The 144179-nt window shown below is 40.7% G+C and overlaps 5 protein-coding genes across 5 annotated transcripts; 3 read left to right on the forward strand and 2 right to left on the reverse strand.

Annotated features, from left to right (window-relative positions):
- Positions 1 to 6646: 6646 nt before the first annotated feature.
- On the forward strand, positions 6647 to 73815 carry ITSN2 (intersectin 2). Its single transcript, XM_054383795.1, has 38 exons — positions 6647 to 6700; positions 22044 to 22136; positions 23765 to 23828; positions 25362 to 25525; positions 26839 to 27045; positions 27310 to 27406; positions 29227 to 29369; positions 30102 to 30165; positions 31438 to 31575; positions 32112 to 32197; positions 33199 to 33461; positions 34150 to 34299; positions 34523 to 34663; positions 35461 to 35548; positions 36113 to 36252; positions 39991 to 40127; positions 41810 to 41939; positions 43354 to 43452; positions 45188 to 45363; positions 45624 to 45768; positions 46574 to 46779; positions 47594 to 47658; positions 48556 to 48722; positions 49053 to 49098; positions 49288 to 49409; positions 51085 to 51181; positions 53016 to 53207; positions 66706 to 66827; positions 67686 to 67792; positions 68386 to 68569; positions 69403 to 69501; positions 69663 to 69830; positions 70270 to 70482; positions 71039 to 71160; positions 71696 to 71778; positions 71937 to 72020; positions 72318 to 72491; positions 73619 to 73815. The coding sequence occupies exons 1-38, from the start codon at positions 6670 to 6672 to the stop codon at positions 73774 to 73776; spliced, it is 4965 nt and encodes a 1654-aa protein (XP_054239770.1). The 5' UTR covers positions 6647 to 6669; the 3' UTR covers positions 73777 to 73815.
- Positions 73816 to 76068: 2253 nt separating this feature from the next.
- FAM228B (family with sequence similarity 228 member B) lies at positions 76069 to 86075 on the reverse strand. The gene is given in 9 exon segments (XM_054383790.1): positions 76069 to 76135; positions 76707 to 76851; positions 76956 to 77043; positions 77859 to 77936; positions 80847 to 81044; positions 81657 to 81727; positions 84686 to 84748; positions 84751 to 84777; positions 85916 to 86075. Coding segments are annotated over 9 exon segments (897 nt in total).
- Positions 86076 to 91333: 5258 nt separating this feature from the next.
- Positions 91334 to 95516, forward strand: TP53I3 (tumor protein p53 inducible protein 3). The gene is made up of 5 exons (XM_054383782.1): positions 91334 to 91477; positions 92115 to 92382; positions 93600 to 93812; positions 94394 to 94590; positions 95328 to 95516. The coding sequence occupies exons 1-5, from the start codon at positions 91340 to 91342 to the stop codon at positions 95514 to 95516; spliced, it is 1005 nt and encodes a 334-aa protein (XP_054239757.1). The 5' UTR covers positions 91334 to 91339.
- A 1417-nt stretch (positions 95517 to 96933) lies between these two features.
- SF3B6 (splicing factor 3b subunit 6) lies at positions 96934 to 100945 on the forward strand. Its single transcript, XM_054383666.1, has 4 exons — positions 96934 to 97040; positions 97349 to 97467; positions 99956 to 100094; positions 100856 to 100945. The coding sequence occupies exons 1-4, from the start codon at positions 97011 to 97013 to the stop codon at positions 100943 to 100945; spliced, it is 378 nt and encodes a 125-aa protein (XP_054239641.1). The 5' UTR covers positions 96934 to 97010.
- A 5595-nt stretch (positions 100946 to 106540) lies between these two features.
- On the reverse strand, positions 106541 to 139989 carry FKBP1B (FKBP prolyl isomerase 1B). The gene is made up of 4 exons (XM_054383670.1): positions 139953 to 139989; positions 136807 to 136854; positions 109301 to 109413; positions 106541 to 106896 (listed from the first exon to the last, which is right to left on the reverse strand). The coding sequence occupies exons 1-4, from the start codon at positions 139987 to 139989 to the stop codon at positions 106768 to 106770; spliced, it is 327 nt and encodes a 108-aa protein (XP_054239645.1). The 3' UTR covers positions 106541 to 106767.
- Positions 139990 to 144179: the final 4190 nt, after the last annotated feature.

Below are 144179 nucleotides of genomic sequence, written 5' to 3' on the forward strand. Positions count from 1 at the left end.
AAGAAGAATTAAAGCTGTAGGGGAATAGACAGAGAGGGACTTGCTTAATGGTAGAGAAATCCGTGGGGGAAGTTGAAGTTCCAAGTTGATGATACTGTTCCAAACACTGCCCCTGGGTTTTGACAAACAACTGTCCAATAAAATGCAGGAGAATCTTCTCCTAGGTGGAAGGAAAGATTGATTCCAATCTCCAGAGACATAGTTAAACTGGATCTTGACATTTTGAATGGGTGCTTTCACAGCTGAACAGCTGTGTAAGAAGTAAAGACAATTAGATTTTTTTAAACAGAGATTCTTGTATTTCATGTGGCTTTCATTTTGCGTGGTGAGTATATTCAAAAACCCTCATAGGCATGGTGGGCAGAAGGGTATTTGTGAGAAAAAATATTTTTTGTGTTCTGTCTTAATGACTGTTTGGAAGCAATTTGCTCTCTAACAGTGAGCAAGAAAAGGACTTTGTACCATAAAGTTAAGAAGTAGAATATTTAACCCTTTTTTCTGTTCTTGAAATCTCAAAATACTAACTAAGGGTTTCATTACTCTTATCCACAGTAACAGAGGGAAGCAGGAAGATCTGCTAGCTACCCAGGATCAGTGTCTTCATTTTGTTACTAATGTAATTCGTTTGTTATCAGAGTGGGTGGACTTTGAAGCTGGCTGCGATGCATTGTGAAAAGACTCTGTCACTGTGTATGACTGCAATGGATAAAGGAGATAAATTCTTGACTTGCCAGAACGTTGTGGGTTTGTTAGTTTTTTTGTTTTTTAAATTGGTAAACTTTTCTACCAATATGTCTTGAACAGAGAAATTCTAAACTATTCTGGTTTATAATGCCTTACTTATGCTTGTTATTCTCTGATTTTCAAGAGAACAATCCAGACAAAAACACAGAGCAACAACATGGGCTTTTACAGTGTCGTCGTTTGCTCTACTAATGTGTAGTCTTCGTGTGGTCCAGATCTACAGGTGCTGCAAAAAGTAAACTGGTATACAACTATTGCAGTTTCTCTTCCTTGCCAATTGATTCTTACAGCAGAAATTTGCAATGTTTCTTCTTTCTGTTCTTGAGAAAAGCAGGAAAGTAGTGTGTATCCACACATGCTGCTTCCACAGTATTTGCTTTCCTCCAGTGAAATCTGATGGAACTGTGCCTGATGCACCAGACCTTCATTCCTACTAAAACTATGTGGCTGTGGTTTTTCTGAGAAACATTTTGGAAAGAAAGAGTCATTCAAGTATAAATATTAACAAAGATTGTGGTAAGGCTGTTCATAAAATGGATATGCCTGTGATGGAAAAGAAACGGTTTCCCTTTCCTCTGCAGTCTGCCCAGCTCTAATGTTTTCTGATGCTTTAGCATGGTGGTAAGGTACCCCTTGATTCTTGCAATCTCGTTTCTTTTCTCAACTTCTGTCAACTATAAGGAACACGCTTGGGAGAGGCAGTTGAAGTTGCAGTTCGGCAGAGCAGGTTGTGAAAACAATTAGTGTTTAAAACATCAAGACTAGTCGGATGGTTTGTTTACAAGAACTTGCTGTTCTGCTATTTAATGTAACATCCATGTTTTCCTGTTTTCACCCTAAAATGGCATCAGGGCTTAATGGTGTCTACAGTGGTCACAGGGATGTTTGATCCCTGTTACAATGTAGATTTTGTGCTGTGGGTGCCACAGTTTCTTATGACCGATAGTACTGAGTTCACCAAGCATCACTCCCACAACATTTTGCAGAAGCAAGTAATTTTCTCTGGGATTTTCTGGTTGTGATGGCCATATTTTCATCGGTATCATCTACCAGAGATACTGGTTATAGTGTTTTCTTCAATTTTGTCTTTTTCCGCATGGATAAATGTGTATGGCATTGGGTTTCTCTGTAGTATTGTGTAATAAGAGTCTTTTGAAATGTATGACTTTCACCTCAGCTAGTGATTAAAAGTTATCAGTGATGTTCTTAAAAAAATAAGTTTGACCAAAAGTGAGCATATTTTGCTGAGTTTTCTCTCAGTAAATAAGTAGTGTATACTTGTGTTCTAAAGATGCAAGGTATTTTTACAGATAAAGACCAGAATGACTTTATTTGTAATTTGTGAAAATAAGGTGCTTTTGATATATGCATAATATCCAAGCCTTTGGCACATGCTGTGGAAACACAGAAAACAGAGTATTTGTTGAGAGCAAGCTCCATTCTTTGGGAAGGATTGTTTTCACAGACCTTTGAAAAATGTGCCTAGACTTTGAGTTTACTGGGCTGTTTCCTCCTTCCCTAAAAAAATGAATGAGGGGAAATTATGCTGTAATGATACTTCTATTTTCCCTTTCTTTATCTTGTGGTGCAACTTCAGAATCTGTCACCAGAGAAGTATGTGTGCTTGGTATAACCCTGGTGTTCGAATGAAACTTGTGTAAAGGGGTAGAATGGGGTCTCTGTGCTGGTGCAACCTGAAATCCTATAAAAATCCCTTTTATGATTCCTGGTTGCTTCTGTAAGATCACGTTTTTCAGTATTATTTGTGGAGGTTAGTGTAGGAGGTTTCGGGTGCCCTTCAGGTCTGGTATTTTAAAGTTACAAGATTTGCCTATAAGCATAATAATGTGATAACAAAGCTAAATCATTAAGTGCCTCACATCAGTTTAACATACACTTAGTACAGATCTGTTGGGCAGTTCTTTCTTGTTCTTAGAGCTAGGATTGGTATATCTACATGGCAAAGCTTGGTGCAGACTTACCAGGCTGAGTCAGCCCAGGCTTGGGAAACTTGGATAGTTTTCAGGTACAAAGAAAAAAATGCTGTGTCAATCATGTGGACTTGGCACCTTTGAGAGTGCTGCACTGGAATGTAATATTGAACATTGTGGTAGTAGAAACATCTGATCTTGGACTTTGTTTTTGAGAGCACAGACAGTGGTATGGATGATAACTTGGGTGTGCTATATTCACTTTCTGACAATGGTTTCTAATTCTGCTTGAAGTGAGCTATGAAACTTCTGTTATATAATCGTGGAATGGTTTGGATTGGAAGGGACCTTTAAAGATCATCCAGTCCAACCCTCCTGCCGTGGGCAGGTATATCTCCCACTCCATTAGTTTGCTCAAAGTCCCATCAAACCTGACCTTGAATGCTCTCAGTGATGGGGCACACACACCTTCTCTAGGCAACCTGTTCCATTGTTTCGTTGCCCTATTAGGAAAAAAATTTTTCCCTGTGTCCAGTTTAAATCTGCCCTCTCTCAGATTAAAGCTGTTGCCCCTTGTTCTCTCACTATGGACCCAAGGAAAAAAGTCTCTATCCATCTTTCTTCTAAGCCCACTTCAAGTACTGCAACAGGGTCTTCCTGAAGCCTTCTCATGTCTAATATAAACAATCCTAACTCTCTGAGACTTTCCTCACAAGGGAGATGTTCTAGCCCCCTGACCGTGTGTGGGGCCTATCTCTGGAGCAGTTCTGACAGGTCTGTGTGTTTCTTATACTGTGGGTTCCAGAGTTGGACACAGAACTCCAGGTGGGGTCTCATGAGAATGGAGTAGAGGGGCAGAATCACCTCCCTTCACCTGACAGCCTAGGACAGAGATGACTTGTCTTAGTGGAAGGTGGTTGCCTGTATATGTTGCTGTCAGTGGGCTGGAGTTACCCCGGCTGATGAAAATTCATCTGGAAGAACACATGTGCTCCATAGATGCAGAGGTTTCATAAATAGGAAACCCCTCACCAAGCTAGCATGAGGACTTTGAGCTGAAATTTTTTACTTGAAATTGATTTTAATGTATATTGTATAGCTGAGACTCTAGAGAGAGGAGGTTTACACATTTTATGTGCATGAAGCTGATCAGGTCACTTCTCCCTCTCAATCAGCAGCTGAAACTTTAGGAAGCTCAGTCTACATGAGTCACTTTAGCAAAACCAAAGAAGGCAAAGTCTGCTTTTTCTCTATAGCTGTCAGTTATATAAAATACTTAAAAAATATGGTTTATGATTTGGGGCCCTAAGAGTTAATCAGCTTATTACAAGACTTGTGTGTATGTCCAAAGGAGGGCTACAGAGATGGTTGAAGGGACTAGAGGGCAAGACATAGGAAGAGCAGCTGAGGTTACTAGGTTTGTTCAACTTGGAGAAGAACCTTACAGTTCTCTACTTATGAAGGGGAATGACAGGTTGGTGCTGGTCTCCTTTCTCTGGTGATAGGATGCAAGGGAATGGTGTAGGCATGCATCAGGGAAAATTAAGATGGGGTATTTAGGGAAAAGTTCACCGAGAGGGTGGTCATACCCTGGAACAGGCTTTCCAGGAAACTGGCCAGGACACTAAGCAAGTTGCTGTTCTTGAAGTGTTTGAATGATGCTCTTAGATACATGGTTTAACTTTTATGTTGTCCTGTTTGGAGTCTGAAAAGTTGGATGCTATGCTCCTCATGGGTCCCTTCCAACTTGGGATATTCTGTGGTTCTATTGTAATTACTCATTTGGAAAAAGAAACAAACCAACCAAACAAAATGAAAAGTGATGTGAAAATAAGAACATATGTTGAAAGAAAGCCCAAATGTGTAGCTTTTATTCAGTAAGACCATAAATCTAGGGTAAGTCACATGCACATGAAAAGCTGTCAACACAGAGCTCTACTGAGCTTTGCTCTGTTGATTCTGGGGATGTTCTCCAACATCCTGCTTCTGCCATGGTTTCAGGTTCTCTTTTACCACTACCCAACAGAACAGCTTGTACAGAGAAGCATGCTGTAGAAATGTCTAGCAACATTGGAAGCATTTTTCAGGAAGGCTATATATAAATTTCAAGTGTCTCTGGCAGGTTACTAGTAAGGCCTAAGAAGGGGTGCTGGAAGCAGCCTAAAAATAGTCTTAATTTGTTTTAAAATTAATGCCTTGGAATAGATCCATGCCTCCTTTTTTCATCTTTCTGCAGCTGATACCTAATGTCACCCTGAGAGATCATTTGGGCTTGCCAGTAATTCAATTTACTTTTTTTTTGTTTTTATAAATATGTATATCTGTGTGTATACAGCGGCCTATGTATTCTTCTGTATGTAAACCCCTCTGGAATGTCAAGTGTCTTGAGGATACTGATCTATAATGTGTCACATTTAATAAAAAAAAATTTTCTTCATTCCTCCCTGGATGATTATGTCAGTAACACAGAGCGAAGATACCTTCAGAAAAAACACTAGTTCTCATTCGAGGGGACACCAGGTACACATATGGCTATAAGGATTACAGAAGATTTGGGGGGGATGAATGATTTGTGGCCTATTATAATAGCTCCATTTTAGAAGTTATTTATAAGATATATAAATAATGCTACAAATAATTTATACATACAAAAAATCTAATAATAATGACAATGTAAAATATATAGAAAGTTAACAACCCATCCCAGATATTTCTGTTTATATTACAGAAATATGCAGTAGATACAAAAAATGTCCTCCTGGCCACATGTGAAACCAGAATGCTTTCAGTTTGTATGATTTTTGTGATGAGAAGTGCAGGATTTTCATAGGAGAGGGAGGGAGTGTGGGTGATGTGGTATTTCTGCACTTAGTATTAAAGTCTGTGGTTGTACTGAGGGGTGCATTTTTTTGGGGAGGTGGGGGAGAAGTTTGATATCTGAAGAGGGAGTGACAGAGGGATCTGAGATGTGATGTTTAAAATACTTTTTTTTAAAATTCAGATTCCATTTTTGTAAATTCATCTTGAACAATAATTTCTCCATGCAGAGCGCAGGATAATGATGCATAGATTTTGGTATTTAACTAAAAATATCATCCAGAGCAGAAGCTCACTGCATTGTCTTAGTTCTGTGTTTGTAAAGCAGTGCTTATGCTTATTCCTGAGATAGGTATTGACAAATATTTTGCAGTTCTAAAGTATTAATAACATTAATACAGGTACTCTTGAAAGGGTGCATACTAGAAAAAATAAATCATAGCATTCTAATATTTGTTATGAAAGTAAATTGAGACCCCTTTAAATACTGCTTTTGAGTCTTTATGCGATAGCTCCAGAGAAGGAGAAACTTCACTGCATTGGTTATAGAAAACTGGATGACTACAAATTTTTCTTGGGCCAAGTCATTTTTCTGGTATACATCATGTAAGAATGTTTTCTTTGTAAATAGTGTGTGGACTAGTGAATGAATTTGAATAATAATTGTTCTTCCACTTTTCTCAGCAGAAGCATTCAGTTACAGGGCTATGCATTAAACTTTTTTTTTTTTCTTTTAATATGCATAAATATTTACCAGGGAGAGCTGGAAAAGATCTGGTAGGACCCTGAGTCTGTTCTCCTGCCAGGAGCTTGCTGTTCTCCACACCATATGTTCTGACATGTTGTCAACTGTTTGTGTACATTATGCAGCAGTTGCTAAACAGTTGGTACTGTTTTCCTTTAAGAATGTGCCACTAGGTTCAGGACTGCACTGCATAGACTATATAAAAAAAAAACTAAAAAATATTCCCCCACCCCCTCCCAAATGTAAATTCAGCTTGTTCAGCAGCAGCCTGGAGCCCGACATTGTTTGCTATCGGAAGTGCGAGCTAAAGGGGACAGACGTTCCCCCTGCTCAGCGGGAGTGCAGAGCTGCATTTTGCCCTTGTTGCATTATTAATGGCACAATGTTTTTATGTTGCAGATGGCTAAGAGCTAGCAAGGCATATTCAAGACCATGATGGCTCAGTTTCCCACAGCAATGAATGGTGAGTAGCTTGGGTTGATTTCTTTAGGTAGGAGTGGGAGCGTTTGTCTTTTGTTTGTTTGGGTGTTTGGGTTTTTTTAAATGCTGATTTTAGTACCTGCAGCAGCATTATGGTCAGTTTGCTGCAGATTGCTTCCTGTAGCCTAACTTGTACGGTAAGACTGAGAAATTCAGTAGAAGCATTACTGCAGTGTAATTTGGAGTACAGATATGTCTGGAGCATCTAGTACTCTCAGATCATTTAAAGGATTGAGGAATGTGTGACTCCTAGCGTCAATACTGCCTGACTTCAAGTGAGGAATATGCTAAGTAATAGTTGATTAATCTTGCATACTTCTTCAGTTACATAATTCACCACAAGGTGTGTTTCATTGTAATATATCGTGGTATTTATTTTAAACCAAAATATTTGTATGTGTTAAGCGGTTTGCTACACTGACAGAAATAATCAGTCTTTCTCAAAAAAAAAAAAAAGTTCATGAATTTCTCATTGATTCTGTGCCCCATCTACTATAGAAAGTTTTGGGTTTGTTTCTTTGTGATTTTCTTTTAAAGACAGATGAGAGTTGAAACCTTAAAATTATTTGTGCTGTGTGTATGTGTTGGAGCTCTTTATTTCTGGAGCAGTTTTATTTGTGAAGACAGTTGGCAAATATCTGCTGAGAAGTTTGATGTTTACATGGTACTGTATACACAGCTGGCCAAAATTAAAAGACAGGTATAGGAACAATCCTTTGAACTTCAGATTTTCCATATAGAGAGTATTTCTTCTGGTAAAACTAGGCAAATAGAAGAAAAAATATTTCTTAATTCATTTATCTGTGAAGGTTATTGCAGTACTGGGAAGTCTTAACTCATTTAGAAAATCATCACTGCTGAGATGAATTGGATGACTAAAGAGAAGTGGTTTTTTTTGCAGCACAACATTACTTATATCCAAATTTTAAGCTCTTTTATGCATCTGTTACATAATTACATAAACCGTTTTGTGAAAAAATGGTCAGTGTGATCAACACCTTTTGTTATGCAGTCAGCTGCAGTTTGTTCCAGACTTTGTTTCACAGACTTAACCACAAAAGAGAAGCAAAAGGAATCAATATATTGTATATAATAGGGAAACCCCTAAATACCAGATATTTTTTTTTCCCCACTTTCTTGGACATAATTAAAATACTAATTTTTTTAAATTGTCACACTCTTTTTCCTCCTCAGTTTAAAATAAACAGAAGCTCTCTTCAGGGAGGATACAGATTTCTGTTCTTGTCTGTCTCCATGGTTGATTTATGTATGAACTATTTAGTGTCTTTCTGGTTTGGCTTTTTACTCCTTGATTCTGTTGGAGGATTGCAAGCATATTGACAGTGCTGAGCACGTACATGACTTTGTCTCAGAAGTCAGAGCTTGGAAGGGTAATCCATTCCTTGATCTGAAGTTCCTTGAGCAATACTGTCCATGCTCAGTGCCTCAAAGGATTTTATTCTTGGAAAACACATTAAGAGAATGAAAGTAAGACAGATAACCAGGCAATAGTTAAATTATTGCTCCTCACAGATTATTTGAATGACTGTGTGTAGTTTTGTATTCATATTTCTTACCAGAATTGATTACATTTCAAACAAGTCAGGTGGGGGGATAAAAGAGTCGTTTTAATGTTATTTCTGGATAAATACTGAGCAACCTTTGCTGTCAAAACGATTCTTCTCTAATCTGTGTCTTCTTCCCTGCTACTTATTACCACTGTTTTTGCATTCAAAATAGATCACTTGCATTTACCGCTCATTGCTCAGTGGAAATCTCTAATTACATTGTTTGACCTTGGTAGTGACTTCAAGCATGAGATGAAGAATGAGGTTATGTGTGAGGCAACTAAAGTATTATGTATTGCTTCAGCCTAATTGTCAGTGGCTGCCTGCCACATCTTAGCAGAGCATCAGCCCTTTCCTTCTGTTTCTTACTAGGGGAAATGATGTTTTTCTTCTAGGGAAACAATTCTTATCTTCGCTTTTGGTTCATTAGTAATGTATAGCACAAAGTAGTTTCAGTTTCAGGATTAATTGTGCCATTCAGTGTTACAGAAAAGTGAGTGCATAGCATGGAGTGAATGTGTGTACAACTGCTTGATTAGATGACACAAGGTGACAATGAGTTTCAGAAGGGCTGGGTTTAAGTGACAAAGCACGATACTCAGTCTCAAACAAGTAGAAAATGCTACAATGGTTTATTTACCAACCTAAACAGAGAAAGGGTATTCTGAACAGGACCTCAAGAGTTGTGTGCTTGAGTTCCACTTGAGAGACAGCTTGAGAGAGGGTATTCAGAATGTAGTTCCACCAGACCAGCCTCCCAAGATTGTCCAGCCTCAGCATGTTGTTATTGGCCAAACTGCATGTGATACTGAGAACTGGCATATTCTTTTTTGATAACATGTCCACATGTAAACTTCAGCTTATCGAGGAGCAAATGTTGTTGCTAGGCCATCTTTTAAAGTCACAAAAGGATGCAGTGAACAGAAAGAAGTGCCCTTGAACTCTCTATTTCTCTTCAAGGTGACTTTTGTGGATGCCTTCCTAACAGTCTGGAAATTTGGGTAGGAAAAGCAGGGCTTAAAGAGTGCATGCAGTTTTTTCTGGAAGCCAGGGCAGACCTGCCAGTTTTTACAAATTTATCTCCCGTGCAAAATACAAAGGTCGTGATGAGATTTGATATGAACAGGCAAGGCTGTGTAACATGTTTCTTCTTATGTAGAAAGGCTGCCAATGACAAAGTACATACACAGCACTGATGGACAGCAGACATTTACCTCTGTGGAGTCCGGTTCCATCAAAGAGCCTCTTCAGACATATCTGCCTACTCAACCTGCAAACGAGATCAGGCATTCCTTACTGGGGATTTAGTTTTATCCTGTAATTGTCTAAATGCTGGTCATCTTTTCAGTGAAAATGATAAAACCTAGTTTCTGGTAGTTTATTCTTATGTACAGTTCTCCATCTGGACAAAGCTTTCTTAGAAATTCATCATAAGTCTTGCAAAAGCTTTTGGAAGTGGCATCTTCAACAGTTGTATTTCTATAGGAGGAGTTAATATACTAGCCACAAAAACCAGTTAAAAGGATAAAGACTTTTTAATAGGTCAAAATGTCCTTCCACTTAATTTGGCTCTTTGCTGTCTTTGTTACAGAGGAGGAAGAAGTAGCCTTCATTGCTGTGAAATGCCTTTTTTACAGCTGGAGAGCAGTTGCAAGATATTGCTTTTATGTGGGGTAGATTTTTTTCAGAGTTTAATATCCATGCTGATGCTGGACCTTGGTTTGAGGAGATGTAATTTCAACGGTCCAGCTGAAACAAGGAAAGCAGTATTTGCTGATCAGTATCTTTCACATTGTTTCCTTAAGTGCCATTGGAATTTTTGAGCTGTGCTTTTTTTTTTTTTTTTTTAATACGTGTGTTTATTTGTCCTTCCTCTTCCCTTCACCCCCTGTTTCCTTTTGATATAATTTTTCGTGGTCCAGCAGGAAAATACCTCTGATAAACTGAGGTGCGAAAAGTAATCCTCATACCTCTTCTCACATGCTTCTCAATGTCAAACTGGATTTTAGGCTACTGCGAATAGAACTGAATTTTGTGTCCCTGCACTTAGGTGTGTGAGAGGTTAGACTAGGTGTGAAAGACTCAAGGGAGGTCCTGGTTCCACTGATGTGAAGGGTAAAACACTCACTGGCATGAAGTTCTGCTATATCTTCTGTATTAAAAACATCTGCTTCAAGATGTGTGGTCTGAATTTTTCCAAATTAGGAGGAACCTTGGTCATTACTGTTCAGTTAAAAGCTACTTGAATGCAACCTGACTCTCAACCTTGTGTGCACTGTAAATAGGGACACAGCAGACTTGCATATCAACAAGTGCAGATAAAGATACTATATTGAATTAGACCTTGAAAAGGAAATATCATAGCCTGTTCTCCCATTTTAAAAGAAGGAAAATGAAAGAAATTCTAAGACAAAGACAAATATTTTCACTGTCCTTACTTGCAAATTATATTCAGCAAAATTCAAAACGTTCAGGTCAGAGGGGTTGTGTATCTTCCATTATCACACCCTGCAAAAAATGAGGCTTCCCATTCTGTGTGCTGTATTATGTTTCCTTTAATCCCAACAAGTCAGAAACAGTGCTATAGGATTGCAGAATACAAAGTGTCTTACTCATATTTAATGATGAGGATAATATGATTCATGGAAGATGTGAGAAGGAAGTCTTGTAAGGAAGAAATAATTAGACATGGAGATAAATGGCAAATGGAGTAAGTGGAACTAGGTTTTAACAAATGTACCTTATGCCTTCTTCAGTAACTGGATTTTGTAGATAGTGTGTAACACATTCCTTGTTTGGACTTCATTAGTGATGTAACTGGCTAAAAGGGAGAGAAAATGCAGATTTTAAACAAAGATGTTGTAATAGTGATATTCTTAATGAATTTTTATCTTGAGACCGGTCTTAGCTGTTGTTACTTACTGCAGTAAAAAACAAATGTATGCTGGTTAAATTGGTTGATGACAAATTTAGGAGTCATTTTCCAGCCAGAATGGTCCAGTGTGAACTGCATATCAGTAGTTAAATTTCATCACGTTTCTGTTGTGCTGTCTTCACGTGTCTTCTTAGTCATACGAGTATGGGCTAGAGTTCTTGCTCTGTGCTGGGAACTCAGCAGTTGGCTGTGACTAAGGAGGAAGACAACCGGGTGTATTAGATGATCATGTAATAACGACGTGATTTGAGGGAAAGGAAATGCATCCTAAAATGTGGTGGGTGAAATAAGGAGTACTATGTGCTGTTGCTTAAGGCACTGATGAGACATCTTGTGGGATACAGGGTGGAATTTGGGTTATCTGTGTAGAAGAAAAAAATAACCCCAGGAAGTGTAGTAGGTGCACAATTAAGTTTCAGTGTTATCAGAATAAATTAAGTATTGAGAAAGGCTAAAGAGATTCACTTTGTTAACCTATAAAAATAGAAGTTTAGTGCCTTTTTTAAAATTTATTTATTTTATTTCACTGTACTTCAGTAAATAAATTTGCACTATTTTTTTTCTTAGTATGCAGATAAACATTAGGGAAGGAAAACAAATATGTTATCACAAGATTCAATAGAGATGAATCAGCTGCTGCTGCATTTGGTCTGGAAATGGGAATGGTTCTGTCAGCAGTGATGTTCTGGACCGTGGTCAAGGAAAATGTCTGATTGCCTTAAGGCAGAGCTTGCATTTTAGGAAGGAATTAATGTATTAGAGTTTCTTGGAGTAGCAGCAGTCAGGACGTGGTGATCTTAGAAGTCTTTTCCAATCTGATGCTTCTAAGATGTAAAAAAACAAGCTAAATTAAAAAATTAGGTAATAACTTAGTGTTAGATCTTCATCCATTAACTTTGAGCCTATAGCTGCTTTGCCTTGCTAATATTTTTTGTTAGTGTCATGTGCTAGCTTGTGTAAGGTAAGATTACACTGAGTGGAGAGCTTTATCTGGAATAATAATACTATAATGCAAGCTCCTTTACTCATTTTGGATGTCATCAAGAATTCGTGATGGTTTCCTTCAAAGTGTAAAAAATCTCAACAAAACCCACAATAAGATCTACAAGTATTTCCCCAAAATGGAGCCAGAGGGCTGAAGGCTTTGCTACAGGGACTGAGAAACATAAATCTGTCACATGGCTGAGCTTCAAAGGGCTTTGACTGTTAAAATTTTCATTTCCTTGAGGGTTTACCTCCAGAAGGTTAGGAGTTATATGACTCTAGTCAGTGACTTCATGTGATTGTTGAAGTTTAGGGTTGGTGTGCATCGTGTGAAGTGGTGCCATCTGAACATTTTCTGAAGCCTACGTTGTCTGTGATAACTGGCCACCTTGAAAAGGTCATAGACGATATTAATTGATATTGACAGAATGAGTTCAGGTTCAGCCCACTAATTATAATGGTAAGAATAAACATGGTTTTAGACACTGTAGTATGTCAAATGTGTTACTTTAATTAGGACTCTTGGACGTTCAGGCTTTTCAGTATGCTGCATCTGTTCTTTAGGACATCTGTTGATCTTGGCAGTGGAAGGGTAATCTTGATAAATAACTGAGGTAGCTAGAAGGGTTGAAGCCTTGGAAAGCTGAACGAATATCCGTGTTCATGGAAATAGTATTCTTACTGGGCACCTTCAGAGAAAACATTTTAATAACTTAAAAACATTTATGGTTTAGTTGGATGTGAAGTTATTTGTGTGCGAGTCTCAAGACCAGGTGGGAGTAACTGAATAGCAAAAGCTGTCTTAGTGCTGTTTATTTAGTAATTACTTTAAAAGTTTTTTATATATTTAATAATAATTGGTACATTTTAAAGCATGTACCAACATTTTTCCACTGCATTTCTTCTCATAACCATGATTTTGTGTTTAGTTGTGATCTCTGCAATACAGTTCTTATTCCTTTAAGAAACATACAGTTCCTGAAAGTCGTGGTTTCACTATTATCAAAGATCTCTGCACTTGTTACAGTGTATGTTGATACTTGTGTAATAGTATGGAAAAAGAGTACATTTTTATTTTCATAAGAGCTACAGGTTAAAAGATTTGTGCCAAAAATGGTAGTGCTTTTATAACACTGTATTTCACAAGAAATCTTCAAACTTAGAAGGAGAAAAATAGATTCAAATTAATGTATAAACTGCTTCTAATATAGATGATGTAAGTTGGAAGGCCAGCAGAATTCCTTCTCGTAATTTCCACGTTATCTGCTTTCAAACTGGATTGAGGAAAAACGTGGGCAGTACTTTTTATCTAACCTGAAGATAACATCCATTAGGCTCACCTTTCTGGAAATTATCCACTCTGCTATTGCCAGGATCTGTTACACTCAAGACTCTGAAAAAAAACCCTAGAATTGGAATCCTTAGGAGTAAGGATACCTGTGGAAAAGATAGCCAAAGGGAGAACATAGCCTCTGTCTTAACGGAGACTAAATGGATCAGTCCTGTTCAGTTTAGAGACAGATAAGTTAAGAATATGAAAGGAATATGCAAAGCCATAATAGTACAGAAAAAGCTAACAAGGGAAGCAGTATTCAGTGGTTTTTCATAACTGAAAAGGAAAAAAATACTTGGTGAAATTACTGAGCAGGCAGAAGGAAATTGGTTGATTGGTTTCACATAATGAACTACTCAGTTTTGGGGGTCAGTGTCTTAAAGATGCTTTGGAAACAAGAGTTCCAAGTACATGGAATCTGAACCTGGGGAGGAAAAATCTACGCTATGGCTATGAAATATTGGATTTTGGTTGGTGTCTTTTTAGCTCCAAAATTCTGCCAAATTGCTGATTCCTGGTAGTTGTGAAACTGTAATGCCTCGGGAAGAACTCTGTTCCTAATTATATTCCCTAAGTGACTCTTATGAGCCACTGGAGGCAAGGCTAAAGACTATGGTATAAACAGATACCAAAGGCCTTGCAAACATGAATTAGGCAGTTTTCAATTTATTATATTTTAAATCAAACTCCCTAGTGTTCTGTGAAAGTAGTATTTGGTAGGTACTAGATAGAGCTGACAGGTTTTGCTAATTAGTAATTTAACATGTTAAGGAGTACTGTTTAAGCAAACTCTTATATAATTGCTTTTGTCACTTTTGTGCTTTCTTTCAGTTTTTCCTACATATAATCATAGAATTGTTAGGGCTGGAAGGGACCTCAAGGATCACATGTTTTCTTTCTGTCAGGACTAGAAATTACTAAGAGGAAAATAGTAAAAATGATCAAAGGTGTGGAACAGCTTCCATATGTTGAGAAGTAATTACATTGACTTAGGACATTTCAGCTTGGAAAATAAATGGTGAGGGTGGTGGATACAGTAAATGTCATTTTTAATTTTGTAGACAAGGGAATGGTAATTAATCTCTGATAACAGAAGAATTAACCAGTATCGAATGAAAACACCATTAGCAGATGTGAAACAGAGCGCTTTGCAAAGTGTCAAAGAAGCAGTGAAATACATAGGAAGCTGTAGGGGCCAAAAGATTACTTGGATTCCTTAAGTCATTAGAGATAGGTGGATTTTCCTCCTGTTAATGAGATGCCACCTGTGGTTGAGGAGCTACACTAGGCTGAGAAGACATGCTTGCCTCAGACTGCCACTCTGTGCTGAGAGTGTAGCTAGGTGAATATTTGCTGTGTAGCTGGCAGGGTCATTACTGTGTTTTGTTTCCTAAATTGTCTACTAATTTTATTTTGTTCCACAGATCATTCTGGAAATACCTTTTGGTTTTCCTTCTCTTTTGCCTTTCCTGTGTTTTGTTTTGTTGTTTTTGGGTTTGTTTTTTTTTTTAATTGGGTGATTCTTCTCTTTTCCTCTTTCCTTTTAAGTCTGTGTCCCAGTTCTCCATTGTTAATGTAGCCCATGAACCCCTCCAGGTCCCAGACTTCCTCCAAAAAGTCTGGGAAGCTGGAAGTGTGGGTTTCCTCTAATGGCCAGATAATGATGAATACTACAAAAATTATTAGAAGGGATCTAATATTCCTTGAACAGAGTTCTGCTCTGATTTTATGTCAGTGTCTGTTTTTGTAGGAGAACGATTTCCTTTTCTCCACCTAATCTCAAGGTTCGTTTTGCATCCTCTTGCCTGGTATTTTTGCTGCCTGCATTTCTTCTGGTGCAGAAAGATTTACTAGCTGCCACAGATGGAAACTCACCTGAATCTTATTAGTTTTGCTGCATTCCACAGAGATTTTCTAGACAATAATTAAATTATCCTTTTGTAATTTTTAATTAGTGGTAGGGGTTCTTGGGGGGCAGTGCAGATAAGCAGCAGGGTAAAAAAATCGATTATCGGAATTGGAAAACTTTAGACTAGTGCGCTTTTTCCTCAAAGGTGATGACTCAAAATTTTCCTTTTTCTCACTGAAGACTTTGATGCTATACATGTTGACAGTTTATTATTTTATGCCTTGATAATATTGCTTACTTCTAACTTTTTATTGGAAAGATTCTTGTTGATGTGACTTTTTTCTTCTTTATTTTCCTTCTCTAAAATCCATCCAGAAGTGACAGGATGAGAGGAAGCAGCCTTAGATTTCAGCAGGGGAGGTTTAGATTGGATAATAGGAAAAATGTCTTCACTAGAAGAGTGGTCAGTCACTGGAATAGGCTGCCTGTGGAAGTGGTTGAGTCACCATCCCTGGAGATGCTTAATTTAAATGGGCCTCAGGGACATGGTTTGGTTGTAGACTTGGCTCTCCTAGCTTTACAGGTGAACTTGATTTCAGAGGTCTTTTCCAGCCTAAATGATTCTGTGATTCTGGGCAAAGACATGACTAGAATGGAAGAATGAGCTTGTTTCATGTGCTGCATCAGTGTTACTGACTCAGCAACTGCAGGTGATTTCAATGGTGGTGTTTTTCCAGAGTTAGGTAGAAAATACTTTTATATTTATGGCTAGTATCGAATCTAGATATTGTGAAGGCTTAATTGAAGCCAAATCTGTCTACCAACACTTTCCTGTAAGAAAAGAAGTTAACTTTCATGTAGGTTACAGTAGTTGCAGGTTTTGGTGGGAAATAGAAAAGGTGTTACATTAAAACTTCAAATCCACTGCAGCAGTAGTTCATAACACTTTTGAACACCTAAATAAGAATAATTTCTTATTACCCATCAGCTTTTTCTCCTATGTTTGGTACAAAGAATTAACACCAAAGGAGGGAAGCAAATCCTGAAAAATAGGGATAATACTGGTAAGGAACCTAGAAATTCAGACTGATGGTAAAGTGTTCTGTATAATTACAGACACCTTGCATGTTTACTGGCACTGAGGAAAAATTGTGATTCAGTGTCTCAGTTGGGAGCATTAAATCTGTTAAACAATTCTGTGATAAATGTACCTACAAACACAGGCAGACTGGAATAATCAGATTTATCCCTATATGTCTTACGCCATACAAGTCTCTTGAGGTTCTTAATGGGAGACAGTAGTGTGGTTGCTGTCTGCATTAAGGAAAATCCCTTGCACATGCTGCTGCGTGTTTGTGTTGAAATTTCCCTGTCTTTAAATATGGGGATAAATATTTATTTAGGGTCATTATGAATCTTAATGCTAGGGGTTTTTTAGATGGTTAAAAAGGTGGTGTTATAATCACTCATCCTCGTGACTGATGCGTACAAGGAATGCTTTTTCAATTTAGGTTTGTTATCTCTGTGGAGTTAATTAACTTTGTAGGTCGTAGGAGCATATTTTGTATTAGAGAAAAACAAGCAGCGCCTATCAGTGAAAAACAAGCATCATTCCCTGGAGAAATGTGAGAAATGTCTTAGGATTTTCCACAAGTGAAAAGTTGCCTTTATCCTTTTCACAGTACTACTGTTCTTGGTATAACTACCTTTTCCTTGAGGGTAGTACTAACCAGTGGCAGAGGTCATAGAGCATTGTCATATCTATTTACTTTTAGGATTGCACTTTCTTTCCTTCCCTCTTTTGAATGGCAGCTTACTGTTTTAAGGAAAGAACAGTGTTTGTTTCTGTTTCTGATGTTGACAGCTCATCAAAGCAAGTCCTTTAGTTTCTTTAGAAGATTATGTCTGATGCACTGTTGTCCTATCAAATGCTGGGATCCTGCCATAAACAGACCCTCATACTCTCTTGTAGAAACAGGTCTTATTTAGAAGGAGCTTAACGAAACAGAAAACATTGTGTAATCTTTAGCATAATTGCTGATTTCCAACACTATAAAATTGTGAGTGCTACTACAATGAATTGCATATTAATACCTGTTGCATGAAGTCATTACATATTTTGTTATCTTTAGGGAAATCTTCTACATTAAAATGATGTAGCACCAGGTTGTTTGTGTAGGTCTTTGTTGTTCTAAATGGACTTTCTATGTGGCTAGAATCCATGTGTGATTCTGAACTCTTGAACATGTCTTAGAGCAGTGGAGTGGGCAAGTAAAGGATCTTGCTTTGTTGATTTTCTGATCAGATATAGGGAATCTGCTGAGACGCTTCTAGACCTTGAGTCCAGGTTTCCCATGTGGAGTCTCAAGAACATTTCCCAGTCCTGGCATTTATGCAGAGTCTGCTCTGAAAGTACCAACCTTCTCTAGAAAAGAAAGACGGCTTGACAACTGCCTTCCTAAAGTGTTACTAATACAGAATGGTGGTTTTTCATAAGCAGAAAGAGCAAATTAAGGCAATGGTTGCTCTAGTCTAGAAAAAAAATCTTTGTGTGGAAAATCTTCAAAGTTTGGCGCCTAAAAATGCAGTGTAGTCAAAAGCAGTGTTAGTGTCGTCCAAGCTTCATCTTGCTTCATGTGTGAAGTTGTGAGATTGCAAAGCAACTTCTTCTGAATAATGATTTTGTGAGATACCTTCCTGTCAGAGAGACTGTACTTCTTCTCTTCACACCTCGAATACTGTACCATCTACAGTAGGGAAAAAATATTTCTTTCTTGAAAATATCCAGGAAATTCAAGTGAAGTCAAAAAAGTAGTAATATGCTGTTCATCGGCTGCAGCAAAGCCTGTCATGAGAGCATGTAGTGGCAACTGTGTTTTGATTTCTGATGAACTGATTTGTAGTATTGTAGTCCTGCCAGCTGAGAATCCTCGGAGAGCCAAAGTTCACCACTGCTCCATCAAGTCGATGCACACCTCTTACCCTATCCTGTGAGGAGAGAGGTGTCTGCAAAGAGGAGACACCTGCAGTTTGTTTTTTTGATTGGTGCGTGGTTTGCCATGAGTAAGGACTGGGGCTATGGGGCAGTAAGAAGAACAGTGATTTCTCTGGGCAAAGTTAATTGTTCCCTTTAGCTGGATCTGGCTTATGGGCAAAATCTTTCTCAGCACTGAAGGTGTGTTAGTGCAAAAAGATGTTGATGATATGTCTTGGATAGCAGATGTTTCTCTTTGACACTTCCTGCAGCTTGGGCCTTCCAAAAAAAGGAGCAGTCTTCCCTTTTTCCGCAGTTCAACATGCCCTAAACTTGGTTGTTTGTAAACCAGGAAGTGTGATTTTTGTCAGCAGAGGCCAGTTTTACCACTGGTGGTATCTTTGGGAAACAACTACAGTATTTGTGAGGATTGCAGCATGTTTTGATAATCATTGCACAGGAGAACTGAGTTTCAACCCAATTTTGACTGTGGTAAGTCTTTATTGTGATGGCCTTAGCTGTACTGTAAGTAAACACAGTAAGTAAACTTTGAAGTAAACACATACTTCAAAGAATGGTTTTTGTGATCTGCTCTGTGGAATTGCCAGGATCTTGTGATCTCCATTATTCAGAGTGATAATTTCAGATAGACCATTGTGGGGTTTTTGCTCGGTATTTTAAGGAATCTTAATTTAAATGACACTTTCTGAACGTAGATTTTTCTTTCCTTATTTGTATCACCAGGTGGTAACATCAAGAGTCCTGAGCACCTGGTAAAGCTAAAAATAAGTGCTTACAGTGCTTTACCTTCCTTTTTGTGCAGTGCTTTTTTTCTGTTGCATATTGTGGTAGGATTTGAGAAAAGCAGTGATTCCTTTAAAGAAGAAGTGTTGGGTGGGGCTTGGATGCCCCACATCCCTGCCATAGGTATTGGGTGGGGGTTTTAATTTTTTTGCTTTCAAACAAGTATTTTCATTGTTCAATGGTTATTAACCTATATTCATAAGACAATGACCTGTTCTAGTTAAGGCCGAAAATGACAGATGCTCTCTCTTAAATGATACTAGGTAAAAATTTAGTTTTCTGGGACTTTGTTCGGTTATAGACAAGCACCAAAATCTCACTCTCAGACTGGGAGAACTGTCTTGAAGGTATGTTGTTCTCTAGATCCTAATTGCTGCTAAAAACTCCACATTTTTTTCTAGACTTATCTTCTAAGGACTCACAGCTTTTGGAAGGACTTTTTTTGGATGCTATACTGCCTTACTTCCCTTGCCCTTACCCCCCCATCTCATTTCTGGTTGGAACTTAGTATATATTTTCTTTAAACCTTCTAAATTAAAAGATGCATAGATGCACCTCTTAAACATGTTAAATTTCAAGGTATTGATGAATGTTGATAGGTTTTAAGAGAGATGTGGCTAAAATTGTCTGAATTTAATGTGTTTTCTTTACATTTACATTTATAAATGTAAATTAATTTGTATTTTTTATGTTACTTTTAAGTAAACCAGTAAAATGATGCAGTAGGAGGTCTGTTCTAGATTTTAAGACAGTCTTTTCTTCCATGGCTATTAAAAAAAGAAAAAAAAGGCAACAGAGAGCATATCTCTATGGAATTAGTCACCAGGAAAAAAAAAATCAGTCTCTGCCTTCAGTGAAATTCTTGCCTTCAGAAATCAAATTTTAGTATTTCGGTGTTTTCAGGATGTATGTTCATACAATTGAAACATTCACACAATGTATTTTTAATGTGTTCATAGCTATTGTTTTGCTGTAACGGTAGCTGCTTGTACTGACTCACGAGGGCTGTTCTAGAAGCATTTGTTGCTATAATAATGTGGATTGTAGTCAAAGATACAATTCTTAAGTGAAATTTATACTTAGAAGAAACCGTCATAGAATTATAGCTGCATGGATTCTTAGACAAGTCAAGAGTTGCCTCAAACAAAAATGCCTGCCAGGACAGTGATCAGTACTTCTTAAATTCTACACTAATACGTAGCTTATCATTACTTTTAGGATAATATCCAAGTCTGCTGTCAGATCTTAGAATCGTAGAATAGAATAATTTTGGTTGGAAAAGACCTTTAAAATCATCAAGTCCAACCATTATTTAACTGTAACAAGTCTGGTGCTAAACTGTCTCCCTTAGCACCACGTCTCTGCATCTTTTAAACACCTCCAGGGGTGAGGATTCCACCACTTCCCTGAGGAGTCTATTCCACTGTTTGATAACCGTTTCAGTGAAGAAGTTTCTTCTAATATCCAACCTAAAGCTCCCCTGCTACAACTTCTGGCCGTTTTCTCCTGTCCTATTGCTTGTTAGGAAGAAGGGATCAACACCCACCCTGCTACAACTTCCTTTCAGGGAGTCATAATGAGGAAGATCATCTCCCCTCAGCCACCTTTTCTTCAGACTGAACCTCAGTTGCCTCAGCTATTCCTCATAAGACCTGTTCTCCAGATTGTTCACCAGCTTCATTGCTCTTCTTTGGATCCAGTTATGGAGATGGTTGCTAAAGAACTGCTTTTGCATGTTTAATCTGGGAGTAAATAAACAAAGCTAACAGTGTAATTTTAGCACTAGAGTATGTATCTAAAGAGTTTTTGTTATGGCTGCATCCATGGTGCATGCATTTTACAGCAACTTTCTCTCCAAGTACTGTGGTTTTTAAAGCAACTTGTTAATACCTTATTGCAATAATTATTTATTCCCCTGAATATCTTTTAGTGAGCAACACGAATACTTGAATAACAGACTAATAGTTCTTTGGAAGTGGTAATGCTCAATACAATGTATTTTTAAAGGTGTTTTTTAAGTAGTAGCCTTTTAATGCAGTTTTGGAGGTTTTTCATTCAGAACTTTGGGTAACTCTTGCATTCATTGTCTTGAAAATTAGATACTTGTCAAGAACTTCCTGTCTAGAACTTCTTCCCTCTTATAAACCAGACCAGATTATGTCTGGCAAACTGCTTTTCCTGCAAATGACACAACCCTGACCTTTATACAGCAGGTTGAAGTGTTTCTAAAAGTCACTGTGGTTCTGCCTGGTATATCAGCATAGCTCTGTAAACATGATTAGCCGCTGTAATTTCTCTTTGTTACTTTGAGGTTGTTTTAACCATTAAAAACATTAAGTTGAAATTGTATGCTGTTTAAAACCCCACAACCCAGAATGTTACTCCTTTGTCAGGCAAAGCCAACTTACTTTTGTTAGCAGTCCTAATTTTGTTTTTAGAGTATTGGCAGAGTGAATCATGAGTCTTTCTGGCAGCTGTATGAGAACCTTTAAGTGACATTGAATGCCATTTGTTTGTCAGTGAACCAGAGGAGTATTTGATTCACACAGGGTATGGTGAGCAATGTGCATCCTGCGTGGGCTGCAAACAATCGGCAGCAACAGGAAACTGCCTTGCACCAGCTTTGAAGAATAGCAGATCTTGTCTGAAAGCTGAGTGTAAAGTAGCCTAGCTGAAGAGTTGTCTCAGCTAGGATTTGCACATCTGGGAAGCAGGTTGGTGTTTCATAACATCCTTGCCAAACTGGTAGGAGCTGGGTGTGTCTAGACCTAACTTTGTCTCTTGAAAAACCAGGCTTTTATTTGCAGGTGACATGCTTTATTTTTCAAAGTCTTCCATCTATTTGGTTGTTCACTGTTTTGGTTTGGTTTGGTTTTTAGGAGGCCCAAACGTATGGGCCATCACCTCTGAAGAGCGGGCCAAGCATGACAAGCAGTTCGATAGCCTTAAACCCACAGGAGGCTACATTACAGGTTGGTCTGAGATTCTGTATTACACATTAACTTTTGTGTACACATAACTATCTTTGTAAAACAGTTTGAAAACTACATCCTAGCCCTTTGTTGTGTGACTAATAACCATAGTCTTTGGCCAAACAGCCACAGGCTATTGCTAAACTACAAGCTTTGGGCTGAAGTCTGGCACAGGAACACTCTTTAATTAACCCTGTCACTTCTGCAGCTAGTGGTTAAGTGCTCTCATCCTGTCTAGTTTCACAACCCAAAGAATATCAGGCAAAATCCATGCTTAGATGGGAGGCTGCCAAGAAGCACTTACAGTAGCTATTGTGACAAGTGACACCACAGCCACCAGAAGTGGCTCTCCTCTGTCTGAACAGTGTTAGAGAATACTGTGCTGTTATCTTTGTCTTGAGGGAGGAGGCAGGGAGAGAGATGCCAACAGCTTGTCCTTGTTAATGACTGCTTGAAATTTATTAACCCTTGGGCCTTCGGTGAGTTCTGGATAAGCTAATGGAATTTTGCAGTGCCGTGCTGTCAGTTCCAGTTATATTCCAGCAGCTTCTCCTCTGAAACAATTGGGTCATATTGCTATGCATTTTTTAAATTGAAGAATCTGCTTGCAACATCAGGAAAAGGCTCAATTTAATTGGCAAAAATTACTTCATTTTAGAATGCCCTGTTTGTGTGCGGGTAGGCACCAAAGGCCAGCCCTGATCACTCCTACCCTCCTATCCGTCTGACAGTGCCCTCTCTGGTGACTCCACTGCCCCTGTTTATCATCATCTTGATCCAAAAAAGACTGAAAAAAGCACAGGTAGTTGTGCAAATCTTCTGCCTTGGCCAAACAGCAATAGGAGATTGGTGTTTACTTCACCACTAGCTGAAAAGCATGCAGTCCAAGGGAATATCTTTAGGCCACATCTGGACTCTTACCTGCATGTACCCCTGCAGGTTGCATTATTTGGTAAGTTCTTGAAATGGAAGGTTGTATAAAAAATACAAGGGAAGAAAGAGCTGAAGGAATAACCTTATTCATGTTTAACCATCTGTAATTCACTCATAGGTGAGCGTAAACACCACTATCCATGTTTTATCACATTTGTTTACAGCATGATCAGAACCAATTAATGTGGAACTAGTATGGAATTGCATAGTAGCTCCCTTTTGTTCCTTTCCTAAAATACAGAAGTATTGTATATTCTCTGATGGAACAGGATATGATTTAGGGCATGATATTTTTCCAGGTTTTTTAGAGAGGCAGTACTGGCTAAAGTTAGACTGGATGAGGGAGAAGGAAAGAAATTGTATGCACATCCTTTCTTATTAAAGTAATTGGGTCAGAACTAAATTTCAATTCATTTTTACTTCTTAAAATCTTGTATCAAACTGTTGGCAGCTGTTGACTTGTGACCTGTTAAAGCTTTTTATAGTTATTCGAAATCACTTCTGAGAGCAAAGTTTCAGGATTACAGAATGCCTGGTTGTCTGACAATTGCTGACAGAGTTAGGTGGTATGAAACTGGAAAGCTTGGCATCCAGCATGCTGGTTCCTTTTGAAAATCCATCCCACAACGGAGTGTTGAGGTCTTCTGAAAACTTGTGTCTGTAGTGTAAAAGTTTGTCTTTCTTGTTTGTCATAGGTGATCAAGCACGTACCTTTTTTTTGCAATCAGGTCTACCACCTTCAATCCTTGCTCAAATATGGTAAAGTATTCTTTACTGGGGTTTTTTTGTTTGTTTTTGTTCAAGATGTGAGATGAGAGAGTTGGGATTGTTCTGCCCAGAGAAGAGAAGGCTCCAAGGAGACCTTATGCCTTCCAGTATTTGAAGGGGCCTACAGGATCTCTGGAGAGGGACTTTTTACACAGGCATGTAGTGATAGAATGAGGGGTAATGCCTGCAAACTGGAGGAGATTAGAATGAGATACACTTCCTAATGTTGTCTAATAATGCTAATTATTGCTAATAATGCCTTGATAAGCTATAGTAAGTGCTTAAACCAAAAAGCAATGCTAAGTTGTAAGGGTTTCATAAAGGGAGGTGCCTGTTGGGTTTGCACAAAGGTAATTGTTAAGCTTTGTCTATATATTTTGAATAATAATGTGGAAAAAGAGATAAAAAAATAATACTTTAAAAAGTAATGGAAAAAGAGGTATATTATGGGTTAGTGAATTGCTGGAGATATCAAACTGAATTATACTTGAAATCCTGGTACCCACAAAAAAATGGCAATGAGAGTGAAGTGTGGGGAAAATTCTATGGTACTAAACCAGGAGTGGAAAATACACTGAAAGCAGAAGACAGGAAAAAAATCTAAAGTCATAGAAAATGTTAGTAGAAGGTCAGTTACAATACTCTGTAAAACACCAGCCAATGATGTAATACAGGAACTGGATAATGTGCTGTTCTTTGCAGCATATATGTGGTGATTGTACCACCTGAAACAGACTTTTTCTTCTTTGTAACTCCTCAGTCTTCACGAAAATAGTCTGTTCATTTTAGGGTACTTGCATTTTATCAGGATGTACATGTGCTGAAAGACGTGGAGGGGAGGCACAAAACAATTATGAACACCTCACTTGTGAAAGAATACTAAAGAAAGTAACTAAATGCAAAGTTAGTTTTTTCTTCAGTCATGTAAAATACCTAGAAAAGAGTGGTAAGGAAAATTTTTCATACCACCTTTGGGTTTTATACTGAAGAGTAACAGAATGAAAGGGAAAATATAGCTTCATGTGGAGTCTGATTTATTTATTTATTTATGTATATCTGGAGGTTTTGTAGTGGTATATAGTGCCTTTAACAGGTTTCTGCATCCTCTTGTTTCAGATTTTTTCATTAATTGTTTATGCTGCCAGACATAAATCTAAATAAGTGGTCCAGCTAGTAGCATAGCAAAAAGCATAGCAGAGGCTTGCAGCAGAGGCAACAGGGGCATCTTTACTGATCATGAAACTGCTGCTTTTCGAAGTGGTTTCCTGCTTCCTCAGATGTTAAGTATTTAATATACAGCAACTTTAAAACTGACCTCTGCAGAAGACTGCCGAGTGGCTAGTCAAACTTCTGAAACTTCTGAGAGTTTGAATGTTGTCAAAAGTAGAAAAATCTACAAATGGTTACAATCAGTTCCTTGTTTTTGTACAAAACCAGAATAGAAGAGCTTCTCATTAAGAGAAAAAATTAAATTTACGTTCTTCCTTGTGGGCTGTTCTAATTTTATTTTATTTTGTTTTTAAGGACACTATCAGATCTGAACAAGGATGGAAAAATGGATCAGCAGGAGTTCTCTATAGCCATGAAACTCATCAAGCTGAAATTGCAAGGACAGCATTTGCCTGCAGTTCTCCCTCCTGTCATGAAACAAACTCCAGTATTGTCACCACTAATGTCAGCTCGCTTTGGTACTTACAAATATATAATTACTTATTTTGCAGAAGTGAAAAACCCCCAGACTTAATTGCAGCCAAATACAAGCACTAATATGACCATGACAATTGCGTGAATCGGTGAAAAAAACCCAATGATATTCTGTTGTAGAAAATACACAAAGTCACTTTCTTGACATTTTTTTATTATTTAATTCTTTGTAGACATTTAATGGTAAAGAAAAACCTTCTACTGAATTTTGACATAAGGTACAAGGAGGCCATTCACATCGGCCATCTGACTTGCTGGCCATCGTCTTGTACTCATGGTCTTTTTTTGTTTCCTTCCCACTCATTCACCTATTTATACTCAGGGTTTTTAAAGTTAAACTTAGTAAAGATCAAAGTTTTGGTAAAACATTTATTTGAAATCCTCCTTTCAAAATTAGTCAGATTTTGTATTTTGGTTATATGATCAGTTTAATAGAATTATTTAAAACTGTTTTTTCCCCTTTCTGATGGTGTTTTGGAACTCACTGCATGCCTGTTGTTATTTTGGTTTGTAGAACAAAACATGCATAAAGACTTAAGATGGAATACAAAACGAGTGTATACTTTTATGCTGAAATCAAATGTATGCATATATTAATTACATACATGATTTAAAGTGCTTGCCCATTGCTAAATCTTGTGCTTGCAGACAAGTGCATGCATTTTTAGATAGCTATGGTTGGCATACGATTACTTCCTAGCAACCTTCTATCATCTTATCTGCATATTGTTGTTTTTCACAGGATTAAGCCAGTAATTCAAGTGCTCTTACTTGCTTCAGGCAACTGCCCTAAAGAAACCATTGGCTAGGCATGGGTCCCTAAGTATAGGTTTTTTACCCATATGGCTTCTCCCAAGGCTGACACTTGGAAGAAGCTTAGTTCAAAAACAGTGTAAGCTTCTTCCTGTAGAGGATTGTCACAATTTCTGAGTCACATCCTAATGCTCTCACAGGAGCCAGCCATGGAAAGGCTTGTTGAAAAGCTGGTTCTAGCTGTAATCATAGAAAACTAGATCTTACTATTTTATGAAATACTAGGTAAATCTATCTACCTTGAGACTTAATTGCTTGCAAAGATTTTTTTTTTTTTTAATTCATGCCCTTCGGTATATTTTCCTTGTGAGCTGTCTTGTCTAAACTTCAGAGAAGAAGTAAATATCATACATGAGCTTCTATTTTAACTCATTGTATCTCTGGACACAGGTTTCTTTGTATAGTTTCTGCCTAGCATAATGGACCCGGTTTCTTGATGAAACTTCTGCAATATTAAATCATGAATTGTTGGATTTTGCTCTAGGAATGGGTAGTATGCCAAATCTGTCCATGCCAACATCTATGTCTACGATCACACCATTAGCTCCCATGTCTCTGACCTCCATGACTTCCATTCCTCCTTTGGTTATCTCTGCTCCCCTGGTGCCTTCTGTCAGTACCTCCTCGTTGCCAAATGGAACACCCAGCCTTCTACAGCCTTTGTCCGTACCTTTCTCTTCAAGTAAGTATAGTACTGTACAGTGCTTGCTTTAAAAATGGTGAATTTTATGTTCTCTGTGGTTAATTTGAAACAGGAATGGTAAGACTTGCAAGTTTAAAAAAAAAAGGGAAAAAAAAGTTTTTTTTTCCAAAGTTCATGTTTGTCAAATCAATTCTAAGTAGGTAATCTTAACAACAAAGTACTGATTGGCTTTTCTTGCTTCTGTCAAAGCCTTGAGTGTTTATTACAAAGCATTACCATAAACCCAGTTTTTGGTTTTTTTGTTTGTTTCAGCGCTGCCTCATACTGGTTCTTTAGGTCCCATGGCAGGAGGGTTTGGTGTTTCTAGTATACAGAAGGCACAGTCACTAATCGATTTAGGATCTAGCAGGTATGAAAGTTAAGTTTAAAATGGTTATATCTTAAACTTGAGCACTATGCCTTTTCAAAACTTAGGGAGCATTTCTGTTTTCAATATTCATTAAAAGTTAGTCTATGATGACATACAAAGTCTGAAAGGAGATTTTTTTTTTTATACAATAAGTAATATTTTCAGTACATCTGACAAAACTGCCTGAAGTCGATGAGGAGTTCAAATGGAAGAAAGCAGTGCCAAAAAAGAAGGAAATGTAACTTATTAGTAAATAGAAGTAGAACTTGCCAAGTGGTTATAAAAGGAAAGTTTATGGATTGATGTGCTCATTCATTATAAAGGGAACCATGTATTTAGCAGGCATGTAAGAACAGTATAAATATTTATGGGTGAATTTGTTTTATGAATAATAGAAGATTATGCAACTTTGTAATCAGCTTCACTGATTCACTGATTTTAGAGCTTTGCCATAGACCCAAGTGAGGGAGTACACTTATCTGTCCCATTGGGCATCCAGGGAACAGTCTCTGAAAAGACAGTCCAGAGAGCACCTCAGCCCCAGCCCCCAACCCAGTTCCAGAAGATGACTCAAGTGCTTGCACCTCTTTGCTGCTGATACAAAGCATCTTGGAAGAAGCTAGATTGCGATTAGATACTAGGAGGAAGTGTTTCACTTCGAGGGTGGTAAGGCATTGGAATATGTTGCCCAGAGAAGTTGTGGAGGCTCCATCTGTGGACGTGTTCAGAGCCAGGTTAGATGGGGCCTTGAGCAACCTATTCTAGTAGGAGGGATTCCTGCGCATGGCAGGGAATTGAAATTAAATTATCTTTAAAATCCTTTTCAATCCAAACCATTCTATGATTCTGTGATCTGGTGTGAACACATCTAACTTTGGACTCCTCACACAGACAGACACACAGCCGATTATAGTAGATGTTCAGTAAGATGATTGTAGGTGTGTGTGCCTGTAATCATATTTTCTTTTGTAATTACAATTCTTTCTTTTGATGATGTTCTAATGTTGCAAAGTAGCTGCTCTTCAGTGTTTCTATTGAGAGCATTTTCACCATTACATTACCTAATTCCTTGTGGAGGACATCTCTCCAGCATTGTGCCCCAAAGTCTTTGTTTATATCAGCATTCTTTACTTTATTGGCTTTGATAACACTGCAAACAGTTTTGTTCTTGATAGAGTAGGAGATTACCTTAAACAAGGGAGGCTGGATGCACCTGATTTTGTCTTATCTTTAAAGATGAAACACCGTGAAAATGCTAGGAGTTCCAGGTAGAAGTTTAGTTACAGCTAAATACTTCATCAGGTGCTATTCTGCAGAAACTGAATGGGTTAAAAAATCTCCATTCAACCTCTCATTGACACTCATAAAAGGAATAGGCAGATGTGGATTATAATGACTTTACCATCTTAAGAAGCTTCTTTTGATTGCAAATTTATCAGATAATTTTTTTATGCTAGTGAATATTCATTTGCATACCTCCTAAAGTTATTTAGACATCCACTTTCTTGTGCAAGTTGAGATGTTCTCCTTTGGTTTCCTATAGTATTTTGCAGTGATGGATGTGTATTAGGTGGCATAAGTGCCTGTGATGCAAAGTGTTTCCTTTTAGATATGTGTCCCCACTTTCACAGTAAAATTCCATATTAATGATGAAATTTATAGCATGTTAGCAGAGGTAAAACTTTGCAGAAGTTGTCTCATGTTACGTGAAGATGTTACATATCTGTTACAGTGCCCGTTTATTAAGCCAAGTAACTTTCTTCCTTTCTTTTGTCTGTCTCTTTTTCTTCTTCATTTTTTTTTTTTTAATTGTATTACAGTTCAAATTCTTCCTCTAGTGCTTCACTAGCTGGGAATTCACCAAAGATTGCATCTTCAGACTGGGCAGTTCCTCAGGCCTCCAGATTAAAATACAGACAGAAGTTTAACAGTCTTGATAAAAGTATGAGTGGATATTTATCAGGTGAGATGATACGGATATTTTCTGTGTCTGGAAAGTCATTGTCTGAGGGATGGAATCTTGTCTTGGAATTTGACTTCCATGTGAAATAAAAGCTGAAATTGTTGACATTCAGATCTATGCAGGAGAGAGTGGATTACTCGCTGTAATGCAGTGAGTAGAGTGCTGCCCAAGCAGTTAGTCAATGTAAAGTCAGTATGTCTGTCTGTCTGTAGGTGACATTTTACATCAACATTTATCAAGCCTCTGCCACTGTTTCCTATCCTACAAAAAGGAGGACGATGCTTTCTTTCAAGAAAGGGACTTAGTCCTCTTTATCCTGTTCGTTTGATTTTGGACTGAAGGTTTCATCAACATGCCTGGAAGGACATTCGGTTCTTTGCTATCAGGGGAAACAGCTTTCCAGTGTGGTATCTCAAGCTTTTGGTAGACAGCCAGCTGTGCTTTTGTAACAGCTGTGGGGATTACCATAAATATCCGTTTTTCATGTCAGCTTTTCTATTAGGTGCTCCAAATGAAAAAAAAAAAAGAGTACACAAGAATACTTACATCTTTATTGTGTTCAGGTTGCAATGCCTGTCATTAAGCCTGGAGGTAAAGCCAACTGTCAGCCACTGATGAAAATGGATTAGGTTAATATTAAAAATAAACATGCCCTAGTTCATGACCCATTTTGTTGCTACCTGTGAGTCTTTTTTCAAAGTATTTATTAAAATCTTTTACACTTTCATAAAGGATTTCAGGCAAGAAATGCCCTTCTGCAATCAAACCTTTCACAGACTCAGCTGGCTACTATTTGGTAAGTTTAGTTAGTGGTGGTGAATTCAGAGTGTTTGTAGTATTAAGAGAGGAAATGTACTTTATTTAATAAAAGATTATAAAGGGACACCATAGATGAAAAATCATAAACTGAAGCTAAGGTATTTCTTAAACTACTTTGTTTATTAGTCATATTTTCAAGACTTCTTGACATAGTTTTTTTTCTCTCTGAGTGTTCGTTAAATTCCATGAAATGGTACAGACACTAATTTCAATCTGTAGTTCAGTGATGCACTAGTTCAGTGGAGATGGGTTTGTTTCTTTTATGAGTAGAGTTCTGAAACCAAGCTTGCTAGTTTTAAAATACAGAGATCAAGATTTAAAAGGAGGTAACCCTTCAGCTTTTGAGAGTTGTACAGCAGTTCCCATAATGTTTGTTAACATTTCCATTTACTGTGGTGATCAAAATGGTTACAGTTGTCTGAAGGCTTGAATAATCTGCCCTACTAGATATGGTAGTTTGGATTACATCTGGAAACATAACTTAGATGTTATACATAAAATATATTGGCCTGGCAGAATTCATGATAGGTTGGTGCTTTACATCTCTGAGTTCCCGTTCTTGGTTATCTTTATCCCAGGACAATCATTTGTTTGTTTCTAGCAGCAGTAAGTTGTAATGTTCCTTATATTCATTCAGCATGTTTAGTTGCATGCTGTGAAGGTAGAAATGGAGTGTCGAGTTGTATTCCTCCACTCTGGAGTATGGGGAAATAAAGCAGGTATGTAATAACTGGTTTTCTCCTGAGTGCTCAGCCCAGAGATAACAGTAGCCCGTGTGAGGAGGTCTCTTTACTCGTGTAAAGAGGATTAATAGCCCAACTTTCAGTTTTGTGCAAAGTAAGGAATTACCAATATTTCTACTGGTGTGCTGTAGTCATGGTAATTACTGCAATAATGGTATTGGTATGTGTGAATAGTGCTAGTCTGTGAATACAATAAAAATTTCATGTCATCATCACCTGCTTTCATTTTTCTCTGAGGTTTATGTGTGTGATTTTTTTTTTTTTTTTGTTTTGTCTAAGGATGCATTGCTGCTCTTGTATATATATTGGTAGCTCTTTGAGAAAGGTTCCTGCTTTCTCACCTGCATTTTTGTAACCATTTCACTTGTTTCACACACATGCTTTTTGAGAAAATTTTAAAAATAGAGAATCCATGTGAAATGATTTTTACAGTAAATTTTTTCAGCTGTCATTTGTGAATGATTGTAATGTTTGCTTTCATTATTATTGCTGTTAAAACTGTGCAGGTCACTAGCTGATATTGATGGAGATGGACAACTGAAAGCTGATGAGTTTGTGTTAGCCATGCACCTAACTGATATGGCCAAAGCCGGACAACCTCTGCCACTAACTTTACCTCCTGAACTAGTACCACCTTCTTTCAGGTATATCACAGCATCATAGAATGGTTTTGTTTGAAAGCAACCTGAAACATCTAGTTCCAACCCTCTGCCATGGGCAGGGACACCTCCTACTAGACCAGGTTGCTCAAGGCCCTGTCCAACCTGGCTCTGCACACTTCCACAGTTGGAGCATCCACAACTTCTCCTGGTAACCTGTTTCAGTGCCTCACCACCCTTGTGGTGAAGAATTTCTTCCTAATGTCTCATCTAAATTTGGCTTCTTCCAGTCTGAAGCCATTACTGTTTATCCTATCACTACATGCCTGTTTAACAAGTCCCTCTCCAGCTCTCCTATATGCCCCTTCAAATACTGGAAGGCTTGCTATAAAGTCCCCTTGAAGCTTTCTGCTCTCCAGGCTGAACAACCCCCAACTTCATCAGCCTTCATAGAGGACTTCTCCAGCCCTCTGACCATCACTGATGGCAGTGAAACGTATTATATTTGCTATGGAAGTGTTTTATACTAAGAAAATAACTGTGTCATTTCTTTGACAATGGTGGGTTTTTTTTCCCTCCAGGAGTGGGAAATGCACTGAAAGTATAAATGGAACTCTGCCATCTTACCAGCCTGTGCAAGAGGAGGAACCACAGAAAAAACAGCCAGGTAAAATGAGGTTCACATTCTTAATGTATAGGGCTGTCTTTGAAGGCCATTGAAATCTTTACAAAATGCAAGACGTAATCAAATCTGAAGGGAGTTTCATTTCAGGAGATAGATCCCTTTTAACTTAGATGGCAGGAAGGTTGTTAAGTGGATGTAGTTAGTCTGTTACATACAATAGAATAGAGAGGGCAGAGATAGGAGGCTGTGTTTAGCTTTAGGAAATGAAAAGTGTGCTGATTAATAATGCATTTTGGAAAATAAATTCTTCGTAGTCAAATATTACTGTGCTACTGCAATTTTTTTTTTCAGTTGAAAGTTCTTGGTGGCATTACTTTGTTTTGAACATTCTGAAAGCAACAGTTTCCGATGCCGTTTAATTCTCTGAAAAGTAGATGGTTTGCACATGACATGGATTTTTTTTATTAACTCCTTGATGCTGCCAGCAAAGGTCTCTTACATCTCCTTGTGAGGCACAAATCACCCCTCTGTTGGGAAGAGTGGTTTCTGGGACCCTAAACCATTCCTATGTATCTCTATTTATCCTTTACTGTGGTAATTGAGCTTAATCCTCTTTTGTTAGACTGCTGGTTTTAACTCAGGACCTCTTGCAGGGAACACCCTTGAAAACTAAGCTCTTCCTTGGTGTGTTAATGCTTCTTGTAGAGAAGGGGGAAAAAAAAAAAGGAAAACTATTTTAACAGAATTTAGTCTTCTCATATCTTACAAAAGCTTTTTTAATGTTTTCTCTAAAATTCAAGTCATTTTCATGGTTGGTTTCAAAGTACATTTTTTTTTCAATTGGAATAGACTTAGGAAAATTTAAAAGTATTTTTGAAAAGGAAAAATAGTACTTTGACAAATGCAAGAGGCTTTTATCATCCATGACCCAACAGCCTGAGCTTACCAAAAATAAAGTATCTATCTTTAGTGGCATAACCAAGGTACTTGTTTGAGAGTAGTGTTTTGCACAGGACAAAAATAAATACCTTTCTCTATTTTAGTGACTTTTGAGGACAAAAGGAAAGCCAACTATGAGAGGGGGAATATGGAGCTGGAAAAACGCCGTCAGGTCCTGTTGGAGCAGCAGCAGAGAGAGGCTGAGCGTAAGGCTCAGAAAGAAAGAGAAGAACAAGAGCGGAGAGAGAAGGAACGGCAGGAACAGGAACGGAAAAAGCAACTTGAAATGGAAAGGCAGCTGGAGAGGCAGCGAGAGCTGGAACGACAAAGAGAAGAAGAAAGGAGGAAAGAAATAGAAAGGCGGGAGGTTGTTTTCTTGAAAAAATGTTTTTTAAAGCTTTTAGTAGTATGTGCTTACATGCAGTATCCACTTGACAGAGCATTCAGGATTTGAATGCTAGTTTTGATTCTCTCTCCTCACATGGCCATTGCCAGGTTGTCTTGGAAAGAGAATGGTTCTGTCTGAAAACACTGTGTCTGTTATAAATGAATCCACTGTTGTTATGGGTTGGAGATTTTCAGATACTTCATGGGACAAATGAGATTTTCTTAGATTTATGATGAAGTCTGTATACCAAACAAGTTTATAGTGGATTCATAATTGATAGTATTTTGACAGTTGAACTTCAGACAATTTTGTTTCTTCATCTTGTTTCAGTGTATGCATAAGACCTGCATATTTTATGTGGCTCTGTGAACTACTCAGAGGAAGTTATGATCAATATCTGTCAGTGTGCCCATTAATGGGCAGTATTCCAAGCTAAACAGTCTTCCTCTCTGAGTTATGTAGCTTTTATTCATCCAGAGGTAAGATTATGGCTTGAAGAATCTTAGAATCATTTTCTCCATTCTTGGATGCTGAAGTATGTGAGAGCACTTTGCAAAAGACAGTATGTTGTGCTGCTGTTATGCTGTTAAGAAACAGAGCACATTAAATCATGGTCTCAGAGTTCTGCATCTCCTTTGTAATTTAAGGTAATGTAACTTCCCTGCAGGCAGCGAAGCAAGAACTTGAGCGCCAGCGGCGGCTGGAATGGGAGAAAATTCGTCGCCAAGAACTTCTTAATCAGCGTAACAGAGAACAAGAAGAAATTGTCAAGCTGACCTCTAAAAAGAAGAGCCTTAATCTTGAGTTAGAAGCTTTGGTAAGACAGAAATTTCACTGCACATCTTGAATACATTATTTTCAATTATGCACATCTTAGGCTCTACATTAATGGCCCACTAGGAGTTTCGCTCTGGTTTAGATGAAGAATCTAAAACAGGTATTTCAAGCAGTTTTGAAGAACTTGTCATTAATGAATCTGCCAACAGGTTTAGTGCAGATGTTGATATATGTGGTATCATTTGCCTTTTGTTTCTTTCTAGACAGACAAACATCAGCAAATCTCAGGCAGATTGCAGGATATTCGAAGCAAAAAGGAAATTCAAAAAACTGAACTGGAGGTTTTAGATAAGAAATATGACCAAGGAATCATGGAAGTCAAGCAACTACAACAGCAGCTTCAGGTATGTAACTTTCTGCATAGCTTGTAGTTTTCCTTTCTATTATGTGTTTCCATAATGCTTTTGATAATACATCCCCAGAGGAAGGAACAGTGAGTCAGTTTGATTATAATGGAGAGAGGAAATAGCAAGGCCGTCAACATTGCAGAGTATTTTATTTTTATTTGTGGTTTTTATTATATGTACAAGAAGATGATAGCTGAATGAGGAAAGTTGTCAAAAAGTCAGCTGTTATTTTGTGGAACTGCTAATAGTAACTTCTCTTTAATTAGGAATTATTCTATGGCTCCAGACTCAAATTTTTGTGAGGAATATTTTCACGTATGAAGACCAAGTTGGTCCTTGGGTTGAATTACCTTGCTGTTCTTTTTTTTTTTTTCTCTTTGAATTGCAGGATTTGAATAATTTTATATCAGTTGGCTAATGTAAATCATCTTCTACTGTATTTTTGTGTAAAGCTCCTGCACATTAGGAAAATTTCTTTTTATGTTCCTGTGTGTCATGAAAAGTTACCGGTTTATGTTAGGCTTGAGACAGCTGAAATGGTCTCATGGTAATATTTACGCTTTTAGCATTTCTGGGTTTGTTTTTTTGTTTGTTTGTTTTCCAGCTATGTTACTGTTTTGGGGATTAAAATACTCTATAGTATTTGTACTGAGAGTGTAGAAGTAACTTTTTCCTCTACCCTGTAGTGACAACCTGCATGCATGAGTTAAAATTATCTTTAAAAATTCACCCATGCTTACTGACTGATTTATAATCAAGATTAATTTTTTAAATGTTCTCTTCAATATCTACAGGAGTATCAAAATAAACTCACCTGTTTAGTTCCTGAAAAGCAGTTGTTAAGTGAAAGAATTAGAAACACTCAACTTGAAACAACTGAGAGTAAGTGCCTGCAAGTGAATTCTCTTTGTACTGCTGGCTGAAGGATACAGAGATGTTAATCACACCTTCACTTTTACGTCTTTTCAATTAGTGCAATCACGGCATTGTTTCACCTGCATGTCATTATTTCCTTCATGTTCTAAATAAGGGATAAACAAACACCTTTTTTGTGAGGAAGTACAGATTTTGCTGGAAACTGTGTATAGACTATACAGCCCACAGGTCTTATTATGCCTTGTCTTTTTTTGATGGTGTAAGCTCAAGGTTGAGTATATTTATGTAAAATACACTCTAGTCTGTATTTCAAATCATATTGGAAGTCCCTGTCTAGAGAAGCCTGCTATGAATTGGTCTGATACTCATAAAAAAAACCCCTCACTTTACAAATTATTCTGTGTATATTGTATGCAATGCCTGCATGTCTCAGGTGTCTTTGTGCTGTATATGAATAGAATGGTAAATGAAGGAATGTTTGTGTGGAAAAGGTTGGGAATGTGTGTATGTTAGGAAAACAGTTAGTGAAAACAGAAATCCATGTAAAATTGCTTGTGTTTACTAATGCAGGTACAGGAATCAGTTCAGTACACAAGAAATCTGCAGAAAAGGAAGAATTATGTCAAAGACTTAAGGAGCAATTAGATGCCCTTGAGAAAGAGACTGCTTCTAAACTTGCTGAAATGGATGCGTTTAACAGTCAGCTTAAGGTACATGTATTATCTAAATAATTATTCTTACACCAGTAAGTAGCATCTTTGCTTCTTCATCCAGTCATAAAAATTGGTTACACTTTTACTAGGCTTCCAAAAAGCTTTCTTCAACTTCAGTGTCAAATAAGACTTACCAAAGGTCCTAGAGTAAATAATGCAATGAAACTGCACTTAAAACTCCTGCTAATGTACTAAACCATGAACCTCTTGCTAGTCATTGCTTTGCATGAATCAAATATTGCTCACTCTTAACTTTTGTCGTCTGGAATTCATTTTGATTTAGAATCAAAGTTTTTCAGGAACTTGCAAAATCTATTCTTAGAGTACTGAGATTATATCAACTACTGTTTCTGGACTGAAAATTTAACTTTTATTGAAAGTAGTACACAGTTTCATAGGATATTGTACAAGAAAGTGAACACAAGCGGTGTTCCCCAGGGCCATTGGCACCAGTGTTCCCCGGGGCCATTGGCACCAGTTCTCTTCAGCATCTTCATCAGTGATCTAGACAAGGAGACCGGGTAACTGTGCCAGTGACACTAAGCTGGGAGGGAGTTTTGATCTGCTTGTGGGTAGGAAGGATCTACAGAGGGACCTGAACAGACTGGATCAATATGCTGAGGCCGGCTGTATGAGATTGAACAAGGCTAAGTCCAGCACTTGGATCACAGCACCTCATGCAAAGATACAGGCTTGGGAAGAGTGACTGCAAAGCTGCCCAGTAGAGAAAGACCTGAGGCTATTGATGAACAGCCAGCTGAACATGAGCCAGCAGTGTGCCCAGGTGGCCAAGGAGGCCAACAGCATCCTGGCCTGTGACCAGTAGGACCAGGGAAGTGATTGTCCACCTGTACTCAGCACTGGTAAGGCCACACCTGGAGTCCTGCGTTCACTTTTGGGCCTCTCACTAACTGACAAGGCATTGAGGAGTTAGTCCAGGTCCAGATTAGGGCAATGAAACTGGTGAAGGTTCTGGAGAACGGGTCATCTGAGGAGTGTCTGAGGGAACTTGGGTTGTTTAGTCTGCAGAAAAGAAGGCTGGTGGGAGACCTCCTTGCTCTCTACAATTCTCTGAAAGGAGGTTTGGATTGGAGGAATTGGATATTATAAGAAAATCCTCAACTGAAGGGGTTATCAAACACTAGAACAGGCTCCCCAGAGAGGTGGTGAGTCCTCATCCACGGTGGTGTTTAAAAGATGCAGAGATGTGGTGCTAAGGGAAGTGGCTTAGCACCAGACTTGGTAGAATTATGTAATGGTTGGACTCATCATCATATATCCTTTCCAACCAAAATGATTCCATGATTCTGTTCTGTGACTCTAAGATCTGATAGCAGACTTAGGTATTACCCTAAAAAATAAGGATAGTTTACTTATTAGTGTAGAATTTAGATGTATTTACCACTGGCCTTGCAGGCATTTTTGTTTCTGAGGCAGGTCTTGATTTGCCTAAAAACACATGCAGCTTCTCAGGCAGGGCAGCATGCATCCGCTTAACTTTATTTACCAGCTTACTCCTAGTGGCACTGATGTGACCTTTCTTCTTCTTACTTAATGGATTTATGCTGGGCCAGCCTTGAGGGCCTGCACTCTCCAGTGAAAAGAACACAAAATAAAATTCACAAACATTTAATGAGTTTCATTTCTTTACCAAGAACGGCTACATATAAAGTGCAGTTTTAGTTGTTTATTGCATGGCTTGCTGTGTTCAGTGGCTGCATCTGCAATTCAGTCTTCCCTAAAATATGTTTTTCAAAGTCCAGTGCAAAGATTAATTGGCTTTTTATCTACCTTATCTTACAGTGTGAGAATATGGATGATTCTGTTCTTCAGTGCCTTTTGTCTCTGCTAAGCTGTCTCAACAACCTCTTCCTCTTACTTAAGGTTATTTTCTAATCTTTGGCTCTTTTGGTTTTTGATTATTTCGCAATTTTTCTCTGCTTATCCTTTCTGTTTGGATCTACAACTTCTATTAAATAAATTTTCCTTAAAGAAAATCGATAGGCTCTTTTTCTTTCTGCTGGCTTTTATATCCTCATAAAGACTTAACATTTTCTTACCTGCTTAGAAATTCAAACTGCAAAATGCTGATAGCCCTTTTATTTCTTAATAGTCTATGTTCACTAAGCTGTTTCACCTAGATGCTTCTCTTCTTAGTTAAGGTAATGTCAGTCAAACATGTACTGCATTAGATGGAAACAGTGTCTTCTCCCACTTTTCCATCTGTTGTTCTTGAACTGTATCCATACATGTTAAGCTATGAGTCAGGTATATGAATTCTTGTCCAAGTTTCATGTCTGGAAATAGCATCAATATCCAGAATATGACATATGAGGTATGACATAGCAAGCAGAATGCTATTATGCTTCCAGATTAACCTGGTACTAAAACCTATTTGCTGTTTTTCCTCAACATTGCTTTTGTCTGCTGGGTCAGAAGTCTGAATTTGAGAATAATTTCTGAGCAAAAAAATCTGACTTTTCCATTTTGCATAAGGGTTGTTCTGACATTAAATCAAAGATATGAGCGTTTTTATAACACAAGTTTGTTTCCACAGTGATCCTCAATTTCTATGCAAAATAAGAAGAAAAACTATTTTCAGATGAATGTTTGGGGAAAAATGGTAGTCGGTTGCTTGATGTAGTTTGTTGCTACAGACACTTTCAATGACTCAAATTTTGTGATCTTACCCTTTTCAAGTAAATTGCACGGTATCTCTTAAGCAACAAAATTATTGGTTGAGGTACACATTGCAGTGGAAATGTATCACTCTTAATTGCTTTTTTTACATTTATGAGATCAGATATAAAAAGTCAGGGTATACCTGTTGTACCAGAGTATAGTATACAGCATAGAGTTAGATAATGCCTGGACTTGGTGATCTTAAAGGTCTTTTCTACCTGCAATGCTTCTATGATTCTTTGATTGCTCGGTGTGTATCAATAGGACTCAAAGTATCCTGAAGATGTTTTGTAACATGGTCAAGTACAATCTAAAGTAATTTTATTACTACTGATTTTTTTTTTATACTGGAAATTTAGTTATCCCAAAGATTCACACTGATTTTTCTGCTGTGAAAAAGTTTGTCATCAGAGGCAGATGGAATAGAAATTGAAGCATGTGTTTGAAAGAAAAAGAGTAGAATTATGACGTTTACAAATATAGGAAAATTGTTAGTGCAAAATCTGAGGTAGTGCCTTTAATCTAAGGCCTCCCACAATGGTAAGCCTGCTGGATATTTTTATAAAATTTTTCTTTTTTAAAAAAGTTTTATTCAAATATGAAACTGATCATTCAGAAAGCATCACGAAGGTGAGCACCCTACTAAAGGGATGCCTTCTCAGGTTTATGGTATTGTGTTGGCTTTCATTTGAAGTCTGCCTCCTTTTATTTATAAAATAGGCTTTGTTGCTTTCTATGTCCTTAGATAATGTTGTGTTTGAACACTCAGTTATGTATCTGCCCTATTTCTTTGTCATATTTGCCATTTCCAGTTGGTGTATGACTGGAAGGGCTCTTTGAAAACCTAAGTTAGAGACTTTGCAAACCTGCCATTTGGTTTTACATGTATTGTTTATTTGGCTTTCTTTACAGTGACGTCCAAGGACTATTAATAACTTATATTACTTTGTCCATTTGCAATGAAACTTGGTTCACAAAGCGTTAAAATGCCTGAATGCTTTTAAAAGATTGGCTTTGTTCCTTTTGATGTACTTCATTGTGTTTCTTCCTTAGGACCTGAGACAAAGTTACAGCACGCAGCAATTAGCCTTGGAGCAGCTCCACAGGATCAAACATGACAAAATAAGAGAGGTAGAAAAAAGAAGAGCTGAACTTGTGCTGAAAAAGCGACTGGAAGATGAGGCTGCAAGGTACCATGTCTGAATGTAGCACCATTCCAGTTGTTAAAGCAAAAGGAAATCTTATTAGTAAAAATTCATCCTACTGAGTGGTCTTAGAGAAAACATTTTATTAGGATGGTTTGAATTTCCTCTTTCCAGTCTGTTTTTATCTTCTTTAAAAAAACCCACACCTTATAATTAGGGTAAACCAAGTAGTCACTTTTGCTAATAAGATTTTTAGCTCTTTTGGTACTTAATGTTCACACATTTAAAATTCCTTCTATTTTCTGCTTTGCTGGCCTTCAAAGGATCTGACCTTTTTCCTTAGATGTACTTCTGACTGAGCAGATACTATTTTTCTGTTGTGTATTTCCAATTATGAGGTTCATACTTGAGACAACAGGCAGTGTATTTAGTGCTTGATTCCTGTGTTAATCTGGAAAACTGGATGAGTGAGCAAGCTTTGGGTTTTAAATTTGGTTCCATTTTCAGGAGGACAATGAAAATATTCAAATACATGTCTGAGAGGATCATCCCTTTACATATACAGTCCTGGTTTTGCTCAGCCTAGCCTTATCTCAAGCACTTTTCTTGGCTCTTGATTTCTCACAGTCTTGTTCCCAACTAGTTTTGCTTTCTTTTGTTTCGCTGATTAAGAAAACGTAGCTTCTAGGGTTTGATTCTTGTTATATAAGGTGCCACTCTTGTTTTCTTCTCTCCAGACAGTCTGCTGTCAGCTGCCTATTTTGTGCTTAGCAGTCCTCATTTGCCAGAGAGAGGGTGGAGCAGTGCTCTCAGTGGGCAGTCCCTCAGCTCTGAAGAGCTTTGAAGTACTAGTTTTGACTTCTCGTTCAAGAGAGAGCCTTTTTTGTACAATAGTGTGATGGAGTTTTGTAACATTTGGGGCAGTTTTTAAGAGAACCACATGTATAATGACTTCCTGTTAATTTTGCTGTTGAACAGAGCTGTCTGATAGAGTAAGAATATTGCTGCACAGCTCCTACTAGAACTTGTCACATGCTTGAAAGTACAAGAAAATTACCATCAGATGAGTGGACTTCCTACAGTCATTCGATGAAAGTTTGCTCTAAGCACGGACCCTCCTCAGCAACCTCTTTGGAAGGTGGCCCAAAGAATTTGATTTCTTCTTTTCAGAAGAAAGGTCTTGAGAATTAAAATACAATGATTTTAAGGTTTTAACAAAAACTGGATAATAACAACTTCTTCGGAGGGATGAAAACCAGGGTAAAGTCTGAATGATTTCAGTAAATAGAGTCAGATTTCCAGATTCTTCCTGGTGGAGGCTGTGGCAATGGCGGGGATAAAGCGTATCAAATAGATAACAATAGATGAAGGCAAAGGATTTTTAATCTGTTTGGAAATCTTCATTTCCAGTTGCGAGATTTGGATACTACTTGGTGGACAGCTTAAAACCGCAGATCACTCCTTGCTCACAAGGATGTAGGTGAGCAGAAATGCTCATGGAGGCACTGCACAAGTAACCATGTGGCAGTGCTTGTGTACCAAGAATTTTAATCCATTTGTTACTTGTATGTGAAATGCACTCGTGTTAAGACCAAGCATGGTCTCCTGTTGAAGAGCTTATTGCCCAGAGAGAAAAGTAGACTCAGTTTTACTTAAATTACTCTGAACATGATCTCATTCATTTTTATCCAAATGTTTTCCCACTCCTCTCTTTCTTTTTCTTCCAGAAAAGCAAAACGGGAGAAGGAGAACCAATGGCAGGAAAATATCCGACGGGAAGAGGAAGAGAAAAAGAAGCGATTGGAGGAAGAACGAATGCAGGAAAAAGTTCACGAAAAGCTGAAAGCTGAAGAAGCAGTTGCTTTGATGAGAGAAAGGGAAAATAAGCAGCTTCATGCAGAGGAGGAGAGAAATAGGCAAGCCACCATCTCAAGGGAAACAGAACAGCAAAGGCAGAGGCAACTGGAAGAAGATAAAAGAAAGCAGGAACAGATTGCAAAAGAAGCTGAGGAAAGACATAAGCAGAATGAAGAAATGAAGAAGATAAAGGAAATGACCAACTCTCAAGAAGTGGAGAAATCCACTTCTAAATTAAACATACATGAGAAGTTTGCAGAACTGTTGAAACCAGTAGAGGGTAAAAGTTTTAGGCCACCCTGGAAAGATGAAGGTAATCTTAGTCTGTTTTTGCTTGAATGATTCTTACTTTCCTGTGTGTTATTTTATCTTTGAATGCATTATTGTTATTGTGACAATATGGCAGGCTTATTGTCCAAAACATTAGTAAAAATAAAACAACCCAGCAGTGTTTCATGTTTTAGTTAATTATAAATCATCCTATTAACTCAGGTGCAGTCAATCAGTTTTCAGCATATGTTACTGATGATAAATCTTGCAGTGATCTTGACCAACAAATCATAGATGCTGGAAACAGTAATATTGCAGCTTTTACTAAGGCCCGCACCTTCTGACATTAAAGCAAAATGTCAATACAGAGAAGTTTTGCTCAGTGATGAGATTAATCAACAATGAAATCTAGTTTATTTCTGCATTACTTACTGCCTCTTACTAAAAAACAGTGAACCAAAGTCAACCTGACTCTAATGGGACTTTGAAAAATAACAAGTTTAACAATATTTTAGCTAAAGGCATTTTTGGTCAGTTCCGTCCTTAGTTCCTATCAGTTTTCATTAGCCATTTTTATCACTGAGTTCAGGAAGATCCAAATTAGAACAGTGCTGAAAGGTATTTGCACGCCTCAGCTATAGCTTGTAAAACATTCACTGTTGGGATCAGTCACAGACTTGGAGAACACAGAAACTAGAAAGTGTGGTATTTTAGGTTTCAAAGTAAAATCATCACGACTGAACACTTATTGTTGTAGCAGTGGTGTCTTTTTCAACTTGGAAAATTGTGTTAAACGAGACTATGGTAAAGCACTGACTTAACCAGAGCAGTTTGACAAGGGAAGATGAGAATATAAAGATATCTGTGCTTTGCTTCAGTGGATAACCAAATTTCATTGCCTGTGTTAAGTTTACTCTGATTAGCATGTTAAACTCTTGCATTGTATGCATCCTGTCAGCCGGCTGGAACTAGTGATCTCCTCTCATACTTTCATAGTGCCTGGGTCAAGAACTGTTCTCTTTTTGTAATACAAATACCTGTTGCTTAGGATGATGGGGCTCAAACCAAGTGCATATCTTCCAGATGTGTTAAAATGTTAACTAGTTTTCTTCTCCTTTCAGGCAATGCAGTTAGTGCCTCAGAGTCTAGGAATTCAGTTGCCTTTGTAAATTACAGAGCTTTATATCCATTTGAAGCAAGGAATCACGATGAAATGAGCTTTAATACTGGGAATATAATTCAGGTAAGATTTGCCATTCTTGAAAAAATCAACCCACTTTCCCCCAGCCTGGAGATTCACAAGGTTTTAAGTGTCAAAAGTGTTATGTTGATATATTTTAAGCCTTACTCAAAATTTAAATTGCATTTCAGCTAAAAATCTTTCTTTGGATCTTATGCATCATAGAGATGACGAGAATCTGCTTAGAATAACAGTGAATGCTTAACATAAACTTTCTAAAATTAGTAGAACAGGAGTGATACAGAATCATAGAATCATTTATGTTGGAAAAAAACGATAAGGTTATTGAGTCCAACTGTTAACCTCACACTGCCAAGTCCACCTCTAAACCATGTCCCAATAGTTGCTGCAGTTTGTTCTATGTGTGCAGGTTAGCCTCTGAGTGTCTGCCTGAAGTACAAGTGTAGTAAGTAGAGGCATGAATCATTAATTAGTGGCATTTGAATTAAAATAAGACAAACTCGTTATGTAACAAGTAGATGTGGAAGGTGGTTCTGAATCCTAATACCATCTTCTCATGTATTGCTAGCATAGACTTCTGCCTCTTGCTGGCTGGTCCTTTATAAATGCTTTCTCGGGCAGATACCTGTAGCAGTTTATTCTGTGTCCATCCTTTGTAGCAGTTTTCTGGTTTCAGTGGAACATGCTATCTATAATGTTACAGCAGAACCATAAGGTTTGGAAATGTCTCCTATCTTCTCAGGAGTAAATTCTTATGTAAATTCTTGTGTAAATTCTGTGTAAATTCTTGTAATTCTGTCACTTGTGCATGTTATTGAAAGCATGTGCATTCAGGTGGACTTGGGAAAATTGATTTCCAACTGTGGTAATTCAATTAATAGCTATGTAAATAATATACAAGTATGTGTGGTTTCTTCTCATTCAGACTATAAGCAGTATAGGTGGATTATAAAAATTTACAAGGCAATGCGGTATAAAATAAAAAAAACACTTAAGTATTTCCCTTTAGTTTTAGTGTTAAATAATTTCATTTTAATACCAGGGAAGCATGGAAGAGGGAACAAGAGAAGCAGGTTTTGTTTTGTCTTCCTTCTCAGATGTAATTAACTGTGTCAGTTAACTACTGATAACTTATTTCAGAAATAGGCTGACAGATGCCACTGCCTCTCCTTCCTCTTGTACTGCAAACCTCAGTTAAGCTAAGTAGCTGATGGTGTTTGATAAACTGCTAATTTCTAGTAATTTGGACAAATTTTCCAATTTGTAGCAATGTTTGCTTGGCAATATTGCTACGAATGTTTAAGGATGCCCTGTGCTTACTGTGTTATTTACTATACAACTTTTTGGGTATGATCAGATGACACAGTTATTTATATCTGTATGCAGAACTGCAGCAGTTGTTGCCCTGCACTGCTGGATTCATCAGACACTGCCTCTTGGCTGCCCATTTGGCAAAGTACAACAGAGTGCACTGTAATTTTTGGCAAGCCAGAGTGAATCCAGGTACTGATCCTCAACGTGCATGTTCGGAGCCCGTTTGCCTTTGAAGCCTGTTCCTACCTGTGTCTAAAAATAGTGTAATTGCATCATCACCCTTCTTGAACAGGGCAAAACCAGTTTAGTTTTGAAAGGGAAAAGAATGAAAATGCTGACCCTTCTCTGAATGCTGCTCACACTGTTCAGTTCAGAGGACCAGCAGATGCTGATGCACTAAATAAATCCTGTTTGTTTCATGCTGGTGATTGTGTTTTCTTTGTATTTATCCTCCTGTCCATAGGTTGATGAAAAAACTGTGGGAGAGCCTGGCTGGCTTTATGGGAGTTTTCAAGGACACTTTGGTTGGTTTCCATGCAACTATGTAGAAAAATTACCAGAAGGAGAAAAATCTTTATCTCCCAAGAAGGCCTTACTTCCTCCTACAGTATCTTTATCTACTACCTCAGCTGCTTCAGAGTGAGTTTTTGTTATGTTTATGTTTAAAATTGCTTCTTCTCAATTTAGCTAACACATAATGTGCTGTAGTTTAATTTGTTGTTTGTTTAAAAATATAAATGTGGAAGACTTATTGAAGAACCTACCTGAAAGTCTTAGCTTGGAAGTATTAAGTATTTGATAATTTTCTTCACGTTATATAGAATATCTGTCATTCTGCTTGAGGTACTTTTTTCAAGGAAAATTGTAATGTACTAAATATGCCTGTATTCAATTTGCAGACCACTTTCTCCAAGTAAATCTGCAGAAGAATCTGATTACCAAAATATACCTTTTTCTAGCCTGAATGTTAATACAGCATGGCAACAGAAATCGGCTTTTACTCGCACTGTGTCCCCTGGATCTGTTTCACCTGTTCATGGACAGGTATATTGTGTGAGACAGAAAAACTTAGTGTATTTTAGATTCATATTAATGAAACTGATTTAAAAAGCAAAACAAACCAGAATTTTTCTAATATTGCGTGCACTGAACAGTCTGGAGGATAAAGAAGATAGCCTCAATGCTCTGTTAGTGTGGATTGATATAATTCTGTATGTTTCCATGTTGGGCACCAATAAAAAATGTGGTGGGTTGAAGTTACCCCCCAATTAATTTGGAGAAAAACTACCCCAAAAAAAAATTGCCATAGTAGTTCAGTTTGGGATGGAAGCAAACAAAGCTATATTTACAAGCAAACTAAAATCTAATGAAATGCAATGAATGTGTACAAAATATACAATATATGTGATAGATAGATAGACAGACAGACAGACAGACACAATTTATAAACAACACAGAAACTCCTCACACCCCCCTGGATGGATCCAGGGGGAGCATTCACCTCCTCCCCAACTACTTCCCTCCTTCCCACTCCCTCACACAGTAGTCAAAACCCCAGCAAGGCCACGGGAGAGAGAGAAGTTGCAAGCAGAAGTGACAGAAGAAAGGAGAGAGAACTGTTTATGCCACTACTCTATATATCTCCATAAGCAAGCCAATGAATTATATAGACCTGAACATTATTTTTATTTTGTATCCAGTGGTAATTAAAAAAAAAAAAAACACCAACCATCTCTTAGGAGTGAAGTTGCTTGATTGTCAATAAAAGATACATCAACATTTGTTTATAACACTTGCACCAGTCTGGGGTAGTGTGGCCAATCAACATCCTCCACTTCTGTCCTAACAGGGACAGCCTGTCGAGAACTTAAAAGCACAAGCACTTTGCTCTTGGACTGCAAAAAAAGATAACCACTTGAATTTTTCAAAAAATGATATCATTACTGTCCTGGAGCAGCAGGAAAACTGGTGGTTCGGAGAGGTACATGGACGAAGGGGTTGGTTTCCAAAATCATATGTCAAGCTCTTACCTGGGAGTGAAATCAAGAAAGAGGAGTAAGTGTGACATTTATTTTTCTTTCATTCAACAGTTTACAAAAAGAGGTGATTTAGAGTACAAAATTCCTGCAGTTCTTTGAAGTGCAGAATATAAATAATATTTATGATTTATACCATGCCATTTTAGGCTTTTATTATCTAATTCTGACAAGCCAAGTAATGTTGGGCCCACTACTGTGTAAATAGAGACTTCCAAGGCTGAGTGCTGTGAAAAATCAGTGGTGTTTGACTATTCATCTGGTGCCAGGCTTTGTTTTGGCTCATTACTGAGTTGGCTTTCTTGCAGTGTAGTTGTGTTCTGCCTCAGGGTGCCAGATTCAAAGTGACCTACAAATAAGCATAAGCTCCTAAGGCACATCTTGCAGAAATAACATCTTTTTCTTTACCCAGAGAGATCATTATTTCTATTCTAATGCTGCAAGATAGCTATTCAGGTAATGATTCAAAGCTTGGTTACTGCTGGGATGGCTGCACCACTGCATGTAAATTTTCAGGTGTTATGTAAGTTCTCTAGAATGAGATTATTTAGACGGAAGCTTTAATTTGTACTTCTTTTGGATAGCATAATTTGTGAACATATCTTCTCATCTTTTATCACATTACTTCTGTTTTAAGTGGTGTGCTCTTGAATGCCATTCACATCTTAAATAATATCTGTCGCTGTTTGATAGTCAGGAAAGTCTTTGCAATTAGTTCACAGGCAATGCCAATTTTGAGATAACCAAATACTGAGCTTCATCTCATCTTAATAAAGAGATTTGTTCTTGATCAGCCTTTTAGTTACTCAGCCTTTTTTTTTTTCTTTCTACAGACCAGAAGCCATTTATGCAGCTATAAACAAAAAACCTAATACACAGTCTTATGCAGCAGGAGAGGGTAAGACAGTGTGAAATGTGCTACTTAATGCTGCAGTCTGTTTCTTTTTCATGACGTGAATAAGCTTAAGTGTGTGAAGAATTCTGAAGCAGGCCTTGTAATTTTTGTCCAAAAGATACAGTGCAAATATTGAACTACTGTTTAGAGAGTTCTAAAACAGGAACTTAAATAAAGCTTTTAACTAATTTGGGTTGAGCTCAGGCCTGGGTTTTGCTTTTCTTTTCACTACTTTTGTTCAAGCATTAATTTATTTTTGAAAACTTAACTATGTCTCATAAGCTGAGTTCTCTTCCTGCTGTTCTCTACTGTATTGTGCCATACTGTAGACACATGGAAGGGATTTTAAGTCTCCTGAGTGTGGATCATTCCTTTTTAATCAGTAGGGAGTAAAGAAAACAAATACTACTGGAGAAAAAATTGTGGGAAGCATTTTCAAAGCACTTCCTTCTAGTGCAGCTCCATGCTTCCCCAATTGTATTCTAATTCCACCTGTTTTTTGTTTTTGCTGTGTTAGTAAGATAAAAATGGTTTTAATCAGGCTTAGGTGTGGAATTTCGGTCCTTCGTGTGAAATACAGAGTTAAAGTGGAATACTTGATGCGAGAGATGAGTTTTCAAGCTACAGTCTACAGGCCTCTGCTAATCTGTAGGCTGATGATAGGATAGTAGCTCTCCCTGTGCCAAATTAATCCGTCTGTACAAAGTTGTGTGCCTGTAATTCAGAGTTGTAATCATGAGGTGAGATGTGATTACAGTCAAGCAAGTAAACTTGTGAAGGCACGACCCATGTTATGAACACACTGATGAACGCTGGTATCAAAGATCCCTGTACTTGAATCTGAGGTACTTTTATCCTCCTATCTGAAACTGTTGTCTCCTTTGTCTGCCGTTTGCACAGAGTATGTTGCCCTCTATTCGTATTCAAGCTCTGAGCCTGGTGACTTGACTTTCATAGAAGGTGAAGAAATCTTGGTGACCCAGAAGGAAGGAGAATGGTGGACTGGGAGCATTGATGGCAGAACTGGAATCTTCCCCTCCAATTATGTCAGACCAAAGGATCAAGAAGTGAGTTCGTATACTGAGAATTAAGGCATGATGCTTTCTCTCAAATTTATTATATTACTAGTATTGATATCTAGCTTTTAGACAGCGATTTTAAGCAGAGGTTGAAGTGCTTTGCAGAAAAGCCAAAGTAGCTTGAGTGCTACATCAGTGTTCTAGCCACAGTATCACACTGTCTCTCTCTGTACAGGATGGTATTTTGTTAAATATGGGCTCAAAATTAAGATCTTCATGTGTTTTTATGTCCATGTGCTTAAAGTTGGTGTAAGCTCTTTTTTTTTTTTTTTTTTTAATGTTATTGCACATTAAAAGATGATTGTTGTGTCTTTGTAGGCTTCTATTAATGCTGGCAAAACTGGAACAATAAATAAGAAACCAGGTAAGTGTGTGACAACTTTTTAACATTCAGGACTGTTTCTTAAGTGACTATGAGCATTTAATTTCATAATAAAGTTTTAATGGTGGCTAATGTGCTTAGCTGCACATTAGGATGCATACAAGGATGTTTCTGTGGATCTAGCTCTTACTGTAATGAAAAAAATAACAAATTCAACAAATTTCTTTTCAGAAATTGCTCAGGTTACTACTGCCTATGCTGCATCAGGAACTGAACAACTTAGTCTTGCTCCAGGACAGCTAATACTGATTCTGAAGAAAAATGCTAGTGGATGGTGGCAAGGAGAGTTGCAGGTAGTTACTGAAAGAGAAATAATTTTGACTTCATGAATTGGAAGAAGGTGATACTGGGTTCAGTCTAAGAAAACCAGCCTAACTATGGTGTTCTGGAAGCTGGCTAGAAAGTTATTTTCACATAGTTATAAACCATATTTGGGGGAAAAACTAACTAAACTGCAGTTTGTTTGTTTAGGTGGTTTTGGTTGTTTTTTTTCATCACAGAAAATAGTAAACAACGTACATGGGGGAGAGAAGAGGTACATTGGCAGCTAATGTATTGGTGAGGATTTAATTGGTAAAGCATTGAGTTGTAAAATTACTCAAAGAGTAGAAATTTTTGGAAATTGTAGTTGGAAGCTAATTTATTTTAAAGGTTGCTGTTAATACTTTTCTCCGTTCCCCACCTAATGATGAATTTCTAGTCCCAGGGGTTGAGGGCACTGTTACATGACATGCTTCTCAAATTGTAGTTGATACTTTGACTTTTGGAACCCCATTGCCATAATAGCCTTCATCTTGGAAACCAATGCAAAAAGTTAAATCATTATTCACAGGTTGCATTGGGTCTTTGTTACCCTTTGCTTTAACTGAATTTTAGCTGAATTTGCATTGTTAGCCTGAATTTAAACATGTTAGTCCCAATACTTGATGCTATTTCCAATACTGGCATTGAACAGCAGAATAGAAAGTTCTTAGTTGTAAGTTCTTAATATCACTTACAACGCCTTTCCCAATGTATTCTATGGCTGCTCATACACTGTTTTCAGTGAGTGCTTCTGTTAACACCTTTCTTCCCTCTCCAGCAGTTAAAACTAATCTAACTATTCAGCATCTGTTTTTAATTACAGCCAGCTTTACAAATGCAGGAAAGGTCACAGTGAGCAAGTTGAGAAACTGCGGCACTGAGTTTCTGTGAATTACCAGCAGTGGAAAATATGCTCATGCAAAAAGTAGAGAAAACATTGAAGAGTTTGTGTTTTATGAAAAGTAGGACTAGTTTTGCTTCAAGAATAATTTTTAAAAAGGGGAAAGGAGAGACACTAAGATATGTAATTGTCAGTTCTTCTAGTTTGAATTGCTTTTGATGTTATAATAGAGCTCGCTCTGCAGTTACTGCATTCTAAAATATATGCTCACTCTTACATCCTGAATTTTTTGTGCACTCTGAAGTATATTTGTTTCTTCAGTGTTTGCAGAGATAATCTTTTCCTGTGGGACTAAAAATGCAAAGATGTAAAATTGAGGTAATTCTTTTCAAACTGTCATGCTGTACTGGGTAGGAAGTGATTATCAAATACTTAGGTCACTATTTTCAAATGTAGCTTATGGTGATTGTTAGCTGTGTTCTGGGTATCTCATTACAGACTCATGATATGATGCATAAGTGGAATATTTGTAGAACATTCAGTGCTACAATTAAATTGTGCACTGAAATAATTAGCTGCCCTGGAAAACCTTGGTATATAATACATTTGCCAGAACATACTAGGGTGCAGCTTTATTTGAACTGGGTTTTTTTTATGCTTTAGGGCATTTCCTTTTGAGATCTGTTTAATGTTTAGTTGGTGTTTGGAAGCCTGACTTTTTGTCTTTTGTTGGCAAAATTAGGTGACATATTTGTTGGCATTTTTTCCAATCTGTAGACTATTTGGTTTCTTAATTGTGTAATAACTACTTTAAACATTTACAGGCAAGAGGGAAAAAGAGACAGAAAGGATGGTTCCCTGCCAGCCATGTGAAATTACTGGGTCCAAGCAGCGAAAAAACCACATCTGCTGCTCCCTCAGGTGAAGAAAAATGACTTCATGTTTCATTTAGAGTATTTTATGTAACTGACTCAGTTGTTCAGATATTCTTCTGAATTACATAACTAGCATAATAATTACCTGATTGTGGTGTCCCTGTGGGAGGTAAAATCCTTGCCAGAATCTGGGTCTTCTGACAGACTGTCCAAGAAAGGTAAAATTTCACAACTTCTTAATCAAAACAGTTCTTCATAGGGGTCCCTGCCTAGCACAACAGAAAGTCTCAGTCATGCAAAAATGTTTAAATCTACAAATCTGTGAACATCAGCAGTCCATCTTCTATGGCAGGAACTTTTCAGTTTTGCGGAACGCACCAGGCAGCCACACAATTCATGATCATTTGGAACCCCTTTGTTTCCAAATGCTACCAAAAAAACACAGGGAAAACTTTATTAAGTCTTTAGAATTTCATGCACTACACCTTAAAAGGAGGAAGACTAAGCAGCAAATTTCCACTAGATTTTTCCATTAAAATGGCCAGATACAAATTAGATTATTTCAAAGAAAATGAAATTTTTTTAGTTCTTTATGCTTAAATTGTGCTGGTTTCCATACTTAGGATTTGTTTATAAAAGAGCTTCTGGGATATTACTGAACAAAACATAGCACCTCACAGTTAGTTAAGGCACATTTGCCCTTTTTATTCTCACAAGTATCAGTTACAAAATGATCAAACTCACTTTCTTTTCCAAGAAGAAAACTCTCTTTTCATTAGAAGAGATAGAGGGATACTTCATTATCTTTTAAAATGTTTAGAAGGTCAGTAGATGGTATACTAACTAAATTCACTAGGTAAGAGCAGTGATACATAACCGTAGGCCAATTGTATGAGATTCAGTAAGGCCAAATGCTGTGTCCTGTGCTTAGGTCACAACAACCCCATGCAACATTACAGGCTTGGGGAAAAGTGTTTGAAAGGTGCCCAACAGAGAAAGATCTGAGGGTGCTGATCAACAAGGAGCTGAATATGAGCCAGCAGTGTGCACAAGTGGCCAAGAAGGCCAGCAGCATCCTGGCCTGTATCAGGAATAGAGTAACCAGCAGGAGCAGGGGAGTGATTGTCCCCCTGGATTCAGCAGTGGTGAGGCCATGCCTGGAGTATTCTGTTCAGTCTTGGTGTCCTCACAACAAGACAGACACTGAGGTGCTGGAGCAGATCCTGAGAAGGGCAACTGGTAAAGGGTCTGGAGAACAGGTCTTCTGAGGAGCAGCTTGGGGGCACTGGAGGTATTTAGTCTGGAGAAAAGGAGGCTGAGGGGAGACTTTGCTTCCTACAGTTTACCTGAAAAGAGGTATAGTACGTGGGTGTTGGTCTTTTCTCCCTAGTAACAAGTGATAGGACAAGAGGAAATGGCCTCAAGTTGCAGCAGTGAAGGTTTAGGTTGGATATGTAAAGAAACTTCTTGACTGAAAGGGTTCTCAAACACTGGTATAGGATCCCCAGGGAGGTGGTTGAATCCCCATTCATTGAGGTGTTTAAAAGACAAAGAGATGTGGTACTAAGGGACATGGTTTAGCACCAGACTTTGTAGAGTTACATAATGGTTTGACTTGATGATCTTAATGGCCTTTTCCAACTGAAATGATTCTGTGATTCTATGCTTCTATAAAATGTAAATAAAGATTACTGCCTGCCCCAGTTAAAAACAAACAAAAACAACAGGAAAGTTCCACCTCAAGATAAAATCATGTGACATTTTTCTTATGTTGGAGTGTATGTGAAGTTACTGTCTTTTTCCTGTGGTTACATAAAACAGTCAAACCCAGTCTCATACTTGTGTGACAGTGTTCTGCTCTGTTTGCCTTTTCTTCGTAGTGTGTCAGGTGATAGCCATGTACGATTACATGGCAAACAATGAAGATGAGCTCAGTTTTGCCAAAGGACAGCTTATTAATGTACTGAACAAGGATGATGCTGACTGGTGGCAAGGAGAAATCAGTGGTGTGACAGGTCTCTTTCCCTCAAACTACGTGAAGATGACCACAGATTCTGATCCAAGTCAACAGTGTAAGCAACTTTTTTTTTTCTTTTTTAATTAATTTTGTTAATTTCCAACATGCATTGATATTCTTCTGCTTTGTGTTAGAATTTGGTGTTCCAGAAATCAGCTGAATTTATTGGTACATTAAATACCCTTTCTTTAACTACTTTACTATAGTGCTATGTACTTTAAATACTTTTCTATTTAACCTACAAACAATGAGCATGTTATCAGCCAGCCAGTGTGTAATAGTTGGAGTGCTAGGGTGAGCTAAAATACTAGGTTTGGTAGGTGTTCCCCTTCCACTGAAGATGATAATGTTTGGCAGCTGGTGCTGCCTGGGACTCATCACAGGCATACTGTGCTTGGTTATAGAACTTTGTCAGGTTTTATAAAATAAGTGTCTGCTGTAATCCTCTTTAACATAAGCTTAAATCATTTACCAGTTAAGCAAAAATAACCATAGAAAATATAGGAAAAAGTTTCTAGACTTAGCAAGTGAACCTTGTCCTGTGGTAAATAGACATGTCCTGGTTCCTAGCCGTCCAGGTCTCATCCAGTTCTGAGAAACAAGATACACATCAAAACACATATTATGCTGAAAATTAGCAGCAGCACATGGAGAACTGAATGCTGGAATATATGCCTATCTGACATTGAAAGTTTTCTCCCTTTTTTTTGCACATATGCATAGCAAAGGTGCACTGAGTTATTTGATCAGCATAGTTGTGTTCTTACAGAAGGTTTCACAAACCCAGTAATGAAGGTACAGCTTGGATTGGAAAGCTTTTTATGGCACCTGGGCAAAATGCACCATTCTCCAAGCTTTCTTTTTAGCCAAATTATATCTGTGCTCACATTTTTGTTAACACATTGGTGTTACCACGTTGAATTTTATTATTTTTTTTTAATGTCTCTGGCCTGCATGGCTGTGATGTTGGAAACTTCAGAATTTAGAGTGAACTTAACATTCTTTTGATTAGACATAGCTGCATTATTAAAATTACCCTTGGAAAGGTTTTTTTGTTTTGTTTTCTTTACAAACTCAGTTTTGAAAAAATGCTGTAGACTAAATCCAGATGGGCTATGAAAGTAAGAACCTGGCTAATTATTAAAACTGTCTGAATTTTCAAAAATGGTAGAGATAAATGATATTACACCAAATGTGTTGCCATTTAGAGTCATGTGGCTGAATCTGGTAAGAGCAAGGTGATCACACTTACTGCTAATTTTCAACAAAAGCAGCTCTAAGGCCAAGCTGTAGTTGGAGATTTTCAGTATGATGAAGTTTTTCGTCATGGCTTGTTGGTAGAGAGGTAGGCTTTTTCTCAGATTTTGATGGAGTAAGAATACCTCCATCTACATCAAACTGTGGCTGCATGAACAGAATTCTCCTTTGAAAGTAAGTTGACAAAGGTCAGTCAGGTGAGCAGATGTGCACCAGGTCATCCATAGTTGGTTGTTTAACTTTTATCTAAGAAGCAGTCTGATTGCTCTGAAGCAGATCTGCTGGCACTTGCTTAATAAAATCTACCCTTTGGTGAATGAAGAGGAGGTTGAATTTTTGTTTAAAAAATTCTCTGAGTATTTCAGATAAGCTAACTTGTACATTAATTTTGTGCTGGGATTTGCTGCTCTTGTGATATTAAAACATCCACATTTGGAAACCTCAGGGAAAATCCTACTTGAAGTCCAGAGCCTGCACAAAACCAGCATGGCCTCTTTGCTCAAGCGCAGCACTGTGCAGGTACCATTACATGGACTGCAGCTGGGCTGCTGTCATAAGGTGTGAAGTCTCGGTCAGGAAGTTGTGTCAGCAGTAAGGTAGTGCTGTACCATCCTTCTGTATCCAGAGAAAGATTTAAATATGTACTGATTGAATTTTCAAACTTCCTTGGATTTCCTTAAAATCTTTTTTTGCCCTTATTTAGATACAGTAATCTTGAGAAATCACTAAGGAATTGTCCCATTATAGAGATGTTGATGTGGCCCTCTAGGAACCAGCTTAGAGATACGACAGAAGAAGATGAAGAAATTTGTTTTTATTTTAAAGAGTTTTTAATGTAAGTGTTATAATGTTCCTGTTGAAGAATAGCAGTTTCTTCCCTTTTCTAGATGGTCAAATGTAATGGTATTTGAAAGGGAGTAAGTAGATTTGGTTTACTCAAATAGGTTTATGGTTTAGGAAAATTCTGCTTTTCCCTCAAATTTCAACTTTTATAATGTGGACCACCTTTGTATCTAGAGTCATCTCTGGGACTTATTAGTTACTGGTAAACTTCCCCAGCGAGATGTTTCTTTACCCAGGCTGCTGAAATAACTTTCTGAACTGAATAAGCTGTGCTGCAATAGGGTCTCTGCAAGGGGAAAAAAAAAAAAAGTAAATCAATGAAAGGTACTTGCCCAACAGGTCTTTGAAATACTATTGGGTCCTGGTGATTGCAGAACACATTACTGGAGAGTTGTGCTCTTAGTGGCATTGGTGAGGCTTAGACTTACTTACGTTTTAATGACATTTTAGTAGCTGATATTCTAATGTTTGCACAAAAATAATCATAAAGAATAAATAAGATGCCCAGGAGTTTTGAAAATATAAATAGCTATAAAGTAAAGGAATATACATTAGCTCATATTCTTCTGTTCTTTATTGAGTCCTTGCTCAACTATTCAGGGTCAGATCTTTTGTGTATTGCCATCTGTCTAGGTCATACCTGCCAAGTTTCCTTCCCATTCTTCCCAAGGGGTATGTAAGGCAGGGTAGCCATGGTGCACTTAGCACATTACAGTTCTTCCCACTGGCCTGCTCTGGAGATAATGTTGTTACCTCGGTTAGTCTTCATCTATCTTAAACAGCTGCTCTCAGGTGTTCTCTGCAGGATAGCTTTTTTTCTGTTTGTCGAGCCATGGGAGCCTTGTCCTTATATTTTCTTTAGTCGCACTTTTCTGCCCTTAGGTACCTCAGATGGAAGCAAGATTGATGCAGATATCTCTGCATACTTGGTTGCTGGCCTGATAAGCACCTCCTTCCCCCATTTAAACCTGCCTGCTCTGCCTTCTGCCAGTGCAATGGCAAAAGTTGGTTAGACTGGGAGATCTTCTCTCCATAGACTGTTCTTGACACCTGTGTGATGACTGTGAATTTCCTTAGGTACAGACTTAGAAGTTTATTGTAGTACCGCTAGATCTACCTATTTTTTTTTAACTCCTTAAACCTCACTTGTAGATGTGACACATTAGAGACATGAGACAAGGATCTGTATTTTCAAAATGCCCATGCCCAGAAGATCATAATTCCTGTCCACTACTGTCTATTAAGTAAAGCTGACAGATTTGCAAGGGTGTTTGTGGTGAAAACACAACTTCTGAACTGATGTGCTCATGGCAAGTGATTTCTGAATCTATATAGGGACAACACATTTTGAAGTTCTCTAGTAACAGCCAAGTAAATTCTCTTTGTGGTTATAGGGTAAAAGTTTGTGCTATCAGTGGCTTGGTGTTGCATGTTGCAGGTCCACATAAATTTTTTGATCCATGAATATTAATAATATACTCCAAGATTTTGCATAACAGCCTCAGAATTTTCCCCCTTTTACCAAGGATCAAATACTAAATCAATTAGTTCATAGTGACATAGTCATTTTGTATCTCTGAAACTATTTGGTGAATTTCACTCAGGTGTGACAAAGCTTCTGTGATGTAATCCTGGTGTCTGGAGTAGTCTGAATTACCCTCAAGATGCGTGCAGCTGCAGCCCAGGTCATACATTTGCCTTTAACCTAACTTTGCAGTGCCTCTTCTAGACTGTGTAGACCTTGTTTTCTGATTGGTATGCTGAGTGAGTGGTACATCCTACTTCATAGACATATTACTAGAGGAAAGGTTTTAATCTCTTCCAGGCTTTGGACAGAGTGGAACAGGTTAATTTTTCTGTGTCGGTATGAATAAATTTTAGTGAGGCTTTTCTTGACAAGTTTAGTTTTATTCAATTTTCTGATGTCTCATTACAAGTTCTTAGGAGAAATCCTGGCTTGGTTGAAATCTCAGGGAATTTTGCCATTGTCTTCAAAAAAAACCCTAGGGATTGACTTTGTGGTGGTGTTGAGTACGTAACAGAAGTCTTCCTTGGGAAGAAACTTTCTTCTTCAAGCGAATCAGCTGTAAGTGTTTTTAGAGTCAATGATGGCTGCTCACAAGAATTTTAAACTGTGTGTGTTTATAAATATGAAACTGCAAGAGTGGAAGCTCATGGTGTCTGTTTTCAGAAAGTTGAATGTTCATCATTCCTTTCTGACCTTTTTGGTGTTACTCTGTCTTTGTCCATAGAACTCATATGTTTCACTCTTCAAATTTATGTTCATTTTATCCTTCTTTTTTTGTTTGTTTTTGTTTTTTTTTAGGACCCAATGTTGTCTTCCAGTGTGAAAGCACCTCAGAGACCCACTATCCGAGTTTGACTCTAGCGTGGAGGCAGGGTGGCCAGCCCTGCTGACATATCTCTGACACAATCCTTTTGCTTCGTTTGAATGTTAGATCCAGTCAAGAAATTAGGTTTTTGTGGGTTTTCTTATAATCTGCAGTTACAGTTGAATTGTAAAAGCAGAACGGATAGTGGGTCTTTGTGTGGCTTTCACTGCTGTTCATTCTTGTTTCCTTCTGTATTTTTCTTTGGTATTGATAACTGTAGATCATTAGCATGCATATCAAATTATTGTTTGCATGGTGGGATTGCAGACACACAAAGACCCACTATTTGCACAGTTTATCAGAGCTGTTTTGAATGGGCAGTTGTGTTCTTTTGCTGTTGTAATGTACATACTTTGCAGAATTAAAATGTTCAGTAATTACTGTTCAAATGGACTTGATTTAATCTGTTACATATTGGGCCTTTAAAACAACAGCCTACAAGGCTCATCTAGAAAACAGACCTTGCCTGTCTCTGCTGCTGATAGTCACTGTGATTACAAACATGGTACAAGATCTAAGATACAGATCTGGTGCAGTCCATCCAGCCTTTTTAATACCCTTTTCAACTGGAGGAAAAAATGTTAAGCGTAGAGTAGAGGATATTATCTTTTTTTTTTTTTCTTCACAGTAGTATTACAGCAGGAATTCAGGTTGTTTCAGCTCAATATGTCCCATCCCTGAACTTCCTTTCTCCCTTGCTTTCAGTTTTAGCAAATGGCAAATGTGCAGTAAGTACTTATACAACCTCTGTGCTACTAGACCCTTTCCCTGTCCCTTCATTAAATAGTTAATGGTACTACATAGTGGTTTTATCTGGTTATGGTCTGCAGTGACTTAAAGTACTATCTGAAAGCTGCTGTTAAATAAATTAGCAGCCTAATACATAGGTAACCTCAATAAAGAGATGTTGCCAGAAAAGAAACACTAACAGACACCTGGAGCCGAAGGCAGAGCATTTGGGTTTAGAAATGGAATTCTGTTTCTCAGCTCAAAACTGGTCCTTAAAGGTACAGTTATGGCATGCCAGCAGTATGGTGCAGTAAAGGTGCCCATGTTTTATTAGTTCAGGGGGAGGAAGGGACCAGGACTTCAGGACTATAACCCTGATACCTCTTTAAATAGAATGATTCATTTAATAACAGACTCCTTGTCTGATTGAATGCCCCTGTAACAACAGGAGAGATCTAGTAGACACAGTATTTAATTTAGTTGGTATCCTGAACTTGGTTATGAAACAGCAAAGGTCAGTTATGCAATCAGAAATGTTTACAAAATGCTGCTTTTTTACTATATACAGATAGATAGACATAGATATATCTATATATACATATGAATGTTGTGAAGGTACTATCAGGAAAAGGTTAGTCCAATTGCAAAGATTTGAAAGCCTTTCTCCAAAATTTCTGTTATGTATTTAATATACTTGATGAAATGTTGTGTGTGTGCTCTTTAGCTCAGAGATGTATCATCTGTGCAATACGGATTACAGCAATGTGCTTACATAAAACCACCAATGGATTTTTATCCTGGATGTGTTTTGCTAAACCCGTATTTTGTTACAGAATGAAATCAGGTTATTGTGGGCAAATACTGTGCTAGACAATTCCTCAAGTATTCTAGCTGACTTGATTTCCTCACAAAACTAGTTTTAAGTTATTTCTACTAAAATATGCTAACCACCCTGAATTGCCTTTTCTGGATTTCTAGCTCTGAAAGCCTGTTTAATACAGGCCGAAACGTGTTGTGCGACACCAGTGGCATGGAGCAGTCACTTACTGTAGCCAAAGAAATAGGTGAAACTTATAAATCATCCCATTTCTAAAAAGACACTGTTAAGATGTAGGATTTGAGCCAAACTGATTGCCCAATGTTCAGTGACAGTTTTCCTTGGATGACAAATTGCTATTTATTGTCTTTGAAAAACCAAACCCGACTTCACGTCCTGGCTGGGATGTTCTAGGAATTAGTTCCAAACCCAGCTGGCATTCTACCCATTTTTTAAAACTGAAACAATTGGAGATTAGGGTAGTTTAGGTAAAGTTCCATACAAGTAGCCCTGTTGTTGGCTGTTATAAACATTGGTAGTTACAGAAATGGCTGCCTCTCAGTTTGAACTGATGAGCATTGAAATGAAGTATTTGGGGCTTTCCTGGTTAACCTTTTCATGTTTCAGTATTACCTGAGTATGCTCTAAATTCTCTGCTGTAACAAAGATATTGGTAGTAATACACCTCAGTACTGCTGATTGAAAGAGATACAGTCCCTGTCTTCAGGATTTGTCTGTGCTGCAGAAGTCTAATGCAGCTCAAGCACAATCACCTGAGAGCTCTGCTGTGCTTTGCACACTGATGTAGAAACAAAGGAACACATACATCAGACCATTGCTAGGAAAGACTATGCTGCAGGTGGATTTAAAGCAAGGTTGTCTGAAAAAAATGTTCTATATTAATGCAGAGCTGTAGCTAATGGAAGCCGGGTTTGTATCAGACTTTTTTCTTTCAAAAAATGTTTTGTTTTGTCCTAGTTCTGTCTGTGTGCTAGAGAAACAGTCTCTTACTGATAAAAGCCCAGAGAGCTGAGTTCAGCTGTCATCCCATACAGACAAGTATAACTAGTGTTGAAGCATTCATCCCTTACTTGGGTGAGAAAGATTAACTTTGGAAGCAAGGACAAGGTGGAAAATAGAGTTTTGTTGAGCTGGTAGTCCTCAGTCAAAAGCTGAGGGTCTAAATGCTGCTCAGTCACACAAGCTTAACAATTAAAACTGAAGCTGACCAGGAAAGCAAAATACATGTTGCCTGCAGTGTAAAACTTGGCTCTGACCGTTTCCTGTGGGCCAAAATGTAAACAGTGCTGTAAATGCACAAGAACCAGTACTGAAAAGCTTCCTAATTTTGTAACTGGCCTAGCAACCTACAAAAACATGGTTCTACAAAAGCTGAACGTACCAGGGCGGAGTTCCTGATCCAGCAGTTGGATCTGTGCAGGAACGTCTTGTGCCACCACCAAGACCTGCTTGTAGGGCTGGGTGTGTGGAATTAGTGAGTGATGGTGAAGGGCTGTTAGATCACACCAAGCCCCTTTGCCATGTCAGTGTTAGGAGTGTTACAGTTAGGAGTGCAGAAAGCATAAAGCTCCGTTAGAAAAGTCACACACCTGTAACTGAAACTTCTCCTACCAGGCGCTGGATATTTATGCCATCTTGATGTGATCTTTTTGAGTCATGTTGAAAACACCTGTACATAAGTCTGCTCATAGGAATGCTGGCAAACCTTGGCCTGTAGTCATGTGGAGAGCTGCTGCAGGTCATGCTACCTTCATGTAATGAACTAATAAAACTGCTACGTAATGGTGTGTGCTGACTTAAAATCTCTTTTGTTGTTCTTTTCAAGCTAGAGTGTTAATGTTTGGGGGTGATTGTTAAGACTTGCAAATGCAGGCTCTGCTTAGCATGAGGCAATTGTTCATCTTTGTTTTTGAACAAAGTTGTAAGAACTATGCAAATGTATTTTATTAAAAGGACACATAAAAGGATCTAGTTTGTCTGTCATGTTTGGTTTTTTTTTGTCTGTGTGAGGTGGATGTTTTCCCATCTGAACAGCTTGGTTACTGTTATTATTTTACTATGATATTATTCTTATCAGCATTGTTACCTGGCTTAGTGATGGGGGCAACTTGATTTTGCATTTCATCTCTTGAAAATTGAATCGATGATTTCTTCCATGGAAGCAGAGAGTATACTGCATTTACTAACTAGGAGAGAATGGATAAAAGATTGTATTATTTTTCCCTAGGGCCTGATGGAAATCAGCTTTTGCACAATGGCAAATACCTAGTTTGTTCCTTTCAGTGGTTTTTAGTAGGCACAGAGGCTACAGACAGCCACAGGCAGTGACAGGAGTACTTTGCAAGTGAGTTAGCCTTATGTGTATCAGCAGGGATTATAAAGTGGGTATGGGTGATGTCCCATGATAACCTTAGTCTGTTCTCTAGCTGTACTAGAGAGACTATTTTAATGCCAGCCCATGTTACTCAAGGTGAGACATAGTCTTTCTATGATAGCCTGGGAAAATAGAGCCAGACATTCCTACTCTTGCCTGATTTTTCCAGCCATATCAATTGCCTTGAGCTAAAGAAGCAAAAAACCACAAAAAACCTGCACAACAAAACAAAAAACAAACAAAACCCCAAACCCACACAAACAAAACAAAACCCACAACAACAAACAAACAACCCACAAACAAACACACACCTGCTGCACCCCTCCTACCCCCCAACAGTTTATAATAGGCCACCTCCACCCCTAAATAGTCTTCATTGGTGACCCAAAGCAGTGATGCCTCTGGTATAGGCAAGTGCTTGAGCTTGTGTTTAAGGCTTAAGATGTCTTTACAGAGCTGCTATTTTAATGTATTTTAAAATGTATTTTTAATGTATTTTTTCACTGTTTGCTCAGTGGGGAAGTTTGTTGGGATAGATGACAAACACTTGGTGTCCAAATAGATCTGGACATCTTTGAAAGCCTTTAATCCATCTGGTTTTTACCTCAATTCACTGGAACTGGCTTTTAAGTGTAGAGTTTTTAATTGCTCCTCCTTTTTATACCCCCCCTCCCCCCCCCCCCCCCCAAAAAAAAAAAAAAGTCTTGATCATATTTCTTTCACTGGAGGATTTCTTTCTCTCCAGAAAGGGTCATTCTTCCCCTTGAACATACTCAAATCAAAACTATATCAGTAATTGGGAAGGTTTTCTCAAGTCCCTGCTCCTGTAGAGTAGAATATCTTGTAACTGTGAAACTCAGCAGGTTTTCATGCAAGGTTAGTTCTGTTAGTAGGAAGAAAAGTAGGAAGACAGTATTTCTTGTTCAGGTATATATGGAGAGGGAGGGATAATTTTAAACACAAATTCAGAGTCTGGGCTTTCCTATTAATAAACTCTCCTGCTTGATTTACCCTGGCCCTGTCAGACAGCTGCCTCCTTGTCTTTGAGAACAGGATCTGTCACAAAAGGAATCACAGTTCTAGCAGGCATTGCTTTCTTGCTATGCCCTAAGTTTCAAAGATACCAGATTCCCACTGCTTGGCTCCGGTAGCTGTTGTTCCTGGGAGGCAGCTAGGCAGATCCTGCCCCAGATTGTCTGAACAGCCTGCCAGTATCCTGGAAGAGGCGGATTGGCCCTCCAAAGGTCATGTATATCTCTTATTTAATCAGTAGAGGGAGGTCAGCCCCCAGCATAGGCAGCTGAGATTCCCACCTGCAGGCACTCCCAAATATCTCACTGCCTTTCATTAGCTATATGGGGAGCTTGGGATGAAGCTTCACAAGACAGAGCCAAACCAACAGCTTTCTGCTGCTGAAACACAGTTTTACAGCTTCTATGCACATGCCTGGCTGCTAAACTAGCAGAAAACTACTGTTTTCTTTTTTTCCCTTGGGATTTATTTGCTGCCAGGGTGTGAGCTGGCAGTCAGATAAGTGCCAGAGTTGATGCTAGGAAAGAAAGGAACAGAAATGTGGGAGAATAATGGTTAGAGACAGAGGTCCACCCTTTTTGTACCAGTGAGTCCACAGGTTGCTGTGGCAACTTTGGAAAAACATTGGCAGATGCACTGCTAGGTAGATTGTTTTATTCTGTTTCATTTGCCTTTCTTCTCTTCAGATCCATATGCCTGAATTCACCTGCTAAAATCAGATGGGGGGATTGTGTGCTATGTTTTAGGCCAGTATCATCAGACCTATTAAATTTTGGGGTATTTTCACAAGTATTTGTTTAAATAAAAAGGGGCACTCATCCATTCACCCCAAAAAGCTGACAGTCCAGTTACAAGGTTATTGCAGGATCCAATGAGTTTAACTGCATTTTTGTATTTGATAATGAGCCAAGTTTTGCTTTAGGTGCATCAAAAAGACATTTTCCTTCCAGTGTTTGCTTCAAGTAAACAGCATGAGACAGACACAAATCCAAGTGTGTGGTATTTTCTAACAGCTGTGACACAAGACAAGCAAACAGCAACAGGAACTTTAAACTACCCCTGCTCTTGGTGCCAGAGTGCACCTGCAAGTAGAAAAGAGAACCTCATGGTCAAAGCTTAAACTTCCAAATCTGAATAAACAAAGTGTGGTTAGTGAGCAAGCCCTTAATTGTCCTAAAGTTTCATTTCTTAGGAACAAGTGGGCTTAAACTCAGCCCTGTACAGTCTAAATAATGATGCCTAAATAATGATGTCTAAATAATGAATTCAGAAGTAGCACACTTCGGCCACAATCGGTCTTGATGGAGAGATACCACACTTCACAGAAATCACTTTGATCTGCAACTACTCCTCTTTCTCATCTGCCAGAAGCAGCATCCTGCATAATCAAAGGAGCTGCAATCCCAGATATGGTGATGTTCTCCAGGGCTTAGTATTGGGGCTGGTTCTCTTTAAAGCCTTCATTAATGATCTAGATGAGGGAATTGTGTGCACCCTCTGTAAGTGTGCAGATGACACTAAATTGTGACAGAGTGTTGATCTGTTTGAGGGTAGGAAAGACCTACAAAGGGATGTGGACAGGCTGGATGGATCAATGGTCCAAGGCCAATTATATAAGATTCAACACGGCCAAGTGCTGCGTCCTGTGCTTGGGTCACCACAGCCCCATGCAATGCTCCAGGCTTGGGAAGGTGTGGCTGGGAAGCTGTCCAGTAGAGAAAGACCCAAGGGGTGTTGAGCAACAGCTGGCTGAATATGAGCCAGCAGTGTGCTCAGGTGGCCAAGAAGGCCAGCAGCATCCTGGCCTGTATCAGGAATAGGGTGATCAGCAGGACCAGGGAAGTGATTTTCCCCCTGTACTCAGCACTGGTGAGGCCACACCTTGAGTACTGTGTTCAGTTTTGGGGCCCTCACTACAAGAAGGGCATTGAGATGCTGGAGAAGGTCCAGAAAATGGAAGAAAAGCCAGTGAAGGGTCTGGGGAACAGATCTCCTGAGGAGCAGCTGAGGGAACTCAGGCTGTTTAGTCTGGAGAAAAGGAGGCTGAGGGTAGGTTTTCTCTTATCTCTCTACGATACCCTGAAAAGAGGTTGGAGCTAGGTGGGTGTTGGTTTGTTTTCCCTAGTAACAACTGACAAGATGAGAGAAATGGCCTCTAGTTACAGCAGGGGAGGTTTAGATTGGATATGAAAAGAAACTTCTTCACTGAAAGGGTTATCATAGAATCACAGAATGGTAAGGGTCAGAAGGGACTTCCAGAGATCATTGAGTCCAACCACCCTGCCAAAACTGGATCACCTAGGGCAGGTCACACAGGAATGCATCCAAACTGGTCTTGAAAATCTCTAGAGAAAGAGACTCCACAACCTTTGTGGGCATCCTGTTCCAGTGTTATGTCCCCCTTACAATAAAGATTTTTTTCTTTTATTATGCAACACTGGAATAGACTCTGCAGGCAGTTAGTTGAATCCCCATCCCTGGAGGTGTTTAGCAGAGATTAAGTGCTAAGGAACATGGTTAACACCAGAAAATGGTAGGACTTGATGATCTTAAAGGTCTTTTCCAACCAAACCAATTCTGTGATTCTATGATCTCTTCATAAAAAGTGGTCTTTTTTTTTTTCAGATCTCATCAGAAAGTTCAATATCTGTGATTCTTCTTAGTGGTACAAAACAGAACTAAAATGTCCCAGTTTTACATCTAGCTGCTGCCTTTACTGTTTTACTTCTCTGTTGTTCAGGGGGTTTCTCTGTTAAAAAACTGTGAATGGAATCATAAAACTTAATCTGATGAGTGTTTCTCTTTTGCTCCTTCAGACCAGCTTGATGCCTGTCCATCAGGAAGCACACAAACCTATGAAATTCCTGTTAGACCACTGTCACATCAAGTTTCTTGGGGTTCCCCCCTCAATTTCTTACTAACTCACTTTCATTTCATTACTTAGAGCAGCCTTCCCATGAACAGACTCGTACACTGGCAGTGAATAGAATGAAGTCACATTTAAGTGCCCTGGATGCATTAGGGTAGCAGGGGAGAGGCAGCCCTTTGTGCTGTAGGTCATGCCTTTCATGACACCTGTAGACATCAAAAAGTACCAGTCCTCTAGAAGTGCTGGATCTAAACGAGTCCCTGCATTGTCCTTTCTGTTTTCCTGCGAAATCCACAGTTCCTGTTGTGTCAAAATCTGACACCATCTCATCCAGAGATAAATAGATGTATATCCTCAAACATGCTGTCATTTGTTCTGTTCTTTATTCCTCTCCCCCTCCTACTTTGCAGTGCTTTGCTAGCATGATGGCTAACAGAGGGTTCAGAGTTTGATATTCTGTGCTCTCCCCTTCACCATTTTGTTAGTAGCAGTTTTTGATTCGATGTTGTTGTGGTGCTCGTTAACACATGTACAGTAAGAGGAGAAGCAGTGTGAAGCTGTAGGGTCTGCATGTTATTACGGGACACTTGGACTTTGTGTCACTGAATGTCTGCATGGTCCTGTGCATGATTTTGGTTATTTGATGCATAAAAATACTTCAGCGTTTCAGGCTCACTGTGCTTCTAAATGAGAAAAGAAGTTGTACAGCTGTGAAGTTACACAGCTGTAACATTATGTTTTGTGACTTTATGAATTTGTGCTGGCAGTTTGTATCATAAATTATTGCGGCAGAGTACTTTAGAAATGGGGTGGACATAAAGGTACAGTGCCCTAAATCAGAACATTCTAGATGACTTCATCTGAAAAAAGACATTATACAAGGTAAGAGAAAAAAAAATCACAGTTTTGAAACAGTGTGGCAGAAAAGGAGATTAAAATTGTGAGACAAATGGACTGGCAGGAAATTAGGAATTCTTGTTCTGCATCAGAGTACAAGAAGAGGGAGTGTTCAAAGAAATAAAAAGATGACAGATTAAAAAATGACATGAAGGGGGAGGTGGTTGAGCACTACATCACTCAATTTTGAAATGCTGTGTAATGGGTTTACCACAGTGTGTGCAGTCTGAAGCTTAGGCTGGTGCATGCTGATGCAGTTTTGGTGATTCACTGGATCTGATGGACTGGATGGGATCTAAACTGCTGGCTTACCTCTTGTAGGGTGTGCTGATCTCCAAAGCCTTGACACTATGCAGCCAATGGAAAGGAAAAGGCAGGGCTACATTCACGAACTCATTCAGACAGAAGAAAGGTACATGGATGATCTTCAGCTTGTCATAGAGGTGAGATGTCATGGATGTGAAAATGCCTTTGGGAAAAGAACAGCTCTGTCCAACTGAACAGTCTCAATAAAGGGATTCTATTGTGAAGTGCAACAGGAAGAAGGTGCGTGAGCACCTCCTCTTCTAGCAGATGTTATGTGGTTGTCCACCAGGCCAAAACACCTCATTACCAAAGACCTCGTCTTACAAGGACCTTCCTGTTTTCCAAATCCTGTTCTTCAGTGTTTGAGCCCAGTCTAAAAATGATGGTCTGGGATGTCTAGCAGAGCTGCACAGACTCATGACAGAGCTGTATGAATATCATAAAAGTTTATTGTCTGCCTTGGCCTCCAGTTTTATTTTTGGAATGAAGAGCACTTCTCTAGGCAGGGCAGGAATTGACCAGCATTAGGTCATTTTAGGTGCCTGACTTGACCTCTCTATGTAAACAACTGTGTGGTGAAGTATAAAGACATTAAACAGCCTGAGCTCCACAGGTGTGCTGTGTGGTACAGAGGCAGTGGGTCAAAAGCCCCTGAGAGAGGCTGTAGTTCTGCAGTTAGGCTGACTGCATGTGCTCGGGGTATGGCAGTGATGCACAAGTGTAATTTCTGTAGCAACTGACTCCTGTATGATAGGAATGCTTCTGCTGAGCACCAGCCTGCAGGTCCAGTGCTTATCTCTGCTTTGCAAGTGGTGATGGCAACATCAGAAGGAGGCCATGCTTTGGGAAAAGCAGCACCAGTTGTTGCAAGTGCTAGTAAGGAATTGTTTTCAACTTCTGAGCAATTGGACACAGAGCATTCAAATAAAGCAAACAAGAGGCTGAGCTCCTTTTTTCCCAGAAGAGCAGCTCACCCTTCTCACTTTTCAACTCAGGTTTTCCAAAAACCGATGGCTGATTCGGGCTGTCTTACTGAAGGAGAGATGGGGCTGATCTTTGTTAACTGGAAAGAACTCATCATGTCAAATACAAAGTTACTGAAGTGAGTACTTATCTGCATTTTTATGCTCTCTTCTTCATCTTTATTCCCTTGTTCCTTTCCCCAGGAAGTTTGTGGGTTTACAGTAAATATTTCTGACCTTGCTGATTATATCCCTTTCATGTGTGCATTCAGAAAGAATGGGTTGTTCCAAGAGGGGAGGTGGGAATAAACAGCAAGAACAGATGCACATTTGCTGGAGTACCTTAGAAATGGAGCCTACGCAAAAGCATGTGTACGGGAGGCATCCTTCCTGCAAAGCCCCCATCTAGACTCTGAAAATAATCTTTGGAGAGATAAAGTGGGTAATAATTTATTGAAATGGGATGATGGTTGAATGTAGGGATTGATACCAATTGCCCCAGAAACCTCAAAGGAGAGTCCCAGTCCCACAGACCCCATCAGGCAACTTGTCTTGCTCATTGTGTTGTGCCAGCGACTTCTGGGGTTCCAGGATAGACCTCGCACCACCTGTGCTGGATAAGGGAATTCTCCTCTCAGGCTTGTGTCCTTTCAGAGATGGGTGTTGTAAAGATCTTGATTTAGGTCTCACAAACTTGACATCAAAGTTGGATGGTGATTTGTTTCCTCTTCAGAGCCTTGCGAGTGCGTAAGAAAACCGGAGGAGAGAAGATGCCTGTGCAGATGATTGGGGACATCTTAGCAGCAGAACTTGCTCACATGCAGGCCTACATTCGGTTCTGCAGCTGCCAGCTTAATGGAGCTTCACTGCTGCAGCAGAAAACCGATGAAGATGCTGATTTCAAAGACTACTTAAAGGTATCTTACTCAGTAGCTTTAGTGCCTTCTCCTTTCCTTAGTGACAGGAACCCATCTAACTAGCACCAACCATATCAAAATAACCCAGAAGAGTAAAATCCTGCCAAATTAGCTAAGAACCTACCGAGGTGTGTTTATACAATGACTGTGGTTAACACTGTTTGTGCATTTTATTTATATACCTGTGTCTCTCTCTAGCTTATTACTCCATTTCCCACTTCAGCGTAATGCTAACCCCACAAAGCTATGGTGCTGCTGTCAGTACCTTGCCAAAAAGTCACACCGGAGGGGTAAGCGTCTGTGACACTGAAATCAAAAAGCTGTAGTTCTGAACATGCAGTTCAGTGGGATGTGAATTGTGTCTGATCAGTGGGGTTGCAGCTGGGGGCAGGGATGTGCTGTGAGCATCAGAGGCTGGCACAGGGCAGAAGTAAATAAGGAATTGCTGCCATACTGCAGCTGAAATGGTGGCTTTGAGGCCATGAAAGGCGAAATGCCAGAACTGTTGACATCAGATGTTTGTTCCTTTCCTTGCTTTTTTTCAACCTACACGAAGCCTGTAACATTGAAATAAATGCTGGAACAGTTAGGAGTGTAAGGATTCTGCATGAGCAATGTTGCTACAGCTTATGCTGGCACAGTATCTGGTTACAGTGGCAGCACTGGCTCTCCTGTCTATTCTAGATACAAGTTTTGTTGGCTTACCAAAAAGTCTATTAGGGTGCCTAGAAGAATGAACCTGGTCAGGCAGCTTTCGGTTTTCAGTGCAGTGAGGCAACTGGTTTTTTTGTTCAGTAATGCAGTGTCTGTTAAATCTCTGGGTTGCACCACAGAAACTTGCCTTGGACCCTCGCTGCAAAGGAATGCCCCTCTCCAGCTTCCTCCTGAAACCTATGCAAAGAATAACACGCTACCCTCTGCTCGTAAAGAGTGTGAGTACCCTAACTGAGCTTCTGTAGGGGAATGCTTTCAACTTCGATCTTGATAGCAAAAGAAAAAATAAGCATTGGCCTTTTATGGGGATTTCTCTGAGAGCATGGAGAAGCAGTACGTGTGCTTACCTGTGCTTTCTCCCCTTTTTAATTTATACCAGATTCTAGAGAACACTCCAGAAAATCACCCTGACCACAGTAGCCTCAGGCTTGCTTTGGAGCGTGCGGAAGAGCTGTGCTCTCAAGTTAACGAAGGGGTGCGTGAGAAAGAGAACTCGGACAGGCTGGAATGGATACAGGCTCATGTCCAGTGTGAAGGTCTTGCTGAGGTACCCACGTTGATATACTGTAGGGTGGGGACTTTGCCAAGTCATTTCAGGAAGGCTGGGGGAGGAAATAGGGCTTGACAGGCCCAGAAGTTTTGTCCTAGTTCCATCACCTAATCATGCAGCCATAAGAGAGAACCTGAGTGCAGGCTCTTTTTAAACACAGCTTCTGGATATCAGAAAAGTGGCCATGATATAAATGCCTTCATCTAGTCAGATCCCTGCATATAGCATTGGTAAAGCTAAAATCTGTTTGCAGCTAGTAGTAGTGCTGATAGCATGGCAGGTCATGAAACAGTTTTTCTTCTCTTCATTTGCAACTAAACTCATTAAATAAAACAGAAGAGCACTTGGAACAGCTTCAGCAGTTTCCACTATGAAGAGGAGGAAGAACTGATGTCTGCATTAACTTGCTGCTGCTAATGGGTTTTGTCTCTCCTAGCAACCTGTCTTCAACTCCCTCACAAACTGCTTGGGGCCACGGAAACTCCTGCACAGTGGCAAGTTGTACAAGGCCAAGAGCAGTAAGGAGCTGTACGGCTTCCTTTTCAATGACTTTCTCCTGCTGACCTACATGGTTAAACAGTTTGTGTCTTCTGGCTCCGATAAACTGTTCAGTCCCAAATCCAATTCCCAGTTCAAAATGTACAAAATGGTGAGTGAGTGAATCAAGGTGCCTGGCTTCTGATAAGGAATGCTGTTCTTCCTGCTGGGATTAGCTGTCTGGCCCTGTCTGGTCTTTGCTGTCACATGGGCATGTGCTGGCAGCCAGCATGCATGAATGCCGTTGGCTTAGTCCCCAGAAAAGGACAGGCCTCTGTGTCATGCCTTAATAAATGCTTCTGTTCACTCTGGAGTGAAGGGGCAGAAACAGCATCATGCCTGAGCAGCTGAGTGGGATGTTTAGAACCAGGAGCCTTGACTCAAGTTTGCACAAGTTCCTGTATCCCCAAGAAAATGCCTGTCCTTCTTTAGAAAAAAAGTAAAAGGTGCAAAACTTGGGTCTCTATGTCCAGACAGCATGTGCTCTCAAGATTCTGGAGTTCAGGAGAGAAGTTTTAAGTATCAGGGCTGCTTTCCATCAGGGAACCTGAGACATTCCCAGGATTTTCAGCCTTCATTTTCCCTACAGTAAAATAATATTTAAACATTCTCACAGTTTCCTTATTGTCAGGGTGATGCTGCCACTGTGCTGTTTGCTTTTCTTTCAGCCTATTTTCCTTAATGAAGTCCTAGTGAAATTGCCCACAGACCCCTCAAGTGATGAGCCAGTTTTCCACATATCACACATTGACAGAGTTTACACGCTTAAAACTGACAACATTAATGAGCGGTGAGTAGTGAAAGGGCAGATCTGAGCTCAAACTTGTTGATCATGGCTGTAGGCTGTGTTTCCAGTGAGCAGGCATGGGGGTCTCTGAGTTCAAGAACAGGGTTTCATCTCTTGGTCAGGAAATAAACTCATTTTACTCTCATTTGAATTACAAATTTTCTCTGATTGTGTTTTGCTTGTGCAGCAGCTCTTGCAGTGGAGTCAGTCACATTCACTGCTCCTCAATGTTACAGGTGTATAGAATAGTTTAGGGCTGCAAAGTCCAGCATCTGATAGGATTCTTCCCCAGTTCTGGTCAGTCTTTAGCAAAACAGCGGTTTCACTTTCATTTATTTAGGCTGATATGGAAATATGACACTAGATTAAATCAAAAATTCCATCATTTTAGTCCTTGGAGCTGACTTGATTTGTGATGCCTTTGAAACCCAGTGGTGGAGGGGGGGAATTTTGGCAAAAGAGACAGGGGCAGAGCTGCTGATACTGAAGAATTTCCTGCCTGTGGTGTGACACTGACCATAGGGATTGCTCTTTGCAGCACTGCCTGGGTCCAGAAGATCAAAGCAGCATCAGAGCAGTACATCGAGACTGAGAAGAAGAAACGAGAGAAGGCCTATCAAGGTAGATGCCGAGTTATTTCCCACTCATCCACACGGACACGCGGGCAGGTCCTTTTCTGGCAGCTGCCACAGTGTCTGTGGAGGATTTCCCTCTTCAGATCTAGTGCCAGGTTTTTACAGTCACAACCAGTCCATTTTTTCTGATTTCTGTGCTTCCAGCTCGCTCACAGAAAACTTCAGGAATAGGACGCTTGATGGTGCATGTGATTGAAGCCACAGAACTAAAGGCCTGCAAGCCTAATGGTAGGTGAAGGGAATAATGTCAAATCACTTCTGTTCTTGCAGTGTTTGGAAAGGCTTCCTGAGAGGAGCTGGGTGATGTGGGAAGCACTGTGGTGTCAGCTACAGCTTCTTAACAAATTAGCCATTATTTAATTAGCTTCAGAGGACTGAGTGAAGAACCAGCTCTGTGCTGTTCTAGGATATAGAGGTAGCCTGACCCACATCTTCTGAAGAACAGCACTGACAAGTGTCCAGCCTGCAGATGGAGAGGGAGGTTTCTGCACTGCAGAGGTGTTTCACTGCTTGCTCTGTGTTTAGGGAAGAGCAACCCGTATTGTGAAATCAGCATGGGCTCTCAGAGCTACACTACAAGGACCCTGCAGGACACTTTGAACCCCAAGTGGAACTTCAACTGCCAGTTCTTCATTAAGGATCTGTATCAGGATGTCCTATGTATCACCATGTTTGACAGGGATCAGTTCTCACCTGATGGTAAGTGTGTTCGTTTGTTTTAGGTAAGAAAATGCTTTTTTGGTGACTCGGGATACACCGTTCCTTGCCAGCAGTTCCAAGAGCCTGCAGGTACAACTGCTTCCTGAGTAATGCTGTGTAGACACAGTGCCTCCTTATTCAAAAGGCTCAACAGCCTTCCAGAGCCAACAGCTCTGGGCAAGCAGGTTTGATCCCATTCTGGCTTTTTGTATCAGACACAATTATTTTTTTGTCAGACTGGGGAGACAAAGAATTTGAAAGCAGGTTTTTCTGTCTCACTATAGGAGCCTAAAAATAAGATGCTAGGTTGTTTGCCCAGAACACCTTGATAAGCTTCCTTTGCTTGGCAGCTGAACGAAGTTTTGGCAGTGAGTCACTCCTAGTATCCTTTCAAAGGTTAAGTGTTTTTGCAGGGCTCTGACGCAGTTGATTGCTGCAGATCTGTAAGGTAAGGCCTTAACCTGAGTTGCCCGGTGTGTAACTTACAGCTTAGGCTTTTCTCCTGCGAGGTAATGTGACTGCTGGGCTGCTTCTCCCAGCTGAGTTTGTTGTTTATTCAGTTCATGGTAAACCTTTTTATGTACCACACACAAAGATACTAACACATTAAATGGCCATGAACAGGACTGGAAGCCTCCTAGTGGCAGTAATTGTTCAAGGTCATTGTTCTTGTGAAAAGAATGATACAGAAGCCTAATTAAAGTTGGCTCAGCCACAATAGTTGCTTTTTGGGTTTTTAGGTTGGTTTTTTGTTTTTTTTACTGTCTTCATAGCACCGCTGCTGACTTGTAAACATGGTACAGCACTTACCTCTGCCCTAAGACAGGGAAACATTTGAAATTGTGTTTCTGAAAGGAAACTAGTATTTTTAAAGCCCTTAGCCCAAACTCTGACATAAAGACATTTTCCATCCTAATTCCATAGCATTTCTGTCTTCTACAAAAACATTTTTTTGTTACTGCTGGCTGATTTACACAGGACTGAGGGCTACTCAAACAGAAAGCTTGGGAGCAGTGCTGTGGAACTGAATATGTACTGTGCAGCAGTGCTGCTCAATCTGACACTGTCAGATTTCATAAGCTTAAGGTCGTTGCTTAATGACAATTCTTAATCAACTTTCTCAACAGATTTTTTGGGTCGCACTGAAGTTCCAGTAGCAAAAATCAGGACAGAGCAAGAAAGTAAAGGTCCCACGACTAAACACTTACTGCTTCATGAAGTTCCAACAGGTGAAGTCTGGGTCCGTTTTGACCTCCAGCTCTTTGATCAGAAAACACTCATCTAAAAACGCTTTTCTTAATTTATGAAGGACAGGAAGCTGACAGCCTGGATTTTTTTTTTTTTGTTTTTTGCAAAAGAGTCTTTGCCCCACACTGGTTATTAAGCAAGAGTTCCTGCAGCTTCCATATTTCCCCTTAGTTACTGGTTGCGTTCAGCTCCCTGCTGTGTTGGAAGTTGTTGATCTATGCAAACACAAGTATCACTGTATATACAGTACAACAGCTCAGTGCCTTTTTGTTCTGTTGGAATCCCTTGGGTTTAGATGCCAATGTTTGCATTTTTCAGGGACATGAAAAGTATTAAGCAGAAATGTGGCATCAAGACGTATGTATATTTTACCACTTAGTCTGACGTAGACTGAGGAATGGTTTAAGCTCAGCACTGGAATTGTTCCATTTGAATTCTGACAAGTGATATCCACTGGAATCTTCCCGTCTCAGGATGATAAAGATTAAATGCTGAAGAAGCCTTAGCACTGGAAAAGTCTCTCGAGATATTTATATGCTTTATGTGTAGTTCTTTACTTAGTTCTTCACTGAAATCAGTAACTGCTACTTGATTTTTCTTTCTGCTTCAGTTTGATTCATTGTTCTCTGCTGAGACAATGTGGTTGTGAAGAATAACTAGAAAAAAAAATATTACAAATACTGTGAGCCACAATAATGTGGAAAAATACTCTTCGGCCTTTGTTGTTATTCCTATGTTTAAGTTATTTGTGTACATTTCCTTGGTCTTGCAGACCTCCCTGTGAATCTTGAAGCTTTGACATTGCCAACGTGTATATATAGAGTAAAGTATATTAATGTAATTTGTCTACAGATGTTTATTAATGCATAGTGATTTTTAAAGAGTATATTTTATTGTACAGGGGAATGTGAAATAAGGAAAAAAAACCTTACGTGATTAAATTCAGTAGAAGTTTTATTACAAGTTTAAAAGGTTTGCTCTGGGGGAACTGTCATCCCACCACCAAACTGTTTGAAAGAAAAACTTGCCCTTGGCACCAAAATCAGGGATGGTTCAAAAAAGTTTGTTTATAAAGGGTTTGATACATTGTAACCAATTTACTGTCTCCTTCCACTGCCTTGAAAAAGCACAGCATGCAATTCTGAGCAGCCTGTGCCCTTGCTTCCCATGGCTGCAGCGATGCCTCCTGCTGCCTGACAGTTTCACACCCAATTGTCATCTGTTACAGGGCTGAGGCACCCTCTGTTACTTTTAACAGTTTTCTGTGGTTCAGTATTTCTAATCCTAAATAAAGTTAAATCTTGGCAATTCTTGAGAGATTGTGTCTCTACAGTGGGAGGTTGGAGCTTCTTGAACATGAGATCAATTCTCTTTGCAGGCTTTGAGACCAGAGCTACTACAGTCACACTAGCAAGGGAGACTGGGCCACACTGGCACAAGAGAAACTCTTTGTGGAACACTAACAGCACAGATTCTTTGAAGAGTGCTAGAAGTTTATACAAGAACATTTACCAACTCCTCTCCCCTAGCTCTTTCCTGCCCTCTCAGAGCAAGCAGTATGGATTAAGTTAAATTACGTATTATGTTAAAGTTTGATTTACTGCTTGCACACTGCCTCGAGGAGAAAGTCCTTTGAAACCCTCGTAGATCCTAACATTTTTCTGTAAATAACTTTTTGCAAGACATTCACTGTGGGAGTTCTGATAAATGATATGAACAAACAAAACCAAATCATTTCCTTATCAGTGCTCTCCAGTACACAGTTGGTAACCACAGGCATAGCCAGGAGCTCCTCCTTCTCATTCAAAGCAGGGGCGGGGGGTTTGTGCTCAAATCTCAAGGTGACCTCTTTCAGATTCATGCAGAACTGCAACAGCTGTAGCTATAATTTTGCAAGCTTTGTCCATTCCCTCTGCCCACTGCTACCATTTACACTCCTTGTAATGTGAAATACAGTGGCTCAGAGCTGGAGCCGTTGCCAGGATTGGGGATATCAGCTGGATCCTGCACTGCTCTGAACAGGGATCTACCAGTCTTCTTTAACTTTTCTCACCATATTCATCTCCTTTAGTACAAAGCCTCCATCACCCTGTAAAAGAGACCATCAACACTGTCATTGTAGGGCAGAGCTCAGGTTAAACCTCCTGAAACAGCAAGAGCAGCAGCTCACACATTTCTTTGGCTGCTGGGTAAAAGTATTTCAGAGCCATGTGTTTAAGACAATGAGTTTATTGCAGTTTGCCAGAAGCCCTGGCCTGTTGTCACTTGCTTTGGCAGAAGATGTAGCATACTCTGCAGCTGGTACCTTCTGATGGCTGTGCTTGCCACTTCAGTCAGCCAGAGGACAGGTTATATCATCAGCTCTCACTGTCTGTGGTGGCTCACGACTTTGTGCCCTTAAACAGAAGTTAAAAGGATTGCCAGTCCATGCAGCATGAAGGCTCCTGTAACCCAGTGCTGCAGCTTTCTGCATGAGCTCTGCCCCACATGGAGTCACTCCAGGAAATGTCCATAGTTGTGACCAGTTTTCCTTCCAGAACATGCCATTATCCCATAACTGATGTAAATGTGCTGGAGCAAAGCCTTAGGCTAGGAAAACTGCAGGAAGGGCAGGACCTGGTTCAGCAGGACACTGAGCTCCCAGCTCAGCCTTGATGTTTTTGTCAGTGGGAGCAGGAGTTCCCTAAATTGTCATGCACTGCAATGGCAGAACCAGAGAGCTTTCAAGAGCTCTTTTTCAAAGGGTGAATCAGAGCATGGACACTTAAAAAAAAAAATTACAATTAAAAAATAATAGAAAAAAACCCCACTCTTCAGTCACCCAAACACTTCTCTCTCAAGGCAGGCCACCTGAAGCTCTCTTAAGCTTAAGCATCTGCATCACAGCTCCAGTTCACCATTACTGACCTCTACTGCATTTTCAGTCCAATCAGCCTGTACATGGGGAAAAAAAAGCAAAACTCTTACCTGTTCTTTTTGTGGACATCACTAGCAATGTAGGTGTGTGGTATCTTCAGCCACTCCACTGCATCCATACGTTGCCGGCTTAGTGGAAGCAGAGGCAGCTCTGCTTTACTGAGTTTGTTCAGCTCTCTGGTGGAGTATGGTCTTCCTAGCAGGAAAGTAACAAGTGCTTCCTATGAGCATCTACTGTCACAAGCAAGGATGGCCCCCCAGTATGAAATACTTCCACAGGACACAAATTGTTTCAAATACCTGTCTCACACTGCTTGATAATGCCTGTCTCAATAAACCTTCTTTGAATGCCTTCTAACAGAGGATCCTGTAAAGCTGGAACTGAAACCTGTGACACAGACAGTTCTTTCATGCTCATGCACCAACACAAGCACTTTGTCAGAAAGTCTCAAGAGACACAAACAGGTGATTGTCAAGGTACCCCTGGTTAGTATCAACCTCACTTTTTATTAATAAAGCCAAGACCTGAGTGGCCTGAGAAACACTGAGCATCTCCACTCCTCAGAGAGGCCATAACATATTCAACAACTCTGTCACAAAGTTAGATCATAGATAGAAGATCTGATCTCCTGGAAGCAGCTGATGAACCCTGCATGGCACACTGTAATGAAGTATCAGCTCACTCCCCACAGCTGCTAAGGACTTACATCCAGAAGGGATTTAAAGAGCTGCACTTCATAGATTCGTGCCACAGTCCTAACTCTTCTATCACATTACCCAAGTCTGGTGCATTTGAGTGAGCTTCTGTAAGCATCATCTGAACTGTTAGATTCTTTACTTTTACTGAGCACACACCCAGCTTGCCTGGGAACTCACCAACCCTCCTTAGATAGGACACTTTCCACACTGCCACAACAAATTTGAGATGAGGAAAACGAACCTCACCCCCTCCCATTGCCTACTGCCTCCAAAACTGGGCTTAGTATGGCTCCAAACCATGTTCCCTGTGAAAATAATTTTCAAACAACCTTGGTCTTAATTGCAGTAAGAATGGGGACCATATTTGTTCAATTAATAAAACTAGAATGCATTGCTCTATGCCCCACAGCAGCACATCAGTAACATGCTCTGTACCCTCTAACCACTGACTTCCTGCAGGTCAAAGAGTGCCTCTAAACCTCTCAGTGTAAGTAACCATCACACCTTCCAGCAGTCTGTGCATGTCTTCAGGAAGAGCGGATTGTACTCTGATGGGTCGTAAGCTTCCAAAGTCGCATAGCCCTATGGGAGAAGCAGGTAGTCGATCAGGTCTCAGAAGCTGTTATTGATAAACCAGGGAGACAGCAGCCAGCTTGTGTTGCACAGCCAGGCATGGTATGAACACAGCACCAGAAGTAGCAGAAAAAAGAACTCCCAAATTTTCACACCATGCACCTCAGAAGAAAGATGTCTGAAGCATAACAGGAACATTCCTTCATCTATGTTAATTTATCATTGGCATAAATACATAAGAAATGCTTCCAAGAAGCATCCAGGAATAGTTACAGACTAAAAGGCCAATCATAACTAGGGCAGTCAAGAAAAATGGAAATTTTGCTCAAAGGAAACTGTTTTGGCAGAGAAGGAAACAGAAAAAAAAAAAAGAAAACAAAAGAAGTGATTGAGCCCCCACCACCCACGGCCCTAGGCAAGTCACTGGTCTGCAAGATGTAAACTCCAAGTCCTGGTCATGAGCTTGCTTTTCTATCTATATATAGGAGTAAAGACCTGAACCATACCTAATGGTCCAGACCACAGTTCCATCTCATCAAGAACTCTGCCTACAAGAAATTTCATATTCTGCAATTCAAGTTCCCTATGACCAGAGTTAGCAGGGGAAAAGCAAGTACCACCATTTACAACAGATACCACCAGACCAAACAGACTACCAAGAAGCTGGATAGAGACTGAGGCTGACATGGTGATCAAGCCTGATTCTGAGAAAGGTGAATGACAACCTTCTGTCTTCAAGTTATAATGCCCCATTTACAACCAGTAAGACAGGACTTCCCTGAATCACATGAAATAAGAGCTGTACAGATGAGAACACAAACCACAGAATTTAAAAAAACCGAAACAATGAAAGCCAACAAATGCAAACGATGACAACAACAACAAAAAAGAAAAAAAAACAGAGGCCAAAAGTGACAGCAAGAACAGGGCAGGCATATCAAATACTTCTCCCTACTACTCAGTCATTTCTCCAAAACCTTGGAAATTAAGTTTTTGAGTTTCTTTGTGAAGGTGATTCTCTAGGGATCCCACAAAATAAAAAGAGCATTCAGCTCATGGCCTGGGTCTCAGCCCATAAAAGTTCTTTTTGGCCATCTTTGGATGTGATTCCAAGTTGAAAGTTGGAAGAATCATACTTTAACCTGAACAGTTCAGGAGCACTGCAAGACAAGTCCAAACCCAAAAGAGAATCAAGAATCAAGAAGGTTGGAAGAGATCTCAAGGATCATCGAGTCCAACCTGTCACCCTACACCTCATGCCTATAATCTGCAGTAGGTTTAAGAAGTCACTGTGTTGAAGGTCTGGCAAGTGAGTCAGGTCCCAAAGGGTCTGTGCTGTTCCCAGACACTCGGTGGGTACCTGGGCACTCTATGGGGCTTCAGCTACTGCTCAGCATGAACACTGCTGCCTCTGCAGCGGCCTCTGCTCCCCAGGATCTGGCAGTTCTTCAGACAGCAAGCAGCAACCCCACTCACCATCCCCTGTTTCTGTCCCTGGAAAGCTTCAAGCCCTAACGTGCCTCAATTTGCAGACTTTTAGTGCCACCCCTTGGCTTGTTATTACATGTCAGACCACTACAATACGTACTGAGACCTCAGTCGATCGTGCCAGATGTTGTGCAGCACCCCTGTGTTTGATCCCTTTGTGCAATTGCTGTCTTATCACTCACACAACCCTTGGCAGAAAGCAGAGCAACAGCCTCCTCTTACAAAGAACTCAGAAGGCTCTCAGTCTGCAGCACTTCAGCAGACAGTATCTAAAATCTCCTAGTCTACCAGAAGCTGAGTTGTGGCTAACACAGCAGCAACTTGGGTCAGGGAAACTTCCCCTTCCTTGCAGGCTGCAGTGTAGCACTTCTGCCAGTGCTAGAAGAAAAGAAGCATTGTGGCCATCTTTACATTACACTGATCATCTCATCATGCATCTACAGTCCATGGGGGTAAGGAGGAGGTGAGCATGGGGGTGAACAGGAGGTAGATTTAAGGCAAAAGTCCCACAAAGAAGCAGATCACTGGAACACATGGGTCTTTCATATCAGACCTTTGAAAAAGAGATCATTTGCTGTCATTAAAACAACACAGTTCCCATGGCATTTTCATTTCTGGATGGGGAGATTAGTTACAGTCTCATAACTCAACTGTGCAGTGGTTTCCACTGCCAACAAAAGCCTGTTCCATATAAAATATTATTCTATATGTGGCAGATAACGTAACTGCTCTTACTGCTCTGTAAATCTGCTCCTAAGATGTAGAAAGTTGAATCATGGGGTCTGATACTTAACCAGCAGTGTGAAATTCAGAGCAAAAGCAACAAAGCCAGCATCTCCTACAGTGACTGCAAATTTTATCAGTACAAAACCACACAGAACTAGAGAATCCATGAGTTTGGTCTACTCACCTTCATGAAGACTTCAGAAAACTGTTTGTGACTCCCTGTTCTCAGCTTTTTTCTCTTATAAAGCTTGATCAGTACCATCCAACGCCACAAAACTTTCACTCATGCTCTGCCAACATACTGCAGTACTGCTGCTTTAGCTGAAATCTTGAGACATGAGTGTGGTCCCCTTCCTGGTCACAGGCTCAGCACTGGTTTCAGCTGACAGAGCTCAAGGTTTTTTGCCCTAAAGGGTCCAGCTCAGAGAAGGAAATCTGCTATACAATATGGTGTCTTAGCATATGCACACCCCAGCATGTGCTCACTGTACCAAACAATGCTATTATTGGTTTCTGATGATGAACTTAAACAGCTGTAACAACACGTCACCATCATCGAAGCCCTTGAAAAGAGTAAGTTACAGAGGCTGCATGTGAACTCCAGGCTACTCAGCTGAGCAGCAAGTAACCACTAGAACCCCAATCTTGCCCACAACCCTCTGCAGGCAACCCTCCCCATGACAGAAATTCACTTCTTGTTGATACCTTCTTTTTACAATGGTTTAAATAGAGAGAGAGTTGTTCTTCCTTCCTTTTGCGTATTTCTTCGCTTGACTGGCTGTCCATTTTGTCCTCAATTTTCTGCAGCAATGGCTCTGAAACATCCTCAAGCCATTTCTTGTACAGCATCTCCTTCTTTCTCAGATTTAAGAAATCATTGTGTCTCAAATACCTGTCCACCTCCTAAATAGAAAATAAAATCATACAACCACATTAAAGGGTCCACAGGTGAAGCTACACAGCTTGGCTGACCTGATCTGACTGGTCTCTGCTGCAAAGGCCCTGCTTTCCAGCCCTTCTTTTTGTTCCTCCCTCTCCACTTCCCACAATTTGTTTCCAAGCTCTGTCTTGCATGAGCTATGGCATTCAGACTAATTTTTAAAGCTGTAGTGCAAGATTAGAGGAAAATCATTCACTTTCTCTTATCAGAGTAGGGGTCTGTGCAAGACAGGCAGCAGCAGAAGGACCTTTTCCCTGCAGCAGCAGCAGCATCCTGCTAGATCAGATCAGCTCTCCTGCCTTTTACTCACAAGTCCCCTGTCACCATCCAACCACACTCACAGAACACAAGTTAGGTGCAAACAGACAGGTAAGTCACCAAAGACAGATGATTCCTAAGCTCATATTTAGGGCTACCATTTCAGTCCAATCCCAAGGAGACTGAAGAGGCAAGACATTCATACTTCTGAACTTAGTTTTTCAAGAATAGAGTTGACATTTTCTCATGAATCACTGATGGGGACAGAAAACATTGACACGCAGGAAAGCACACAGCAAAGAGACACTACTTCTTACCCTCACAAAATAATTTTCTCTGTCCAAGATGGACTGAACAGAAGCAATGATGTCTTGACTTTCATTAGGTGCTGCCTAACAAAACATCAAAAGAACACATTTAGTAAAAGCAAGACTTAGAATTACCCTTGAAATCAAAAGAATTACTTTTGTTGTGATGAAGAGCATGGCATACCATAACCCTGCTGGCAGAACAGCACAGGCACACAAATCCCAGCAAGACTTGCTCTCAACAGTTAAGCTAAATGTAGCAACAGAAGAATGCTTAAAGAACTGGAATGTACATGTTCAGCAGGACTAGACCACCCAAAACTCCTTGGTCACTCCTCACTGTGACTACACCACCACTTGTTCCTTACCACTGTTGCTCACATGTGTCCAATGAAGGCAGAAAGAAGCTACCTCTTCTCAAGGAGCTACATGGAAAAGGGACAACTATTTGATTGCTATTCGTGTAGCGTGGATTGATCTCTACTGAGAGTAAAGGTGTAGAAAGATTCTTTAGAGATGCCTCAGCAGTTCTGAGGAACACTTCAGGATAGGAGAGGGAAAATGTGAGCAGATTAAAGAACGGAGATTGGGATATTCCAGTTTAGAGCTATGATTGTGATGGTTTGAGCATGCTTATTTGAAGAGACTGTGAAAGTAAGAGAAAAACAAAAGAAACAAAAGGAAGAGATGTTCCATTCTACCCACTCACAGTTTAAGCACCTCTTGTGCCATCAGACTGCTGCTGACTGAGTCAGCAGCCCACTCATGAAGACATAAGACAGGCTGCAGCATCATTTCTGGATGTATAACACTGCTGACCAGCATGAACTTCTGCCTTCGTATGGAAGAGTCACCTGCTACTTGGGTGCTAGACAGCCTCAATCTACAGCAAGCTGACAGAAGGACAGAGCACACACATCTCCCTGTAATGCACACTTCTCAGCACACCTAGGAGAAGGCCAAAAGCACAGACACATTACTGCGAAGCAGGAGTCACTAAGGAATTCAGGCATATTTTGGGGACAGCAGTCTGGGAAGCAGACAGACAGACCAGATCACTGTCTAGAACTTCAGTGGGTATTATTAGGTGGCCAGCTCCAAGTGAGGAATTCAATTACACCCAAATATTCTGAGATCCCAGTTACAGATATTGGTTTCCTGTGTCCTGAATTTTGGCTCTTGGTGGTAGAACGTGGAGAGGCACTCACCTGCCAAGGCATTTGCTGATCATGTTCTCTCATAGGTCTTGAACAATTAAGGTTTAGAAGCCAGGCAGTATCTGAGCTATTTACAACATGCATTGTTGGACTGTTCTGGGAGAAGCATTAAAAGGTTCAAAAACATATACAATTATTATATGAACACCAAAACCCTAGTTTTTTTCTACAATTCCAGCCAAACAACACATCTCTAAAGGAATTCTATCTGATCACATTCAGCGGCACTTCCGTGTCACAGCAAGTTAAACTGAGGGAGATGAAGTACCAAGTTTACAGCCAGGTACTTCCTCTGACAGCAACTATCTGTCCTCATCTCCACAAGAAACATATGGTACATTTTGTTTCAAAGAACAAACTGATTGACAAATTATTTCAAAGCCGACAAGAATTTTGGAAACATTCAAAGTTACCAAGTTCTACCTTCTTTCTTGCACTTCTTTCCTTTGAGCCTTTTTCAATTACATTGGAGTTACTTTCAAATAATTGCTACATTCCATCACAGGGATGGTTGCATTTTAGTGGGTTTTAAACTTAGTTCTACCAGACAGAGATTATGCTGAAGCACTAACTCTGAGCTCCAGACAGGAAATTCCACCTCCTCTACTGTACGAGCAGGACTGATTTATGAGAGAGACAGCAGAACCATAGAGGCAAAATGCCCTTTACAGCAACCTAGTATTTCAGTGATACTATCTGACTCCCAACTGACCTCTCTAGACAACAGATACAAATCTCTTACCATCGGTTCAAGGTGAAGTCTTTAATCTACATCTTTGTTTCATTTCATACTCCCTGCTCTTACTCACTGATAGACACATCTACCTGGCTATTCCTGCCTCCTCACAGAAATACTTTCCTATCTTTTTTTGACTTTCAGTCAAAGCCTGTGCTGGAAAGGACCTCTGGAGGTCATCTGATCCCACTGCCTGTCTGGAAAACAGCTGGCCTCACAGACAAGATTGCTCAGGACCTTCCTTGCCCAGCCACATTTTGAAATTTCCTTCCTCAAATTTGCAGGCTCATATCCTTCCCTATAACTGCTCCTAGAAAAGAAAAATCCACACTTCTGCCATGCAATGCAGGACAAACCAAAGAAAGGAAAAAAGTTTAAGTAATGCATGTGGTATTAAGGACTTTCCTTCTCTTCTGCATCAGACACAAGGCAAACTAAAGGATTCGCAGTGGAATATGTCACAACATCCCAATCCTCTACTGTGTATTTTTCAGCCCCTGTAAGGCAGCTCCCAAACCCCAAAATCCACACTAGCCTTGGCATTGTGGATTTGGCTAATGAGCACATCCTCTAGAACAATTTCCTGCCTTCTTTGTACAGAGGGGACAAAAGACACGATGCAAAACAGGGGCTTATAATTAGACATCACTACATAGTTTGGAAAGCAGGCACCCTGCCTCTCTTCATCTGGAAATGTAGACACACACAAAAAATCTTCATGTGCATTGTGGCTTCTGCAGAGCCTGTGCCTGACATGGAAGGTGGTATTCCTTGTGAGAGGTCCCCTGCTCTGAAAACAATCTCCCCTTTTTCCAGACAGCCCAAGTATACTAAGCTCCAGAAAACGCTGCAAAGCATATCCAACCTTCTGGTCTGAGGAGTAGGGGAAGACTCTCACATTTTATTCTTCATCCTGTGATGACCTGTGGAGGAGGCTGTGCACTATATTACCTAGTGCACCCTGATCAGCACTAAATTTCCCATATAAAATAACTGGGGAAACAGCGAAGACTGAAGAACTTCAGGTGCTACAAACTTGGTTATTAGACAAGTCAGCATACTTTCCTATGAGCAATATATCCAGCCTATCTGCAGAGGTGTCTGAGGCTCTGGTTTCAGGCCACCTTTTGCAGATTTCCTTCCACTCAAACAGTTTTGTTCTTCTGAGAGATAAATGCTACAAATACCCAGACAAGCATAAGAAAATACCATTTTTAGAGTTTCTAAGTTTACAAAATAAATAAACCCCCCACTAGGCTCACTTTCATCTGTTTTCAGTAACTAGTATTAAGACTCCATCTTCATATTACAAAGCAAGACTGCACCTTGCTGTGAGCAGACAGCAAAGGATATGTTTGCTCTCATTACAAAAGACTAGGACCCCAGAAGAAAGAAACAGACCAAACTTAGAAAAAATACCTGCTGTGGCAATCTGCCTTGAAGAAATCACGTGGGATAAAGTCTCTGTGATTTTTTTCCCCCCTCAGTTTTATAACTAAAGCTGCCACTGAATCTTAATATTTTCTTTTGGATTCTTTCTACAAGATGCCATCTCTCCGTGGTTGGCAAACACGGGGCTCACTTATAAGGAGACACCAGCTGCCTAAAATTTCTTCCTAGATACACCTGCATCCTACCCTGCTGTCAGTACAGTTTTTTATCAGTAATTTTTTTTAAAGACAGATTTCTCTTGCCTCGTGAGTCCTGTTCAGCAAAGCAGAACGTTCGCCCCCAAACACCCATCTACTAAAATTCACACAAGCACATCTCGCTGCCTTTACAGACCCCCTCCGATTCTCTCAGGCGCTAGAACCTCGTAGTTTGCAAACGCTAACCCAACAGACAACGTGTACACGTCCGAGCCTGGTCTGGTCCCTCCAGCGCGGAGGCAGAGGTAGGAGCAACACAGGGGAGAGGGTAAAGCCCAGCCTGCCCCGCACCCTGCCCAGCCCCGAGGCGAGTTCCGCAATCTCGAGGGGAGCCGAGGGCAGGCAACAGAGCCCCACACTCCCCTCTCGGCACGCCTCCGTGCTGGGGTCCCCTCACCGGCTCCGGCGAGGTTCCGAGAGGCGCCAGGGCAGGCAAAAAGCAGTTGTGATGAAAACCGCCGTGCTGCAGAGCGCAACCCAGCCGCGGGCACGATGACACCGCGCCCCGAGCCTGGGGCTCTCAAGGCTCTCACTCAGTCTCTCTGTGTCTTTCCGCCCGAAAAAATAGTCCTGATCCTCATCACCCCAACCTCTCAGGAGCAGGAGGGCCAGCCCGTTAAGACAACAATCCGACTGCCCGGCTGTAGGACCACCACCCACCAGTACCCGTCCTGGGCAGCGGCTGGGCGAGGCAGGGCGGAAGCAGGCCTAGATCCCTCCGCGCTCGACCTTCCAGCGTCCCTCGCTGCCTTGGCAACCCGAACGCGAGCGCCCTCCTCCGGACTCCGGTGGTCGTGGATAGACGTTCCCACCCGTCTGACTCCATATCAAGGATGCACTCATTTTATCACATCATCCAAATGGATACAGTGCACAAGAGCAGATTCCCAGAATAACCTTGATTTTCACCCTAGGCACAACTGTAAAGAATTTCTAAGGAATATTTTGTAGAGCAATAATCTATGGATATGCCCTCCTCTTTTCACTGAAAAGGAATAAAATCATAGGCCTACTGTGCTTGTAGCTTTTGTTCCTCGTTTAGGTGCCCAAAAGTAGATGGAATGAATTTGTGTTTTGGGATATAAGCTGGCAGGAGGTGTAAGACTCTCAGTAACACATTTTTCATCAGACCTTTTTCAAAAAGTTTTCACAGTTTAAAAAACTATGATTGAGAACAAGATTTTTAGAGACTGTAATGCAGGTATTAGAACAAATGTGCCTGCTGAGCCTTCAGAATGCCTGGTTATTGGCTGGTGGGTCTGTGCTTGGTGCCAGGCTGGCAGAGACAGGCCTCTACTGCAGCCTCCACTTCTTCATACTTCACAGCTCCTGCACTGTGTTTAACCAAAACGCATCTGCCTGCACACAGGCCAGGAGAAGAGGGAAAGTGGACTGCCTGTGTTGTCTTTTCTGTGTTCCTCTCAGCCTCAACTATCAGAGCAACCTCACAATGTTTTATGTTATGTTCTGCTTTCTCTAATCATTTGCCACAGTTTTTGGCAGTGTCTTATAGCAAGTTGAGCCTCTGTTTTATTGTGCTTCAAACATGGTTCTGCCTCATCCATGTCTTATTTAGCAGCTGTGATGGCTCTAGTGGAGATCAGGTGTTGTAGGTCTTTGCCACTGACATGCATAGCCAGCACATTATTATAGAACCACAGAATACTTTAGATTAGAAGGGACTTTAAAGGTCAGCTAGTCCAACCTCCTTATGGTGAGCAGGGACATCTTCCAATAGATCAGCTTGCTCAGAGCCCCATTCAACCTGACCTGGAATGTTTCCAGGGATAGGGCATCTACCACCACTCTGGGCAACCTGTGACAGTGTTTAACCACCCTCACTTTAAAAAAATTCTTCCTTGAATGTGGTGGGTTGAAAAATTCCCCCCAACATTAAATTCCAAGATCCACCCTCCCATGGCTTTGAGAGTGGTTTTCAGCAAACCGCTGTAATGTTTGATCTTTCCTGAAGCTGGTACATAGTCTAAATCCCTCCTCAAATTGACTTAAACTTATAGAAATGTTGAGGGATATTATGTGCTGGGCTATGAACTGAGGAACAGACAGATTTCCCATCCGAGTAACATTAATAGGAGTTTTTAATTACTGGATCAAAATGGGTATGAAATACCACCAAAGCAGAGTAGTCCTTCCAGTTATGGAGTGTTTTCAAGGGATTGTTTCCATCCTAATCTAAGAACTGGGCCTTATATGTTACACTAATTTCAGACTAGCTCTATCCAAATCTTTTTCTGCAGTGCTACAAATGCAGCTTGAGCAGATCCAAAAGCTGCCACTGTATTATTTAGTCCCAGGTCTGTCCCGCTGGCTCAGCAGTGAATTCAGGAGCCATATCACAGCTGATAGTAGTTTCTTTGCTGCCATGAGGGAAAGACAGAGAGTGTGAAGTTGGGGGACAGGAAAAAATGCCAGCACTTGCAAAATCCTGTAACAATTTATTTGGTCTCAAAAATAGTCACACTGTCTGTAATTGGCCACTGTTTCTAAGCAAAGTCAGAGGTCTAAGTGTTTCCAGGGTCAGATCTGCAGTGGTTTTGACAGTATGTATTTTCTGGGGTTTATTCTTGTTGTTCTGGATTATTCTTTGCAAATAGAAAGCAAAGCAGCTTTTATTCACATGTTAGAAGAGATTTCTGAAAATGCTTTAAAGTCCTCAGTGTTTATTCTTTAAACCAGATAATGCCCCATGAATACAGATACCAGTATTTTTCGTTTTCAGATGGAAATGCAGCTGTCTTGCTTGAAGTACAACATAGTCTGAGGTGGATTTGAGCCTGGTTGCCACTACAGCAATTCTGCATATGATTTTTATTGTTGATTTATTTATTTGCTCATTTATTTTCTTCTGTTATTACAGGGGATTACTTTAGAGAGAAGGGCACCTGACTCAGCAGAAAACTTGAGCTTCAGCAACCTCAGAAAGACTGCTCATGAGGAGCTATGGTACAGATGTTTGAAGCATTGTCCGGTTTAAATAAGAAACTGATTTACAACATTTCAACTGCTGAGTTTTCTTCTGTTTTTTTTTCTTTCAAGAACACTTGAGGGCTCACTCTCCATAAGAGGACTGCCCTGCGTGTCTATAATCTAAGTTTCTTAACTGAATTCAAAGTAATGTCTCCAAGATTTGATTTAAGATGCTCTGCTCAATCTTTCTAACATTGTCTTTTAGCCCATTTCCAGATAAGAAAAGTAATAATCTCCCTAAGCAAGAAACATCTCTGAGTATGAAAGCTATGTGTGGCACCACAGACACAAGGGGCAAAGGAAACCGTTACATTAACAGGTTGTCAGTGTGACCATCTTTCAGTGTTACAAATAAAACTGATTTTCAGCATGTCTGTTTGCATTGTCAATGACTGCTATAGAAAGTTATTTTGAATTGTAGTGGATTGCGAATTTCTGGAAGGACTAGAGAGGGAGGACAATGTCACTACCAAGGTTGAATCAGACTGTGTACTGTAACACATGAAAGAATCCACATTTGAGCAAACCTATTACTGTACAGGGAACAGCTGAGGCTCTGACTACACTACCAGATGAAGAGCAGTCTCCAAAAGACCAGGCTCCATGATCTTCTAATCTGCAGAAACAAATCAGTTACTAGCTTTTGGAGTCAATGAGAACAAAATTAATTTTAGCTACATTTGATTCCAAATTAGTTTAGTTTCAAAGAAGGGTTTAAAAGCCTGAACCCAAGTATCTCAAAATTCATGGCAAAAAAATTCACAGAAGAATCCCACACATGGACAGACATATGATTGATCACTTTAAAATACCCTGAAGTGTCAGTCTTATTCCATGACAACGCTCATATACTGAAGGGTCAGTGACTAGAACACAGAAGGGCATGATTTGACCCTTGTCCCTCTAGGGGAAACTGCAAAACTCAATGCAGAGATACGGTCAGGTGGCTAAAACAGGTAGAAATGCACCAGGCTGGTGGACATGAACCAGTAAACTTTGAGCACTGATGTCTTAATGGGCACAAGGGCACAAGAAAGCCTCCTCAGGTGAACAAAAAGCATAAGGAACGTCACACCTCACGTGCCCTTAGTGCAGCTTCAGTAAATCTCAGAGTTCAGAAACGAAGGCAGCAGTTCAGTGCTCTGCCTGAGAACACACAACTACGCATGTGTTCAATTGGCACAGCAGAGACATCAGACCAAACCTCTCTGTGTGCTGGGGGGAGCAGCAGATCTCTGCCTCAGTGCCAAAGCAGAGAGTAGGTTTTTGCCTCAATCCAAGGAATGAACCAGGTCTATGGCCAGAAATTGTAATGAGAGGTACTAATGTTTCTGACTCTGTTCATATCTATCCCTCCACAGTAAAACACAACCTCACCCTGTTCCACCCCTTGGCTTGCATGGGAATGGCTGATAGCAAGCGCAGGGGTGGGAGATGAGGAACTGGGATCAGAGTCTGTGCCTAAGGACAGAGTTTGTTCCTATTGCACAGAACAACCTCCATTACAGGAAAAAGGTGAGACAAATTGTGCTAAGGAATCACATAACTTCTTTAAATTGTTGTTTTGGCTACTGCTGGCAGATCTGACAGTTTGAAGTTGTCGTGATTGGTTGAAAAATTATTTTTCAGTTCCTGTGGTTTTCTGCACATCTGAAAGCAATGCAGACATTTGAACCCTCACTGTATTTCTTTAACATATTTTTGTGGGTCTACTTCTTGCAGCAAAGACCTAAAAATGCAGGTTAGTAAACTGTGTTGTAAGAGGGACAAAAGCTTCTTTTGCATCTTATTTTTAGTTGACTATATTTGGACACAATTAAGAGAGCAGAAGCATCTGTTATGGGGTGGTATCTGGTGGGCTTTGCATTAAATCTTTGTGCTAATACAGACAAATTTTGTGTGCCTGGACTAAACAGTTCAGCTGAAAACAACAAATAAAGGGCCAGTGCCTGGAAGAAAAGCCTTTAAGTTACATTTTGTATGAATAACTGCAAGTGTTTGTTCACTGTAAAACAGCCACAGAGCACCACCCCGTAGGGATTTGCATTCCTGGGGTTTCAAAGTGTTTATCATTCTGCATTTGCAGTCTTACCACAAACAGTTAAGTATGCACTTAGCTTCTCCTGTGCAGATATCATAATGCAAGTGATTTTTACAGTGGTGGCCTGTCACATGATGCTGTTTATTGGGGGACTCTCTGGCTTGCAGCCCACCCTGCACACACCTTTAGGAGCAGCCCTATGCTGTATTCAGTATAGTACCAGCTCTCAGGAAGGGATGCAGTTGCTCCTGTTGTGATTCTTTCTTCTCATCTCCTTTCACCCAGCACCCAGGGGGCAAAGGGAAGACTGTTCTAGATCTGATTTTGCCAGGCAGGAGGAGGCTTGACATCTCAGCCCATTTCAACACCTGCTGGTGCTAACAGAGGAGCCCAGGAGCTGTGCCTGAGGAGTTACATGAAAGATTCCTGCAGTAATGACAGGTACAACAGGCACATAAGAATCACCTGCCAAGGCAGGAGAAATAAATAGGGATTTTTAAAACCATTTGTTATCTTTCATTTGCACTGGATCACCATTGTGCCTCTGAGTAACTTCAAGTTATTGTCCACTGGCTGAATCATAAAGCAGCACTTAGATGATTTTAGAAGTGTCAAATAAAGGCTCTATAGGGTAAGGGGTTTAAAATCCCATTCATGTCAACTACTTTAAGGGCCTGTGTCCTTTAGTCAGTTGAGCACATACAAGCTGTTGAGAGCAAAGGATGTTATTTTCATGTGTGTGTGTTAAGGTGGGTGGGTGGTCAGCATTGCTGAATCCATACATGGCTCTGTGCAGAGTTAAAGCCTGTGCTTGATGCAAGGTGATCTTCATGGCTTGTCAAATGGCTTTCACAATGACATTATGTGTCCCAATGTTATATATGTCATTGAATTGTAATTCCTTGTCTTTCTGCAGCAGCCCTCCCCTCTTACAGCTTCAAAGTATGTCACAGTTTGCATTGTCCATCTGCAGAGTGCAGTCTGTGGTACATTTACTGAGGTCTTCCAGCTGCACATAAGTGTGCGTGACTTTTTTTTTTTTTTTAACTTTAACAGAGAAAATGTTGGCAGCCTATTTTGATTGCCCAGGAGGCCCAGAAAATCTCTATGTGAAAGAAGTGATGAAACCACATCCAGGAAAAGGAGAAGTACTTGTGAAGGTCTCTGCCAGCGCTCTGAATAGGGCTGATTTGCTCCAGGTGTGTGTATGTTCAGCAGATTTATGCACCTGAAAATGTCACCAATTTTTCAAGCCCCTGTCTGAAGTATTGACAAATCTTGAGAGTTAAAAGAGATTGGGCCTGGTGAGCACCTGGATGGAAGAGTTTGTAGGGCTGAAAGAAGGTATGTCTGTTGATTCAGAAGATAAATGTTTTTATCTGGGTCATGGCAATGCTGGGGTGGCATAGAAAGGGAGCTTCAAGAAAAGATGCAAACCTCATGCTCCAGTCTTTCCAGGTGCTCAGACCATTCTCTGGGCATTTCAGATAAACATGAAATGTTACACTGGCTCAGTTTCAGCAGGACAAAATTACATTCAAATTGTTAAGTCTGAGCTGCTTTAATTTGACCTGAAAGCCATGCTCTTCAACTGGAGACCATAATGCTGGTTAGACTGGCCTGGACAAAGAGTTTTCACAACAAACTGAATTTGCTTAGGAATTAAAAAGTGTTACCAGAGGACGGAAGATCCTCAAATTACTGCAACATTTGCATAGTGTAATATCATGATTAAGTAGGAAGTTAGATGGTAGGCACATGAGTAAAATACTGCAGGTCATGCACTCATTGATGTGTGGTTTTTCTTTCCTTGCCCTCTCCTTTCTTTTGTTTTAGAGGAGAGGGAGGTACCCTCCCCCGAAAGGAGCAAGTGATATTTTAGGCCTAGAAGCAGCTGGGAGTGTGGTTGAGCTTGGACCTGGCTGCAAGGGTCAGTGGAAGATTGGTGATGCAGTGATGGCTCTGCTCTCTGGAGGTGGCCAGGCAGAATACGTTTCAGTACCCGAAGGCCACCTGATGCCAGTTCCCAGTGATATGACCTTTATCCAGGCTGCAGCCATTCCCGAAGCTTGGTTAACAGCCTTTCAGCTGCTGCATTTTGTAGGTGAGCAGTGCACTTTCAAATCTATCCTACCAAAACAGCTTGTCTTCCTGTTATGAAATCCTCTGTTTGTTGCCTCCATCTGAATGCTGTTTGCCTTTGAAGAACCTTTTCTCTGTCATTCCATTCACATGAGTCAGAATCCAGTATGCCAGACTCAGATGCTGAAATCTTGACCACATCTCTCCAGTCACAACTTAGTCTGCTTATTGTACAAACAGAATGTGGAAAGATAGTCAGGTTTGGGTTTTTTTTTTTATTTCTCATCTTGAATCATAATTTCCATTAAGTCTAAACCCTGAAACAACTTAGATGTTCTCCAAACAAGTGAAAACACATCCTACTTCCAAGGATTTGACTTCTCTGCAAGCATGACCATATCATGAACTTTCTCACTAATTGCCTGTGAATTCATAGTAGACAACATCTTCTTGTACTTGGTTTTGCAGAGACATTAGTTGTAGGCAAAATCTCCTCTGAGCTGATTTAAAAGAGACATAAGATCACACTCTGTGTTTTGAAAATGTGGTACAGAAGCACTAACTGTAGCACTTGCCAGGGTTTCCCTTAGCTGACAAATACTCTTCTTCTGTTCTCTTCAGCAGTAGCACCTAAAAGGTTCACTAAAGAACGGGATTTACAAACCAGTAACTTTCCTCACTACCCAAAATGCAGACTTGCTTTGAGCACTGTTCCTGCTGGGGGTCTTTAGTCAATAAGGATCATGTCTCCAAGACTACTTGGTGCTTCGCTTCCAGTAGCAATCAGTGTGAACACAAACAAATGTGTATGGGCAAATGGTAGATGGTAAACTAAAGGTAGAACTGGTCCTTAGCATTACCCAGCACTTCTGGTATTTCTCCATTGCTGAGTGCTTCATTTCTTACTATTAACATCCTTTGAGTGTTTTCTCTTGGTGGCAGTGGATAGTCCTGATACAGAAAGTCTGACTGCACTCACCTAAGCAGCTTGGTCATGGATGCTCAAAACTGGACAGGGCTAAAGTCACTTCACTGAAGTCAGTAAAATTGAGTCCTGTGAGTACACTGCAAGCTGTGTTAGCTCTGGGATTGTTTCTCTTACGAAGGATATGAAGATGTAAACAAAGCCCACTCAGGTGCATCTCTTTCAGCTTCCTCTTCAGTATTTTCCACCCTTATGATATTTTAATCCAAAGGTGATGCCAAAAGAGTAAACACTTCCTTTGCATCCTCCTTCAGGTAAAATACAGAAGGGTGAGAGAGTGCTGATCCATGCTGGAGCCAGTGGAGTTGGTATGGCAGCCATTCAGCTTTCAAAACTGGCAAAAGCTATTCCCATTGTGACAGCAGGAACTCAAGAGAAACTGAAAGCCACAGCAAATGCCGGAGCAGCTGCAGGATTTAACTACAAGAATGAAGATTTTAGTGAAAAGGTCTTGGAGTTCACTCAGGGTAAGAACAGTCAGATTTGAGAAGGAGTGTGTACCTCCTCACGTGTATGCACATACACTGCTTCAGCTGTTACCTTAGTTGGTGAAGGAAGTATTAACTGTTAGCACATCCCAACAGCCTGTTCAGCCCAAGAATCTCTCTTTCCTTAGTTTGTCTGAGCTCTGCATTCTGCACAAGCTCTGTTTGGCTTAGTGTCTATTTGGGGACTAAGTATTGTGCCTGTGTTACTGTCGCCTCCACAAGGAATCATGGGACCAAATCCTTGCAGTTGTCTTTGTATTTGAATACAGGCAGAAAACTTAGTTCTCTTCCCATTACAAAAAGTTAGCTTTTTTGAGCACTTGGGATGGTTTATGACAGCGTCTGCATCTGGAGACATATAATGATTTTTCTTTTCTGCCTGATTCTAGAATTTCTTACAAATCATTGTGGTAATTTCTAATTTCAGTAGAAATATTTAAATAATAATTGCAGGGCTGATTCTTCACCTATAAGGAAACAGGTTTTAGTTTTGTCTGAAATTCTCCTGCCTTTAATGCATCTTGACTACACTGCTGAAATCCCTTCTGTCTTTACTTGAGGTTCTGGAGTAGATATTATTTTAGATTGTGTTGGTGGCTCATACTGGGAGAAGAATCTCAAATGTCTGAGTACTGATGGCCGGTGGATTATCTATGGATTACTGAGTGGAGGGGAAGTACATGGAGATTTGCTTGCAAGGCTGCTTTCCAAAAGAGCAAGCATCCATACAAGTCTATTACGATCACGAGACAAGGAGGCAAGTAACAACTATCACCAGCATATACAGTTTGATCTTAAAATTAGTGACAGTTTTGAGAGCTTTCTTTTGATACCACTGCTAAGGCAGAATCTAATGCATTATTACCAAAAAAAGCACCACCTTGAACTGTTACTACATACTTTGGAAAACATTGTTAAATTAAGTTATAACTTCCAATTTTCTATTTTCATTAAATGCTTCCCTTTTACAACTACTAAATCAGAGGAATGATACCTGGGACCTCTTAATATACTTTAGTGTGTCATAATCTAAAGATTTGGCCTAAGAAAAGCAAAACTCCAGTCATCAGGCAACTCAATCAAGTTGGGGTGTGGTAGAGACTGAGGCTATTTGAATGTCCAGAAATTATCAAGAAAAAATTACTTTATGTGGAAAATTCTCAGATATGGAAAAAGATCAGTGCAGAGCCCTGAGATACATTCTGACCATGGTCTAATACATAACATTCTCAAGAATTTTATCGGTTTGAGTTTAAATGGTTCTGCAATGAGCTTATAACACTTGTTAAGAGAATTTAATTCAATTAAAATATAATTAATCTAAAAGTTTTCTTCTTGTTTGTAATTTACAACTGTCAGCTATGCACATCTGTCTCACTATGCAAATATCAGTCTCTCAGAGAACTGTGCGTATATTATATGCTGTACTTAGAGATACCTCTGAAAATGAAATGACTCAAAATAATCTTAAAAATGCTTTTCTTTTTAACTCAGTATAAGGAAAGGCTGGTGAAAGCCTTCACAGAAGACGTGCTGCCATATTTCTCCGGAGGAACCTCCCCTCATCTCCAACCAGCTGTTGACAGTGTTTACCCTCTGCATGAGATTGCAGAGGCTCATAGGAGCATGGAAGAAAACAAGAATATTGGCAAAATTGTCATTGAAATGACTACTTCATCTTAAAGAACGGCTGACTGCCATTGTTGTTTCAGGGACAGAATTATTATGGGTGTTTGACAAGTGAAGAATCTGCCATTTCTGCTTCCAAATCCGGAATGATTTATCGTGGGAGGATGCCAAACAGGAAGGGTAAAGCAAAGCCTTACAGGATGTGCTAAATAAAAAGGTTCACTTTGCAGCGATGGCATCATGTTTTAAGGCACAACAACTCCATGCAACACTACAAGCCTGGGGAAGCCTGGAGTGGCTGAAACACTGCCCAATTATAAAGGGGAGTGTTGGTCAACAGCTGGCTGAATATGAGCCACCGTGTGCCCAGGTGGCCAAGAAGGCCAACAGCATCCTGGCCTGTATCTGGAATAGTGTGGCCAGCAGGACCAGGGATGTGATTTTGCCCCTGTACGCAGCACTGGTGAGGCCACACCTTGAGCACTGTGTTCAGTTTTGGGGCCCTCACTACAAAAGACATTAAGGTGCTGGAGTGCATCTAGAGAAGGGCAGCAAAGCTGGTGAAGGGTTTGGAGAACAGCTCTTTTGAGAAGTGGCTGGAGGGAATTGGGGTTGTTTAGCCTGGAGAAAAGGAGCCTGAGGGGAGACCTTGCTCTCTACAGCTACCTGAAAGGAGGTTGTAGTGATGTGGGTGCTGTCTCTTTTCCCTAGAAATAACTGATAGGATCAGAGGAAATGGCCCTAATGTGCACCACCGGAGGTTTAGGTTGGATACTGGTGAAAATTCGCCAGAAGAGTTGTTAGGCATTTTAACAGGCTGCCCTGGGAAGTGGTGGTATTTAGAAGGTACTCTTGGGAGGTCTTTGGAAGGCCTGTAGATGTCGTGTTTAGGGACATGGTTTAATGATGGACTTGGCAGTGCTGGGTTAATGGTTGGACATGATTGTATTAAAGGTGATTTCCAAGATAAATGACTCCATGATTCGATTCTAAATATCGGTGACCACTCCTCAGTGCAGGGAGGGCTGCCTGGCAATGCCTGCCACTTTCAACTCTGAGGTCCTTTACTGGCATGTGTTCCACACCGACCCGAGGCCAGGCCAAGCCAAGCCAGGCCAGGCCTCAGCACCTGACCAGAGACTACACACGGCGCCCGGCGATATTGTCTTTCCGCCCCACACTGCACGTTCCTGAGGCGCTGAGGCGGCGGCAGGGGTCGACGGCCGCCGCGAGGAATGCTCCCGGGGAAGCCGCCGGGGACACCCGCTCGGGAGGCGGGAACACGGTTGCCAGCCCCGCACGGAGGCTGAAGCCGGAACGCGTTGGGCAGGGAAGCGCTGGGCGGGGGGGTGCGCACGTCACGTGCTCGCTCCGGCGCTCGGCGCAGCCCATGGAGCCTGGCGAGCGAGGGGGGTGTCGCTTCCGGCGCGGTGCAAGCTGGGATAGCAGCCGTACGTCCGGCAGGGCTGGGCTCAGTGCTGCGCTGAGGTCTCCTTCCCTGCTGGTGTTTCTCTCCCAGGCGGCAGCTCCCTCCTTCCGACCGGCGCCATGGCGATGCAAGCGGCCAAGCGAGCCAACGTGAGTGCTCTCTCCTGTTCTCTCCCCGGCTCGCCTCATCCATCCGGGCGCTGAGGAGGAGTGTACCTCAGCCCGGGGCTGAGAGGAGGCCTTCTGCGCCTTCGGCCAAGGAAGGCCGGGAATGCGCCTCCCTCTTCCAGGCACGCCTTATGTTTGACAAAAGTATGCCAGGTTTGTAGCTGTAGAGGGTTAAAAAAGGGCCAGTGAGGCACATGCGCTCGTTCAGTGATTTAGCACGTGCGCTGCTGATTTTAAGTTTTGAAGCGATTGTTCTAGGTCTAACACAATATATGTTGTTTCTGTGTCAGATCCGGCTGCCGCCAGAAGTCAACCGGATCCTGTATATTAGGAACTTGCCATATAAAATCACAGCAGAGGAAATGTATGATATTTTTGGGAAATACGGGCCTATTCGACAAATCAGAGTGTAAGTATTTTCTTTGAAAAGTTAAGGGGGTTTTGTGCTTTAGTATCACTATCCTTATTGCAGTAGGTAGCAACAGGATTTCACAGCTGGAAAAATTAAATTCACTTCAGCAGTCTTCCTCTGTGCCAGAGGTGGATGTGATGATGTTTTCTCTTACGTGTGTTACAAAATAGTGTTGGTGGTAGGTATGGTGAAGAAGCTTGAGTTTGATGTGAAAGGTGAGTTAGTAAAAACACGAGAGACTTACTCTCAAGTAAATCTTAAATGAAGCTAAGATTTTACCTTAAAGAAAAAAAAAAAACAAGAAAGGCAAAAGTTGCATGCAATGTAATTAATGTGAAAATCAAGATGTTACTGTTGCTGCTGGAAGGCTGTGCAGAGGTTCCTGGATAGGTTGGATCAATGAGCTGAGGCCAATTGCATGTGTTTCAACAAGACCAAATGCGAGTCCTGCATTTGGGTCACAATAACCACATGCTCTAGGCTTGGAGCACAGTGGCTGGAAAGCGGTCCAGTAGAGAAAGTCTTGGGGCTGTTGATGAACAGCCATCTTAATATTAGCTATCAGTGTGGCCAGGCAGGCCAACAGCACCCTTCTCTGTATCAGCAGTAGTGTGACAAGCAGGACCAGGGATGTGGTTTTTCCCCTGTACTGGTGAGGCTGTACCTTGAGTACTGTGTTCACTTTTGGGGCCCTCACTACAAGAAAGATACTGAGGTGCTGGAGTGGGTCTAGGAAGGGAAGCAAGGCTGGTGAAGGGTCTGGAGAACAGCTCTTGTGAGAAGTGGCTGTGAGGGAACTGGGGTTGTTTAGCCCAGAGAAAAGGAGGCTCAAGGGGAGACCTTCTCACCATACAGCTCCCTGAAAGCTTGTGGCAAGGTGTTAGTCTTTTCTCCCAGGTAATAAGTGATAGATGAGAGGAAAAGGCCTCAGTTTGCAGCAGGGGAAGTTTAGGTTGGATACTAGAAGAAACTTCTTGACTGAAAGGGTTATCAAACACTGGAATAGGCTCCCCAGGAAGGTGGTTGAATCCCCATTCCCTCAAGTGTTTAAAAGATGAGTGGATGTGGTGTGGAGGGATGTGGTTTGGCACCAGACTTGATAGTTAGGTAATGGTTGGACTTGATGATCTTTAAGGTGATCCTTTAAATTCCAAAACAATCCTGTGATTCTGTGACAAACAGAAGTGTTCATTCCAGATCCATAGTGATTGCAAAGACTTGTTCAGTGCATAGAATCAACTTAGTTTTGCACACAGAATCACCTTCAGTAAACCCACACTGCTGATGTTGGAACATGTAGCTACTGAGATCCTTCCTGTATAGGGACAGGTTACAAAAGTGGCTGGGGAAGTGGGAAAAAGAATAAGGGACTGCATAAAATTATGACTTGGCTAAATAGGTGGAGTCCTTCACTGATAAGCATAAAGGAGAATTAATATTTAAGGTTAATGAAAATGTTGCAACACAAACATGGGACACACAGAATTAAAACATATCACAACCTTTCCATCAAAGTGATGTGATGGCCTGCATATCCAACAGGGAACTGTAGGCAGCTTCCCTGCTGATTGTTCAGAACTACAGATTCTTGTTCTCCTCAGAAATCCTGACATTTTCCACAGAAGTCCCTCTGTAATGACTTTTACCCATTGTCTTCTTTTTTGTATGCAGCCTGGTATGGATGTTGATTGTCCTTAGAAGTTCTCTTAGAAGCCAACGTCTTAGAGTTCTTTTGATTATTAAGTTGACTAGAAGTATCTTTTAGCTGAGACCCTTTTTGATTTGTAGGCTCTGCAGTCTCTCTGGGCTAATTAGTGTGATGTGCCCAGACATGTCTCCTGTCCCTCAGGCAAAGGAAATCAAATCAGTGGTCTGATAGATGATGGCAGTGCTTCTGAAGTGGTCTTGTGGTCCTGCACTAGAGGGGATGTTTTGACTCTAGAATTGTTTTTTTGATGTGCCAAGAGACATATTCCATTGAGACATCTGATCCAGACATCCATTAACTGACAGCCTGGTCTTGTAATATTAAATAAAACCAGCTAATCTTAGTAATAAAAGCTCCAAGTACTTCCAGAGATATGACAACCCCTGACAGCAACATCTTCTGATAGTTGTTGTGGAGAGGTAAGTTCCCTTTGGAGCATGTGCCTGTGTCACGTTTCCTGTTATCTCCATCTCTGAACTGTAAGCGGAGATAGGTGTGGAAAGTAGGGACGTATCACAGTATCACAGTATATCAGAGGTTAGAAGGGACCTCAAGAGATCATCAGGTCCAACCCCCCTGCCGAAGCAGGATCACTTAGGATAGTCCACACAGGAATGCATCCATGTGGGTTTTGAAAGTCTCCAAGTATTATAATAGCTAGAAAAAAATATCAATAATTTGGGGTTTAGTGATGTTACATTTATTAAGCTAATCTTGGCCAAAGAAAATAGAACTATTTCCTGTTTATTTAACATTAAAAATGGTCTTGCTCTGCAGTGGAAACACTCCTGAGACCAGAGGTACAGCCTACGTGGTTTATGAAGACATCTTTGATGCCAAAAACGCTTGTGATCACCTGTCAGGATTCAATGTGTGCAACAGATACCTCGTCGTTTTGTACTATAATGCAAACAGGGTAGGTGGACTTGGATTGGTTTGGGGTTTTTTAAGTTACCTGTGAACACAGGTAGCACAAACCAAAACTCTCTTTGAACAGACAATTGCCTGAATATTTTTAAGATATCCAAACTGGTGAAGGGAATGGATTGGATAAGTTGTTAGGATTTCATCTTTACTTGGTGTTCTGTGTGCAAAAAGGCACCTTTGGGCCAAGAGTGTGAGACATGTTTCTGATGAGTGTACTTTGAAAAGAGGAAGCAATGGCCTTGGAACTGCACAGTTGCAGCATGATGTGAGATCATAGTATTTAAATGGTTTGGGTTGGAAGGGACTTCAAACATCATCTGGTTCCAACCTCCTGCCATGGGCAGGGACACCTCTTAGTAGACAGGGTTGCTCAAGGCCCCATCCAACCTGGCTCTGAACACTTGCATCCGCAGCTTCTCTGGGCAACATGTTCCAGTGCCTCACCACCCTTGTGGTGAATACTTTCTTTCTCATGTCTAATCTCAATCCAGCTTCTTCCAGTTAGAACCCATTACTTGTCTTATGTTACAAGGCCTTGTTTACAGGTAGAACATCCCTAGGTCTCAATGTTCTGCCTCTTACTGATGGTACCCAGGGTGCTGTGGTGTTCTCAGAGGTTGAGAATCAAGCAGTGCTATTTGTATGTGATTTTGCTATAGTTCATAGTGATATTTGTGGTTACAAGGAAATGGCATATCATGAGTTTTTTTTTTATTTTTCTTCTCTCATCTTCTGTTTTCCTCATTACAGGCATTCCAAAAGATGGACACAAAGAAGAAAGAGGAACAGCTTAAGCTTCTCAAGGAAAAATATGGAATTAATACAGACCCACCAAAATAAATTCATCTTTTCTTAGAACTTCTCGAGCTCTGCTGTTGAGTTCTTGAACTAAACATAGGAATCCTCAGTGAAGTCTTAACAAAATTTTTTAAAAGTTCAAATTTTAATCTGTAGATCTTCACATTACAATTAAATAAAGCATCAGAAGATCTGCTTTAAGATTAAATCCCAATAAACGGGTATGGTGGTTGTAAGGGTGACCAAATAACTGCTGCATAACCACAGCCCTGTTTCTAGCAGGTCCTTTCATGGCAGAAGTGAGCGGGCTGAGTGTTTCAGCCTGCCAGTTAATCCAAGAGCTCAAGGGGCTCTGAGCTGCCTACATACACAGAGGTAAATTTCACTTCCTGCTCTCTGAAAATGGCGTATTGCAACTAGTCTCCTTGCTATAGGGATTTGTGTGCTTTTTATTAGAGTATGGTTTGATAATTCTTCGTTCCTGTGTAGTGTACACAGATTACTGCACATTTCTCCTGTCTGGAATGCTTGAAGGAGTCTAACTCCATTATGTGATTGTTAGGCTGCTTCTAGAAACCAAGCAAGCCCAAATCCATGTTTAGAAGAGTTTTTTTACAAACTGTAGAAAATGAATAGCCTTTTAAAATGATCGAGCTGCTTAGGTAACTTCAAAGTGTCTTGTCCCCAATGACAAACAAAACTGGTAAAATGCAGTAAAATAAACTTACTCTATTAGTGCATTGCTGCAGGGCTCACCTAATAAAACAAAGATCCTCACTATGTGTCCCAGGTTTGTCCTGAGGTTAGTGTAGGAGTGACAGAAAACACTTTGCACCTTAGTGTGAAGTAAGGAACACCTGACCAAAATGAGACTGATCGTGGTGGTAATTTTGGATACCTGTTTTGTCTTATTTTCCACTTGGTGTGTTTGAACTGCAATAGATTTCATCTACCTAAAGGTTTAGATGTAGAATCTGGTAAAGATAAAACACCTACAAATTTGTTTTTCAGCATTTGTGCTGTGAATGAGAACTAGTGTGATACAAAGTGTGTATACCCAGTGTACTTTGGAAGTGGAAAAGAATGACCTCTGCCTCTGTTCTGAACCACCTGGAAGTTGTGTGGATATTGGTAGTGTCCTGCCTTGGGAGGGAAGGACAGAAGCAAACATACTTGGATTATTTCTAATTTAAGCTAAATTTCTTAATGCATTGTGCTGTCATAAAGGAATGTTCCCATTTTCTTATCCTTAGATTTTCATTGAAAGTTGTCACATAAAGAATAATGCTGTTTGCTTGTCTGTTTAGTGAAAAAATAAATGTCTACACAGTTTTGCCTTTTTTCATCAAGACTTGTGTTAGGCTGTGCCACTTCTGCACGTAACCTTTCCTGTTAGAAAGGAAGTAATTCATCACCTGAATGTTTCTGATGCAGACCAGAGTTTGCAGAGCATCTGTCCTTGTACAAGTACACGACAGCTCACACATGTTCAGCGTGAGTGGTGGGGAAGGATGCACAGTTGTGGGTACCAATGTCCAACTCTCAAACAGAGAAGGTCTCTTGCAGCTGCCATGTGTAGTGGGTGTTGTCTCTCAGCTTCTAGGAGCATGAAGGGTGGCGGTGACCCTTTGAGCTGGCTGTTTCACCCCAGTGAGCAGGGAGGATACAGGTGACGTGGCTCAGGTGTGATTTTACCTTTGGGTGGGAGCTTGAACTCCAATCCTGTCCCTGACTGGAATGTTTCCCCTGGGAAGAGTCTCCTTTCTGTTGCACACAGGCATTTAGGATGAGTAAGAGCTGTGTTTAGTGCATGCAGTTAAAAGCCTTGTCCCTGTGCTATGGCTGCTCCATATCTATGTCCCTCCCTTAAAACTAAAGCTGCTTTTTGCAGCAAGAAGCCTTGCAGGCCACAGCATCCCTGAGGACAGGAACAGGTGACAAGAGACTTTAGCAGCTGGGGTTGCATCTCTGAACTGCAGAAATGTAAAGCTCTCTTGCCATGTCATTGCATCTTGCCCACTTGCCCAGCCCTGTACTGCTTCTGTCAGGTGCAGCTGTGATCTGCTGCTGCTCCTGTGGGGTAAGCAAGTTACTCCTGCAGTGCCAGCTTGCTTTTCAGGTCTCATCCATCAGATTAATACAAACCTAAGTTTCTCAGGCCAAAAGCAGCTTGCTTTTAAAATGTTTAAGTGAGTAATGAGTGAAATCCTATTGGAGGGCTTCTGTGTGACTGTCATTAGCTTTCTAAAGAGGTTACAAACCATCCCACCTCATAGAATGATACATATACATACAGACACATGCATGTGCCAAGCACTAGGATAACGAGCTGTTTACAGCATTTGCTGGCCATTTGAAAGCCTCTCGCTGCACCAGGAACAGGAGGTGCTTGCTACCATGCTGGATTTATGCCTCTAATAAATAAATAAACACCAATAATAAAATGCCAAAGCACTCATACCAGTGCTGCACGCTGCCAGCCTTGTTTAGAATCATGTGGAAGGACCACACTGCTTCTGTCAATAGTGGAAGGGCACAATGCTTCCACTGCAGTGTCTGTTTTGATGAGGATTCAGTGCTGTTTGAAAAACATACATAAAAAGCAATTCTTTAGGGTAATAAGATTAATAAAAATTCCTTCAATGAATCCTCAAGATCAGCAGCTTTTGATTTGTCTGAGAGCTCAGCTGCTGCCTTTCATTAAATATTCCATTTCATACTTTTTCTTCCAGTGCCTGTTAAGGGCTTTCAATGTCCCTGCGCATGTAAAATGAAATAATAATTTGTACCTGCAAGACAGAGGGAATGAAAATTGAATGCCCAGAGGATTGTTTTGATGAAGTCTGCTCAAGATTGTGTTTGAAATGTAGTATCAAAGGACAGGGAAATCAGTTGTATGAACAGTAGAGAGGGCAGCAACTAAGGCAGATGTTACCAGCCTTGTACTCTGCATCTGTGCTGGATTTTATGTGTGCTCACTTCCCATTTAATTTTTCAGGAAGCAGGGCATGAAATTAAGCCTGAAAGGTCATATTTTTCCATGGATGCTGTTCAGAAATCAGTAACAAGAGTATATCTGATTACACAGGCAATGACAGTCACTTTTTTCCAAACTATTACATAGTGGCAATAATAATATGTACTGTGTTGAGCAATGATACAATTAAATAAATTAACACATTTGCAGTCAAATAAAGAGCTGAAGCTTACACTTCCTTGAAAGCTTCATTTCCCTAAGTATCACAAAGTACAATTAGTTTTCCTTTCAGATTTTTTTTATATGAATTGGCATGAAAAATGTAATAATCTCTGCTTCCAACAAAGGTCTCTGCAGAGAAAGAGTGATGAGGGACAGAGCTTCATCAACCTGCTGTAATAAGGATTTTACAGACTCGGTAATGGCTGGGTTGTACTGCTGAGGGCAGAAGGAAAGTGCACAGCAGCTCTGCAGATAGAAACAGTAAGAGAGAGTAGGATCAACTCCTGAAGCCTGACAGGAACATGTTTTTCACTGGCAAGGAGCCCAGCAGAAGAGCAGAGCAAGGCCCTATCTTTAGACACAGTAGAAGCTTGCCAACAGCAGGACCAAGAGATAATGTGGCCTTTCCAGGTATGCTGAACCAATCCTTAGCATCCCTTTTGAGGCATTCAAGAAAGGTCCCAAACAAAGTCCTTTATGATGTTTGGGTTTTGTTTGTTTGTTTCTTTGTTTTTAATGAGCAACAAGCAATCTGGGTCACTGGTAGGAGCAGCTTTAGCCTGATGTGCTGCATTGTCCTGTGTTTGATGGGGTGCCACAGAGCTATCCTATGTTTAACTAAGACATCTATAGGAGTTCAAACCTGCAACTGCTGCTACAACCTGCAATCTGTAAGCCAAAGGGGACTGGGAGCTTTAAAAAGAGTTTCTGAGAACTAGTGGCCATCACACTGGCAGATCTAATTCCCCATCTATTAACAGGAAATTGGCCTATCCTAAATAAAAGGACTGTTAATGACAGGTAGATGTGTAAGCTTGCTGCTGCAGTGATCCTAGATTTATGCCAGATGCAGACTGTGCATCTTCCCATCTCCAGGGGAGGAAGCAGCATTTCATGAATTCATATAACCATCAAATGAGATACATTTGTCACATCAAATGTAATAAATTTTATTGGCCAAAAAGGCTAACAGCATTCTGCCCTGTATGAGGAACAATATGACCAGCAAGACCAAGGCTCTGATTGTCCCCTTGTATTCTGCACTGCTCACTTTTGGGGCCCTCGGTACAAGACAGACATTGAGGTGCTGGAGTGGGTCCAGAGAAGGGCAAGGAAACCTGTAAAAGGTCTGGAAAACAGCTCTTGTGAGGAGCAGCTGAGGGAACTGGGATTGTTTAGTCCAGAGAAGGGAAGCTGATAGAAGACATTTTTCCACTCTACCACTCCCTGAAAGGAGGCTGTAGTGAGGTGGGTGTTGGTCTTTTCTCCCCAGTTACAAGTGATAGGACGAGAGGAAATGGCGTCAAGATGCATCAGGGGATGTTTAGATTAGAGATTAGAAGAAACTTCTTGACTGAAAGGGTTCTCGAACACTGGAATAGGATCCCCAGGGAGGTGGTTGAATCCCTGGAGGTGTTTCAAAGATGTAGAGATGTACTAAGGGACATGGTTTAATACCATACTTGGCAGAGTTAGATAATGATTGGACTCGATGATCTTAAAGGTCTTTCCCAACCAAAATGACTCTATGATTCTATGAAACATTGCTCCTGTCAAGTGCCAGAAGTCCAGCATGCAAAGGAAGTTTGCAGGCCATATAAACAGCATCAGAAGATGCAGCCTAAAAATATCCCTTGTGTTCAGTGGTCACATCATCCCACACCTCACGTTTGTTTTGTAAAGTGGATGCATAGTTCTGCTCTCCTCTAGCTTTTCTCAGATGTAGTGGAAATTTTTACACTAGTTTTGCAGTCGTAGAAGCACAGAATTGGAGCAGCATTGCAAATCTTTGAGAAGCATCACTTTTGTCAGCAGCCAAACTCGACAGAGTTGAGGGGCCACCAGCAGGGCAGGAAACCTCTCTGTTCCAGCAGCCCTTACATGCACAGTCCTGGTCCCACTGTGCCATCTCTAACAGAAGCACTGAATGAAATAATGTGTATTTCACACAAGAAGAGAAATTAACAAAAAATGTGTTGATGATGTTGATGATTGTTTTTAGAACTTCTTATATGCCACAAAGAACTCCAGTGGCCAGAGAAGCAGAAACTGTAAAGAACCAAGTTTTTATTGTTGGTTTTTTTTTTTTTGTTGTTGTTTTGTTTTTTATATATATATATATATATATATATATAGGCTTTTAATTCTTAGCTCAGACAGCTTTTTTTTTTTTTTTAAACAGCAGCAAGCAGAACATACAAGTTGAGAAAAGTGGCAGCGCAGGTAACTTGTTTGGCTAATGCCCGTTCATGTACAAGGCCTACATTGGATTATTTATTTATTTTTGTGAGCACCTTTTGTGTTTTCTTTTTCTTGGTTTAAGTGTACAGTAAGGCAGTGGTTTACCAAAAAGGAATATATATCTATATTTATATATCTTTTCAATCATCACTGTAAATTCTTCTTACATGCAAATTAAATAAAATGTACAACTTGAAGAATGTTACAACGCTAGACATTTGTCCCAGAACAATAATAAAAGGCAAATACAGACACCACAAAGTTAAAAAGAGAAAGAAGGCATAAGGAACCCAATAGCAGGTGCTATTGACAGAACAGCTTAAGCAGGGAAGATTGGGATTCCAGTGAAGATTTCTCCTGCTGCTGGCAAGGTGAGAAAGAATGGATGGTTATTAACAGATGTCTCCAGCCAACTCGAGATGATTCACTCTAACCTGAGAAGCTCCACATCAAAGATGAGAGTAGCATTGGGAGGAATAACCCCAGGGTGCCCTGTGGCTCCATAGGCCATCTCAGGTGTGCAGGTCAACTTTGCTCTTTGTCCTAAGCTCATCTGGGTTTTGGATGGTGGAGAGAGGGGAAAAGAAAAAAAAAAAGGAAAAAAAAAAGAGAGAGAAGACAAAAAAGCAGTATTAGGAGGAAAACAAGGAACACATGACTACATGGCAGATTTAGAAAACTGAGGAGAGCTGGCACCACCAGACTCATCTTTCAGCGTCAAGATGAAGTTGTCACAAACAGGTCAAACGAAGGTCTCCTGACCACTCTAGCTTATCACAGCAGTTATCTAAATTACCAGAGCTAGTCTGGGAGTCACATAAATGCTTTTTAATGAGTACTTTGGACTATTCTGCCTTCACTGGAGCCAGCTATAGAAGTGAGCTCCTTTTGCAGAGCACAGCATACACGTAGCACCATCAGCCTGTGTCAGCAAAAGTCTCTCAGCAACAGACAAGACCAGAGCTTTATATTCCTGAGATCAGTGCCTTAAACTCAGCCCAAACCTGAGGACAGATGTCTCACCTCAGGTGCCGCTTATTCGCACAGTGAGCCCCTGCCCCTGGGATGGACAGAAATGCTGATTTATTTCACTCCAGCCTACCACTGGAGGTAAGAATGCTCATTGAGATTTGAGGTGTCAAGATTCAAATCCCTGATCTCCCAACAGAGTATTCTTGGATGGAATGCTCCCAAGCTGCTATTCGTGCACCATGAACTGGTGACTGAATGTTCACTGGCCAAGAAACAATCCCTGATTTGAAGTACCAGTTTTAACTGCGACCTCTCTCCCAAGATCAAGCACATCACTGGACTATAGATTATGTGGCATCTCCTGTTGAATTGTTTTTCAGGTTCTATAAAATATGCTGAAGCTAGAGCTTTCACCAGTTTAGGTAGAAGAAAAATGTGAGTATGAGCTTTCCCAGATTCAGGGAGTATTCATGCCATGGGGCTAAGGGTATAAGAGCAGATGACCTCTCCTGGTTCCTGCAAGGCTTTTTATGTGGCAAGCTGCCTGCTGCTCTGATACTTCCCTGGCAAGCCAGACAGCTGGTAAGTTATGAACAGGTTTTAGGCATGGGGCAAACTCAAACTGGCAGAAATTGAGCAAAGAAATGCAGATATTGCTGGTATCTGACAGTCATTAAACCGAAGTTTGAGAAAACCTACATGTCAGATATAGTGAACTGCCTTTTTCCAAGTGCCTTGTGTTAATTACACTCTACAAACCCCTCCAGACCCTGAGGTGAAGGGAGACAGTCCCAAACTGGATTTCAGTGATCCACTAGGAGGAGCATGAGGGCAGCATGTTGGACACTGATTCCTGGAACAGATTTTGGCCACTTACTATACAAGGGACATGACTCAGGGAGTGAGTGGTTAAGAAAGGGACAGATTGATTCACCCCACACTGGTTGTCACTGCTTTACCTGCACTGGCTTGTTTTCTACAGCACACTGCAGTCCTGAGCATCTCTTAGGCCTTATTACAAACCAAATAATAAAGTTAAAATCCTTGAGAGGAATGTGGGTATTTCTAGGATTCCTCAAATGGACCTCTTTCTCTGGCTGGAAAGAAGGGAATGCTGGTCTTGCTTTCTCCATAGGACTGGACATCATTTTCTTTCATCCCTCTCTGGAAAATCATGGTTGCATCATTCCTCAGTGGATTGTTTCTCAATTTGCATTCTTACCTTGTCTCTATTTAAGCACAAGAACTTGTTCCTATCATAGTTGTTCCTATAATAATATTTGAGCAGTTTCTTTCTAGGACCCCAAAATGGGGTTTGTAATACTCTTGCACTTGAGCAGCCTGATCACACTCCTCATGTAAAGGGCCCTGACAGCACAAGAGTTGACAATGAATTGCATCATGTGGCTCCTCTAGAGTTTTACCGTTTTGGCACTCAAACTGTAATTAATGGAGGGCAATTTCCCTTTTCTCAATGTAGGGCTGGTCAGTCAATGTTCAGTTTTGTAGCTGGGAGTCTGAAATCATGAAGATTTTAACAGCGCAGTTTGATATCGTATTGATTAAGGGTCAAAGTCAGTAGCTCAGTCATGGATGTCACCAAAAGAGCAGCTTGGACTTTTATTAAATAGCTGAAGAGAGGCCACTCTATGAATTGCTGCCACTTGGAACAACTTAGAGGCCACGATTGTCTATTTGTGGAGGTGCTCATGGAAAAGTGACGGGACTTATGTGGAACACTGGCACCTGGAGAGGAGACTTCACCTTTCCCAGGCACACACCATGTGGAAAGCCTCACGAGATGCCCCTGGATGGAGGGAGAACAACTACAGAAAACACTGTGTTCAAAAGGCCTGTGCTTTCAGAAAACTACATCATGTCCTGCATTGTGATTTTCACTTGGTCTTGCCACCATTGCACCAGACATTGCTGTGCTCACACACATTCAGCTAGTTCGAAGTTCAGTGAGAAAAATTTCTTCATACCTGTGTAACACCTTCTTCAAATCCTTTAATGACTTCTTGTCTGCCAATCTTGAACCTAAAAGGCTTGTTTCTGTCTCTGGAGGAATCAAACTTCTTTCCATTCTGTAGCATTCCTATCAAAACAAGACACAGTTTCAATTTGAGCTATGTTGAAATTTAAGTGATGAGAGGGAGGGAAGGAGGGACAAACAATGCTACTAATTTCCATTTCTCTTTGAAGCCTCATCAAAAACAAATATGGCAGTAGAGTCAAATGCAGTGGTGCTGCATTTTTACCTTTGCCTTCCAGGACTTTAGGCTCTAACACAGAAATTTATTATTCTTGTTATTCTTCATGTAATAGGTTGTAACTTATATCATACCAAACATTGCACAGACATACAGAACAGCTGTTGCTTACACAGCAGAACTTCCTGGCAGGCAAGAAACAAGCAGGAAGCAGCAGAAGACAGAAACCCAGTGTGGGCACCTGATCCAGGCCTACTCCTAAACATGAAAAAGTTCCCTAAAACAAACCTACAGACAGAGAACCCAAATGTAACACAAATGTGACTAGATTTACTTCTCGTTAAGTAAAAAAAAACCCTGCCATTTATTTCAAGGTGTTCTTCGAAGAGTGTAACTAACCATGGAAGTAGTCCTTGCAGAGTGCATCTTGGGTAACCAGGAGCCTGTTGCTATATGTGGCCCATAGCTCACCACAGCCAACAGAAGCTTTCCACCACTTCAGAGGGTGAGGATGTAGATTCAGGTTTGGGAACTCAAGCTAAATTTGCTGCCAGACTGCAAGTACAGAACAGCTCTTTGGACTTATTCCTGCAAATTTATACTGGAACACCTAGAAGGAGTATTTGGTACCCTGGACCATTTGCCTTCTCTACTTGATTTACTCATGCATACTAGAATAATGTGCATTACACAGACGTGGCCACTCCACACCATCCACGGTCAAGCTTCAACACAAGGTAACAATGGCCTCTATCTCCTCCTCACACAGAAAGAACAGGAAACACTGCATTCAAAAATATGAAAACAGCAAGGACACTTCTATGAATACTCTGCTATCCTCATTATTTTCATTCAGCCACACCAGACGGAGGAACACCTCACTCATTCCTTTTTGATGAGCACAACACATTTTCAGCCCGTATCTTATGAACACATGTCCAGATTCTACAGCAAATGGATAAATCTTCAGAGAGTGCTACACAATTAGGCATTCTCATTTGCTTTTTGACCAGGGGATAATTATGGTAGCTTTCAACCTAAAAGTATTTGGTAATTGCACTTTCAAAATGCTATCCTCTGGATATTGCAAGGCTGGGCTGATATTTTTATATTAGAATAAATCATTTCTTTGTCATGTTGTAGTGCTGGTGTTCTGGGTATATACCATGACTCTTCTATGCAAGGCGGTTTACAAGAAAAAGTTCATTAATATGCAAATATCTGAGAAAGCTTTTGCTGAAAACAACATTATCAAGCACAGCTGTGACAGAAAATGAGAAATATTACCTTTATGATCCAGTATGAAAAATATAACCTTCCTAGTTTCTTTTCATTAAAGCAGTTATATTAATAGACCATCTTGATGCACAAGCTTTACTTTTCAATAAAAATCGTCAGTTATTGCCCAAAGAACATGAACAAAAGCATTATTTTGCTTGCTTAAAAGTCCACGTTATGAATCAAAGGTAAATATACAGAGATGTGCCAGAATGGTAAAGCAAAAGGATGGATTCATCTTTATACTTCTAAGAGGTAAGAACCTTTATGCTTCTAAAATGCATCTAGCTACTTTTGAGCTAATTATTCTGTTTCCCTCTACAATGAAGTAAGTCAGAGAAAAATGCAATTTCGGGGGCGATTTATCTAACCCAGTCTAGAGATCTACATTAAGATGTAACAAATTGCATCCTAGCAGTGCCTATTTCTTTGCAATTAATATAAAGGAAGTCCAAACAGCTAACTCACACTATGCCTCCATATTCCTTACTAGTTAAATCAGTGGTGATGGCATTCTGGACTCACAGTAATGAGTATACAGTATTTGATTGTTCTCATGGGTTTCCTGTGTCTAGATATTTTACATCAATATCAAAACTAAATGCCATATTAAGACAACTTAGCTGTTGACCAAGTCCAGCATCTGTCACACTGGGTGCTTCAGAATCATGTGCATGTGTGTTAAGTCCTTAGGAGGAAAGCTGCAGAATAACTTGCCCATAAGGTACCTTTCATAACTGTCACCATCAGTGCCTGTCACATTCCTTAATTTTTTCACACTATAATAGTGACATATTTTATGTTATGCAAGTCCATACACATATTCTGCAATATATTGCCTCAGTGAAATCCTTAAACCTGCTCCACGCAGGCTGGGAAGCCATACCAGCTGCTTGCACAAGGCTTTCCAGTCATGGACAAATATGACCTGCATATGACAATCAAAGCCTCCAGTATATGGAGGAGGACAGGCAAGGAGAAGCAGCTGAGGAGGAACTCTCAGGCAAATCATATAATCCTTCTTGAAGTATTGGATCTTCTTCACAGCAACTTTATTTTTAAACACATCATAAAACCTTATGATTCCACAAAATAGGAGACTATTACAGAATCCAAATATTTAGTAGTTTTAGTATTAAAACTTCATCCTGTCATTACAGTCTGCAGGTTCAGAGCAGTTCTGAGGTAGGGGAAGATTTTTATTATAAAATAGCCCCACTCTAGAAGTTCAGATTCAGATGCAAAGTATCACAACACTTCAGTATGCCGCCATGTAATTTTGGAACTAGATCTTATTAAAATACTTAACTTAAAGGTCTGACAGTTTACTAAATACCACATGTCAAATAGGCAGTGCAACTAGAACTGACTCTTCAGAGACTCTGACAACAGCTACTGGAAAAGGTTTCCCATTTAAAATAATGTTTCTATCATCTGCCTAATGAGCTTGCTAGTCTAATACGTATCAGATAAAAACTGACTCCCACCTCACCATCAAAAGCTCAAGGAAGATGTGTTAAGCTTTGTAGAAAACACAAGCTGCTTCTCCTGTGTTTACAGCAATGCCCTGTTTTCAGGAATGGCTGAAAACTCCTCAGGTGATGAATTCAGAAATATAATACCCTCTGTTACCACCCCACCTTATTGCTTTTGGAGGACAAACTGGGGTTCAATAAGTCAAATGTGTCCTTATTTGCGGAAGCTCTGGCAGGGGGTCAGTTTTCATATGACTGCCCTTTAAGTGCACATCTAGTTTAGAAGTGAGTAGAGTTCCCATGTACCCTGGAGAAGTTCCGATCAAGATTTAGATTTGAACTGTAGGTCTTTTTTGTCTATTTCTGAAAGTTAGAGTTGACTATTCAGGCTCCTGGGAGCCAAAACAGCATAATGTTTTATTGTCTCTCTTGCTAACACATCAATTGATTTCATGAAAAAAATTGATTTGGTTAATATTCTTCAACAAGGACAGATGCTTATCCTTGGCCTACTAACACCTTTATCTAGCTAACAACAAGGAGAAAAAAAAGACCCTACAATCTGGAACTGAACAAAGACATTGTTTTGCAAAGTCATAATGATCAGTAAGAGCTTGACAGAGCAAGGACATGTAGATGCCTAAATGCTCACTTACTAAAATCTTACATTTGATTCTGAAAGGTAACAATAATTGTATTAAAAGAATTAATTGTACAAACTCAGTCAGCAGAATATTGTGCAGATTTGAAAACATTCTGATCTAGCAGGTGTCCTAATTAATGAAACAGATTTTTAAAATTCAGTGGCTGTAGAAAAGGAGATGTTTCAGATCACGGGTCCTGATGAATCTCTGAAGTTCAGCTCACTGAAGCTGAAAATCAAAGAGCAGACAAATCATTTTGTTAAGATATATAAGTAGGGATCCATCTAAACTGCCAAAACCACAATGCCATTTGGGCTAAAGCAGAGAAAAAGAACCTTCAGTCTAGGCTAAATACAAGCTATTATTTCTTATTAAAACATAGGTGTGTCTGCACTACTCTTTTAACATGAATTTTAACTAACTGAGGTCCGTCAACCTCAGCTGAGATCATATCCTTTAAGTCTGTTTCCTAAGGGGAGAGGGCTAATGACACTGTCTGTACTTGTCTAATAACTTCTGAATCTTTCAGCCAATTTCAACTAAGTTTGACAAAGGAGTAGGTTTCATACTGAAATAAAGATCCTATGTATGGAATGAAAAGAAAATTGAATAGGAAAAAGATCCTGTAAGTGCTTCTACCAAGAGAAATGTTTGTTATTAGAGAATATATTATTGAAATACAGTCAGGAATGGAAAGACATAAATCTTGTGTCTGGACCACAGTCTTCCCAGATTCACCTGGGAATTCAACCAGCCACATAACAGAAATCCACAGATCCAGCCTAGCTATTTAGACACCTAATATACCTATGGTCCCCACAAAATGATGTCCCAAACCATGTCCAAAGCATTATCTATACAAAAGAGAGATACAGAGAGAGAGCACCAGAGGCCCTACACAGCTTATGAAGCTTACATGCCTGAATATGTAAAATTTACATGTAAAATTCCACTGCTACCATTAGCCATCTCCAAGACAGAAACTGTGTCTCAACCTGTCATCTAGGTTACTGCTACAGTTAATAATAAAAAAAGAGGTATTTCCAAGAATGATTCATCCCACCTAGATTGTGATGTTAGGACTGCAATAACCTCGTGGAATTGTTTATCATTCTCAGTCAACTAACTTACAAAAGTTAACAACATTAATTTTAAATTCTAGACTGTCAACCTTTATTAAGGCCCTCTGGGCAGGTATTGAACTCATCCATCCATACCTACATGAGGCAGACTAAACTGCATCCCAGGCTTCAACAGCTTCAGTGTTCAAGTGATTCATTTCTCTTTGCAGTATAGACACACTCTGGGAATTAGAAGATGAAGATTCTATTCCACAATAAATCCCTTAATTTCACTAGCTGCTCTCCTTTTGTCCTGTACAGTGGGATTCACTTACCTTGCAAGTATTAAGGGGATAAATTGAATAGGTGGCTTTCAAAAGACAGCAACATTCATCTGCAAATTATTCCATATTGTTTCAAACTGTAGTTACCTACAGAACATAAAGGCAGATAGAGGACAGCTACTTTCTGAACATATGTTGGCAGCAGAAAGAGGAGCAGATATTGAAAGGTTTCTAGGACACCATCCTGTTTCATTTTCTGTAGATCTGAGGTTCCTCAGGACAGGGATTATATTATGATGTCCTCAATGTATTCACCTTTCCAATTATTCCTTGAAATAAATCAGTGCTGTTATAAACTTGTCATTTGATTTGCTGGCAACTGAACTGAGAAGGGAAGCATGGCGTTTTCCAAGGAATGGTTCAGCAACAGAGGTTTAGAACCATTGTAAACATGAACTCAGTTTTTCCCTGCTAGTGCTTCTTCTCCTTAATATAAACAAAGCTTTATGAGGAAAAAAAAAAGGATTTGCTGGGTTAGACTGTATTTTTTTACAGTCTATAACCACTTAAAAAAAAGATTAATCTTTTTAAGGGACATTTCAGTCTCGAGGGATAATGGTTGAAGATACTGGAGGATGCATACCAGCTCTTTACCAGATTTTTTGTTGTTGTTATTGTTTAAAAAGGCATCAGCACTGATTTGAATGTGCCATTTGTTGCCATGACAATCACTGACTCAAAGTATAGAAATGGGAAATGGATAGCAGTGGTGGCCACTTCTTAACTCCTGTTACTGCAGAGCACTTCAGTGGTTCATTGCTGGTTTATTTTCTTCATGTATTTTATACTCATATATCTTTAATGTGGATTAAGAGCAACATAATCAATTATTTATTATGCAGCTGACAGCATGCAATGAAGACACAACAGGCAACTACTCAATAATGCATTATCATGCACTATATATCAGTGCTGTGTACAACTACAAGACAATATGAAAGAACCTCGCACATTTAGGTTGACTTCACAGCCAAGAAAATTACATGCAGTTGTCTAATTCACTCTGCTAAAAGGCATTTTCTGTCCTAATGGCTTTATAGATTTGCATACTTTTAAAAGAGAAGAAAAAGTAGATTTACCCTCAAGGCAGGTATGAGGCTCAATAAGCATATTCCACCTGAATTTTAAGGAGACCAAAACAGTTTCTCAGGTATCCTGTTGTCTGTTACTATTACAAAGTCCATACTCTGCAGCATAAGGCAAATTTCATTTGAGTAAGCATGGCAGTATCAGGTCAATATAACCATGTCAATGAGTAGGACAATATATGTCTAAAGCAAAATTTTAGAGAGACTGTATTACTACTATTACTACAGAAGTACTTTGTACCTCTTGCATATCTACCCCTAAATATCATGTCCTGTAACACAAGTTCTGGAGGGAGAGGGAACATTACTGAGTGGGCTAGGTCTACCCTCTGCTACCAGCCAAAAAGCACAAAGAGCAGTTCAAGACCTCAGCTGTAATACAAAGAAGACATTTTCCAAGATTTCCCACCCAAAAACATGCAGGAGAGCTTTGCCAAGGAATACTGGCCATCTGGTGCACCAGATGACAGGACAAGACAACTAGTCTCTTTCTTTTTGTATTGGTTTTATTCTCAGTCTCACCCCATGCCACGACACACACATGTAATTTCCTTCCTCCCACTTTTGCTTGATGACTGCCTGTAAAACAGTGGTATGGATTTGACATTTTAGCCTGCAGCACATATATGAATGTGCAGATGACCTTCCACTGGGAAGAAATGCACTTCAGTAGGGGGTTAAACCTCACTGCAATATGTGAACATATTAGTCATCTATCTCTTAGTGTATGGCACAAGAAGGACCCAAGCTAGGTCAACCAAGCTTCTGAGTACAGACGTAGAATATGGGAAAACACAAAGTAGAAAGGGATCTCCAGACACGTCCTGGGAAAGCTCTGAGCATAAGCCCCCTGTTTAGAGTGCTCTTTTTCTATCCAACTTTCTTTATGCACAGCACAGCCACACCTTGTTCACAGGACTGTTTTACTGAAACTTATCTTGACAAACACAGCATCTGTCCAACATCCTGCAAAGGACTTAGCTACTACTCTGTTCTCAAATAGGAAGGGAAAAACATTCTTGGAAAAAGAAGAGACATGAGATGCAACCAGAGGAAAACAAGAGTTTATAAAAAATGGATGTTCACTGAGCCGTGTAAGGCAGCACAGTCAAGATGCCAAAATTACAGGTAGTCTACATAAGTTAGAAACAGACACTGCTATTCCATTGTGATCTCACATCTACACAACATACATAATGCAGAATTCAAACACTTTATATCCAGGGTATCCAACTTTTTGATTCAGACTGGTCAGACATCATGTCTTATTTTAAACATGTGGTAGAGCCTTCCTGGTTGGCATTATGCAATGTTGCCTCCCTTCACAAGTGTTTGGAGAATTCCTGGGGAATCAACTCCTGCCATTTGCAATTCCTTGTGGGAAAATGAGACATGAGTTCATTGGCACAAATTTGGGGCCACCATGGGGCCTCACTTCAGTGTAACACACACAGTTTCCAGGGTAATCATGTGAAACACACTACTGTTCCTTGCTTAAGAGTGGAGAAAGACAGGCATGTAGATGCTGCACTTTCTCCATTGACTTGGACAGGATCATAGACTTCTGAGAATGGTTTATTAACAAGTTATGTATTGGGTAACCCTCATTATGTTTTTGGAAGTTTGGCCTACCATTACGATCATGTAAACCCAGCATTTTGCTAAGCAGTCTCTATCATTTGCTGCAATACTCCAGTGGAAGAATGTCTTATTCAGATACCACTGTTTTTCTAGGCTGCTTTTTAAAGATATACGAGATACACTCATTAAAGGAATAAATCTGTCTATAGATGCATAGTTTCTTTTTCCCACCTACTAGGCACACACCTGCTTCCACACAAAAAAAAGTCATATTGCAGTATTCAATGTAAATAGTATTTTATGTTCTCCAAGGCAGACTACAGCAGTATCATAAATATTGCTCTGCCTGTAAACCCTGAATGTTCAGAAATAGTATTAATTGCAAAATTCTTCTTTTGCCACATTTGTTTCCGATTTTTATTCACTGTTCCCAGTGTTGCAGACTCTCTGATATTAACAGTTCCCTTGATATCCATAAAAGTACAAAAATATATGCATCAGTTTAAGATCTGGACCACAGTAATTTAAAACTAAGCTGGATGATGCACTTGGGAGTATTCTCCTGAACAGAATCATCCAAGAATTCAGAATAGCATAGATTTGTGACCAGAGCAAAAAAATGAGATGTCAAAAAGAACAGGTTCTATCACTAGACAGCTGTGTAAGTATAACTCACCTTCATTTTATATCCTGTGAAACAACTGTAGTTTCACCAATGTCAGAAAGAGAGTCAGTCACTAGCATATCCAGCAATAATATTGTTAATTAATATACTTTTCCTTAGGTATCTTGAAAGGATTAATTCAGTAAACCTTTAAAGTACTTTCAGAGCCACAGTGGAAAGTAGCTATTAACAGCACAGTTTGTTATTATAAATAGGTATTTTCTATCTCTAGGTTTTCATCTTGGTGGTCTTATAAATGAACTACCGAAAAAGTGGCAGCTGCTATCTTGACAGATGGGTCTTAGGCACTGCTCTGCTGGACATTAGATAGTTGCCTCTCTGGAGAACAACAGGAATTTCCAAGTGCCTGTAACTATTTTCATCCACTTAACAAGCCACTTGTGTCCTAGTAAAGGGAAGAAGGAAGGAGAATGCAAAATAAATGTTTTAGGAGAAACATCTCAGAGAAAGGGCTGAGAATAAGACAAGTATCACCTATTATTGATTCTCTCCTTGAGTTTTACTGAAGTGTCAGACAGAAAAAGAATCAGAAGTTTCTTATACAGGCCATGGGGGCAAACAGGCACTTCCAGAAGGTGAGATACAGAACGCCTGTGCACTGTGTGAAGTGAGGCCTATAGTCAGCTAGCAGGACATGGTAAGTGCAAGGCTGCACCATGATTTTCAGCTCTTCCTAGAATTCAGCATTTGGATGTAGAGCTTTGAATCCAATTTTAAGACAGACACAAGCCTGAGAATGTTCATCCTTTTTAAAGGGTGGTTGGTATGGAGGGTGCTGTTGCTTGTCTTTCTATCATGTGCCAAACACACCACAAGTTCAGCTCTACCTCAAGCCTCAATTACCTATGTCCTTCACTTTTTCTGATGGTATTCTCATCACCAGACAACTAAACAGTCAATGGGATCACCCCCTTGAATCTGTACGGTAACTGGAAGTGGAGAATGGTGACATTAGGAGTAATCTAAGCAAGTAGTAATTAGGGTCAGTGGGATCTCAATCATTGCTCTCAGGGCTTTTTAGATCAGCTGCATCTGATGTGTAGGGTTTGTCCCTGCATTGCTCTTGTTTACTTTCACAGGAATTTGAGGATGGACTGCACTTCCAAAAGCAAAAGTATTTTCATGCTCAGGACTGATGCAAATAAGAGACATTGTACATTGTGCCAGTTTAGCAACTAAGTAGTCAATCCACACACACAATCAGCAAAGGTAAACATTGACAAAAATAACTAAACAGCACAAGAAGGTGGAAAACAAGATGAAAGTGGACCAAACATTGAAGCTTTACATAAACAAATGTATTATTATACCAGCAGCAAAAAGCCAGAAGACTTCAGACTCTACAGCAAAATGGGTAACATCATAATCTGTAAAAGCAAAGACAGAGATGACAAATACGCTGCACAACTCACAGGAATTGCTGTAGACCAGACACTCTCTATCACAGATCATGCTACCTTTCATCATCCCAGTAAGTGTAACTGAAAAAGTAGCATCCTATATGAGTAACTTACTACAGGAAGTCAGTAAAAACCTGTTCCTAACAATTAAATAGCAAAATCATATAAAGGACTGCTGCAAAATAATGATTGTCCTGCTTAATTTGATCCAAAACTCCAAAGAAAATACAATTCAGAATACATTGCTTTATTTTCAGATTCCTAGTGTGAACTATTTAAATCCATCTTTGGTAAGGCCTAGGGAATTCTGGAATACCACTAATTCTCCAATTATGTAACACCAAATACTGTTTAGCTACATCCAAGCTAAAAGACACCCGTGCCCTTAAGGAGAAAACATAAAAGGAAAAGAGAAAAGTTAAAATTCATGAAGAGCAAGCTGAAGGGGAGGCGTAGCAGATAAAATTCAAGTATCCAGACAGCCAAACCAGGCAAAAGAAGGGCAGAACTGACCTAAAATTTGGATCAAATAAGATTAGATTTATAAGAGAGGGAGACAGTTATCTAGCCTAGAATTCACCCAGACACTTAAAGAGGGATTCTACACCACTTTTAAAAATAATTGAACAGATGTTCCCAGAACAGGTAGCATGGCTTACTCTGTAATCCATAATACACAACGGTATGCAACATGTAAAAGCTCAATTTGTTTAGGCTGCTGCTTCCATGTTCCCATTTGGCACAGCAAAGAGAAAGGTCTGTGGGAGTTAATTTCTCTCAGTTTTGTGTACTACTTTAATACTTAAACATGTGTCTGCAGATTTACTGGCTGCCTGCATAGGGCGTTTCACTAATCCCACTCACAAGGGCAGCAATCACCCAAACTGCTGAGATTTAGGAAATCATTCATCAGAGTTCTAAGTAATCTGGCTGCTCATGTTATCAAACAGATGCCAGGGGGGAAAAAATGGAAAATTACATCAATCAAATGAACTTAAGTAATCTAAGTTTCAAATAAAGAAACCCTGCTGACTGGACTCCGAACTGACACCAGTACAAATCTTTCTCCTGGTAAAACAAATACATTTGTGATTTTTCAAGAAAAAGGATACAGTGAATTTAAATTTCTTGGTATATCTGATGAGTCTTCCCCATGGCAACTGAATATCTGTGAGCTTCTGCCTGCCCCCATGACCAAAGATTACTAAGGACGAACAAACCCCATGAAAGCATGTTCTGCATCTCATTTCACATCTCATGTGTTCTGTACAAGTCTGTGGGCTCAGGCAGTATCCTAGACACACAGAGGACCATATACTGCATTCCTTTTTTTCTCTATGATAATAATCCACTTAGCAATAAAAATCATTGTGTAGTAAACTCACAAATTTTCACCAAGTCCACCTACCATTTTTGTCATAAGCTTTCAACTTATTAATCTGCCCTGAAGACAAGACACTTTGATTTATGAGAACTCCCTCATCATCAGTCTTTAACCACGTGTGATTCAGATTAATACTTCTCCTGCATGTCCATGACCTCAGCTAAGGCTCCAAATAAACCTGTTCTTTACAGCTTATGATGTGCTCCAAACGATGGCTTTCAAACTTTTCAGATCTTCCTTTGATACCAGAGTCTGTGCTGAGATCATAACATTAGCTGTATTTTCCTACTGATAAGCCAAGTTTTGGGTTTACATCATTGGTTCCTCTCTCTTGTTGACATCACGGCCATGATGAGGATACTCAGGCAGAGGAATCACAGAATAGCTTCAGTTGGAAAAGACTTTCAAGATCATCAAGTCCAACTGTTATCTAAGTCTACCAAGTCTGGTGCTAAACCATGTCCCTTAGCACCACATCTCTTCATCTTTTAACACCTCCATGGATGCAGATGCAACCACCTGCCTGATTCCAATGCTTGATAACCACTTCAGTCAAGAATTTTTTTCTAACATCCAGCCTAAACGTCCCCTGGTGCAACCTGAGGCCATTTTCTCTTGTCCCATCACTTGTTACTAGGGAGAAAAGATGATCCCCATCTCACTACAGCCTCCATACCAGTAGCTGTGGCTATTCCTGACCGCCAATGTTGCAGTGATACCAGGCAAGTTGTCTCTCTGCTGATTTGCAAAGCTGCTTCACTTTTTCACCACACCTCATACGTTGGTGAAAGCTCCATTTCTGCTATGAGCAAATTCCTCACTTCTGAAAATGCTCAGAGAAGAATTTAATTTCAGGAAGACTGTGGCATGTAATCACAATTTATGTTTCTGAGCTCCTTCTGCCCTATCATACAGGATGGAGTGCCAAACCAGTGTTCTGCAGGCTTGCAATTTTAGCTCTTAGAATCATAGAATCAGTCAGGGTTGGAAGGGACCACAAGGATCATCCAGTTCCAACCTCCCTGCCATGGGCAGGGACACCTCACACTAGATGAGGCTGGCCAGAGCCTCATCCAGCCTGGCCTTAAACACCGCCAGGGATGGGGCCTCAACCACCTCCCTGGACAACCCATTCCAGGCTCTCACCACTCTCATGGGGAAGAACTTCTTCCTCACGTCCAGTCTGAATCTCCCCAATTCCAGCTTTATTCCATTCCCCCTAGTCCTGTCACTACCTGAGATCCTAAAAAGTCCCTCCCCAGCTTTCTTGTAGCCCCTTTCAGATACTGGAAGGCACAATAAGGTCACTTCGGAGCCTTCTCTTCTCCAGACTGAACAGCCCCAACTCTTTCAGTCTGTCCTCATAGGAGAGGTGCTCCAGCCCTCTGATCATCCTGGTGGCCCTTCTCTGGACACCTTCCAGCATGTCCATATCCCTCTTGTAATAGGAGCTCCAGAACTGGACGCAGTACTCCAGGTGGGGTCTCACCAGAGCTGAGTAGAGGGGGAGAATCACCTCCCTTGACCTGCTGGCCACACTTCCCCAGATGCAGCCCAGGATCTGGTTGGCTTTCTGTGCTGCAAGTGCACATTGACAGCTCCTGTTGAGCTTCTCGTCCACCAGCACTCCCAAGTCCCCCTCCTCAAGGCTGTTTTCCAGCCAGTCACTGCCCAGCCTGGATTTGTGCTTGGGATTGCCTCGATCCAGATGCCTCTTCTCTGCCTTCAGTAAAGTGTGATAAGCCACCAACAGATGGCTACCTGATCTTATGTATATAAGGGCACTGCCTGCACCCCATCCTGAACACCTGCCAAAATAGTTAGTGAAGGAAACACATCTAAAGCTGAATCAAAAGTTTACAGCAGCCATAATAATACTGGTAATTCAATTCTTGATCTATATTTTAGAGTCAAACCATCTGCCTTGCTTGTGCACTATGCATCCTAGTGTTTACCTTCTAGCAAGAGGATTATATACTGCCTTCTATCCTTACATTTTTACTTGCTGTTCACAGCCTTCTTAGAGAGTGGCTCCACATTTCAAGGTCCAGTATGGATGCTATTTAGCAGCCAATTGTCCAGGCAAAAAAAACAGTGTATAAATTTTTGCACAGCTTGTGAATGAGCATGCAAGCCTTTTTGTGACCTGCCCTTAGTACTAAGGTGGCTTCTATAACATAAACAGCTTTTTCTGCGAAGATCTTAACACCTGACTCTGGAAATTATGACACCAAACTCCCAGACAGCAAATCTCAAATTAACACTTTGCTAGGCAATGTCAGAAATACATCTTTCATCAGTGCTTTCCCAAGGAAAGTGGTGTGACATAAAACCAACCAACCAACCAAACAACAAGTGATTTATAAACTGTTGCAATTGGATTGCAACATTACATTAAGCAGAGAAGTCAGTTTTGGAGCAAATAAAACATCCTACTTCTGTTTAGTGTAGTATTTTTGTACTTCTATTACAGCAAATTACGTGGATAACACAGGCACAGTGCACCTTACAAGGAACCAGAACTCAAACAGTGTTTAGTTGCATCTCTCTGAATTGAATGAACTGCTTTAAAGGACCAGGAAGCCTAAATATTGGTGCACTACAGATTGCCATTTTTAGCTGCTGCAATATCATGTCTTGTTTTGGTGCCTACTGCCAGATTACATCATCTTGTAGCAACTTTTTCAGTGGAGCAGCCAAAGCTGCTTCTCCTGAGGTATTGTTGACTAGAAATCCAACAAGATCATATTTTAAATAATCTTTTAATTTTAAAATATTTTCCAGTCTTCCTGCTGTCAGTAAGACTGGAAGGATGGGAAGGAAGAGAAAATTATAGCATGATATCAGGAAGGAAGATCACAGATGCCCCTGGAAAAGGCAATGTTGCAGACACTGTTGTAGTACAGCCTAAAGGTGGATCATATCTACACTCAATAAACGTATATGCAATACCAATTCTTCTGACCTGCTGCATGCATGGATACATGCAATTCTGTTTTCTTATATTAGTTTCAGTTCTGTATCAGGTTCTCTATATAGTAAGCTGACAATGGCCAGGGGTGAAGTCTTAGCAACGAAACCAATCAACAGAAAGGCGTTGTTTGTCATGCTACAAGCACGATTGCTGCTACAAATACTTTGCAGGCTGAGATCATGACATCGGGCTGTCATGTAACATGACTGCAGGTCAAGGATGCATGTCAGAATATATTTGTCATGGCCTCCAACACCACGTTTGAACTTTACAGATGGACTGTGCATGCTCAAATCAAATACCAGAATTCCTCCGTGTGAGCTCCAAGACCTGTTTTGACTCTTGATATTGCTTAATAAAGAGGGAAGGCCAATTTAGACCAAAGAATTTTGTCATGTTTTCAGATGATCTAATGCTTTGCACAGCCATACAAACCACATGGATTTTCACATACAACACGAAGTCAATGGTGAGCATTTCTAGCTATGGCACAGTGTATGTTCTTACTCTAAGGCAGCCAGATTTCATTCCAGTGACTGGGAGAACATGTTATCTGATCCCTAATTTGATTAATAGTCCACAAAATCTTTTTAGGCTGGTGTCCGGATATGATCTTTGTTTCTGTCTTTGTGGTGACAGCACTACCAGACTAAGTGCACTGGGCCACATCTCAGTTTGCTGGCTCAATCATTTAGGCTCTCAGAATAGAACACAAATCAGTGTCACCTGTATTTTTAAGGTTACAAAAACTTCTAACCCTTGTTCTGATCTCATTCAGAGCAACTTCAACATCCTACTTGCTCTGCTGAAGTGTTACAAAATGCAAAGCAGGAGCACTACCTTTTTATCTGCTTCAGAAGCCTTCATGGAGATTAGGAAGTGTTGCCCTGATCTCTCCCAGTTCTGCGCCACCTTGCTATCTGCACACATAAGGTCAGATTTTAAGCTGGGGTAAAACAGCTGAACCTTGAAAAGGTCAACAGAGCAATGCTAGTTTGTTCCAGATGAGAATGAATTCTGAGCCATTGCAGACATAGAAGACTTGGGACGTAGGAGTTTTCCTACCACACATTTTCCTATAACCATTTTCTACTCTCCCATGCACATCTTTCTTTTTTTCTTTCCTTTCTTTTTTTTTTCCTCTCAGTCACTGCATTTAAAGACAATTTTCTTTCCAGGAATCCAGAAAACTCTGATGTTCTAATCTTTGCACCTGCCACTTCTTCTAATGTGGAGTTATTCTGTAGGACCCAGGACTACGACACAGTGAGAATATTTACTTAGAACATCTTAAAAGTAATTAACAGCACACATGAATCAAAACTCTTTCCTTCATTTATCCTTGCATCAAGAGCCTTCTGAGAGCTTAGGAGGGAGAAATTACAGAGTGTCTCTCAGTAGCCTTGCTTATACACTTTGAAAGGATAAGAATTCAAGAGAGGTTTCACAGTTTTCTTCAAACGTGTTTGAAGGAAAAATAAATCAATGAGACAATAAACTAGTTAGGTTTCAACACTTTTCACTGCAAAAACAGAACATCTGATGTTAGATGGTCATATTAGTCAGCAACTTCAAGAATAAAGGAGGACCTTGTACAAAATTTCCCACCACACACATAAAGACTAGTGTGTTAGATGAGCATGGAATAAAATTACCAAATTTATAATAATTAATAAATTACCAAATTTATAATAGTTGTTTGGAATTTGAGTTTTATATTCTGTTCATACAAATTCAAAGCAAACTGAGCTAGGTTTCGTTTGGCTGGGTTTGCTGGATTGGTGTGACTTTACTAAAAATAGGCAAATAGAACCAGAGCTCTCTACTCAAGTTTGACCCTGTATTAATAGAAATATTCATGACCCTAAGACACTCCCACATCAAACAGTCTGAGTCAGAGCAGACTCCCTGACTCATCAAATTGCTCATTTTAAGTTGGAAATAGCAATGTCATAGATGTCGCAGGAGGGGCAGTAAGTGATACTTGTATTAACACATTCATTTTTGGAAATCTGCTGTGCCTGGTACAGACAACTAGAGGAAGGAAGGCAGGCAAAAAATACATCAAATTCTGGCTTGTATACAGAGATGGCCATCCTTCCCTCTGAGTGGGCAAAGTGCCAACGAACAAATTGGATGGTGTGTACAAAAGGAATTAAACCCCCCCTCTCCCACTGTTTACTTGCACTGGCACGTGCTATGAAAGGCATGTGCCTTGGGGGAATGACAACCTACCCCCAGGAAATTCTGACCCATCACAAAGAGAGTCATAATTTACTTCTTAAAAAAAAAAAAAAAAAAGAAAGAAGAAATAAGAATTAGCAGGGGCAGTAAGAGGCTAAGATGACCAGATTTAGCTTTCACTGGTCCAAAGCCAAATATGCAAGCAACGGCTTAAGAGAACTTTTTTCTGATGCCTCTGTGCCAACAATAGATGTGGACAGGACAAATATTTACAGACAGAAGGAGACTGAAGAGGGAGAGCCAGACTCTGCCTGAAGTGCTTATTATAACGATTAGCCCATAGCAGCTTTAGAAGCCTGAAGCGACTGCTCCCCACAGCCACAGACAGGATGGAATGACTCAACGTCAATGCCGCCAGCACAAGACATCTTTTCACACATACTGTGCCATGTCGTCCTCCCTTTCCCTGAGGGTATTAATAGCAGTGTAGTCATACTGTACATGCTACAGTATAGCCACCTCTCTCTGAAGTGAGCACGGGCAAGGCTGCCAGTGGGCTAAAACACATTCAAAACAAACAAAATGATCCTGGAGACCTGGAGGAGGTGTGAACTCTTGTGCTCACTTTCTCTGAGTATCTCTCTGAGCTCTCACTATAAGCGTCTCTCCTCAACACCCAAAAACGTCCTTAACATCACAGAAGATCAAGTTATTAAGTGGATGACTTGGCTAAGAGATATCTCTTACTTACCTCTGAAAACAGAAAGTAAATATAATAGTAAAATATATGGGTGTTTCTGACTGTGTCACTTCCTCCTCTGTTCTTCGCTGTTGACCTCCCTTAGCTGTCTGGGAACAAGTTTCTCTTAATCTGTTTTTTGCACAGTTAAGCACAATGGAGCTCTTGGATGATGCTATGATACAAACATAATCAAATTATCTTTTCTCTGTTCCTGGAAACAATGACAATGCTAAGAAAAAAAATGACTGGAACACCCGTAGCAGAGCGGCAGCATTTTACAGCAGAATTTGATCCTTTTGGATCTGCATCTGCACTGAAAGCAACCAAAGGATCACTAAAGTTGTTGTTTAGTTGCCCTAAGAACACTCTACCTCATTCTTTACTTTTCCAGGGCTGAACTTGTTACTCCATCCTTAGAATTGCCACAGATGAATTTGATCTGAAGATCTCCCCAGCTTTGCCTTCCTGAATATTTATGTCTGAAACCCTAGAACTGCCACTGGTTGATCACTGCGGGACAGATCTTTAGCAAAAAGTACCTTGACATGAATAGCCACATCCTGTAATATCTGATTACAGAGGTTTAATTGTGTTATTTTCAACTGTTTTAAAAGCAATTATTCTCCTTCATCCTACACACCCATGTTTACTATAAGAACAGGTAACAGAGTCAGAGCGGTATAGGAAAAAAGCAGATTCTTTTATGAAAAAGCACTTATATATTAAAGAATTAAACATGTCTTTTTAGTGGGAGGTTAAATAATCAAGTATCTTCTGTTTCTCAGTCACCTTGAGCTTTACTACTGAAGTCCTGCTGTCCTGCTCATAAATGATTTTTAAATTTTTTTGGTCATGAGAAAAGAAAACCAATACTGTAGTCCCAAAAAACACTCAAACTGCAACAACATGCAGCCTTCAGTACAGAAACACTCTTCCTATATAGCTCTAAGGAGACCCATAAAGCAAACACAACTCTCTGACCTCACAGATGAAAACATTTTTTACCTGGCATGACTCTCACATGACACTGCAAAGTAGCAGGAGAGTGTTCCTTGTGACTGCTCTACAGCGCCCATTAAATTCCTTGCTTTCTCTCACACTGGCCTCTGCATGCAAGAAATTAGAAGACCATGGGGTGACCATCTACACTAGCTAAATCATGCATTGGATATTCCTTTCATCAGGCTCTTGGTCTGCCCAAAGTAAGGGTTAAGAGTAAGAGTAAATAAAAGAAGTGGTAAAATGTCCAGTGAGACCAATAGCAAGCTCTATGGTTGGCTCAAGAGCCACACTTTAGATTTTCAAGTTGAGCAAACTTGAGGCTGCTCCATGAGTATTTTAGGTGGTGCCATCAAGCAGCAGCTTCCAAACACTGCATGTGTTTGGCACTGCTACTGCCCAGACAAATATAATCGTTCTCTGTCTAATCCTAAAACTTTTCATTCTCTTTCTTCTGTTTCTGTTCCCCAGTCAGAAATCTTTAAGCAGTAGCTGACGTGTTTGATCCTAGCCAGGGTCTGAGCAAACATGGATTACCATCAGTACAGAGCTACAAAATCATGACTGGGGCATGTTTAGGTCATGGATGCTTGCTCAGGTGAAATTGCTCTCTCTGCTGTAGCCATGTATTTTCAACTTAACTTTCCAGCTTAGAGACCTGGTTATGCTCTGAGAAAAACAGGAATTTCCAACACTGCATGCTGGGGTCACCCAAAGGCTGCTCTCTGGATCACTCCATATTTAGACAGCAACCCAGGCGCAGCCCAAGGGATGCTTTGCCTAAGCCTGTCTGGCAGCTCAATATTCTGCCAGGCACCTTAGCACACACAAAAGGGCAGTCTGTACAGTGCCTGCAGGGCACACCTGTGATCAGAAGTGGTGGCTCACACAACCCTCCTACTCCCAGCCCTTGTCAGCTGAAATGTAGACGTGGCCTGGGGTGGTGTTCAAGAACAAGAACGTGCTCACCTCCAACACAGCAGAAACTCTTGAGCTAGAGGATGAGCATGCCATGTCTCTTAAGCCTGTGAATAACACACATATACATAACAAAAGGCAATCAAAATATTTATTAAGTAAATTAATAATACTTAAAATTGCAAGTCAAACAGGACCAATCTTCATTTAAAGTGGCCAGCAATGTTCTATACTCCCTTGTCTCTATGACTCATGACAAGCTCAGAAAAAGCTGAGAAACACTCACTGCCTGCTAGAGCAGCACACAACCATCTAACTGCAATTGTATACACCATGTGGTATGTATTAATCAGATTTAAAATGTCACATCTACCAGGATAGAAGAATATAATATCTGCTATCACACATATTCCTATAGAAATGTTGATTGAAGAGTCAAGTTTTTCTCAATACCTCTGCAATGCTCACATATTGTAGATACATTAACACATTCACGCCAGAAAACACAATAGTAGCACAAATGGCATTGTTTTTGCATGTAAACGCAGCACAAAGGGCAGATATTTGAAGACAATTAGGTGTCTAAAGATGCAGTAGTCATTCTGTGGGTATTTCAAAAGCATCTGGGCATCTAAGACCTCAGATTTCAATTACATTATTTTAAAACCTTCTCAACTCTCAATATACAAGGGGCTGAGGCTAACTGTCTGAGATTCAACAATGCCAAGTGCCAGGTCTCTACATGGTGCGTAGAACATTTAAGAAATATTGGGTAGTGGAAAATACCAGTTAACGTGTATTAAGAAATCACTTAACATTATTCATGCTTACATTTTGATAGAGTACTCATAAATACGAATTCTGAGTCAGCTTTGACCTGGCAATTCCCATGGAACTGACCGAGGTGCCGTTTGGTTGAACTTGCTCACAAGGCATACCCATCATTTTAAATCTAAATTTACTTCTGCCCTTGTCAACCTGCTACCTCATTATCTCACTATTCACTGACAAAAGAAATGATGAATCATGAACATTGGGGTACAATGAGCCAAACACTCAATAAAATTAACCTCATTACGTCAGTTGTGTGTACCATGATGAAGCCCTCTGGTGGGACCGCTGGGGGTTGCTGTAACACATGTAAAGAATAGATGCATTGTATTGAAAATAATGATGAATATATACTTCAAGAATAAAATTCATGTATTACTGGTGCACAGCAACATCAGGGCTACAAGTAGATTTGCATTTGAGAGTTACTGCTGCATGACTTTCACAGAGAAGAGAATTTTGTCTTTCACAAGGGTTTTCTTGTGTATTTGGTTTGATCACTAGGCAATCTTCTCTAGCAATATCCAAAGCAGGTATCATTTTCTACTTAAAAGGGAATAAAGCTATTTAAAAATCAGGTGTAAAGTCTTATACCCAAACCATCAGGGACTGTAAAGTTGTGTAAAGTACACTAGGCTGTGCTCTGCCAAAAAGATAACATGAAAAGTACTTGTATTGCAGGAAAATTGGAACATTTGGTGCTAGGGAATCTATATGTTTATGTAGAAATGCAGGGCTCACATTTACTGTACCTCTCATTTTTGGTGGAGGGGAAGTGCGTGCTTCCATACTCTTCTTAATAGTGTGATCCACAGAGGCCAGAAAGGTCCCAGAGTCAAAAAAGTGACATCCAGCAGACAGCAGTTCTCAACAGTTACTGACTTGCTTCTCTGTTTCCCCTTCCTATTCCCCCTTTCTAGAAATTCTCTACATCAGTTCAGGAGTTCCCTTCCCTTCTTCACCCAGAGGTAAGGATGATGGGGTAAGGCTGTATTGTACACAACATAGGCTGTGAAGCTATCCCTGCATCTGTTATTTCATGTGACACCTATGATGCAGGCCTATGTCAGGGAAGACACTGAGATGCTCCATAGCTTGCAGACCACACTACTTGCCACTTGCACTGCCTGAGGACATGCAGGAAATACCAGGTTCCCAGCGTGTCCACACAGCCCCTAGCCACACTGTGACTCCAATTACCTCTCCCTGCACCTTTCCATGTAGTCATACCACAGGTCCTCCAGTGGCTCCAGAATATGCCCCCAAACCACATCCAGCATTAGCAGCACTTTAAAAATCAAGGTGAATTTCTGTGCTACGTGCCCATCATATTTTCAGATTAGATCATTTTATTTTACAGTTAGTTTTCAGAGAAGTTTTCCATGTGCTTTCTTGTGTGGCTATTTCTATTTTTAGCATACAGATGTTCTTGAGGTATGCTCAAAGCACAAGCTGTGAACGCCGTTTGCAAGCCTAGGTTTTCCCTGTTAAGAGGATGCAGCTTCAATGCATGTGCAACACAGAACCACTCAACAGTGAGTGTGCCCTGTGAGCAGGAGCTCGCAGGAGAACAAGAGTCAAGAAATCCTGATGCAAAACAGGGCAGAGATGAAAGTGGAAAAGAGCTTCAAAGGGCCAGTATTAGCTCCTGGAAATAGCTGCTGCAGGAACTTGTTTTGCCTGTGCAAAGTTGATAATGCAGGGGTTTCCAGAATGTTCAGTCAAATCAAGTTTTTAGAGAAGAGTACAGTAGTGGGATGCCAGTTAAATGAGACGTGATGACTGCAAAGGGTTTTATGCACACTGGCTTGTCAGTCTTTCTGAACTGCAAATATTTAGGTACATTTCAGATCACATGAGAAAGCCTTCCTTCTTGTAGGTGCTGCTGTCTTCTGCTAGGGAATTCTAACACTCACCTATTTTTATAGAAAGAGCTATCACAGCTCTCTGGTCAGATCCATGACACAGATCAAAGCTTTCTGCCCAGTAACCCCCACACCAAAGAAATAACTTTAAGTCAAATGCCCACCTCTTTTAATGCAAGTATTTTGTTTTTCATATACAGTAAGTACTTTCTAATAAAAAACCAGAACACCATAATTGAGGCCTCTGGCTATGTATAGAAAATGAAACATGATGTTGCGTTCCACAATTGGTTAATCACCTTTTAATATGCTCTGATTACTTTTTGGAGAAGTGACCAATTCTTAAGGATGTCCAGTGCAAGGTGGAAATCAGAATGCAACTGGATAGAAATGATCCCAGAGCAACCTACCAGCTCATTTTTCACAATATAAAGCATCTCCTACAAAATGGGGGGCACTGATTGATGATAATCTCAACATGAGCCAGCAATGGGTGCTTGCAGCCCAGAAAGCCAACCATGTCCTGGGCTGCATTAAAAATAGCATGGCCGTCTCAGAGAGGCTGAGGCTGAGAGAGGCAATTCTTGCCCTCTACTCTGCTCTCATGAATTCTGTGTCCAGCTCTGGAGCCCCCAACACAAGAAGGACATGGAACTGATACAGCAGGTCCAGAGGATAGCCACAAAGATAATCAGAGGGCTGGAGAACCTCTCCTATGAAGGCAGGCAGAGAGAGTTGGTGTTGCTCAGCCTGGAGAACTGAACACTCCAGGGAGACCTTATAGCAGTCTTCTAGTACTTGAAGAAGGCCTACAGGATAGCTGGAGAGGGACTTTTTACAAAGGCATGTACTGACCGGATAAGGAGTAATGGCTTCAGCCTGGAAGAAGCCAAACTGAGATTAGACATTAGAAGAAAATACTTCACCACAAGGCTGGTAAGGCACTGGAACAGGTTGCCCAAAGAAGCCTGGAGGTGTTCAAAGACAGATCTGATGGGACCCTGAGCAATCTGGCCTAGCAGGAGGTGTCCCTGCCCATGTTTTGTATGTGTTAAAACTAGATGATCTTTAAGGTCCCTTCCAACCCAAACCATTCTACTATTCTACGAAAATACTGTCTGTCCTCTGATGTCAGTGAATTCTGCCTGTGGCAGAGCACTTATTTGACCATCATAAAATGATAAAAGTCAAAAATGCAGGTGAAATTTTGGTCCATTCCATTTTGTACTTTTCATCAAGCTCTATAAAAGAAAACGTATGAAAGATATGGACATACAAAGCATGAAATGCAAAAGAAAAATAATTGACATGATTAAACTTAAGGAAGTAATTGAGTTCAAGTTCAGAAGCTGGTATTTGGGAAGTCAGACTAATTGTCATCACAGCCATAAAAGCTATGAAACTGGAAAAGATCCGAAGCCTCCATGACTGACATGAGGAAAAGACCACTGAAAAAGAATGCAACCAAAGCTTCCAAAATACATGACAAAACTATTAATTAATGCACTCAAGAAGTGATCCTTGCAATCTCTCCACCTGACTTCCTACTTTAATGCAGGCTATAGGATTTCCACACAGTAATTCCTGTTTGAATTAGAGGTGATTTTAAAGCTTCTCAAGGCAATGAACTAACTGCAATTATTGACTGATGTTAATTATGAGTTAGTATTTCCAGTTCAAATGTATTCTTTATTTTAAAGTGAACATGTAAAATTTCACTTTCTAGTTATGAGATCTTAATGTATTTTGGTAAACTGGCAGTTGCCCTATCAATTTTTTTGTCCCCCATGTAACTAACAAACCATCCCTTATGCTTTTATGAATAAATAAAGTATTTTATGTTCAGAAAAATTTCCCAGCACTTCTACCACCCTCATGACTCTTCCCAGAACTGTGGACTACAAAAGCGAGCTGTATCAGTGTGAGGCTTCTGGACATCCTCCCTTTTCCTCAGTGTTCCTGCTTATATATTCATAAATTGAAGTCATCTTTTTGGCTGAAGACCAGCTTAGGAGCTCGTGTTCAGCTGACAATCAATCACCAGTCCCCAAGTCTTTTTCAAAGTCACTGCTTTGCATGACAAAGTCCTCTTATCTGTAAGCACAGGCTTCATTCTTTGTTCTTCCACCTACAACTTGTAAAGGGTTTTATAGAAACTGTAAACTATTCTTGTCATTTCACACAGTAATCCATAATACTTTGTATCAATCACCTATGGGATGAGACTCTTTATTTAGGATAGATTTGCTAATTTTTATCACTGTGGTATCTTTCTCTACTTGTACAAATGTCACAGTGGGGCTACAACCAGTCCTTTCGAAGGCCTACTGGAAAGTCCTCCACTAAAAAAGCCAATTTTATATCCATAGGCATATTTCTTTTGTATCTTTTTCAGTTTCTTATTGAAGTATCATCAGTTATTTGTGGATCTTGATGGAATACCCTATGATCCTCTGGAAACATTGTCCAGTCATTTGTATGCACACTCTCTTGGAGAGCTAGCTTGACAACATTTGCTATCCACAATCCTGAAATTGCCTGTCAGTGTTTAAGGGGCAAAGCTCTTAATTATATACTTTAACTTCTGGTCAGTCTTGAAGTGGTCTGGCAATTGGCTTAGATGACCATGTAAGGTTCTTTCCAACTGAACTATTTGTTTTGATCCTTGATATTGCAGCTGAAAAAGCTGCTGTCCCTTCCCTTCCCTTCCCTTCCCTTCCCTTCCCTTCCCTTCCCTTCCCTTCCCTTCCCTTCCCCTTCCTTTCCCTTCCCTTCCCTTCCTTTCCCTTCCCTTCCCTTCCTTTCCCTTCCCTTCCCTTCCTTTCCCTTCCCTTCCTTTCCCTTCCCTTCCCTTCCTTTCCCTTCCCTTCCTTTCCCTTCCCCTCCCTCTGGAGAGCTCCTGGTGCCCCTGCCCCACCACAGCCCCCCAGTGCAACCATTGAGAGACCAGCAGTCATCTTGTGTTTTCCCAGCACCAGCCAGCAAACACCACAGTGCCTGCTGGGCTGGTGCTAGGCCAGCACAGAGTGGTACTAGGGAGAGTGCAGCTCTTGCCCAGCAGGAGTGTCTGGCACCAGGAATCACTGGCAGTCCTGCTTGAGCCAGTTTGGCACTTTTCTGAGCCTCACCAGAGTGTCCTGTGTAGGGATGGACCAGCTAAATTGCTGCTGTGGCTTCAGGTGAGCTCCCCCATGGCTCAGGGACACCCTGGCACAGCCAGGCCCCACAGCAGCCACCTTTCTCATTTCAGATAATGGTTTGGTATAGGGGAGCTTGGCACTTGGCCCCCTGGGGTCAAATGGGAGGCTTTGAACTGGGGAGACCTCCTTGTGGGACTTGTTGGGATTCAGCTTTCTGCACAGAAGGAAGGGTCAGGAGAAGAGGAGGCTGTTTGCCCCCTTCATCCAGCAGCCTGAAAACTAATGGTTTGCTCTGTGCAGGTGACAAAGCTGGTAGGATTCCTCATGAAGCACCATGTGGAACTTTTTGAGGAGGAGATGGCTGCTGCATTGACTGAGGAGGCACCAACAGCAGAAACTGCAGAGGTATGCAAGGTGCACTAACAGCATAACAACAAAAGCCTCCCCCTCCAGAAGGTGGGACTGCAGCCACAGGGACAACCAAGGTCACCCACCAGCCTGCAGCTCTGCAGAAGCACAGAATAAGGCTACTGCAGGCTGGCTGTCACACTGTGTGCACTGATCGCACCAGAACTGCCTTAGCTGGGCTGAGCAAAGCCATGCAAGGGATCTGCCTTTCAGAGCTAAAATTGCAATTGGGCAGGTAGGTCCTTGACACCTCTTAACTTCCTCATGCCTCCACTCAATCTGGATGTCAAGCACCTGGAGAGGTCCTCTAGGGGGAGAAGGTAACACCAGCTAGCTTTGACTAAGAGATCTGATTCGTGTTTACCATGGTTTCACCTGACTAACAATACCATTGGATGGAAAGCTTGCCAGGATCTTCTCTGGCCAAGGGAAAACAACTGTAAGAGAAAGCTAAGTAAGAGTGGTGGCCAGCCAGACACCAAAGGGTAGGGGAAATAGTCATGTCAGAAGTGGGAAACTGAGAAAACTGATGCAGGATGAGAAGAACACAGAGCCCAGGTGTGTTAACAGACCCTGATGTCCATCCTTCAGATCTTAGTGCTGCTCTACTCTATCCCAAATGTATTTTGTGGTGTTTAATAAGCAATTATTTATTTACTGTACCTTTGTAGTCTCACTCCAACAAGTCTATTCCAGCATACCACAAATATTGAACATTACCAGTTCCTTAACAAGGGAATTGTAATATTATCACAGATTTCCAGGTGGCCAAGGAGAAAAATGAAGAGCTTACGAAGTCAGCCCTGCTACAGCTGACATGGGACAAAACAAGAGAACGTCAGCTCCGAAGAACTTGGAAAAAAAGCTGCTCCTCTGCTATTGAGAACAGATGTGGGACATCATGGCATCATCCAGCAAGAGGGCCAGGTACAGGACTCACCTTCCCTAAGAGCCAGTTTTACCCCACACTCTCTAGACAGAGCATTAACAACAAGGTTTTGTTCAGAGGCCTTGTTAGCCAAAAACTCACATTTGGTGTCACCTTCCTAAATCTCTGAAAATTCTGCACTACTAATTCCTGTTGCCAGAGTCAACAAATTTAAACCACAATCAAGTTGGTTTAAACCCAATCAAGTTGAGGATGCCATTAGGTTAGGCAGTTCACATCCCAAACTGCTTGCAATCCATCTGCACGAGGCAAAGTACAATGATCATTTTGCAGATGGAAAGCAAAAAGAGTAAGCAGATTGCCAAAGGCTTTCAGAAGCTTGCTCAATGAAATCTCTGACAAAAACATGACACAAACCTTTGCTGCTGGAAATGTGTTTTGGTGTCCACCCACTATCTTAGTTATCAATCCCATCATGTATATAACCTTCTGAAGAAGGTATTACTGATATCATATTAAAAAGGTGCTTGAGAATACAAATAGGTTTACCTCAGTAGTTATATTTACTGGAAAATGTTCCCACCTTGCTGCAGCTGTAAGCTAGAGAAGCAAGTACAAAACTGGAAGAAGGCAACAGCTTCCAGTGAGAACTCTTCTATAATGCTGAACACCAGAGGAAAACAGATCTGGGTGCAGCTCAGCAGCTCTCAATCCCCACATCACCTAAGTTCTGCTTTCTCCAAGGAAAAGGCCACATCACATGGCAGCTCTTGATGTGAACTTCCCAGCTGGAGACAGACTGCAAAAGTCTTTTGACAATTGACATAACTATAGACAAAATATAACATCCCAAAGTGATTTCAAGGACACTTTCCCTCTGCACAAAGGTGCAGCAGAAAGAGCTCCCTTAACAGACTTGTCACTTAAGATTCATCCAAGTCCATAAAACAAATGTTAAATATACTTTGCATTGATCTCTTCAGTCTGGAATGAATGTAACTGCCAGCAGGCTGACATGTGCTTTTAAGACATATACAATCATTACTGATCTGTGTTGAGATCAGAGGCTGGAAAAACATGAGCCCAGCATTTTCATGCTTGATTTCATTAGCCAGCAAAGTGGCTTAGACAATCAGGTCCACAGCCTCCTCTGTTAACCTCTCATCACTGAATGCTACGCTTGGCAAACCTCCTAGCATGCACATCTAGATGCTGTGGCCTGAACTGCTCAGCTGAAACCAAAGTGTTCAGGAAACCCATCAGAATGTCATCAAATGGATGATGAGTGGTAGGAGAAAGCAAAAAATACAAGACACACATTTGAAATGGCCAATTGCTCCTTAAGGCAAGGAAGTGGGTACAGAGAGAATATTCAGAACATGCCTTACCTGTGTAGTGCACCACACATGTCTGACCCTTCTTTGGAAACGTCCGTCCTGTTAAAATTAGAAAAGGTGATTCTTTTCTTGTCTCTGACTGGCTAGGCAGATTTATCTTGTAAGAGGAAAATGCCTGGCTGAGATCTGTAGTGACTATGCTTTATCAAATCACATTAAGCAAGACAGGAACACGTATGGTTTAGGGTAAAAGGTTCCAGCTTGGCTCCTCATACAATTTTCCCTTCATCGGTGGGCATTATGTTTGCATTTACATAAAACACTGTCAAAACTTCATGGATTATAACCATAAATCTTTCAGAATGTTTTTGTTGTAATTTTTTCAAATAAAGTCATAGAAGGCTTCATTTGCATTGACATTTCTAATGTCTTTCACTCAAGAGCTCTGACAAGGGCATCTTAATTAGCCAGGAAGGGATTTACAGAAACTTTCACCTACAAAGGCACTGTGCCAACAGTAAAGGGGTGATGCACTGGGCTCTCAAAAGAGCCTCCTAAAATTTCCATACTGAAAGGAAATTAAGGCTTAAATTATTTTCTTGCAACTGGAAAACAAAATTTCCATTTTCAAAATTACCATGTTCTAGGTGCTGCCAAAGGCACTAAAAGCCAGGGGAAGACTTTCCAGACTACATTAGGTGCCAGTGGTACATTAAACCACCTAACCTTGATTTCTTCAAGTAATGTTGTCCAGGGGAAGGCCCTGGACCAGCTATTGAGGAACATCCTTGCCAGAAAAACAGAAACTGAGGCTCATCTCTTAGTTGACTTGCTGACTGCCTCAGCATGAATTAACATGATAGATCATGGAGTGCGTCCAGCAGATCAAGGGAGGTTCTCCTCCCTCTCTACTCTGCCCTAGTGAGACCTCACTAGGAATACTACATCCAGTTTTGGGCTCTCCAGTTCAGGAGGGACAGGGATCTACTCGAGAGAGTCCAACAGAGGGCTATGGGGCTGATTAAGGCTGAGAGACCTTGGGCTTTTTAGTCTGGAGAAGAGAAGACTGAAAGGGGATTTAATAAATGTTTATAAATATATGAGGGCTGGGTGTCAAGAAGGGACAGCCTCCTCTCACTTGTGCCCTGTGATAGGACAAAGGGCAATGGATGTAAACTACAGCACAGGAATTTCCACCTCAATATGAGGAAGAACTTCTTTACTGTAAGGGTCCCAGAGCACTGGAACAGGCTCCCCAGAGAGATTGTGGAGTCTCCTTCTCTGGAGACTTTCAAGACCCATCCAGATGTGTTCCTGTGCGACCTGCACTGGATTCTATGGTCCTGCTCAGGCAGGGGTTTGGACTCAATGATCTCCAGAGGTCCCTTCCAACCCCCAACATCTGTGTGATCCTGTGTGTGATCACTCATGCATTATAGTGCACATTGAAGGGTATAAAACATCCAGAAACGTACAGTATTTGGGGCTTATATGCCAAAACCACTGTGAGCAGTAAATGGCAGGAAAGGAGCCTAATAGGGTGAGTCAAGACTTATAACATGAAATTGAGATTACGATGGTTCCAAGCATTATCTGAACAGCCTTGTTCTTCATCAGCTTGTATTTGGCTGCTGTGAATTGCACAAAGCACAGTACAATACATATCAGTCAGGACAATACTGTAACCCTAAAGTAAGAGTCATCTCATTTAACTTCAGTCACCTAAAACACTAGCAGCTATCATATGCCAGTTTCCTGGAAATCCTCTATTTGCAGTGGAGAATTAGCAGCACTTTGAGAAAAACCCAGTCTATCCAGAGAGAGGGAAGATGAATTCTTCTCTGGAGATGACTACGAAAAAAACCTACAAGGCTGCTTTAGACTAGCCACCTAAGCTGAGAAAAAGTTATGTGAGATGAATCCTACCCTTGGTAAAGGAGATGTTGTTCAAATGATGCACTATTATACAGAGATCTGAGAAAAAGAGTATCAGACCTTTCGGACACATATTCTGCTGTACGAGTAACACCAGCAAAGTCAATGAAGCTACATAAATTCAAATCAAAGTTGAATTAAAAACAAAGCTTCTCAGGACCACTGACTAGCTGTGGTTTTAAGACAGTGTTTAAAGTCAGCTGATTTTTATGAAGACTTGCATCCAAGAGTACTAATCCATATAACCTTATGTGGAATAAGATATTGCTTACAAAGACAGGGCTGATATATTTAATAGCTAGAGAGTACAATTACAAGGTTAAGTTCCACACTTCTTTCTACTCTCAACGCAGCAACATTACTTACACCCACACATAAGTATTCTGCTTTTAAATCTGTGCAACCAAGGGAAGAATAAGATCCCCCAACCTAAACAGGACAGAGGGAGAAATCCATTTAAAAGGACACAAAAAGAAAGAAAAGATACTAGACCAAGGAAGTTCAGCTGAGATGGACTTCAACAAATTATTTATGGTTGCGTACCAGCCGAGGATGAATTTGACTTATTCTATACATAACTACGGCTGGATGTTCTCTTTAAAAAACAACAAACCCCAAGCCCTGTGAAATGATATTTTAACACCGCTGAAGAGCAGAACGACATGGACTGGCTCTGGAACGGAGAACTTGCGCCAAGCAGAGGTTATTGCCACCCGGGCTGCACCTCACATTTAACCGGGAGGAGGCAGGCGGCCCGGCCACGCGGGAGGATGCTTATACAAATGGTTGGTGGACCCTGGCGAGGCTGGGCTAGGAACCGGGGAAAGTTTGCGGCAGGGCGAGCGCCGCGACGCCGGGACGCTCCCGGCCCCAGCGCTGCCCCCCGCGCCCGGCCGGCAGCACCGCGCAAGGGTTTGTGCACCTGTCAAGCAGATGTCAGAGACAAATATCCAGGCGGCCCTGCTGCGGCTTTCCCCGCCCGGGGAGCCGACAGCTTCCCCCTGACGCTGGGACCTCGAGCGGCCGCCTCGCCCCGCTTCCCTTTTCCCGCACCAGGGAAACGTGCCCGCGGAGGTGAGGGGGAGCGGGGGCGGCCGTGCCTTCCCTCCTGCACCATGTCGCCTCACGGCGGCAGGCCCCCGCGCTCTCTCCTCTCCCTTCAGCCTCGGAGCCCCGGGCGACACCCACCGGGTCGGGTCGCCGGTCAGACCCGGGCGCTCCCGCCCCCGTGCTGCAGGGCTGCTTCCCCCGCGGTCCCGTACCGTCTCCCGGAGAGATGGTCTCGATCTCTACCCCCATGGCGGCACCGGCGCGGCTCGACTCCGTCCAACACCCCTGCGCTCGGTACAGCACCGCTCCCCGGCGCGGCCGGACCCCCGGTGTAGGCCCCTCCGCGGCCGCCTGACAGGGTCCTCCCCAGCTGCCCGTCACCGCCCGCAGCCAATGCGGGGCAGGGGCGGGGAGGCCAGGGAGGGGAGGGGGCCGCCCCGAGTGCACAGGGGCCGCTGCGGCTGAGGGGCATTCGGTGGCGGCGGTGAGCCCGCCCGCTGCCATCGCCTGCTCCGCTACCCGCTGTGCAGGAGGTGCTGCCGCCCTCTTCCGGGCAGGGCTCGCCGGAGCTGGGTCCCACACCGGCTGCCCATGCGGCGGTGCCTGCGGAGCGCTACTCCGGGGGTCTTGTTGCCGTTTTCCCCTCCCGGACCGACCGTGCCCGCCGCGCAGGGTGAGCGGCAGGAAGGCTAAAGGCGTGTGCGGGGGCTGGCCATAGCGGTGGGGCGCTCCCGAGCCCACTGCCGAGCTCAAGCCCGCCGGGCAGGCCGGGGCACCGAGCAGCGCGCCCCGGAACTCTCCCAGCGCTCAGCATGGCTCAGAATACAGTGCGAGGGGCAGCGTTTTCCTGGTCACAAACGGCCGTGCAGGAATCACCCGCGTTGTGCATGTCGACCTGAACGTGTACCCGTTCCTGTCGGGGTGAGGAGTATGCTGGAGCGACCCATCCGTGGTGGCCCCCGCAACGTCACCCACGCCACTTTGAGGTACCTTGAGTACTGCGCAACCCAATTTATAACGTCCTGTCCTAATCCGTGTTTAAATAGGAAAATCTGTGTGTATTGCTCAAGTGCTCCCATGATGTGATAGTCCAAGTCCAAAAGCCTTTGCAAGAGCTACAAGTACTACTGACGAATGTACCAAAAATAAATTAAAAACTATTACCTCTTAAACTTCGTGTGTATGTGAATCTCACTGTTTCTACTGACTGTAAAGGAACAGTTCCATTTACAGTTCTGTGTGTTTTTGTTTTGTTTTGTTTTTAAAGGAACCTCAACATCATCCGTTTTCCAACTGAAAGAGCTGTCTGTATCCATATCATTCCAACCTGCGCTTCTCTGACATAGCTTTTTCAGTATTTTTATCTGTTACAGGCTGGAAAACTTTCCTCATCTACTCGAGGCAGTTGTCAGGATGATCGAACCAGGAATTTACTGTGCTGTTTTGTAACTGTGATAATGTGACTCTGGCTTCCAAGCTCTGAACTATACTGACCATCTCCATGCTGCTTTTCACACTGTTCTGATCAGACTTTATTGTATGTATCTTTTACTGTGAGTAGCACACTTATGAATTACTGGGGCTAGGTGGATCAAGCTCCCCCAGAAGTAGGCAAGTGAAGAAAAAGTACGAGTTCACCCAAGTTCAGAAGTGGTGATGATGATTGGGATTCCTGTGCTTCAGAGTCATTAGAGAGCAACAAGGTCAACACAGCAAATGCTGAGCATGTAAGGGAGTTATAAAGTGAAATTTTAGGAACACTGTGTCCTAGTAGGGCCCTTGATGTTACAAGAAAGGACTGCTTTGATCCAGGTTTCAGGTAGATATCAATGTCCTGTCAGACAATCAGGACATCAGAAGGCAAAACTCTGATGAATAAAAGCAATTTATACTTTGCTGGATTCCCTTTAGCCTTTATAAACACATGCTTCTTTTGATCAGGGCCACACATCTCTCCATGATATGGAAAAACAGCTGTTCCCCAGTCACATCTTATGACAGGAAGATACTGGACTCCATTGCATAATAGATATAGTTCACAAGGGACCACAGAATATCTGCTTCAAGTACCTTCCCAAATAACAGGCCTTAAACACAGATCCCAGCAGCCTCAGTTAGACTTTACAGCCACAGTAAGAAAGCAACCCCTACCAACAGCAAAATGCAACAGCCACAAGAAGGGATTAGGAGGGACCAAGCAGTGACTTAGGTCTAAAACTTCTGTATTTATAAGCATTGTATCCACGGCCTCTTGCCTCATGCTGGATCCGTAAACATAAAGAGTTTCTTTTGGGCACCAGCTAATTAGATCACCTAAACTTGTATTCCCAAAGACATGGAAAGAAATGTGAGACCAAATTCCAAGAAAGAAAAAAGGATCTGTAGAGGGTTATCTCAAAATTGTTGGGTGATATGAACAACAAATGTTCTTTTTCACCATACAGTACTCACACTCATAATCTTTGAGGCATTAAGGTCCTCAAAGACACTGTTGTTAACAACTGCCAATAATACAAAGATCTTGGAAGAGAAGACTGAAACAATGAATGTCCCATATCTTCAGGAAAGCCTGAAATACAATGGAAAGTGGTTTAGGATTGGCAGAGAAGTGGAGGAGATGCAAAGGCGAAGGACCTCCTTCTCTTTGGGATCCAGTATATCTGTCTCAGGATGAGTTCATTTGTCTCAGCTTTCAAGGGTCTGTAGATCTCACTACCTGAACACTGGACACTGGTTTACCAGAAGACCGTCCCACAGCACATCTTTCTAGGCCGCAAAAACCCCAGACAATACCCATTTGCCTCACCAGCATCCATGGAGGAGGACTCAGCATTACTGTTCTATGGACAAATAAAGCAAACTAAAAATGTTTTACAAATGCTGACCTTTCCACTCACTGAACCAACATGCGCAATCAAGTAATTTTAATTTAAAAGTGCATAGGACATGCAAAACCAGCACCATGCTAGAAAAAACACAACCACACTAAACACCAGCCCGTACAGCTCAGCAGGTCGTGTCACTGCAAATGTTTCTGTGCATCACTAGCACTGACAAAAAAAACAACAGAGCATCAGGCCAGAATGAGTGACTTTCCTCAAAACAGGTGCCCAGGGCAATTCTGATAGCATACCCACAGTGGTGGCCATTTGATGAAAGGATCATGACATACCAAAAATCTCAACATGCCTGTCATAGGACAGTCTAATTTCTCACCACTGCTGGTTAGTATAGGTCTGCAGCACAGTCACCTCCTCCCACCTGAAACTTGTTCCAAGTGCCCCAAAACAGAGTAAAGCTTTCTCCTGAAGCAATTCTGAATCCTTGTCTTCCTTTTCAAATTCCTCATTCACTTCTGTGTCATAGAATCATAGAACGGTTTAAATTGGAAGGGACCTAAAAGATCATCTAGGTTCAATGCCCCTGCCGTAGGCAGAAACACCTCCCACGACACCAGTTTGCTGAAGGCCTCATCCAACCTGGCTTTGAACAATTCCAGGGCTGGAGCCTCCACAATTTCTCTGGGCAACCTGTTCCTGTGCATTACCACCATTCTGGTAAAGAATTTCTTCCTAATGTCTAAACCTAATACGTTAATCCATAGTTTCTTCTCACAGCTGTAGCTACAACTGCAAAACTGCAACTGGAATTTTTCAGTAGCACTAAAACTTGAGTTGAAAGCTGCTACCTCTGTCTGGCATTCCATTCTGCATTGCCAGGTTCTTCTCAACTCAAATACTAATTTATTTCAATCACAGTGCTTACACATGAGTTATTAGGAAGATCTTCATCCTGATCTTCAAAGGACTTTTAAGGACTACTTGAAGTCATCTCAAGTATGCATAGCTTATCAGAATATACACCACCAGCTACTAAAGCCACGAAACTGGTAGCTCATGCTTCCAAATGGAGGCAAAAATTCCACAACCATGACCTAACCTTTTGGTCAAGCACTGGAAGAGGCTGCCTAGGGAAGTGGTGGGGAGTCACCATCTCTGGAGATGTTGAAAAAACGTGTAGGCATGCCACTTCAGGGCATGCTTTAGTGGGCATGGTAGTGCTAAGTTGATGGTTGGACTTGATGATCTTAGAGGAATTTTCCAACCTTAATGATTGTATGATTCTATAAATTAATGGAGCTCAGTTCCAGAAAAGATTAATATAATTTACTGCTTCCAAAAAAACATAGGCTTAGATTAATGTGTTCAGACATTCTTTCAAGCTTCCGTCTCCCCAGTACAAGACACTAACATACTGCAGTAATGCCAAACAGTCCAATATAATTACTAACTGGAGAATGTGGAGAAGGTGAGAGAGCTGGGTTTATTCAGCCTTCAAAAGACAAAGCTAAAGATGGATCTCAGTTGCTGTCTACAACTACCTAGTGAGTGACGCAGAGGATGTTGACACACTTCTCTCAGAAGTGCCCAACAAAAGAG

This window comes from Indicator indicator, chromosome 9, assembly GCF_027791375.1.
Source record: "Indicator indicator isolate 239-I01 chromosome 9, UM_Iind_1.1, whole genome shotgun sequence".
NCBI lineage: Eukaryota > Metazoa > Chordata > Aves > Piciformes > Indicatoridae > Indicator > Indicator indicator.

Bases quoted from the DNA above. Each gene is read 5' to 3' on its own strand.
- TP53I3 (XM_054383782.1), top strand. From the start codon at position 91,340: ATGTTGGCAGCCTATTTTGATTGCCCAGGAGGCCCAGAAAATCTCTAT. The intron at 93,813-94,393 runs GTAAGAACAGTC...TCTTTACTTGAG, and splicing joins GGTCTTGGAGTTCACTCAGG to GTTCTGGAGTAGATATTATT. The intron at 94,591-95,327 runs GCAAGTAACAAC...TTTTTAACTCAG, and splicing joins TACGATCACGAGACAAGGAG to TATAAGGAAAGGCTGGTGAA.
- FKBP1B (XM_054383670.1), bottom strand. From the start codon at position 139,989: ATGGGGGTAGAGATCGAGACCATCTCTCCGGGAGACG. The intron at 136,855-139,952 runs GTACGGGACCGC...TAATTTTAACAG, and splicing joins GACCATCTCTCCGGGAGACG to GACGGACGTTTCCAAAGAAG. The intron at 106,897-109,300 runs GTATGAAGAAAT...TCCAAAACCCAG, and splicing joins TTGAAGAAGGTGTTACACAG to ATGAGCTTAGGACAAAGAGC.
- ITSN2 (XM_054383795.1), top strand. From the start codon at position 6,670: ATGATGGCTCAGTTTCCCACAGCAATGAATG. The intron at 22,137-23,764 runs GTTGGTCTGAGA...TGTTTGTCATAG, and splicing joins CACAGGAGGCTACATTACAG to GTGATCAAGCACGTACCTTT. The intron at 27,046-27,309 runs GTACTGTACAGT...TGTTTGTTTCAG, and splicing joins TTTCTCTTCAAGTAAGTATA to CGCTGCCTCATACTGGTTCT.
- SF3B6 (XM_054383666.1), top strand. From the start codon at position 97,011: ATGGCGATGCAAGCGGCCAAGCGAGCCAAC. The intron at 97,041-97,348 runs GTGAGTGCTCTC...TTTCTGTGTCAG, and splicing joins AAGCGGCCAAGCGAGCCAAC to ATCCGGCTGCCGCCAGAAGT. The intron at 100,095-100,855 runs GTAGGTGGACTT...TCCTCATTACAG, and splicing joins TGTACTATAATGCAAACAGG to GCATTCCAAAAGATGGACAC.